The sequence below is a fragment of the Rosa rugosa genome, chromosome 6 (assembly GCF_958449725.1).
Source record: "Rosa rugosa chromosome 6, drRosRugo1.1, whole genome shotgun sequence".
Lineage (NCBI taxonomy): Eukaryota > Viridiplantae > Streptophyta > Magnoliopsida > Rosales > Rosaceae > Rosa > Rosa rugosa.
The window spans coordinates 22365415-22505383 of NC_084825.1; the positions used below are offsets into that span (position 1 = coordinate 22365415).

Here is a 139969-nt window from a genome sequence, read left to right on the forward strand (position 1 = left end):
TCACAACTGTAAAAGACCTATTCTAAGCAACTATGAAACAATCTGTATAGATGAAGAATTCTGGACGCGTCTTCAAATACGGTCTTGCCTTGATGCCTCACAGATCTCAATCACATATGCAAGTGATGAATGCAGTGACCAAGCAATATAATCAAACAATCAAAACAACAATGAGAGTTTTTGGAAAACCGTTAGTGTAGACTATGCAACACTATTATAAAAATCAAAAACAATAACTCTGCTCATAACATAGTTTCAAAACCTTTTATAGAAGACAAGGACTCCCCCTCAATTCAATCACATTAAACATTGATTGAGATAGACATGGAAAGGTATTTAAAACTGTTTTGAACATATAATCTGATATGCATCCGAAAATAGATTTTTAAGATCAATTAAAATCAATGCATATCAATTTAGGATTATGCACAAAATGATATGTATCTCGAGATCTTTATCTTAAAGCCAGTGAGGTAACTTCCTTGAAACTCTCTTCATGTGATCTGCCTTTATTTCCTTTGATTCTTCGAGCAATTAGGAGAGATACTCTCCTAATTCTTTGCATGTCCTTTTCCCTTGAGATCTTAGGAAAATCATGTGTTGAAGGGAGTAGTCCAAATACTTACAATCTCCCCCTTTGGGCAATCCCATTCAACACATGACAATTTTTCTTCTTGATTTTCCTGCATGTTAGGATTTAAACAGACATACATATAATGAAAAAAAAAATGCTACTTGGAGAAACGGAATCAGTTTCCATCCTCTTCCTATCCAAGTTGCCAAAATAATAGTTACCTAATAATAAGAAGCATCCAACAAAAATATCTGTGCTTATGCACTTACAACCCCACAAGCAATAATAAATATTGTTTGATAGAAATTAAAATGCAGAGACCATAAAAAGCAGAAAAATTAAAAGAGTTACTTCTCCCCCTTTGAATGGGAAGGCACGTCAAATTCCTCACAAAGCCTGGTGACGTTGTCTAGAAACTCCTCTTCATCCATGGAATCCGAGCTCTCCTCCGGTGCAACAGGTTCCGGCCTGACGTTGGATGGACGGGGAGCGTCAAACCCGGGAGGGTGACGCTGCATGTTCCGGATATCCTGTGTGAGGGTGGTCAGAGCATGACGAGTACGAACTAGAAGCGAATGCATGTCATCCATGTCCGTAGTAAGGCAGGCAATTCGCCAGTCAGCCACCATGATCTGGTCACGGAGACTATCCAGAGAGACAGGAGGAGGAGGAATAGCAGAAGAGGCATCAGAAGAGAAAGGGCGAAGAGGGGGGCTTTGACTGCGTTCACGTTGCATGCCGGGATGGAGGATGCCGGCTCTGGCAGCGGCCTGACGGCCTTCCTCTGGAGGTGGCAGGCGGCGATGTCCTCCAAGGCGAGTTGTTATTTTGGTGCGAACCATGGTGAGAGAAACTGTGAGAGAAAGAGCCTGCACACTTGAAACCAGAGTGAAATCCGAGAGAGATAACCAATGATATATATAATGATCCAGTAGGTCTTGAGAAACTGAAGAGACAAGTCAGTTGGAGAAGGCGTGTGCAAAGAGGAGAGATATTATGATTCATTATGGTTTCAAGATACGCATGCAATGAATCTCTCCCCCTTAACCTATACTTAACCAATAAGGCAATTTATATCAACCAGATGTCACTTAAGGAGAGAGAGTTCAGGGAATAAAAAGATGCGAAATCTTCACAATCTGTAATTAAATCTCACAACGATTTGCCTGTTGAGAATCCAAGCAATGAATGCATTTGTCATGTCGAAGGAGAAAAAATAGCATAGTTAAAGCACAGAGAGCATGAATCGCTTAGGGAAGTAACTATACACCAGAGTATCAATCATGATGTATTCTATCAACAAATAAAGTGGGTACTCATGTGTAGACTTCAAAGAACAGACTGATGAGGAAGTGTTTATAAGCAAGATGTGGGGCTGAGAGACAAGTGCAGTGAGAGAGAGAGAAGTAGTAACGAGAAACACTGAACATAGGAACTGTGCTCACGAATTCTCCTAAGAGATATAGGAAACATTTTTCCCAAGAAGATTAGTTCTCTGAGTCACAGACTTCTTTAATTTGTAACGACACATACTCATGTAGCAAGACAGGTCTCAGTAGCTCCCAGATTAGTTGATCTTAGGGTACTAAGCATAACAAGGATGCTCCATGGAGAGAGTCTTGAGTATATGTGCGTATTTTGACAAAGTACATACAACCATCTCTTTTCTTGCAAACCCTAGAAAGTTCACCACAACTAGAGCCTGATTACTTTGAGAGGTGTGATAGAATTTATCCATACTCGTTTCTTGCAAATCCTAGAAAGTTCACCACAACTAGGACCTGATTACTTTGAGAAGAGGGAATGAGCTTATTTGAGCAATTTAGCCAGTTCTCCTACATTATTAAGACTCTCTCTGTCAAGAAACAAGAAACATGCCACCGCATAAAGTTTATAAGTGTTGTGCATAACAACGGTGCCTGATGTAAGAAGCTAATCATGAGTACACAATTATCTGTCCAGAATAAGACATGATGACGAAGGATACTTAACTGAAGATAGTATGATTCACTAAGGACAATGGTCAAAGTACACTAAGATCAACATTTTCTCAAACTACAGTGGACAGACATTCGTGTGCTTTAATGCTTGGAACAGATCCCAAGAGCATTTCTTAACATTTCAAACCTGGCAGTATCGAGTGGCTTAGTAAACAGTTCAGCCAGCTGACTTTCAGTGGGAACAAAGCTTAACTCAAGTAGATTCTGTTCAACTAAATCCCTAATGAAGTGATATCGGAGATCAATGTGCTTTGTTCTAGAGTGTTGAACAGGATTCTTGGTAATGTTTATAGCACTTGTATTGTCACAGAAAACAGACAACTTACCTTGAGAGAAGCCATAATCATGAAGCATTTGCTTTATCCAAAGCATTTGCGTGCAACAACTTCCAGCTGCAACATACTCAGCTTCTGCAGTAGACAAGGAGATGCAGTTTTGTTTCTTGCTATGCCAGGCAACCAGATTGTTGCCAATGAAGAAGCATCCCCCTGAAGTGCTTTTCCGATCCTTCAAATTTCCTCCCCAGTCAGCATCAGAATATCCTGCAATTTCTACGTTAGTATCGAAGGTATAGAAAATGCCACAATTAACTGTACCTGCCACATAGCGGATTATTCTTTTGACAGCGTCCAGGTGAGATTCTTTGGGGTTTGCTTGAAATCGAGCACACACACCCACACTGTAAGATATGTCAGGTCTGCTTGCAGTGAGATAGAGCAAACTCCCAATCATACTTCGATAGAGAGTAGGATCAACTGATTTTCCTTCATGATCTTCGCTCAACTTGGTAGTTGTACTCATGGGATTGGTCACTGTCTTCTTGGAAGCAAGACCGAATTTCTTGATCAGGTTCTCAGCGTATTTTGATTGAGAGAGAAATAAACCTGTGTCTATCTGCTTTACTTGTAATCTAAGAAAAAACGTTAGTTCACCACACATGCTCATTTCAAATTCACTTTCCATGACAGATTGAAATTCTTTGACAAGATATTTAGAAGTGGAACCAAACACAATGTCGTCAACATACACTTGGGCAATGATAATGTCATTTTTGGTTCGTTTCACAAACAATGTTTTATCTATGGATCCTCTAGTATACCCTTTTCCCACAAGATGAGTGGATAGCCTCTCATACCAGGCTCGAGGAGCCTGCTTTAGCCCATACAGGGCTTTCTTGAGCCGGTAGACATGATCTAAGTTGTGTGGATCTTGGAAATCGGGAGGCTGTTCTACATAAACTTCCTCCTGAAGAAAGCCATTCAGAAAGGCAGTTTTGACATCCATTTGAAACAATTTGAACCGGAGATGACAAGCAATGGATAGGAGTAATCTAACAGATTCCAACCTAGCTACAGGAGCAAATGTCTCGTCAAAGTCAAGTCCTTCAACCTGTGAATATCCCTGAGCAACTAGTCTGGCTTTATTCCTAATCACGTTTCCTTTTTCATCACTTTTATTTCTGAAAATCCACTTAGTTCCTATAACATTGCACTTACTAGGTCGTGGTACTAAGTACCATACATCATTCCTAGTGAATTGATTCAGTTCATCCTGCATGGCGCTAATCCAGTTATCATCCAACAAGGCTGCCTTAATATTTTTTGGTTCAACAATGGACACAAAACCAAAATGAGATATAATGTTCATGCTCACCAGATTTTCGGTAATAAAACACAATAATACATTCTCTTCACTTACCTTAGAGGGACTTACCTGAACTGCAGCCTTTCTCCTTGTCATCGGACCATCTGTTAGATTGCCGATGATATCTTGAGTGGAGTGGTCTTTTTGAACTTGCTTGAACCCTCTTCTTTGGGTGGGAGCTGATTCAAAAATGTTGTCATAGATTTCCTTTTCCTCTTCCTCAGATAATGTTTCAGTAATCTGTGTTGGTGTGACCGAGAAGGGTGAGGCATCTGCAAATGTTACTTCCTGTTTCACACATTGATCATCAATAGAAACATTAATGGATTCCATAACAACACGAGTTCTTTTATTGTAAACCCTATACGCTCTACTGTTCAGAGAATATCCCAAGAACACACCATCATCACTTCTAGCATCAAACTTACCAAGGTGCTCTCTATCTCGTAGAATGTAGCAAGGACTGCCAAAAACATGAAAGTGTCCAACATTTGGCTTCTTACCTTTCCACAGCTCGTAAGCAGTTTGATCAGTACCTGGTCTGAGGAATACTCTATTTATTGTATAGCAAGCAGTGCTGATTGCCTCAGCCCAAAAGTTTGTGCTTAAACCTGCAGCATGTAGCATTACTCGAGCCATGTCTAGCAAAACCCTATTTTTCCTTTCCACTATCCCATTTTGTTGAGGTGTGATTGGAGCTGAGAACTCATGTGACACACCAAGCTCATGATAGTAGTTAGAAAAAGAGGCATTTTTAAATTCAGTTCCATTATCTGATCTTATTCTCACTAAGCAGTTATTTGATGACTGTTTCTCAATGATTAATTTTTGACTCAAGTTCTTAAAGGACTCAAACGTTTCAGTTTTGTCTTTTAAGAAGCTTACCCAGATGTATCTTGAGAAGTCATCCACAACTACTAGTATGTAGCTCTTACCTCCAAAACTTTCAGATTGAGCTGGTCCCATGAGATCCATGTGTAATAGCTCCAATACTTGTGTGGTTGTTGCAGAATTTACCACTCTGTGAGGTGCTTTAGTTTGCTTTCCAACTTTGCAGTCTCCACACATCTTGTCAGTTTTACCTTTTAAATTTGGCAAGCCTCGGACACATTGTTTAGAAGATAATTTCAGCAAGTCCTGATAGTTGACATGTCCCATCTTTCTGTGCCAAAGTTCAAAGGTTTCATCTGTGGATTTAACAGACAAACAAGACTGCAAACTAGAAGATTCATTAGCTAGAATATGATAACAGTTATTGACAGATCTCTTACCTCCCATGATACCTTCTCCTTTCTGATTTAGGACCAAACATCTCTGTTTGTTAAACCACACATCTTCATAGTCATCAGCCAAATGGCTGACTCTAATCAGATTTGCAGTTAATCCTTCAACGAATAACACATTTTTAAGGTTAGGTATACCTGGAGTGTTTACTGTACCTCGAGCTAGTATGTTAGCTTTCCTCCCATCTCCAAATGTGACTGATCCAGTGGTATTTTCATCCTCAAACGACGTGAACCAGGTTTTGTCTCCAGTCATGTGTCTTGAACAACCACTGTCAACATACCAAAAATCTCGTCGCTTGTCAGCTAATGCAGTTAGAGCTACCAAACAAGTTGCCTCAATGTGAGAGCGTTGATGAATTTTGCTAGTACAAACAAACAGACATGTATCATCAGTTTCATTAACAAGGGACCTATGATTTTTGCTTTCAATTTTTCTGGTCCAGACATCTTTCTTCTTTCAGTTTGAGGATTCTTCTTAGAAACAATTTCAGTTAATTTGTTAATGAGTTCTTTTTGTTCTTTAAGCTCAACCTGTAGGGTTTCAACAGTACATTTTTCTTGAGAAAATTGTAAGTTTGAAAACCGTTCGTTACATCTAGGTCTGATATGGCCAATCTTACCACAGTGATGACAAGTAGGAATAAAGGTTCTAGGGTTTGCGTACCTGTGTTGACCAGTGGGGGATTCTTGGTCAAGTTTTACCTGATGGTGTTGGTTTGAATTACCTTCCTTTACACTTTTGACATGATCATCAATGGAGACATCTTTCTGTTCTACAGATGGTTTTGAGGCTCGTACGAATTTTGTGCTTTTGGAATTTTCTCCAGTGTATCCTAGCCCACATGTATCATGAGGAGCTTTTCCTGATCCGAGCAACTTGGACATGGAAGTGGAGCTGATATCGAACTTGATGAATCTTTCTTGAGTTAATTTTAACTCATGTTGTAGAGACTCATTTTTCGCCAACAATTCCAAGTTCAAGGCTCGTTGTCCTTTAACATCCAGCTCTAGTAGTTTGATCCTGTTGAGATACTCATTCTTTTCAGTCTTCCAAGTCAGTATCTCTTGGTCACCTTGTGGATCTGCTGATTCACTCATGAGTTTGCTTTTCTCCAGCTTCCATGCAGATTGTGAGGATTCGAATAGATGCTCCACCTTTTCTTTTTCAGTCCTCAGGAAATCTACTTCTTTTTACAAATTCAAGTTTCTAATCAGAGTAGCCTTTGAAGCTTTGTAGAGTTGTTTGCAGCGGACATTTGTTTCATCATCATCAGAGAAATACTCATCACTTTCAGAATCAGGCAACATTGATGATACAAGAGCCACATTTTCAATTTCTTGAGATTCATCATCACTCCAAGTTGAAAGGAGAGACTTGTTGTTGCTGTTTCCAAGCTTCCTATTTCCACAGTCAGTAGAGATGTGACCAAAACCACCACATTCATAGCATTTTGGTTTTCCTGAGTGATTTCCTTTGAAGCTTCCTCTCCCATTCTTACTATTATAGTCACTGTTGCTACCATTGCCAATATAGTTATTCCTTCTGGGAGCATTCGTGTTTTTAGAGGAGTTCTTGCTTTTGAGAAATTTTTTGAATTCCTTTGTCAGTAGAGCAAGGTCTAGCGATCCTTCTTCCTCTTCAATTTCTTTCACTGCTTTGAAGGCTATACCCTTGTTTTTCTTCTCAAGTTTTAACCTCATCTCATAGGTTTTCAAATTTCCGATGAGCTCATCAAGTGGATAATCATCTATATCAAAAGAGTCCTCTATACTAGTGACTTTTGAGTGAAATTTTTCTGGCAGAGCCCTGAGTATCTTTTTGACAATTTTATCTTCATCAAAAGGTGCTCCTAGACTGCGACACTGACCGGAAATCTTAAGAATTCTACCATGGAAGTCATCCACGGTTTCATCATCTGCCATAGTCATGGTTTCAAATTCAAAAATCAGTGCTTGCAGTTTCTGTGCACGTACCTTTTTATTTCCTTCATAAGTAACCTGTAGGAGATCCCATGCCTGCTTGGCAGTATCACAATGACTTATCCTCAGTTTTTCCCGCTCCGATAGGGCTGTGAAGATGCTGTTCTTAGCCTTGAAATCTGCTTGCAAGTTACGGACTTCTTCCTCAGTCCAGTCCTTCCTTGGTTTGGGAGTGGCAGTGGAAGAGCCTTCTTCTTTTGCTTTTGTCATAGGTATACTCCAGCCATTTTCTACGATGTTCCACACGTGTTCATCTTGAGCATAGAGGTATGACTTCATGTAAATCTTCCATTGAGTATATTTTTCACATCCACCCTCGAACCATGGAGGACTATTTATAGATCCCCCAGCAGCTCTATCACGTGAATGTTCCATCTTTCCTGGGATCTCTAGAAAGTTCTAGAACCCGCTCTGATGCCAATTGAAAACACTAGATGGAACACTAAATGAAATTCGGTGATTAATTAGTACAAGTGAAAGAGAACACAAGCAATTGCTGACGCAGTGTAAACCTCTCCACTGAGGAAACTTCACTGCGTGGCTTTTAACGTAGCCAACACGAGAATCAAATCCAATACGAATCAAATCGTTACAGATCACAAGTAGTGGTATTCAACACAACCACATTGACTAGCAACAATGCTAACTTGTTCACAACTGTAAAAGACCTATTCTAAGCAACTATGAAACAATCTGTATAGATGAAGAATTCTGGACGCGTCTTCAAATACGGTCTTGCCTTGATGCCTCACAGATCTCAATCACATATGCAAGTGATGAATGCAGTGACCAAGCAATATAATCAAACAATCAAAACAACAATGAGAGTTTTTGGAAAACCGTTAGTGTAGACTATGCAACACTATTATAAAAATCAAAAACAATAACTCTGCTCATAACATAGTTTCAAAACCTTTTATAGAAGACAAGGACTCCCCCTCAATTCAATCACATTAAACATTGATTGAGATAGACATGGAAAGGTATTTAAAACTGTTTTGAACATATAATCTGATATGCATCCGAAAATAGATTTTTAAGATCAATTAAAATCAATGCATATCAATTTAGGATTATGCACAAAATGATATGTATCTCGAGATCTTTATCTTAAAGCCAGTGAGGTAACTTCCTTGAAACTCTCTTCATGTGATCTGCCTTTATTTCCTTTGATTCTTCGAGCAATTAGGAGAGATACTCTCCTAATTCTTTGCATGTCCTTTTCCCTTGAGATCTTAGGAAAATCATGTGTTGAAGGGAGTAGTCCAAATACTTACATATGTTCTATTTATTTTTCCCAACACATAATAGTTCTAAACTAAAATTTTCAAAAAAAAAAAAAAAAAAAAAGTTTTAGAAGAAAATAATAATTTATAGCTCTTTAAAGGTTTAAGCGTGGTCTTATTCAAAAAAAAAAAAAGGTTTAAGCATGGTTGGAGCAATATTTTCCTAGAAATAACGACTAGTAGTAAAACTGAAACAGCGATTCATTGTTTATTTTGTTTGTCTGTAGTGAGCTGCAATAGTGACAGGACAATTTTGTCCCTAGACCTACGCTCTTTTTTCGATTCTGCCGTTTCTCTTTTGCTTCCTATTTTGCAAATCTCTCTCTGTTGGCTGTCGTCTCTGCCTATACCTGCCCAGTCAGCGTCTACTAAGAGTTGCTATCATCCATGCATGTTGCTTGATCGTGCCACAACGCAAAGAATACCATCAATTATGGTCAAATCAGCTCCAATTTCTTATTTTTCATCAAAATCAAAGTCTCTTCTCATGATTTCATATTTAGGTGCTTTTAGTTTTGCTTCTGATCGATAGCTTATGTGCATTGCATTTTTGGTTATTAATGATTTTGATGTGTTCATTTTAGGTATTTCAGCCTATCTACTTAAAGCTTTGAAATTGGGTTGTAACGTCGTCGAAGCCTTTAGGTCCAATAGAGGAATCTGATTTGCAATATTCTTCATGTTAGACCTTTTCTAATTTCCAAGAAAGTAAGCTCTCTGAAATTTTTAGCTGGTTCTAAAATTAGCATTCAACAATTTGTGTTCTTAAATTTTTCTTTTGTTGCTGATATTGATTATGTGTTTTAGGGTTTATAGTTAGGAGGTTCTTCCCCCACCGTTGGATGTCACTTCCAACCCACCCGTCTCTTTGATGACACTATGGGATACTTTGTTTTAGGCAAGCTTTATAGTTATTTGGCATGGTTTTTTGTTGTATATTGCTAAGAATGTATGGTTTTCAATTGGTCATTGAAATAGGATAAATGTAAGTTATCTATTGTTCCCATTGGCTGAAAACTTTACTGTTACGTGGTTATGTTGTTTAAGGTTAATGCCACCCATGAACAATTAGTCAGTTTATGATTTATGTTTGCCTTGGTTATTTCCAGAGGATGGCAGAAGTATGTAATTGTAATATTATATTATTACAAGCTTTCAAAACATGAATGAGAAACAAAAAATCTAAAAGCTTTTCCTAGATGAAATTGTACTTTTGATATGCCCAACAGCACCATATAATCTTTTGAAGGTTTTCAGAAATCTACTTCTTCATAAAAATAGTTGCACTAGCTACTCTGTTTACATTATTGAGTCATGGCATGCTTATATGCATTAAACTTGCACAATCAGATTCATACATATTAATTTTCATGGTAAAGTTTACGTTTCTATTATCATTGAGCATGGTAACTCCTCTTTACCTTCCTGATCAACCTCTTTACTTTCCTGATCAGTGTATGCACCTTCTATTATTAACTCCAATCACTTCTATTACTCTATGTATACAGCTTTGAAGAAAAGTAGTGATACAAGATGAATCAAATGAGACAACCGCCATCATAATGGGAAAACATGTTGAGGGACTGTTCGGAACCACATGTGAAGTTTAATAATCCTGAAGAAAAATTAGAAGGATCCAAACATCCTCCTTATATTTATTTTTATAATATAAACTATACAAACCTGGAATAAACACCAGCTTTTGAAGTTTGTCAGTGTACAATTCTTTGTAACCAATGAATGTGAAAAACTTAGCATGTAAACAAACCGGTAGCATCTTGTGGGCTATTTTGCTAGTTTTAACTAAAAAGAATAAAGAGTACCATCGGAAGTACTCTAACATCCTTTCATTTTTTATTTTTTTTGGAAAGTGAACATTCTTTCATTTTGGTCAGCAAAAACAAATTTATAAAATTTTGTTAAATGCCCAACCACAAAGAGAAGGCATAGAAGCATTCAAGAAAAAGATAGAAGGCATAGAATTAAAAGGAAAAACATCAATGGTGTATTGGTGTTAGGTAGCAATAATAAATTGCCTCTGAAGTTTGAAATAATATATAGCAATAACAAATTAATTACCTAACAGATTTTCTTCCAATATTGACTGATTGACCCAAAGATTTTGACTCCGTTATGATATGGGCTAAACTAGGAAGTATTAATGATTTAGAAAATTGGTTTGGATTTGCCTAGGAGGGACACATGATACTTGCTACATGCTATTGCACGGTTATATAGTACATGTTACTACATGAGTATACAAACGTGCTATGCATCGATATTTAGCACCAAAAATCATGTCCTGGTAGTCAATTAATTTGTACTCCGTTATGCACAACCGACACTATATTTAAATCTAATGGCGGAGAATAATGAGTATTCCAACAACTTTATTAGTTTTCACCCTTGAATGTAAATTAACAACAATTAAGGGCAACTCCAACCATGGGATTCATTTGGGGGTGCTATTCTCATTTTAGCACCCCCTTGTTGCACTATTCATATAGGACTCAATTCTCATCTCCAACCATGGGGGGTGCTATTTTCACTATTCTTGACTAAAATATAATATGAGTATAATTTTGATGAATATTATATTAAAAATATGTTAATTTAATTAAATAAGGTAAAAATAATAATTTAACATTTTATCATAATATTTAAAACTTATGATAATTTATTTAATGAATTTAAAAAAAGTTTTAAATTTTTTTTTTGTGTCGGCATATACGACAAAAGTGTCGGCACATACGACAAAAAATCTAACTATTTAGAAGATATTTTGATGTTTTGTGTCGGCATATATGCCAAACAGCCGAATTTCGATGTGATATAAGCGCCACGTGTCAATCTCTAATTGGCTGTCCAAATTACGGTCGAGTCTTTGTCCGCCACGTGTCATATCTTATCTAATGAAATGAACTCAATCCGTCCATAAATATGGGGTCATTATCATCCTCATCTCTCACAAATTCACAAACACTTCTCATATCCAAATCACACAAATCTTTCTTTCTTTTCCGTTTTGATTTTGTCAAACCATTTCTGCAATGAATCGTTTGACGAAATGGTTGCAGAAAGATCAAGAAGAGGCCGTCACGAGAAGCCGTCGACGAAACTTGATGATGTCTGCCGCTGCCTTGCAAATCCAAAATCTGGAAGATGAGGATTCACAATGGGGTGGTTCTTCAGAAGGTCGTACCTATAAGGCCAGGGATCGAGAGCTGATGGATCTTCGACTCAAAGCTCAATACTTCAAGGATCCGTGCAGGTATGAACCAAACATTTTTCGCAGGCGATATAGAATGCAACCTTGGGTCTTTGACAAGATGATGCGCGACGTGGCCAACTACGACCCATATTTTGTTCAAACAAGAGATGCTTGTGGGAGACTCAGCTTATCCACTGAACAAAAGCTGACATGCGCCATGAGAATGCTCGCGTATGGCATCACAGCTGATTTCTGCAATGATTACCTAGATATTGCGAAGTCCACTGCCATTGAGATTTTTGAGCACTTCACAAAAGCAATCTGGAATGTGTACCATGAGACTTACCTCCGCCGACCAACACCGGCAGATTTGCGACGGCTGCTTGACAAAGCTGCAGAACGGGGATTCCCGGGGATGATCGGTAGCCTTGATTGTATGCATTGGCAATGGAAAAATTGTCCCACCGGATGGGCAGGGCAGTATACTGGCTACAAGGGGAAGCCCACAATCATCTTAGAGGCGGTGGCCTCCTACGATACTTGGATTTGGCATGCCTTCTTCGAACTTCCAGGTTCCCTGAATGATATTAACGTCCTTGGATGTTCACCGTTGTTCAATGACGTATGCACCGGTGAAACCCCTGAAGTGAACTACCAGGTACATAATAGGCATTATCATCAATGTTATTACCTAGTTGATGACATATACCCTAAGTGGGGGTCCTTTGTACAAGCAATCCGAAACCCGAGGTCGCCGCAGACACAACATTTCACAAGGATGCAGGAAGCATACAGAAAAGATGTGGAGAGAGCATTTGGTATTCTCCAAGCTCGTTGGGCAATCATAAGAGGACCAGCTCGTGGGTGGACTAATGAGAACCTTCAATACATCATGATGACGTGCATTATCTTGCACAATATGATTGTTGAAGATGAGCATGATGAAGATGCAGCGCAGCCATTTGATCCGGATGATATCCCAACCAGACCAAGGAAAGCAGAGATATATAAGAGACCAGTAATGGACACCGATGTTGATCGCAATCCGCAACAACTAAATCAATTCTTGCGTCGTTATAGGGAGGTTAGATGTCCAGTGATGAATAAAAACCTCCAAGAAGATCTAGTCGATCACCTATGGACCATGAAGTTACAAGCTGATCAGAACCACCAGTGAGCATTTTTTTTTGTTTTGTGCTTTCAATAAGTGGCCATGTTGTCATGATAAGTGGTCATGGCCTACTTTGGTTGTATTATTGTGTGGTATGCTTTTACTTTGTGTTGTGTGCTTTTTATTTGTGTGGTTTGCTTTTACTTTCCGTTGTGTGCTTTTTATTTGTGTGGTTTGCTTTATCATGAAAATAAAAGTTCAATGCTTTTTTACAAAGATGATATACTCAACATAAAAAATTTTATTATCATAAATTAAAACACAAACCATTCAAAGCAACTAACAATATTAATTACATCCAAGATGTCTCGCCAAGTGGATCATAAGTGGTCAATCCAGTGTTGTCTCCTTCAGGGGGTGTAGGATATTGAGATTGTTCCGGGATGCTTGAAGTTTCAGCCTCCTTATCAATTATTTGTTGTTGCTTCCTCTCCCAATAACTCCTCTTTCTTGGGGTGAAAATTGATGGATCCACCTGCATCGTGCGAGCATCCTCAGCGCGTTGCTCAATTAGTTGACCTTCCTCAAACTGTCTTTGCCTTTGTTGGTACTCGCGTTCGGTTTGTTCATAACATTTCTGCATTTGAACTCGTAGGCCATCCGCATCCTGCTTATTGCTTTTTTTCTTAGCTAGCTTCTGAGCTTTCTGTCCTTGAGGACGTGCCTTTCTTGATGAGGGAAGCTCATCCTCAGTAGTGGGTGTTTCATCGCTATCCAAGTTGACATGATTAGGACTAAAGTGGATGTTTTCCATTGATGGCGTTTTCCCAAACTTTTCCGTATTTTTCAAGTATTGCCAACAATGCTCAAACACAAAATCGCAACCTTCCGAGTCGTAGTACGTTGATTTAACATTCATGAGCTACATTTAATATTAAGTAAATAAAATATTAAAAAAAGAACCCTTCATATAAATCAATCAATAAACTATATAACAACATTTTACTTTTAACAAATACATGAGAAATAAAAAAATTATCATTATTGAACATATTTCAATATAATTACCTCGTCCTCCATATTTTCCCCGCTTCTTCGTTGAAAGTGTTCGACCTTGTTAAGAGCTTGGCGCCACTTCATACATGCCGGACTTATTCTCTTCCAACGAGAGTGGCAACTAGAATGTGTTCTCTCCATGCAACCGGCCGGTCTGTGAGCATTGTACTCCTCCGCCACACGACTCCACAAGAAATCCGACTTTTGATCTTTTCCGACGCAACCATCACCCCCAACGGTGATCCAAGCTTGGCAAAGAATAACTTCTTCATTGTGCCTCCAAGAATCCCCTCTTGGAGCCATTTTTTCCAAGACAAAATAAAAAAGGAAGATATATTTAAGAACAAGAAGATGGGTTAATGAATGGAAAATTGTGAAGGAGATGGAGGATATTTGGTGTGAGGAAATAGAAAATAATGGGTAGGTATTTATAGAATTTCCTACAATTCACTGTTCCAACGGGTAGATTTTTTTCCCTTAATTTTCTGGTAATTCTTTTATTTTTTTTTTGAAACAGAAAGGAAATAATTACCCTTCAATTAATAAGAGCCGTTCATCACTTTTTTCCAAAAAAATCTGAGCCATTGGATCTTGAATAGATCCGTTACAGTCAAAAAAAAAAAAAAAAAAAAAAGGGTAACATCGGACCGTCCAAATTGATCAGGGCAACATCTGGACCGTACATTTCATGACCGTTGGGGGTTCCAACGGTCACCAGGGGACAGCAACTGGCGTGGGGCCCACGGCTGCAGACGGAAAAGCCTGCGATCTTCTCTCTCCAGCGTTGGTTCCGCGCGTGCTCTCTCTTCCCAGCAACTTTGGCGCGCGTTTCCTTCAATTTTTGCCTCTGGCGCGTTGGTTCGGCATGTGGGCTGAGACAGCAAGTGGGCTGGCCCCCCATGTACAGTGATCAGTTCTGGTCTTGGAAATGTCTCAAATATGAGACTACAAATGAGTCCAAGTCCTATATTTATAGGACCGGACCCCCCAAAAACACAAGGTTGGAGATCCAAAGTCTCAAAATGGCCCAAAAATAGGTTTGGCACCCCAAGGTTGGAGTTGCCCTAAGAGCACCTGTGTACGAAATCAATTGGCCATTTTTGGATCTGAATCCAATAGTTAAGAATAATAAGCATTCCAACTGCTTTAATATTTTTCACCAATAACAATTGAATACGACTGATTCCATTGACCACCTGAAGCTGGCAGTGCTGGCAGAACACACTCAAGCTTAAACGGTGATAGCTTAAAAGATGATAAAAAAAGTAAATGAACACGTGCCATATGTTAGCTTATGAATAACTTGTCATTATGAGCAAAACTTTCCCCGTTGGCCTCAGACGTCGGTTCCGGTGGTTTCTGCTCTCTTGAGTCTTGAGCATTACGTCGAACACGTTTCGGGCATGAGCACGGCTACTCGCGCGACCACACCTGATGATTTCCGATCAACTCCTGTCGACCAAATTGAATGCTTCACGAAGTCTCATCTTCTTTTTGCCACCGTTAAATATCTGGATATGACTCAACAGTAAGTTCCATACGCAAAAACAAATGTTTACACGCTAGAGTACGTTGCATCTTGTTGTAGAATAGATTTTACTTTAGATTGTGGTGGAGGTAGTCTAAGAAGGCCTAATGCGATCTGGGTTTGTATAGAAAGACCTTTTTTTTGTTTCCTTAATCTTACAAATGGGAAGTAATCTTGAAGATTACAAATGGGTCAGTAGTGGAGGTGCTTTGAGAAAGAATCAGATTCTGCTTTACTCTCTGGAATTTGGTTTCTGTAGATTTGAGGATTTTCTTTTCTTGCTATATGTTTTTAAACCGGAAAGCTGCTATCTGCTTATGTTTACTTAGATGGGTGGTTCCTGGCTGCTATTTCCTAAGAGTGGAAAGTAGCTGTATCAATCTATACTAGTTTTTTTTTTTTTTTTTTTTCTATTAAATAAAATGGAGTTTGATTTTGTGTTTAGGTTTCTGTAGATCAGTAATGGAGTTTCAAATTGCAATGTAGAGTACATTTTTAATTAGTTCCTTGTGGAGTAGCTGCAATACTACCATTTATATTATTAGTGGAAGTCTTTATTTAAACGATGTGGACCTTGATATGTACAAGTTAAGCCACACCCTTACTGATGTTTTTTATAAGGACCATCCTTGCCTAATTGAACTTTTGAAGTGTTCGCAGTAGTGTGGCAAAAACTCAACAGAAAAATTGAATATGTTGGGAGCATGGAAGAGTTTCTGGTCTCTTACATCTCCAAGTATGAGCTTATATGGTTGTATCTTTGTGTCTTCATGCCTTTTCATGTGGCTTGGGTGGTGGTGAACAAAGGGAATATCATCTTAGTGTATATACATATAGAGGGTGATACACAAGTAGTTTAGGCTCTAAATTAAGAATTCAACACTAGTGTTGTAGGCTTCTAATTAAGAATTCAAGATTTCTAGCTTGAATTATCTTTTGCCAGTGTTTATTCATATACAGGGTGATACATATGCATATATACATGCCTGATCAGTGGCAGACCTGTGGAATTCAGCTGAAATGCAGGGGCCGTTTGTACAGTGTGTTTATACTGTTCAATTGGTGCGGCAATTTTTCATGTTTACATGGTGTGCTCCAGTTTCTATCTCTATATACATGTTATACATACTTCAGTAGACTTCTTTAAGCAATATACTAAATAAACTGATGTTTCATAGCTCTGAAGCCCTAGTATAGAATTTTATTTTTAGTTTTTATTCTTTTATTATTTTTATTTTACATTGCTTTACAATTAGTATTTGAATGCCATATAAAATATATGCATGTTCCGGCAATATAATCATGAATTTTTCAGTTGACAGTGATGGACCTGAAGATTCTTGATCGGCAAACAAGAGATCTGATCAAAATGCCTGGCAAAGTGGACGTACTGGACCCATTGCCTGAGACATAAGACAAACTGTAAAGTAAGTTACAGACTTCAATGCTTATCTATCTATGTTGAGGTGTGTAATTATTGAAAACTTAGAGTGCAGTATTTATATCTGTTATGACGCGGGCGGAAGTAACTTAGGTTTACCAGCAATAAACCTAAAATAAAGATTCTGGAGTCCACCAGAGATAAAAGAGAAAACTCTCAATTTTGATTGATAATATGATAAAAGATAGTTCTGCAGCCGTTTAAGGTTGCTTATATATGGGAAAAGAAACCCTAGGGCGACTAACAATGAAACCCTAAAGCCCACGGATTAAAACAAAACAAATCCAAAATAAACTAGAAAACCTAAAATAAAAAGAATGTAAAACTAGCCTAAAAATATTAAATCACGAATCGGATAATTAAAACGATACATTTTGGCCTAAATCTGATAGGGCTCACTAAAGTGAGTCTTGAAGATCTCGTCGTTCCCATTCTGGAAAGGTATCATGCGTTTCAAACGGACATTCTGGCCAGAAGTTAGTCAAATCTGATTCAAAATCAAAACCTGACTTTTCGCACGAGAAACCCGAAAAGTCCAAAACCAAATCTTCTTGAATATTCCAGCGGCTAGTAACCTGATTACGCGTGAGTTACCTATTTTCCAATCACTCTTCTTGATTCTACACCGCTTCTTTCCTTTTATGGTTTTTCGGCTAAACTGGGTCCATTCTCGTCCTACATCATTCTCCTCCACTATGAAAGAACTCGCCCTCGAGTTCATCTTGAATAAAGGACAAGAATAGGTAGACAAAAGACCTGAGAAAAAATTAGACAATTGAACCTGTGGATTATTGGCCTGATCCTCTGCAAATTTTGATGGCACAATCATGAACCCAACGCCAAAGATGAGTCTGTCATATGCACTTTGGCTGTCATAGGCAACCTTAGTAGATTCTTCGCAGCTCTCAAGGTTGTATTCTTGAATAACATCTGGCTCTGAATGATTTATTTTAGGCTCCAAGACTTCATCAGTACAAATAACCATGTCTTCATGAGCAATTTCATCTTTAACCTCTTCTTGGTCTTCATCCATGAATTCTTGTGGAGGTTCTGCCATTAGAAATTCTTCTGGCTTTTCTTCAATTAAACTATTAATCTCAACCGGTAAAGAAAACTTGGACTCTAACTTCTTCTCGAAAACCTTAGGAGGATAATTCTTGATGTTCTTCCTTCCAGGCTTGATTTTAATTTTGTGTGACTCCCACCTAAATAAATATGTGTCATCTTTGCAATAACCACCTTTGACGCTTTCATGCCATGGCCTTCCAAAAAGCACATTAGTGTCATCCATGTCAATCACATGACAAGTAATCTCTTCTTTATAAAATTTTCCCATAGAGACAGGAACTTTACAAACCTCTGTTACTTGTGCATATTCATCCTCTCCAAATGGAATCCAGTATGGATCACTCAGCTTCACTGTCGGCAATTGAAAATAATCCACAATTTTGTTTGCTACAAAATTCTCTCGTAGATCACTGTCAATTATTACAGAGCATACCTTATCTTTGATGACACATGTAGTTCGGAAGTCGTCATAATCCGGCGTTGTGAATATCCAATGTTCCATGTTTCTTCTTCTTTTTTTTTTTTTCCTTTTTTTTTTTTTGAATGATGAGGTTGTCCTAGGGCAAATCCCTTTGTATGTTCCTCTTCAACGAAACTTTCTTTGATAGATACTCTACGACCAGCGTCGTTGAGGTTGGTGGTAGTGAACTTCTCCCTTGGATCGTCGTCTGCTAAGAAGCGGGCGAAACCTGGCTTTGATACCAACTGACGCGGGCGGAAGTAACCTAGGTTTACCAGCAATAAACCTAAAATAAAGATTCTGGAGTCCACCAGAGATAAAAGAGAAAACTCTCAATTTTGATTGATAATATGATAAAAGATAGTTCTGCAGCCGTTTAAGGTTGCTTATATATGGGAAAAGAAACCCTAGGGCGACTAACAATGAAACCCTAAAGCCCACGGATTAAAACAAAACAAATCCAAAATAAACTAGAAAACCTAAAATAAAAAGAATGTAAAACTAGCCTAAAAATATTAAATCACGAATCGGATAATTAAGACGATACATTTTGGCCTAAATCTGATAGGGCTCACTAAAGTGAGTCTTGAAGATCTCGTCATTCCCATTCTGGAAAGGTATCATGAGTTTCAAACGGACATTCTGGCCAGAAGTTAGTCAAATCTGATTCAAAATCAAAACCTGACTTTTCACACGAGAAACCCGAAAAGTCCAAAACCAAATCTTCTTGAATATTCCAGCGGCTAGTAACCTGATTACGCGTGAGTTACCTATTTTCCAATCACTCTTCTTGATTCTACACCGTTTCTTTCCTTTTATGGTTTTTCGGCTAAACTGGGTCCATTCTCGTCCTACATCATGTTAGGTGATATTTTGATACATTTACTGACATGGGCAATCTTGGATGTTGATCTTGACACATAACCAATGAGAAAATATTAGAGGATTTTGTACTCGGTGTCAAAGAAAAGTAGAAGTAATTCACAAAAATATTTGCAAAGTAGGTAAGTTCAAGCACTACGACAAATATGGCCTATAGATACCATTTTTTCCCCACTTTTGCAGGAATGGTGGCAGCACCCAACAAAACAAGTGTTTGTTGATATTAAATAGGTCCTGACCCCATATATAATTATTTATTGGTGTGTTTCGGAAGTCACTAATACTCTCATACGTGGGGTTTAATTGTTTATAATTCTTTTAGTCATTAAATCAAGTTAAGCAACCATAGTGTGTAAGTAAATACCATTAAAAAATTATTTGTGGTGCACGCCATAATTAAAATGGTAAGACCTTTTAGGAGACTATCAGTATTGTGTTTGAATGGTGGCCGGAAATCTCCCCTCTCACCCTTCTTAAAAAAAACCATAAATGTACACCCTCAGCCTCATCTGTCTCTCTCTCCAGATCTACTCTTCTTCTTTACAGATCTCGCAAGTTCGTGGCCGAGGCATCCAAGAGATCCAGAGTATCACCAAGCCGGCGACGACCCGATTTGAAAGAGTCGGTGAGAAGATCAAAAATAAATGTGAGTGAAGAAGAAGCTCATCAAGGAAGGTGAAGGAAGAAGAAACTCAATCCATTGCTCTCTCTGCGACCGCCAGACTTCCGACCAACCCCAAAAAAATGTCGCCGGGCGTCGTCAAGGAGGAGCTTGTCGGAGAGGTCCTGTCCACCGAAAATCCCTCAAGAATGGCCTTCAGGTCCGTCGGTTGTTCCCGGAATTGTGTGTTTGATTGTACTGAGTTTTGTGTTTGTGTAATTATACTTGGATGTGTTGCAGAACAAGGAAGAAGATGAAGTCGTGGTGGAGGATGTGACGAAGAAGCTCAATGAGGATGATGATGATGATTGGATTTGAAAGACTTGATTTCATTGGTGGTTTTATGGGTCAATATATTGTTCTTGCCGGGCTTGTTCTGTTTAATCTCCGGAGTTGAATTGTAAAGGGTAGGGGGTAAGTGTTTGAAGCCTTCACAGCTTTTTGACAAACCCAAAGATGACTCTTATTGGTTTTTTGTTTTGTTTGGTGGCCTTGGTTTTTGCTAACTGATTCTGGGTCCTCATTTGTGGTTTGATTGTGTATGGCCTTCATAATTTTTGATACCAGCTGCTTTCAAATGAGATTTTAGGTTGAGGTTTTCGGCCATTACAATTTGACCTTGTTTGTGGCGGAACCAATCTTCGAAATTTACCAATAAATGGGTTTTTGATCAATCCTTCTCTTATTGTAGTTGTTTCACCTAACATATATAGTTGCAAATTCAGTCATTCACTCTTTTAGTGCTGGAACATGAACATATTTTCTTATAATGTTCAATAATTGCCAAATCCAAAGGGATCAATCTTTCAATCTTTACCTCAGCAGTGTGTGTTTTCTCATTTTGTTGTTTTAGTTTCATTGATATATCTAGTATTTCTGGGCTTTAGGTACAAACAAATTAGCCAATAGCATAACTATGTCATACAATTCATTTGTATTCTCTTCCTGCCAATTATGCATTTAAGACCATATTGTTCTGAACTAAAAGATTTCAAATTTGGGGCCTTACATGTGGTTCATTTGTTTACTTCAAATTTGGTGTTCAATTACAAATTTATGCTAAATGGATTATGTATGTTGTCTTCTAAATTAAGGAGTGTGTTGTAGGTGGAAATGAGTCTTCAAAGCAAAGCAGGAGTGAGAAGAAGAGCCATAAGGCAATGCTGAAGCTGGGTATGAAGAAAGTCACTGGTGTTAGCAGGGTCACCATCAAGAGAACCAAAAACGTAAGTTGCTGTTTGTATTTCTGTACATTGATTGGTTCGCTTTAAATTTCAACATCGTTGAATTGTTGATTGTGTTTTCTCTTTTCAGATTCTGTTTTTCATCTCGAAACCTGATGTGGTCAAAAAAGAAATGCATATGTTTTGTGAAGGAATTGTGATCAAGTTGATGTTGTTTCTACTTGCAATCAACATAGCAGGTTTATTTATGTCGTCAAGTTTATTTTGGTAAGGATGCCTTGTAATGCAAATTCATATGATTTAACAATGATCCTTTGTAATTAATGTACATTATAAGCATATACTTGGGTTGCTACAACTTGATCTATTACTTTCTTGCAATATTGTTAGTTTTTTATTTAGCTGTGTGAATGTCCTATTAACAATATGGGATACTGGAGAATATCAATTCCTATTTGCATGATATTGAATGTCCTATTAAATTCAAACTCACCATTGTTAATTATAGTGATATGCTATAGTTGACTATTCAACCATGTGTATTGTAGCAAGTCACCAATGACGTAACAGTACTCACAATATCAGGCACCAAAAAAAATGATGGTGACCCCATGAGTATTTGTCACGCCAGCAACAGCAACCAACACAAGATGGTGTGTGGAACGGTGGCTATTGACCTTTACCCACCATTGATTGGTGCCCAATAGCCCAATTCACACCATTGCTAATGGTGTTCATAGCCCAGATTTGTAGTAGTGAAGTCATAATATTTCTGGCTTAGTTTCAAGAACAATAACATATAATATTGCCACTCTTTAGTTGCATGTTTCTTGTTAAATGTGTTACCATTCAGAGCTAATTTCCTATTAGTGGATTGGAGAAGTTTGATATTGATTTTTAGTTTTTGAGGGTTGTCATTTATTATCTATTTCAATTGCAGTAGAGAAATGTTTAAAATAGAAATAGTAGGGGAGACAGGAAGTAATAACCTGTTTTTAAGAAGCTGAACCTTAAAAGTAAAATCTTCAGTACACTCTAGCCTATAACATAGCACTAGGCAACAGTGATGCCAGATTAACCATAATCATAAGGATCACTATACCACCTTGGCCAACAGTCACCACCGCACTCCAGCCCTTTTCCATAGATGATTGAAATCAGTCTGTATTGCCCTTTGTCAGTCTTGTTGTGCATGCATGCATGTCATTCTACTTGGGTATGCTGAAATACTATATCTTTAATAGAACATCTTTTTTCATCCCATCTTAGAAGATCATATTTTAATATAAATTTGCCATTTTAGAATTTGACAGGTTTTGATTGCTAATATGTGACGCGGGCGGAAGTAACCCTAGGTTTACCAGCAATAAACCTAAAATAAAGATTCTGGAGTCCACCAGAGATAAAAGAGAAAACTCTCAATTTTAATTGATAATATGATAAAAGATGCGTTCTGCAGCCACATACGGCTGCTTAAATAAGAGAAATAAAACCCTAGGGCAACTAACATTGAACCCTAAAGCCCATGGGTAAAAACAAAACAAACTAGAAAACCTAAAATAAAAAGAATGCAAAACTAGCCTAAAATATTAAATCCCGAATCGGATAATTAAAACGACATATTTTGGCCTAAATCCGTTAGGGCTCACTAAAGTGAGTCTTGAAGATCTCGTCGTTCCCATTCTGGAAAGGTATCATGCGTCTCAAACGGACATTCTGGCCAAAAGTTAGTCAAATCTAATTCAAAATCAAAACCTGACTTTTCGCACGAGAAACCCGAAAAGTCCAAAACCAATTTTTCTTGAATATTCCAGCAGCTAATAACCTCCTTACATGTGAGTTACCTATTTTCCAATCACTTTTCTTGATTCTATGCCGCTTCTTTACTTTTATGGTTTTCTGATTAAATCGGGTCCATTCTCGTCCTACATCAATATGAAAGAATATGACCTATACTCCACCCCTACTGTAGATTTTGTTTCCTGAACTTAAAACAGTCTGGTTAAGAGGCCCAGGGAATGTACTTGAGGAAGATCAAGGAGAATAATATCTATAATCGCCATCTCATTAGGTCTTTAACAGTGCCATCATATATGGATTAGCCTTGTTTTGAGGCTTTCCAAGATTCAAGTTCTTTGATTGATGGATTGTCTGTTCACTTCACCTGCACAAGAAGAAAACTTGTTTTGTTGATGGTGTCCGTTTAAATCACCTGGTAAAGAATTCTTAGACACTTGATGTAGTCTCAGGTCGTGGTATTCTAGTGTGTTGATTTAGTCCCAAATATCAATTTTCTTAATTTTATATTGTCTCTCAATTGGAATGAATCACAGGATGTGTCATCACATATGGTATGGACTATCTTTGTTTTGAGGCTTTTGTAGAATGAGAGTTATTGAATTGAGAAATCACAATTATAGCCATAGTTATTAAATCGTGTCATCACAATAATGCCAGGTTTATAATTGCCATCATATATGGATTAGCCTTGTTTTGAGGTTTTCCTACATTGAGATTTAGTTGATAAAGTGTACTGTGTGTCTACTTCACTTGCACAAAAAGAATTCTTTCATTGCCAATGGTGTCCCTTTAGACCATCTGGTAAAAATTTCTTAGATAATGTAGTCTTGGGTCGTGGTATTCTAGTGTGTTAACTTAGTCCCAAATATCAGTCTCTCAGTTGGGATGAATCCCAGAATATGCCATTTTGCTACCACCTTTGTCTATGTTCCCTGCATTTTTATTGGTTGTGTAATAAGTTAACCACAGGTTTGTCGACTACTTATTTTGATGTTTGGTCGACTGTTTAGTTATTCTTTCTTTTTAGATCTAGTGTTACAAGCCAATAACAAGTTCACACTAAAGATCGGTAGAACTGTAGGACTATTTACAGTACTTAAGAAGTTGAGAGTGAAAGACTTGGATTTCAATTGGTGTAACTTAATAGATCTACCTTAACAAGTGAGTGGAGGTGAATAATTAAATAGAAAAACAGAGCTTGTTGGCCTTCGTTGTTGGATACGTAATGTTGGTCTTCATCATCTCCATCCTAATAATGGCTGTCATTGTTGGATACATATGTAAAGCGAACAAATTTTCAAAAGTTAGTGTTTGTTAAAGAAATGTAGTTTATTCATGTGCAGAATCAAAGAATTCATTTGCAGGTATATTGTTGTTAGTGATGGCGCCTTGGAGACCTTAGAGTCCAGAGAAATGGTATTGTGAATGGGAGCTGCATTTATATGATGCTGCCACCAGAAAGAAACCCCAAAGGGTAATTTCTTTATTATTTAATGTTTCTCTATTCAATTAGGTAGTTTGACATATTCATTTCAACATATGCATCCTATGAGTGCAGTACGATCTTATGTAATGTTTGTGAAACTTGCATGATGATGCAAACCAATTTTAAACTACAGTGATGTTTGTATGTTTCAGATTGTTTGAGGACAAGCATAAATTGACAGAAATATAGAGAGAGTAATAATTCAGAGAGAATGGAGATTCATGTGTGTTTATTCATCTCATACAAGAGGGTATTTATAGGAATACATAGCTAGTGTGAAAGCTCTAAGAGAAACTCAATTTGGTAACAATCTTCTCTTGTTGATTGAGGGCTGCAGCTCCACATACTTGCATTCAATGATGAAATTTGCCATGCTTGTTGCCCTTTGGCATAAAGCTTGTCACACAAGTCTCTATACCTATATTATACACTCAAGTACCTTATCTATACACTCAAGTGCCTATTTATACATGATATAGACATTTATACTATGACTCATATATACTACAATATGATTCATGTATACTACAACACTCCCCCTTGGATATTTCATGTTTTAATAGCATTGTCTAGGCCGTGCGCTTCGAAATTGCCTCGTTAAAAACCTTGCCAAGTAATAAAACCCTGTGGGAAAAAACAACCTTGGTCGAAGGACAAAAAGAGCACAACGCGCGTTGAGTGTGGAGTATGTTTCTGGATACTCCCCCTGATTTAGACTTCCCCTGAAGATCATGGGAGTTCGGATAACCTTCTTAATCCGATGCTCTTCACATGTTTCTCGAAAGGGGATTTTGGTAACGACTTAGTAAATAAGTCCGCTACATTATCCTCTGATCGGATTTGATTTACTTCAATTTTTAGAAGTGTTTGCTGTTGCTGATTGTAAAAGAATTTCGGTGATATATGCTTGGTATTGTCGCCCTTGATGAAACCTAATTTCATTTGCTCAATACAAGCTGCATTATCTTCATAAATGCATGTAGGCTCATTTGTGGTGAACTTCAAACCACAAGTTCCTCGAATGTGTCTATTTATAGACCTTAGCCATATGCATTCACGCACAGCTTCATGTAGAGCAATAATCTCTGCATGATTTGAGGAAGTAGCAACAAGGGTCTGTTTTGTAGATCTCCAAGATATCGCCGTGCTTCCCATGGTAAAGACATAACCTGTTTGGGAGCGACCTTTATGAGGGTCAGAGAGATACCCTGCATCAGCAAATCCCATCAAAACATCATTATCATTTTGATGGAGGGGAGGAGGAGAACGTCGGTCACCATGGACGGTGTCACCGGCGTCTACATTACGGAAGATGGCTTTTTGCCTCTTGGGGTCTGATCCCATGCTTCCGTCTTTTCTTTTCTCTCTGTAGGGATAAAACAAGCCCATATCAATCGTACCTTTTAAGTATCGAAAGATTGTCTTTATGCCAATCCAATGACGGCGTGTTGGCGCAGAACTATGTCGAGCTAACAAGTTCACTGCGAATGAGATATCCGGTCTTGTGCACTGAGCTAAATACAATAATGCGCCTATCGCACTTAGATAGGGTATTTCAGCCTCTAATAAATCTTCGTCCTCATCCCTTGGACGAAACGGATCTTTTGTGGGCTCAAGACTACGGCCGATCATGGGAGTACTAACAGGCTTTGCTTTATCTTCATTAAAGCGCCTTAGTAATTTTTGAGTATATGCTGACTGATGGATCATAATCCCATCACTACGGTGCTCGAGTTCTATTCCGAGGCAAAACCGTGTTTTCCCAAGATCTTTCATCTCAAACTCGGATTTCAAATATTTAGCAGTTTCCTTTAACTCATCTAGAGTTCCAATTAGGTTCATGTCATCGACATAAACTGCTACAATTGCAAATCCGGAACTTGTCTTTTTAATGAACACGCAAGGGCATATTTCATTGTTAACATATCCCTTCCCAATCAAGTAGTCACTTAGACGGTTATACCACATCCGTCCGGATTGTTTCAATCCATATAGTGAGCGTCTTAATCTTATTGAAAACGCGCTCCGTGGTTTAGAGCCACTTGATTTGGGTAATTGAAGTCCATCTGGAACCTTCATATATATCTCTGAATCTAGATCCCCATAGAGATATGCTGTAACCACATCCATAAGCTGCATGTCAAGTTTTTCGGAAACTACCAAACTGACAAGGTAGCGGAACGTTATAACGTCCATTACGGGAGAGTATGTCTCCTCGTAGTCGATTCCAGGGCGTTGTGAGAAACCTTGCGCCACAAGGCGGGCTTTGTATCTAACAACCTCATTTTTCTCATTACGCTTTCTAACAAAGACCCATTTGTGGCCAACAGGCTTTATATTTGGTGGTGTCAGCATTATAGACCCAAATACCTGTCTCTTTGTTAGTGAATCCAATTCAGTCTGGATCGCATCTTTCCATTTAGGCCAATCTGCTCTACGTTGACATTCTTCAACGGAGCGCGGTTCGATATCATCGTATTCTATAATTCCTTTTGCAATATGATATGCAAATGCATCATCAATAGTCATAGAATTTCTATCCATCATCACATGTATACTAGTGTAATTCATGGAGATCTCTCTATTCTCTGGATTTGGTTCTGTCATTGGAGCGTCCTCCAATGATGTCTCTTGGACATAACCATAATCCGGAATATTCTCATGAGATGGATTATTTGTATCGATGATTAATGGATTATTTTGTGCCAAACTCGCTTTCTTCCTTGGGCGAGAATCCATCGAACCTATGGGCCTCCCGCGCTTCCTGGCAGGAGCCGTGGGCCTAGCCAATGTGTCACCCATAGAGGGGACGTTGGCGCCATTCTCATGTACTCTTGAGATGGCATTATGTCTTTTAGGGACATCAATCCTTGCAGGTACATTTGCAGCAGGTATGTGTGATCTCGTCACTTTAGCGATATCAGAAAACGCATCAGGCATCGATTCTGCTACGTTCTGAAGATCGAGAATTCTCCGCACTTCTATTTCAGACTGTGCGGTTCGGGGATCAAGATGAGACAAAGTGGGGACAAACCACGACAATTCCTGTCCTTTTTGTTGAACATTAGTGTTCATGTCTCCCCCTAATGACGGGAAGACTGTCTCATCAAAGTGACAATCCGCAAATCTAGCGGTAAATAGATCACCTGTCAAGGGTTCTATGTAGCGGATAATGGTTGGAGAGTCATAGCCAACATAAAGGCCTAATCGTCTTTGAGGACCCATTTTAGTGCGCTGTGGCGGCGCAATTGGCACATAGACTGCACACCCAAATATGCGTAAGTGTGAGACATTTGGCTCATACCCAGTTACCATCTGGGACGCAGAAAAGGGTTGTGTGGCAGTGGGCCTTAGACGAATAAGCACAGCTGCGTGCAATATGGCATAGCCCCAAGCAGAAATAGGGAGATTGGTGCGCATAACCAATGCCCTAGCAACCATTTGAAGTCTTTTAATGGCAGCTTCTGCGAGACCATTTTGGGTATGTACATGAGGGACAGGGTGTTCAACCTCGATCCCAATGGACATGCAATAATCATCAAAAGTCTTTGATGTAAACTCCCCAGCATTGTCAAGACGAATTGACTTAATAGGGTGATCAGGGTGGTGAGCCCTTAACTTAATGATTTGTGCTAGGAGTTTAGCAAATGCAGCATTTCTTGTGGATAAGAGCATGACATGTGACCAACGCGTCGATGCATCAACCAACACCATAAAATATCTAAATGGTCCGCAAGTTGGATGGATAGGTCCACAAATATCACCTTGTATTCTTTGCAAGAATGGTATATTTTCTTTAGTGTCCTTTGCATAGGATGGTCTCAATCCTACTTTTGCTAAAGAGCAAGCTTTGCAAAACGAATGATATGCTTGGGAAGTAATTCTTTGAACCTCTCTTTGGTTCGTACTTCTTTTCGTTTTGAAGAATGGATGTCCGTGTGAAGTTTTTAATATACGGATCATCATATCACGACCTGGATGTCCCAAACGGTCGTGCCAAAGCCTATATGTGTCGGAATCCCATAAATTTTCATTCATGACATGGTTGGATTCAATGACTCTAATAGTGGTTGCGTACAATCCACTAGAGCGACACATAAGTTTCTCTAATACTCGTGTTTTTCCGTAGTTATTAGAGGTAATGCAAAGGAACTCTTGTCCATTCTCACTATGTGTTTCCACATGAAAATCATTGGCTCTTATATCTTTAAAACTCAATAGGGTTCTTCTAGCCCTTGGAGCATATAGAGCTTCGGTGATATTAATATTTGTGCCATTTGGCAACAAAAATTGAGCTGGTCCTCGACCATGAATCAATTGTGATAGTCCTGCCATCGTAGTTACTGAAGTTTGACTAGGCGTCATCCATAAGAATAATTGCCTATGTCGTAATATAGTATGTGTGGTGCCACTATCAAGAAGGCATTCCAATTCTCCCAAAAACATACTGAAAAAATAAAGTTCGGAATATTAACACATGTCCATGACATTGAATGATAATGCGATACTTTATTAATAAGGAAAAAACCAATGATTACATCAAAGTTTCCAAAGTCTATTCCAAAATAAAATCAAACTTATACAAATTGTAATTGCTCAATCCGTTTGGTAATTCCAATGAAATATGACCAGGGAAGTAGAGAGATGTTGGTGGAGCGAGGCTCGCTTAAATACCCCGATCTCAATTACTTTCCTAGACATCATACTTCATTAGGTACGCCACATGAGAAAGAGTCAATACAATTGTCATTTATTGACTAAGGCACATTTGCCGTTTTATTGGAAAATAGAAAAGACTATTCTAATCAAAGTCTGCGGCATCGTCGTGCTCTTCATTTACAGCTTTGAAGTCTTCTATGGTGAGATTGACATCTTCACCATTTTCTTCTTCAGCAAGGTTGGTTTCTTGCTCCCTTATTTTTCCCTGTACTCCTTGTAGCGTGCAGCTAGTTGAGTACTTGCCTGACATTGTTTAAACCAATGCTCGATTGAACCACACCGATGACACACGTCATTGTGGTTGCCTCCCTTGATTTGAGGTGCAGGTGGTGCACGTTGTGGATATTCCCTAGCGGGTTGTTACTGCTACTACCACGGCGTATGGTGCGACCTCCACGGCCCACAGTGTTACGGCCCATGGTGTTGTTATATCCACCTCTCCCACGTGTGTAGTTACCACCACGTGTGCCCGCACTATAGTTGCGGCTGCCTTCTTTGTTGGAGCGGTTATATGGACCCGTCCGTCCTTCATGTCCCCTGTTATTAGGGTATACATGTCCCCTATTAGTAGGGTACCGCTCCTTGCGCCCTTTCTTGGGTGCAATATAATTCGCCTCACGAACGCTTTTGGTTCCAACGGGCCTTGAATTATAATTCTTTACAAGGATGTTGTCGTGCTTCTCAGCTACCGACAAAAGATTGATGAGCTCATTGAACTTTGTAAGTCGTCCAGCATTATATTCAGTGCGATGCTGCTTTGACAGTATAATTGCTGAGACGGGGAAGGTAGAGAGAGTTTTCTCAATTAGCTCTTCTTCTGTGACAGGTTTTCCACAAAACTTTAGCATGGCCTTTAGGCGAAGAGCTTCTGAATTGTATTCAGAAACAGACTTGAAGTCTGAGAAGCGTATATTGCTCCACTGAACCTTCAAGTCAGGGAGGAGGGAATCTTGGATATTACCAAAGCGCTCTTCTAGCGCTGCCCATAGGTCCTTTGCATCTTTGATGGACATATACTCTAATCTGAGTGCTTTGTCCATATGGCGTCGCATCAAGATAATTGCTTGTGCATGCTTTATGGATGTTCGTTGGAACACAAGGCCCGCACTTGGTGCCTGTATGATGGGCAATATCCCTTTCGATGTGAGATGGTTCTCAACGTCGGTTCTCCAACTATGGTATTCCAAACCTGTTGAGTCAAGGATTTGAAAATCGAGTCTAGGTTCATTCGACATCCTGAAGATAAGAAGAAAAGATATATTAGTTTCGGAGTTTAAACTTCCACGAAAACTAAAATAATCAGATTTCCGAGCTATGCTACCAAGAAATCAATTTCCAAGAATATTTGGATTAGACCTAAACAATGATGTTTAATAGGGTCATAATTCGATGCTTGCGGACGCTCTTAGTCCGAATATTATGAACACTCTTAGTTCATTGATTACGAACGCTCTTAGTTCGTTTAGCGCGAATTTCTATAATTCCGCCTCTTTTTTTTTGATTGCAAGTTCCCGAGAAAAAGAAAGAGAAGAAAAAGGAGTAAAAACTCAAAAACGGGAACTTTTAGTAAATAATACCTTGAAATAGTGTTGTCGGAAATGACCACAAAGTTGCAGGAAAAATGTCCCGAAAGTCGCCGGAAAATGGCTTGGAAAGTCGCCGGAAAAGTGCCCGGAAAGTTGTCGGAAAAGTGCCCGGAAAGTTGTCGGAAAAGTGTCCCGAAAGTCGCCGGAAAAGTGTTCCGAAAGTCGCCGGAAAAGTGTTCCGAAAGTCGTCTGAAAAGTGCCCGGAAAGTAGTCGGAAACTGGCCCTGCAGATCTGTCGGCAGATCTGTCGGCAGCAGCTCGGCAGCTTCTCGGCAGATGCTGCGCAGGGGTCTCGGCAGCTGTCGGCAGGTGTCGGCAGGTCTCGGCAGGTGCTGCGCAGGGGTCTCGGCAGCTGTCGGCAGGTGCTGTCGGCAGGTATCGGCAGGTCTCGGCAGGAGCTGTCGGCAGGTGCTGTCGGCAGGTCTCGGCAGGAGCTGTCGACAGGTGCTCGGCAGGTCTCGGCAGGAGCTGTCGACAGGTGCTCGGTAGGTCTCGGCAGGAGCTGTCGACAGATGCTGCGCAGCTGCTCGGCAGGTCTCGGCAGCTACTCGGCAGCTTCTCGGCAGATCTCGGCAGGACTCGGCAGGGCTTCGACAGCGGTTCGGCAGCGGTTCAATTTTTCCGGTGGCCGGTTCAGGCTGTTTCCGGCCGGTTCTGGCGGTTCTGAAACCGGTTCTGGGCTTCTTGGATCAAGGGCTTTGATATGTGCTAGGGTTTGGAGGTTTTTTGTAGGTTTGGAAAAATGGCTTTAATCGGATTATGAACTTCCTCTATTTTGACAATTTCGATTCTAATTCTAGAGCAATTTCGTGCTGATAACGTGTTTGAGGACAAGCATAAATTGACAGAAATATAGAGAGAGTAATAATTCAGAGAGAATGGAGATTCATGTGTGTTTATTCATCTCATACAAGAGGGTATTTATAGGAATACATAGCTAGTGTGAAAGCTCTAAGAGAAACTCAATTTGGTAACAATCTTCTCTTGTTGATTGAGGGCTGCAGCTCCACATACTTGCATTCAATGATGAAATTTGCCATGCTTGTTGCCCTTTGGCATAAAGCTTGTCACACAAGTCTCTATACCTATATTATACACTCAAGTACCTTATCTATACACTCAAGTGCCTATTTATACATGATATAGACATTTATACTATGACTCATATATACTACAATATGATTCATGTATACTACAACACAGATAACTTTTTCTTGGTAAACCTTATTCTGACAAAAGTTGGATCTGTTAATCTTGGGATCCCCCTTATTTAGTGTGCTGAAATTGCACTTGGTATCCGGCATTCTTAGCATGCTAAGATTGCAAAAATTAGAAAATTGGATTCATCCACTATATTATTGAAGTTCTCAACAGTAAATGGAACACAGGAACAAGATTGAGGTGCACTTTGGGACACACATGATATTTTCATCCATTCTGCCACATTTGCCAGTGTTTAGTCTCAGAGGCAGCTTCATTAAGCAGCCAGTTTCCTATCTAACTCAAAACTTTTAAAGGTGTTTTGGTATTTGATTTAATGGAAATTATCATCTCCTACCTCTTACTCTTGAAGAAAAATTGTTTTCCGTCCCAATCAACTATAATACCTTTGAGAGTTCATAAAAAATAGAGGGGTGATAACAGGATGTAGCTACAGGATAAACTTGTGAAAATTGCCCTCTACATACTCTGCCTCTCTTTGGGGCTGTTTTATGATTAATGATTGTCCACCAAGCTGGGATTATGGATTTTACTATTGAATATGATTCTAGTCCAGTTGGTCTCGAAACTTATAAGCGAGTCTCACCCTCTATATACCTTAATCAATGGCTGCAGGTCCCTGTTGTCTGCTGATTGGAATTGTCAATTGGTTCATGTTTATCAAGAGCCCCATATTCTTCAAGATTCCCATTGTCTATCCCAGGGTTACTTGCTGCTGCTTCTGCTGGTGCCTCCCAAGTGTGGTGATTTATTTTTATTTTTAATTTGTTGTGTTTGGGTCTTTTACCCTCTTTGTATCAAGAAAGAAAAAGTGAGGTAAAGCCTATTGACCAAGTTTTGTTTAATTTTTGATTGAAACATTCCAATTATTGTTAACTGAAACGTCCTGAATCTTTTGTAGTTTACTGGTTTAATAGAATTGTGATACATATCAATTCCCCTTTGGTTCTGGTATGAGTTATATTCAGGGTTCGGGTTGGGCAATTAATATGAAAAAGGATTGGCAATGTGCCATGCAGGTCTGGGTTATACCACTTCATTTTTTATTATAATTTTTAGTTTCGACTGCATGGGAATTGATGCAGTAATAGTCGAATGGGAATTTCACAGTTGAGACTTTGAAACATTTTCCTGGGTGCTTGTGGCTAAAAACTTGCTTCAAATATTTAAAGTAAAACAAATTACTTGACATCTTCGCAGCATAACTAATGAGGTGTGATAGCATTGAACTAAGCAATCTATTCTTTACACCATGTTTATCATCCCTGCTATATATGTTCTCTGTTTCATAGACATGATAACTTGAATGGCTTGTGCCTGTGATCTGTCATATCTAGTGCAAGCCAAAGAGAAATGTTTATGGTGCACCAAATTTACTGCAGTAGTAGTTTTACTGTAGTATATTGAAAAGAAAACAAAATCACGGGGTTCTTAATGACAGAACTTTACTTAAATTCTTCAATAAGGTTCAATTTAAGTTGAGAAAAGTTACTTTTTTATTCTAAAGATTTGGTTAGAGTTTACATTTTGAATTTTGCGGGAGAAAATTAGGCAGAAAATATGGTGCTGTTGAAATCAGAGCAGGGCTATTCATCAAGGTTTTGGTGGGTGATGCAGAAACCCGTTTGATAAAATCCGTCTTAACACGTGTCTTGAAAGAAGAGGCAGTCCATTGGATTTTCCGAATCAGAGCTCTGCAAACAATGGTATATGTTTTCACTTTGGTTATTTCCACTTTCCTAGTGAATAAATACACATAAACTGCATGAAGTGTTAAATTAACATCTGAATAGTGAAAGCAAATTTAACATAATTAAAGATATGCTGGACTAACCAAATAATGAAAGCGGGTTTATCTGTGACTCTATGTGGACTCTCCCACAACAAATCATTGGCGGCGGCTAAGGCCTTAGGCAGTGATCATATGCTCTATAGGCATCCCGGTTCCAGTCAGTACATCCCTTATTACACGTAATTCAGCTAAAACTTCCCCAATCTCCATTCGCGCTTTGGGCAAATGCACGGAACAAGCAACTCCTATCCTAGCAATGGAAATAAGGCACTCTTCAACTCTTTGTGTTTCATCATTTTGGACATCACTCCTATTGCTTGCGGGATTTGTACTAGTGCTGCTTTCCTTTTCTTGAAGAAGCACCGGATCACATATTTCTTTCACACGTTCAGGCAAAGCCATCAGAACAAAGTTGTGCAAGTTCTTGTCATCTCTAAACATGTTGTCTGTTGGCCTCTTACCAGTAAGCATCTCCAGTAACAGGATTCCATAGCTATATACGTCCCCATATGTTGACACCGCACTTCCCATGCCATACTCTATAAATTATTTGCAAGAAAGCATTCATATAGTCATCAACTAAAGAAACAGTTACATTTTCTTGTAAATCAGGAAGAATTTGAAGCATTGGTCAATTCAGTATTACCTGGGGCAATATAGCCAATGGTACCCCTTATCGAATTGGAAGGGTTCTGCACTGAAGGGACTGGACAAGAAGTATCTGGGAGGTAGGTTGCTAACCCAAAATCACAAACACAGGCAGTCATGTCATTTTCTAGGAGAATGTTACTCGGCTTCAAATCACAGTGAACTATTGGGACGTGAAAGCGATTGTGCAAGTAATCCAGAGCACTAGCTACGTCAATGGCAATCGTTACCCTTTGAAGAAGATTCAAATGAAGCAGCACAATTGGGGCCCCAACCACTCTTTCAGCTGAATAGTGTAACCATTCATCTAGATTTCCATCCAACATGAACTCAAAGACCAAAGCTTTGAATTCGTTCCCTTGAAAATCAATACTTGAGCAAGCAGTCACTAGTCTGACAAGATTCCGGTGCCTTATGCTTTTCAGCACTTCACATTCAGATATGAAACTTCTAGAAGCTCTTGAACTCTGAAGATTGAGTACTTTCACAGCAACAATTCTTTCTTCAGGCTGATCAAGAACTCCCCAGTACACAGAACCAGAGCTACCGGAACCAATTAAATTCTGAGAAGAAAAGCCATCAGTTGCTTTCAGGAGATCTCTGTATGACAATTTTAAGAATGAAACATCCAATGATGGTTCTGAAGATGACTCAACTCTTGATTCTCTTGATCTATAAAGGAGCACAAAGTACAATAACCAAATAACTCCAACGGCCCCAGAAGAAATTATGAGAACAGCCAGCTTATAATGTATTAATGCTTTAGCTGGCTTAGGCGGCTTCCTAGGTTGATCGGGGGTGATACTGGTACATATAGGCAATCTTAACTGAGGTATACCTCCACAAAGTCCTCTGTTTCCCATGAGAGAAACCGCACTTGTATTCCTGAAAATTCCTTCAATGGGTACTTCACCTTCAAAATCATTAAATGAGAGGTCTAAATTCTGCAAGAAGGGGAACCTCTGCAAATAATTGGGAATTTTTCCAGAGAAGCTGTTACAAGAGAGGTTGAGATCTCCAATCCCTCTCAACGAACTTAAAAATTGAGGAATTCCCCCCTGCAACAAGTTTCCATTGAGGTTCAAACTTTCTAAGCTTAAGCATGCCCCTAAACCTAGTGGAATTTCCCCAAATAATCTATTTTGAGCAAGATTCAAGGAACCAAGATTATGCAAAGAACCTACTTCATTGGGAATATAACCACTAAGGTGGTTACTGGATAAATCCAAAACTAGTGACAGGGATGATAAACGGAAGACTTCTTGCGGAATAGGTCCGATGAGATGATTTTGAGAAAGAACCAATTCTAACAAATTCTTGCACTGACCAAGACTTTGTGGTATGCCACCTTGCAAGTTGTTTGACTGGAGAACTAAGCTACTTAACAAAGTTAGGTTTCCCAGACAAGATGGGATAGTACCTGATAGATGATTATAACTTAAAAACAGATCGTACAATCTACTTATCTCACATACTGAATTTGGTATGTTGCCTGTCAATAGGTTTTCCTTTAAGCTTAGTACTCCCACGTTGAGGAGATTTCCAATCCCAATAGGAATGCTTCCGCTTAGCTGATTCCTTCCTAAGCTCATTACCTCGAGGTTTCTTGAGAGATTGCTGATAGATTCAGGTAGCACTCCTTGAAATTTATTCCCACTAATATCCATAAGTTCTAAACTGGTACAATTAACCAGAGAAGAGAGAAATTCCAAGTCATCATCCTCATTTCCAAGAATATTATCATCAATTTCCAACCGAACCAGATTGGACAGTCTTGCCAGACTAGGGACTTTTCCGGTAAAAATATTATCAGAGATCCCAAATAGTGAAAGGTTGGATGCGTTTGAGATCGTAGATGGAATTGGTCCGCTGAAGCTGTTCATTTGGAACTGAAAGATTTGAAGGTTTGGAAATATTGTGTAGCCCAACCCTGAAGGAAGAGTTCCATGAAATTGGTTTCCAATCACAGAAATGTTTTGAATTGAAGAAAGGTTGTATATGGAGGGAGGGATGGTACCAGAAAATCTATTTGTACCCAATGCAAGAACTCTTATGCTTTTCAATTTCCCAAGGCTATTCATGAGGCCACCTTGCAGATTATTTCCTTCCACAGAAAGAATCTCAAGAGAAGAAAGATTTCCAAGGGAAGGGGGAATTTCCCCTGATAAATTGTTCCTGCGCACATTAAGTTCTTCAAGCTTCAACAATGAGCCAATTTCTATTGGAATTTTGCCAGTAAGATGGTTAGTAGCCAAAACAAGAGATTGGAGATTAGAACAATGTGATATATTGATGGGGATATAACCTCTGAACAAGTTGTACCCGAGGTGTAGTCCCTGCAGCCGGGACAATCGACCAACTTCTTGAGGGATGGTGCCGTGGAAGCTATTGTTTTGGAGATTTAATGTCCTGAGAAAGCTCAAGTTTCCGATGTGTGAAGATAGGGTACCCGTCAGCTGGCTTGACTGGAGGTCCAGAACCGTGACTCTCGGGTGTCTTCGGCCGCAAGTAATCCCTCGCCACTCATCACATAAGTTGGAGGAATCACTCCAGGAGCTAAGGATGCCCAGAGGATCACTGACAATTTCAGATTTGAAGGCAAGCAAGGACAGTCTTTCCACCTCATTTCCTCTCAGATTTGAAGAGGCCAAAGTGATGATCATCAGGGGAAACAGTTGCATGAATACTGACCAAATCCTCACACCCATGGATGAGATCTCCATTAATTTAAGCCACAAAGTATAGCTCAAATTTTTTAATTGGGAGCCAGAGTTTAAAATGAAAAAGTCTGGCAAGGTTTCTCAAGTTGCTGTGAAGACTGGAGAGAAAGAAAAAAAAATGGTGAATAGCTTGATTCTATAGGCCAGAGATTTGCCAATCTTATCATAAACAAAGTCATCCGTGGAAAAGGGGGCACTAATTCCACACCAGGTTTCTTTCCTCCATTGAATTTTCAAACATATACAGTACGTTGACTCAAGTCTTCAGCAGGACTAATGTGTTATAGAAACATAGCCACATATGTGGTCGGAAATTGACCAAAGACTGAAATCAAGGGTAAAAAAACGTGTAGAACACGAAGAGGGGTGATGAAGTATGTTACTTTACGCGTCCCTGATAATGGGCAGAGTTGCTGAAAACAGAGGAAGTTGCCGGAAACCCCGAAGAGCTTTAAATCCTTGATTCTCTTTCATAATTTTTTTTCAAAGAATTATGAGGACAATACCAACTTCTAAAAATTATTAAAAATAGTTTAAAGAATTATAAGGACAATACCAACTTCTAAAAATTATTAAAAATAGTTTTGTTGTAAGAAAAATGAAAAATCCATCGTGACGACGTCCAGTTTAGAATATTATTTGATAAACATTATTCAAATTTGACAAATCATTGACCAGGACCTCTTTATTTGGGCTTATGTGCCTATTTTGCTGGGGTCTTAGGTATCTCTTGTATTTGGCTTGATTCTTTAGATCTTCTAATACAATTATTGACTGAAAAAAGGAAAAGAAAAAAAAAAAGTAGTCCCAACTCCCAAATATGTCTATTAATTTTATATTGTCTCTCAATTGGAATGAATTCCACAATATGCCATTTCGCTACTACCTTTGTCTATGTTCCCTGCATTTTACTTGGTTGTGTAACACGATATCTGCAGGTTTGTTGACTACTTATTTTGATGTTTGTGGACTGTTTATTTTCTTGATTGTCTTTCTTGTTAAGATCTAGTGTTACAAGCCAATACAAGTTAACACTAAAGAGTGGTAGAACTTTAGGACTGTTTACAGTACATCAGAGTTGGATTTCATGGTCAATTGGTGTAACTTTACTTAATAAATTATCCTTATCGATCAAGTGAGTTGGAGGTGAATAATTTATAGAAAACCGAGTGTTGGCCTTCATTGTTGGATACATATTGTTGGCCTTCAGCATCTCATCCTGATATTGGCCTTCTTCCTCTAATCCTAATATGCCACCCCTTCATTGTTGGACTGAAGAGAGTTAAAAAATAAAAAATAAAAATTTCGATGAGTAAAAAACAAAAAAACATTGGATGGAATGAGCACTACAAAACTTTGTCAGTCCTATCATAAAGATAGTCATCCGTTTTTTATTCATTGACTCATTCCACGAGCTTCACTTTCAATCCATACGTTTTCTTTCCTCCATTGAATTGTCAAACATATACAGTGGACTCGAGTCTCCAACAGAACTGATGAGTTATAGAAAAATCAGATGAGGAATGTCAATCAGCTAACTGCACCTGTCCTTGATCTTTTTTTTTTTTTTTTGGTGACTTGTCTAAACATGCAAAGATTCAGAAATTTCGCTGTCCCATCAATCATTAATGTAAGAACAATCAGCAGGTTGCCATAACCTTATCGGGCCCATGCAAACTCTTCAATGAACCACTCACTCACGTGGTATATAGTATGGAGTTGAATTAAAAGGCTTTCAAAGTACGTAGTCCGTGTGATCCTCTTTTTCCGTTTTAGTCTAATTGGTCAACAAAAAGGGAAATTTTTAAGAACAGTACACGACATATAGGTGACTCCGAACTTCAGTACATTAAGTTTAAAAACAATCATTTCGGTACATGAACTTGAAATCTCGACCCAAAATATATACATGCCGTTATATTCTCCGTTAGTCTTATGTAATTATCCATTTTTTAAAGGGTAATTCTGTAATTGCCCTCTTTTTCACAGGGTAATTCTGTAATTGCCCTCTCTCTCTCTCTCTCTCTCGCAGAAACAAACTAGCTAGCAGCCTAGCACTTTTCATCCTCCCAACCTAGCATCGACCCATTGGCCGGCGGCACCAAGCAGCACCGCCGCTGCTCCGCCCTGCCTGGGTCCCGATCCATAGTGCACTTCATCCCAAACGCCTCCCTTTTCCCACACCACCGGTCTCAACACTCCACCCACAGCTACCCACAAATCCACCATGGTCAACACCAGACCTCAAGCCACACGCCAAATTGTCGCCAACCACCACCCAATCGATCCATTAATCTCGTCCCCTCTCCCCTAACAGCGACATGTTCCTACCCAGACCCGAGGATGATCTAGTCCCTCTCCGATCTAAAACCCATTCTCTTAAAAAAAAAAAAAAAAAATCCTACAGCAGCTCCAAGAAAGTGTCGAACTCCTCATCAAGTTCATCCGGGTCGATTGTATCCGCCTGGGAGAGCCAGAGGTCCATTCCAGCCGGTATCTTGGGCCTGAATCGGTAGTACCAAACCCCAATCAGAAACACATACAGAAACCCAGTCGGGATTATCAAATCCGGGTACCAAACCAGAACCAAATACAACATGTGCACCAAAACCGTCGTCACCGAGTTCCTCCACCTCTGTATATCATCCAACCACTTCGCTAACCCGACCAACCACGCCAGCATCGCCACGATCCGAAACCAATTCGCTTTGCTCTTCCTCATGATCCACATGTGTGAGTTAGCATCCAACATGTACCGCACCACCTCCGGCCCTAGAGGCGGCTCAGAGCGTGCTAGCCATGCGGCCAACATGGTCGGGTTTGCTGTGCTTGAATGGGGAGGGGGGAGGGGGGAAGAGAGAGAGAGAGAGAGTTTGCTGGGTTTGAACGGGACGAAAGAGAGAGAACAATACTCTTTTTTTATTTATTTTTATTTAAATTTCTCTCTCTTCATTAATTATTAATATTAATATTTAATAATATTCAATTAATACTAAATTAAGAAGTGACTGATTTATCCCTTAAAGTTTGACGGAAATCACATTGACTAACGGAGAATGTAACGGCGTGTATATATTTTGGGTCGAGATTTCAAGTTCATGTACCAAAATGATTGTTTTGAAACTTAATGTACCAAAGTTCGGAGTCACCTATATGTCGTGTACTGTTCTTAAAAATTTCCCCAACAAAAACAACACATTCTTGATTCTTATTAAATTGGAAAGGGGGTTAGTATAAAATTTTTGAGATATTGTTTTTCTATAGTATCTGTATGCTTCCAAAGTGTCATTTATATAGTGATGGGGCTGGGACAATCAGCCGGAGAGGGCAGGGCAAGTTGTGTAACACACCATTGTCATAGTATTTGCAAAACTCCAGTAATCTTGTCTACTTCTTTCTTTTTAACAATAGAGAAGAGACGAAATAAGATCTTCATGCAGGAATTGATATCCACCTAACTTAGGACTCCATTTTTTTTTTTGGTGAGCTTCACCAATATGTGGCAATCAATCTTTCTATAAATTTTCCATTTTGAATTTGACATGTTTTGATTGCTAATATGAAGTGAGCATATAGTGCACACTGTACCATAGACAGACTGTTTCCCAACATTGCAGCGGTCTGCATGGTTTAGTCGCCCCAGAAAATAATTCAGTGAGGAAGATAGTGGAATATTGATGTCTATGTTGAGATTGGTGTTCATTCTCATGCAAAAAGAAGTAATGACCCACAAGTATTAATGTGGTAACTATATTTGACAATTGACATGTTGGTGTAGAAAACGTTGTTGCATATATATTTCACACAGCTAGTGCATATATGGGTAGATTGGCATGGTGAGGTATGTGAATGTATTAATTGTTGTAGGCTATTAATGGTGGTAGCATGGTGAATGAAGACTAGCTTGGACTTTGTTGCCACCCACTTCTCCGAAACTTCTGCTATCCACTTCGGGTGGTTATCCACATGGGCCTCTTTGTCATTGATCTGTTACCTGCACAAATTTAGTGCTCAATTTAAAACACTATCAATGGAGTAAGAATAAGTAGAGATCGTTTTCAACCGGAGATTATGGACTTATTATTCCTGCAAAATAAAACGTTAGATAAAAGAAAACAAAGTTATATAATTACTTATTTACGAATTCAAAAAGTACAAAGAAAGGGGATTTAGGATTTAATTTCTAAACTACAAATAATTAACTATATACAGGTGACTCACCAAAACAAAGAATCAAATAAATTTATATGAATGGAACAAAAATAGATAGAGTTGACTATTACTAACAAGTTGGCAAGGTTTCAAAGCACAAATCACGAATCAAAACATGTTATAGCAAGGAATTGATCAAGAACATAGATGAACGCATACAAAGTCCTTATTACTTTCCTTAATTAAACTAACTAGATGAACGCACCATAGTTAATCCTATTGAGCATGCAATTACTAGTGGTAGCTAATCACTGACAAGAACACTTTCAACGCATTAAGCACACATGGAAGTTTGATCAATTCAAATAAAACACACAAGTTGGAACGTCATAAATGTATGCAAGACTCATTGTTGATTTACCTAAGGAACTATAGGTTTTCCACTTCAATTATTAAGACCTAGAATGCTAGCATATCTTAATATGGATTCAATTACATACTCATCGATCAAAGTCTACATCCAAAGATCAATAAACAAGCAAACGATGCTCTATTAGTACAAAACCAACAATCATGCATAACAAGTTGAAATCACAATTTATAACTTTGAAAACCTAAAGCCTAAAACATGCTTCAGAGTATTCGAAAACTACATATCTAAAATCAATTCTTCATCCTCACATGAAATCGCAAATCATATTCGATTAAAACCAAAATCAAATCCGAAATTAGTTTTACAAAGAAACGAAACCGAAAACATAAAAAGATGTTCATGGTTATACTTTTAAAATCTTCAAAAACGCAAGAAGCTTCAAAGGTGGTGGAATCAATGAGAATCACGGAAAGGATGCTTGAATGGAGATGGGGATACTCACGGTCTTGAACTTTGAAGAATGGAAGATTACTGAAATATTGAGAGAAGAAGGGGGCGAGTTTGTGTTTATGATTCTGAATTTTGTGGTGGTGTTTGACGTCTCACAATGCCTCCTATATATAGTGCACGACATGCTTGGGTATCGAGGTTGATTTCTACTTCAATGACATCATTCAACCAATCAAAATATTTCTTAAGAGGTAGAGAATAATCTTGAATCTTCTTAAATATCTTCTTTGCCAAAATTACTATGTATCTTCTCTAAAATTGGTCTTCATTCAACTCGTATGCAATCAGGAAACCTTCATTGATAAATATTCTATTTATTTTCTTTTCTATAATTCACACGAATTAGATATTCTTCCAAACTCTCCCAAATTGAACCTTTGCCAAAATCTTCTTGTTATTTCCTTTATTTCTCACGGAAAAAATTAATAGTTATGGGACAAGGATTCCTCTTTGACATCCAGACCACTGAAACTCATATGCACGTCACATGCTTTAATCTTTTAGCCAGGCTTCTTCAACTTGGATAATTTCGAAACCCATCTTCAATTGTGACGCAAACCTTGTCATCTAGAACATTCTTGTACATTCTTGAGTCATCTTGAAGTCACAACATCTCCTAGCCTTTCTAGGTATCCTAGTATCATCAGGACTCCTAATGCAATAAGGTTTCCTAGTCTAATTAGGACTCTTTTTTTCCGGGATGTTCTGGAAACTTCTTGAACTCTCTTTGTGTTATAGGGATTCCCAGTCATATTAGGTTTCCTTTTCCTGGTAGGAATAGATTTCCTTATCCAACTGGGATTCTGTCATTTGTCATTTCTGATCATCATTTCCACGAGCTCACTCCTAGTGACTCAGGATTCCTACTTCAACTGGGATTCCTTCTCCTAATTGGATTGGGAAAACTTCATTTCTCCATTTTTTTTCTTTATGCGCAAAATAACTCTTTATCTACCTTTACAGACTCAAAAGTACCTAAAAACACTAAACTAAGTCAGAAATGATAATGTTAAGAGAATAACCAAGTAAAATGTGAACATCAAAATCATAGTCAATATTGCTCCTATCAATTTGTGGCTGAGCAGAACTGGAGCAAATCTGGAAGAATGGAAGACGTTTCCTTTGTCGTCTACCAAGGAGAGAATGGACCCATTCTAACACAAAGGATAGAGTGAAGCGTTTTTTACTGAGCCTGACATTCATTTTTGGTCTTCATCTGCTAAACGGCGTGTGTAAATCACGCACTGTTATCCCCCAGTTGGATAATGGATACCCACCTTGGGTGGTCAGCAGACGCTCTCCTGGTGGGTTGTGCATGAGAGTGAGAGGGGAAAAAATTCTCTTAGGTGAGATATTGTGTTCTTGGGTATTATTCTATGAGTGACGGTGTACAAGGGATTTGAGATTTGGGTTATGAGATTTAACTTATGTCTCTTGTACTAGTTTTATTCTCATAGTGAAAGAGCAAATATCTTAGGTGGACATTTGCAAGAAATTTGCCTAACCACGTTAAATCTCGTGGCAACTATTTTTCATCCTTGTTTGTTTATTCTACTTTATTGTGATGTAGTTGCGGAGTGTGTCTAATCCTAAATCTCGGTCCGTTTGTGGGATTAAAATGTCAACAGTCTATGGTTTAGAATTGCCAGCTGATCAGGTCTGTAATACTCTTTAACTGTGCCATGAATTGTTGGATGTCTTATATGGTTTACCATCACTTGTGGATTAGCCATTTTTTTTTTTTTTTTTTAAAGGGGTTTGGAACCCAGCCTAGCTGGGAGGCTCAGCCCCACGCCCGATTCCATTTATTGAATTAATACTTTGCAACCGGGGGGGGGGGGGGGGGGGGACAGAATACCTGAACCTCATGCTACATTAGAAAGATTACAAACATCCTCATAGAGAACATCCCGAATAATAACAGGAGTCTCATCTAACCATACATCAGAAATATAATTAAAACTAGCAAGGTGCGCTAACCTGTTGGCTACACCATTTGCTTCACGGAAGATGTGACTAACCTGACTTGAGTGAAAAGATGTCAAATATGACTTACAATCATCGATAATACGCCCACTGTCAGATCTATCTTCCACCTAACGCTGTAGAGCAGTGACAACAAGGGAACAATCGCTCTCAATGTCAATAACGGTCATGTCCTGATGGATTGCCAATAAGAGCCTAGCCCTACATGCTTCAGCCTCCTTATGTAAAGCAGATGAAGCATGTGGGAAATACCGAGCCAGAGCTGACAAACACATACCATTTTCATCACGTATCACAACTCCCACTCCACCATCACTATAATCAGCCCGGTAGCTCCCATCCACATTCACTTTCAGACGCCCACTAGGAGGGTTCTGCCATTTGGTCTTTTCCCTTTTACCTTTCGCATTTCCATGCACATGAAGTTGCTGATATTCCTCAAGAAATTTACTAGCCCATTGAGCAGCATTAGATGCACAGAAGAAATTCCCATTCCACAAAACATTATTTCTTTCAGACCATATGACCCAAAGTGCCATGAAAAAAGCACAACATTTGTTACCATCCAATTTATCAATGACGTTCAACACCCAACCCTCCACGCATGAAGCAGCCACCTTCTTGGCCAAAAGGCCCAATTTGGTACACACCCAAAAGCATGTGGTAACACCACAATCTCTGAACAGGTGTAATCCATCTTCTAATGCATGATTACAAAAAAGACAATTACTATCAAGAAGACTAACCTTGTTTTCAGTCTTTCGTAAGTTGAGAGTTATTTAATTCCATGAAATCTGTGATCACTCAGCTTGCATTTTCCCTTTACCAGTTGAACAATCTTCTCTGTTTCCTAAACAAAAGAATTCTTGCATTGCTAATGGTTGCCCCATTGAATCAGCTGGTAAAGAATTCTTACACCCTGTAGTCTCAATTACCCTCACTTAGTGGAATTTGATTGTGTTAACTTCGTCTCAAATACCAGTTTTCTCAATTCATATTGTCTAACAGTTGTAATGAATTCCACAATATATAGGAGCTGATCCTGATTCGATAGTATGTACTGCAAGAAGACAATATATGCACTAGGGGAACTCCCTCCTATCATGTCTTTCATTATTAGCTGAAACATTCTTATATCTTTTTATAGTGCTTAATAGAATTGTGGTTTATATTACTACCGTTTGGTTCTGGCGTCACTGTGTCAGTGATTCATTTTCATCTTAATTGCTGGAATATTGATATGAAAGAGGAATTGAGTTTGGAATTAAATTCTCTTTGGTGCATTTAGGAAAATCGAAGAGAAGGAAAAAGAAAAAGGGAAAAGCATGCAAATGGACAGAGTGAGCAAATCAAAGAGTGTGACAGTATATTCAAGCTTGTGTCCTGGGTACTGCTAAGGGAAAAACTTAATTAAGCAATTCCACAGTGCTTCTGTTTAAAGATTTCCTTGAAAAAAAGTGCTTCAACATTTTCAAGAAATTATGCAAGGCATGGTGAAATACCAAAACTTTAAGAACTTTAGCTAGCTTGAAGCAGGCATTATAGAGAGGCAAACAAGGAGACTGGGTTTGTAAAGAGTGAGGTGGTGTATGATGATCATAAATATATACTTGTTATTGAATCTACTGTATATAGTATATAAGGGATTGAGACACAATTGGTCCTGAAATCTAAGTTCCCAGACAAGTAACATTCTTAACAAATGGCCAGTGACTCATTCTTAATGACATAACTTTACTCGATCGACTTCTTCAACAAGATTCAATTTGAGTTGAGAAATGTTTCTATTTCATTGGTTAGAGGCTACATTTGAATTCTGCAGGAAAATATTAGGCAGAAAATAAGGTTTGCTGTTGATATCAGAGAGGTGCTATTGAGGAGGTTTTAGTGGGGGATGCAGAAGCCCATTTGCTAAAATTTGTCTTAAAATGTGTCTTAGAAGAAGAGATTCGATTCTCAATTAGAACACCGCAAACAAAGGTATTCTCAGTTTGGTTATTTCTACTTTCCCTGTGAATAAATACAAATGACTGAATGAACTGTTTTAGTAACATCGATCTGAATACATTCTTGGGAGTTTTACATAATTAAATGTAATATTGTACTCACCAATTAGTGAAAGCTGCTTTATCCGTCACACTGTGTTGGACTGTCCCGCAACCAACTGTATCATTGGCAGCTAAGGCCTTAGGCAGTGATCATGTTCTCTCTAGGCATCCTGGTTCCAGTCAGCACATCCATGATTACACGTAGTTCTGCTAAAACTTTCCCAATCTCCATTCGCTCTTTGGACAATTGCGCCGAACAAGCAACTCCTATCCTAGCAATGGAAATAAGGCACTCTTCAACTCTGTATGTTTCATTTTGGACATTATTCCTAGTGCTTGTGGGATTTGAACTAGTGCTGCTTTCTTGTCCTTGAAGAAGCACCGGATCACATATTTCTTTCACACGTTCAGGCAAAGCCATCAGCACAAAATTGTGCAAGTTCATGTCATCTGCAAACATATCATCTGTTGGCCTCTTACCAGTAAGCATCTCCAGTAATAGGATTCCATAGCTATACACGTCTCCGTAGGTTGACACCTCATCTCCCATGCCGTACTCTATACATTATTTGCACAAAAGCATATTGGTTATGGTCATAAACTAAAATAAAGAAGTTGCGTTTTCTTGTTAATCTCAGGAAAAAATTTGAAGCATCAATTAATTCAACTTTACCTGGGGCAATATAGCCAATGGAACCCATTATCGAATTGGAAGAGCGTTCTACTGAAGAAACCGGACAAGAAGTGTTTGGGAGGTAACTTGCCAAACCAAAGTCACAAACACAGGCAGTCATGTCTTTTTCTAAGAGAACGTTACTGGGCTTTAAATCACAATGAACTATTGGGATGTGAAAATAATTGTGCAAATAATCCAAAGCACTAGCTATGTCAATGGCAATATTGACCCTTTGGATAAGATTCAAATGCACCTCCACAATGGGTAGCTCAACTACTCTGTCAGCTGAATCATGCAGCCACTCATCTAGATTTCCATGCATCATGTACTCAAAAACCAAAGCTTTGAACTCATTTCCTTGAAAATCAGTACTTGAGCAAGCAGTCACTAGTTTGACAAGATTTCGGTGCCTAATGTTTTTCAAGAATTGACATTCAGCTATGAAACTATTAGAAGTAGTTGCCTTTTGAAGATTGAGTACTTTGACAGCAACAATTCTTTCTTTTGGCTGATTGAGAACTCCCCAGTACACAGAACCAGAACTACCAGCACCAATCAAATTCCAAGAAGAGAACCCATCAGTTGCTTGAAGTAGATCTCCATATGACAACTTTAAGAATGAAATATCCAATGATAGTTCTGAAGTTGACTGAACTCTTGCTTTTCTTGGCTCAAGTACTCTTGCTTTTGTTAGCTCAACTCTTGCTTTTATTGGCTCAACTCTTGCTTTTCTTGGCTCAACTCTTGCTTTTGTTAGCTCAACTCTTGCTTTTCTTGACTCAACTCTTGCTTTTCTTGGCTCAACTCTTGCTTTTCTTGATCTATAGAGGAGCACAAAGCACACGGCCGCCACTAAGAAAACTCCAATTACCCCACAAAAGAATGAGATAATTGGTTTCAACTTGGAAAATGATTTTGGCTTATTTGAATTGGATCGATTGGAATTTGAGTTAGATCGATTGGAGATACATTTAGGCAAGTTCAACTGAGGTACACCTCCACAAAGTCGTCTGTTTCCCACGAGAGAAACCACACTTGTATTCCTGAATACTCCTTCATTTGGTACTTCACCTTCAAAATCATTAAATGAGAGGTTCAAATGCTGCAAGAAGGGGAAACTCTGCAAATAAACAGGAATTGTTCCTGAAAAGTTGTTACGAGAGAGGTCCAAACTTTCCAATTGTCCCCATCCCCTTAAGCTTTCTGCTGGAATCTCACCAGATAACCTATTTCCAGAAAGATTCAAAGAAGCAATATTAGACAAAGAACCTACTTCAATGGGAATGTTACCAGTAAATTGGTTATTGGATAAATCCAAATCCAAAACTTGTGATAAAGCTGATGAACCGATGACTTCTTGCGGAATAGAACCGTTAAGTTTATTTTGAGAAAGAACCAAAGATTGCAAATACTTGCATCGACCAAGACTTTTTGGTATGCCTCCTTTTAAGTTGTTTGACATGAGATCTAATCTGCTTAACAAAGTTAGATTTCCCAAACAAGATGGGATAGTACCTGATAACTGATTATGGTTTATAAACAGATTGTACAGTTTACTTGGCTTACATATTGAACTCGGTATAGGTCCCCTCAATAGGTTTTCCTCGAAGCTCAATTCAAACAAGTTGATGAAATTTCCTATCCCTGTAGGAATGCTTCCACGTAGCTGATTCCTTCCTAAGCTCATTACCTTGAGCTTTGTTGAGAAATTGCTGATAGATTCAGGTAGCACTCCTTGAAAATTATTCCCACTAATATTTACACGTTCTAAACTGGTACAATTACCCAGAGAAGAGAGAAAATCCAAGTCACCATCCTCATTTCCAAGATTATTATCATCCATTTCCAACCGTACCAGATTGGACAAAGTTGCCAGACTAGGGACCTTTCCGGTAAAACTATTATTAGAGATCAAAAACTGTGAAAGGTGGGATGCGTTTGAGATTGTAAATGGAATTGGTCCGCTGAATCTGTTCATTTGGAAATGAAAGGCTTGAAGGTTTGGAAATATTGTGCAGCCCAACCCAGAAGGAAGAGTTCCATGAAATTGGTTTCCAATCACAGAAATGTGTTCAATGGAAGAAAGGTTGTATATGGAGAGAGGGATGGTACCAGTCAATCTATTTGTACCCAATGCAAGAACTCTTATGCTTTTCAATTTCCCAAGGCTATTCATGAGGCCACCTTGCAGATTATTTCCTTCCACAGAAAGAATCTCAAGAGAAGAAAGATTTCCAAGGGAAGGGGGAATTTCCCCTGATAAATTGTTCCTGCGCACATTAAGTTCTTCAAGCTTCAACAATGAGCCAATTTCTATTGGAATTTTGCCAGTAAGATGGTTAGTAGCCAAAACAAGAGATTGGAGATTAGAACAATGTGATATATTGATGGGGATATAACCTCTGAACAAGTTGTACCCGAGGTGTAGTCCCTGCAGCCGGGACAATCGACCAACTTCTTGAGGGATGGTGCCGTGGAAGCTATTGTTTTGGAGATTTAATGTCCTGAGAAAGCTCAAGTTTCCGATGTGTGAAGATAGGGTACCCGTCAGCTGGCTTGACTGGAGGTCCAGAACCGTGACTCTCGGGTGTCTTCGGCCGCAAGTAATCCCTCGCCACTCATCACATAAGTTGGAGGAATCACTCCAGGAGCTAAGGATGCCCAGAGGATCACTGACAATTTCAGATTTGAAGGCAAGCAAGGACAGTCTTTCCACCTCATTTCCTCTCAGATTTGAAGAGGCCAAAGTGATGATCATCAGGGGAAACAGTTGCATGAATACTGACCAAATCCTCACACCCATGGATGAGATCTCCATTAATTTAAGCCACAAAGTATAGCTCAAATTTTTTAATTGGGAGCCAGAGTTTAAAATGAAAAAGTCTGGCAAGGTTTCTCAAGTTGCTGTGAAGACTGGAGAGAAAGAAAAAAAAATGGTGAATAGCTTGATTCTATAGGCCAGAGATTTGCCAATCTTATCATAAACAAAGTCATCCGTGGAAAAGGGGGCACTAATTCCACACCAGGTTTCTTTCCTCCATTGAATTTTCAAACATATACAGTACGTTGACTCAAGTCTTCAGCAGGACTAATGTGTTATAGAAACATAGCCACATATGTGGTCGGAAATTGACCAAAGACTGAAATCAAGGGTAAAAAAACGTGTAGAACACGAAGAGGGGTGATGAAGTATGTTACTTTACGCGTCCCTGATAATGGGCAGAGTTGCTGAAAACAGAGGAAGTTGCCGGAAACCCCGAAGAGCTTTAAATCCTTGATTCTCTTTCATAATTTTTTTTCAAAGAATTATGAGGACAATACCAACTTCTAAAAATTATTAAAAATAGTTTAAAGAATTATAAGGACAATACCAACTTCTAAAAATTATTAAAAATAGTTTTGTTGTAAGAAAAATGAAAAATCCATCGTGACGACGTCCAGTTTAGAATATTATTTGATAAACATTATTCAAATTTGACAAATCATTGACCAGGACCTCTTTATTTGGGCATGGGGTCTTACGTATCTCTTGTATTTGGCTTGATTCTTTAGATCTTTTAATACAATTATTGACCGAAAAAGGAAAAGAAAAAAAAAACGTAGTCCCAAATATGTCTCTTAATTTTATATTGTCTCTCAATTGGAATGAATTCCAGAATATATATGCCATTTTGCTACTACCTTTGTCTATGTTCCCTGCATTTTACTTGGTTGTGTAACACGATATCTGCAGGTTTGTTGACTACTTATTTTGATGTTTGTGGACTGTTTATTTTCTTGATTGTCTTTCTTGTTAAGATCTAGTGTTACAAGCCAATACAAGTTAACACTAAAGAGTGGTAGAACTTTAGGACTGTTACAGTACATCAGAGTTGGATTTCATGGTCAATTGGTGTAACTCTACTTAATAAATTATCCTTATCAAGTGAGTTGGAGGCGAATAATTTATAGAAAACCGAGTGTTGGCCTTCATTGTTGGATACATATTGTTGGCCTTCAGCATCTCATCCTGATATTGGCCTTCTTCCTCTAATCCTAATATGCCACCCCTTCATTGTTGGACTGAAGAGAGTTAAAAAAATAAAAAATAAAAATTTCGATGAGTAAAAAACAAAAAAACATTGGATGGAATGAGCACTACAAAACTTTGTCAGTCCCTATCATAAAGATAGTCATCCGTTTTTTATTCATTGACTCATAAATTTCCACGGGCTTCACTTTCAATCCATGCGTTTTCTTTCCTCCATTGAATTGTCAAACATATACAGTGGACTCCAGTCTCCAACAGAACTGATGAGTTATAGAAAAATCAGATGAGGAATGTCAATCAGCTAACTGCACCTGTCCTTGATCATTTTTTTTTTTTTTTGGTGACTTGTCTAAACATGCAAAGATTCAGAAATTTCGCCGTCCCATCAATCATTAATGTAAGAACAATCAGCAGGTTGCCATAACCTTATCGGGCCCATGCAAACTCTTCAATGAACCACTCACTCACGTGGTATATAGTATGGAGTTGAATTAAAAGGCTTTCAAAGTACGTAGTCCGTGTGATCCTCTTTTTCCGTTTTAGTCTAATTGGTCAACAAAAACAACACATTCTTGATTCTTATTAAATTGGAAAGGGGGTTAGTATAAAATTTTTAAGATATTGTTTTTCTATAGTATCTGTATGCTTCCAAAGGGTCATTTATATAGTGATGGGGCTGGGACAATCAGCTGGAGAGGGCAGGGAAAGTTGTGTAACACACCATTGTCATAGTATTTGCAAAACTCCAGTAATCTTGTCTACTTCTTTCTTTTTAACAATAGAGAAGAGGCGACATAAGGTCCATGCAGGAATTGAAATCCAGCTGACTTAGGACTCCCTTTTTTTTTTGGTGAGCTTCACCAATATGTGGCAATCAATCTTCCTATAAATTTTCCATTTTGAATTTGACATGTTTTGATTGCTAATATGGAAGTAAGCATATAGTGCACACTCTACCATAGACAGACTGCTTCCCAACATTGCAGTGGTCTGGTTTAGTCGCCCCAGGGAATAATTCAGTGAGAGCAAGTTCACCCGTAGTCAAGAAATGTCAAGGTCGAGAAGTCAAGAATTCGACCAGTCAAGATACTGTTCACTGCCACTGGACATGGGTTTACACCCGTTGTTTTTCTTGACCGGTCAAGACTGTTCATCAATTTTAACTATTCATTCAGTGTTTTAACCGCTCATTTTTACTGTTCGCTTATTTTTCACTGTTCATTAAAAAATTAAAAAAAATTAAAATTTAAAATTAGAATATATTTGATGTAAATAGATGATAATAATGGAGATTTATGCAATTTACTATTTTGAATATAGGGTGTGTGCTTTAATAAGAGGAATTTTCAAACACAACTTTTATTTCATAAAATTTATGCTTACATAAATGAAAAACTAGGAATAAGTACAATACAATTAACAACATGCATAATCACCTAATTATTCAAATCATAATCATAATCCTCATCCTCTCCAGGAATCCAATTTGCGTTTGAAGGGTCATCATTAGGGTTAGGGTTGGTGGAATCACCCGTAGAGAAAGGTGAAAATTGTGGTTGTGTAGGATATCCCCGGGGGTAAGGTGGTTGCGGATAGTATCCACCGGGGTAAGGGGGTTGTGGGAATCCACCGGTGAAGGGAGGTGGTGGGAATCCACCGGTTAAGGGAGGTTATGGGAATCCATCGGGGTAAGGTGGTTGTGGGTATGCACCGGGATAAGGTGGTTGTGGGTATGCACCTGGGTAAGGAGGTTGTGGGTATGCATCACCAAAATTTGGTTGTGGGAATGCACCACCAAAATTGGGTTGCGGATAGTATCCACCCATAGAAGGTGGCGGCTGCTCGTCAAGATCTTCTTTCTCCGCTATCTTCTTTTGTTTTCTTGACCAATAACGCTTTTTATTTGGCGTCATTTTACTTGTATCAATCTCCATAATACGCTATTCCCTCTCTTTATTTCGCTCTTCCCTCTCTTTAATTCGATCTTGCCTTTCTTGAAATAGGAGTTGCTCTTTTCGCATTTCGATTTGCAAGAGGATACATGCTCTTTTTTCTTCCTCTTGGAGACTTCGAGCGAATTCGTCATCGAGTACGTTTTTTCTTGCCCGTGGTTTCCTCTATTTGGTTGTTCGCTATACTCTCGAGAGTGCTTGACAAAGGACTTTGATCTTTCGCTGCCTTCTTTCCTTTCCGTATTGCTTATTTTGCAGCCTTCCTTCCTTGAGGCCTCACATTAGGATTTGCAGTTTCACCTGCAATTACCTCATCTACATCCATGTCCAAGTTGATGGGAGAATTTCCAGGAATTGGTTGTGTGCGCATATGTTGATTTCCTTCATTTGATGTTCCTCCGGATGTATGGCTAGGGATGTCTTTAAATTGTGCAAAGCCCTCCACAACAGCGTAACTATCAAAGCTCTGAAAATTGTGTCTTTTGGCCTTCCCAGTTTTTCTCTTCAACCCGGCATACCACAATTTCTGTGCTTCATCTTGCTACGTAATTAAAAAAAAACAATAAAAAATGCAATTAGTAAAAATATAAACGCTATTATGAAGGGTCATCTATTATAAAGGTCATAATTTTAATAAGAAATTATCTCACCGTTTTGCGTTAAAAATCAATAAGTACAAATATAAACATCGTTGTAATTACATCATTATTTATCAACTAATTATTTTAATTGTAACGAAAAGAAATTACTACAATTAAAACGATATTATAATTACTACATTATTTATCATGTAATATTTTACTATAATGTATCAACAAATTAAATGATTTATCAACAAATACATACCTCATCAACTGCATTCAAACCGCTCTTGTACCAATTTTTTGCTTGCCTTAATGCACAATGCCACTCAAAGAGTTCAACCTTCAAAATTTTCCACCTTCCCTGCAAAGATTGGGCTGATCGGCTCTGCGGCCAATTTGCGTCAAAATGTCGCTTCACGCGCCTCCATAAGTCGTTTTTTTTTCTGATTTGTGCCCACAGCCGGACATTGGCTTACAACTTTCCAAGACTTGCACAATTGAACATCTTCCTCATCCGTCCATCTCCTTTTATCTTGGGTATCTTCACTTTGATCTCCCTCTTGTCCGGCCACTGGACGTGTGTTTCTTGGTTGTTCGGCCATATTGGATATAAACAAATTTGGAAAATCAGAGCAATATGAAGAGGAGGAAGGTGTGACTATGAAATATATATTTTTGGGTGTGAGATGTTACAAAAATTTGTAGGTATTTATAGAGAAATTTTTACATTTTTTACATTTTTTTTCTTCCCGTTTCTTTCCGTTGAATAACCCTTTTTTTTTTCTTCCCGTTTCTTTCCGTTGAATCACCCTTTTTTTTCACTATTCCTTCATTACCGTTAGATCATTGTTTCAATTGAAACCAAAGGCCCAGATTAAAGGACCGTTGGAATCAAAATCACTTAAGAAGCCAACGGTTCGATGCCAAGTGTCCTGCCCCCCACTCAATGTCGCTACGCGACAAAATCCTGCTGCAGGTCGGCCACATGGCGCTTCTGGATTGGTCCGTGTCTTCCACCCTTGGATTAAGCCGCGTCTGTCTCTTTGCGTTTCTTCCTGATGTCACCCACGTTCTCCAGCGGGCAACGCTGGCAGCTCCATGACTTTGGGCAAGAAAAAAGTCACGGCCTTGCCCTTTTTTTTGGCCTTGGTCATGCAAAGCCAACTCTTGGCTGGTAAAGCTTGGGTCGGTGGAAGGTGAGATTTTCTTCAGCTGGGCAACACCTCATCAAATCTCAGCTGGTGCCCGGTCAAAGAGCAACCGCTGCACTTGGTCTGAGGAAGATAGTGGAATATTGATGTCTATGTTGAGATTGGTGTTCATTCTCATGCATAAAGAAGTAATGACCCACAAGTATTAATGTGGTAACTATATTTGAGAATTGACATGTTGGTGTAGAAAACGTTGTTGCATATTTCACGTAGTGCATATGTGGGTAGATTGGCATGGTGAGGTATGTGAATGTATTAATTGTTGTAGGCTATTAATGGGGGTAGCATGTTGAATGAAGACTAGCTTGGACTTTGTTGCCACCCACTTCTCCGAAACTTCTACTATCCACTTCGGGTGGTTATCCACATGGGCTTCTTTGCCATTGATCTGTGACCTGCACAAATTCAGTGCTTAATTTAAAACCCTATCAATGGAGTAAGAATAAGTAGGGATCGTTTTTAACCGGTGTAGATACCTCTACTAGGAAGCTACTTTCCTATGTCACCAAGCATAAGTAACACCCTCTTTGGGACACCCATAAGCCATGGTGACGCTCAACCGCTACTTGCATCTTGTAGCCCTATGTTCAAGCTACGCTTCGGTATCCGGAAGTCGCAAATCCGTCGCCGGGAAGCCACATTTCCGGCCTTGCAAAGTTTCCTTCACAAACATGTTTTCTAGACTAGAATAGTGATTTCTACATCCCACATCTAAGAAAATGTAAAGGAGATGGCTTCCTTCACCTATAAAAGGAATACCTCCTCCCACACTCAATCCATCCCATTACATACTTTGTAATCCCCCTTTGGGCCGCAAGGCTCAACACACTAGTTAAACATTCAAGTGGACATAGTTTCCCGCTAAGGCGGGAGACGAACCACTATACATCTCGTGTCACTCTCTCTCTCTCTCTCTCTCTCTCAAGCTAACTAGAGATCCCACGGATCACTAACGTTAACATTGGCGCTAGAAGCACTCGACCTTCCTTGCCTTGTATTCTCAATCAAGCCTTACATCCTCCGCTACCCATCTTAGCGGTAAAACAAAAAGCAAAATTTTGCATCAAGTGCAACTCGGGCTCATTGCTTAATTCCAGGTCAAGATGAGGTCCCCCGCCAATTTAAAGGGCTAGTCAACTCCGGTCAACGCCCAACTCAAAGGTCAACGCTAACCATGGCCGGTCAACGCTGAAAAAAAAAAATTTCGCTAACTTCCTCTCCACACCCAGAAGACTTCTCTGGGCACCCATGGATAAGCACCAGCGGCACAACTCCGCTGGCATCGAGCCTCCGCTTAGCTCAGTCCCTCCGCCGAGCTCCAAATGACCAGCAGGCTTCACTGCCACCACCAACCAGCGGCTCCGCTCCGCCCAGCTCCGCCAGCACCAGCGGTAATCAGCTCCGCTGAACTCCATCAGCTGCAACGCACAGCCGGGCATGGTTAGCCAAGCAGGGCACCGGAGACACAGCTCCGCCAAGCAAGGCTCCGCTAGCCACCACTCCGCCGGGCAACATCCGCCGAGATTCTCCGCTGGGAAACCTCCGCCGGGTTTCTCCGCCATCACTGCCGAGTTGCACCGCCGAACTTCACCGTCGAGCTGCACCGCTGACAAAAATTACCGCTGGTCTGCAGCGCCGGACTGTACACCGCTAGCAGACCATCCTCCGCCACACCTTTATCCAGCGCCTACTGCTATTAAGGCTTCCGCCAGACTCCGTCCGCCGAAGACCTCCGCCAGCAACAAACCGCTAGCCAAAGCTCCTATAGGAGCCACCGTTGACTATAACTTCACTGACCAAGTCTCCGCTGAGCTCACGCCCTCCGCCAAGAACCCATGTTCTTAAAAACACCGCCGGCCAAATGCTCCGCTCCGCCGGCCCAATGCTCCGCTAGCGCCATCTTAGCAGCTCCCCCACCACCGGCGGTCACCAGCTCCGCTGACTCCATCACCGATAACCAGCTCCGCTAGCACCTCCAGCAGGCACCGCTAGCGTCAACAGCAACCCAAACATGCCCCGAGCTTTGATGGCTGTCAAAATCTGCAAAATAAGCTAAGCCTCTCTCCTCTCAATTTGCCTTTGCTACCGAGATATATGAGATTGTCAACATCACACAATTAAATTATTATTTGTGAACAGTTTAGACTCAAGCCACATACCCTTTGACAATTAATAAAGGGTACACGTGCTAAGCTATGTTCTAAATTTATGACATACACTTAATAGTGTCTGATGGTGCACAACTACAGCACACTTGTCGCTAATTTAGGTGTTCCATGTACATAACCTATAGCCACCTGCGGCACTCTTAATTAATAGATGGGATTCAAACTTGCACGTGACCATGTATGCAGTTCAGACCTTTACACCCACACATGCTTACAAAGTCTACACATATACATGTCAATTAATTTCATTACCTATTTGAAATTCAAAATTGGAGGCACGTGGTGAACATGCTTCTCTCTTAGCTACATATACACATGTTATACGGCTAGTGACTAATAGGCCATGTCAATCAAAACATGTTACATGATATGTTGCATGCATTATAAATTATATGGCACCATGCCACTTAAACGTCCACAATATTAATGCATTGCCATGGCCCCCGGTCAATGCACATATCAAACATTTAATAGTTTTACAAACTTACATGCTAATTGTTTGCTTTGTTTTGAGGTTCGATTATCTCTCTCGGCAACTTCCTCAAAACGGAACCAATACCTCAATAGTTAGTTGATGCATTCCAAATAAAGTCTCACGATCGGATACCTCAATTCTTTACAATCTATTAAAACCTCGGCTCCAGATAAGTCTATCTTTTACGTTCTTTCAATTAGAGCTATTACCATGCATTTGCATGCTTTTACTACTTTTAGGCATGCTTACAAATATATCACAATTGATATGCATGCATTTACATGCTCACTACAACAGAAATGCTAATTTGCGAGGAACAAATTTGTCACTGAAAACTGAGATTTCCTCGCTGTAGTGTTTTCGCGAGGAAAATATTTTTGTCACCAGTTCCTCGCGGTAGGGTGGTCAAGAAAAGTTTCCGCGAGAAAAATAGTATTTCCTCGCCAATCCATTTTCGCGATGAATATATTTTTTTCTCGCCTTTATTCTTTAGCTACAATTTTTTTCCTCGCCTAAACTCATATTTTTTTCTCACTAAAAATTTTTGAAGGCCAGAAAATAGTCGTTAAATATATTTCCCGATAAAATAAATTTCATCGCTAAAGTATTATTTCCTCGCTAATGATATGTAAATAATTTAGAAATTATAAATAATAAAAAAATTGAAAAAATATTCCTCGCCAAAAGTACTCAATGACGAGGAAATTTACATTTGTCGTTATAGGTTATATGGTGTATTCCTCGCCAAATGTACTCAATGACGAGGAAATTTACATTTGTCGATATAGGTTATATGGTGTATTCCTCGCCAAAGGTACTCAATGACGAGGAACTTTACATTTGTCGATATAGGTTATAAGGTTTATAGTGAGGAAATTTACTTTTGTCGTTGTAGGTTGTATTTGCTATAGCGAGGAAATTTACTTTTGTCGTTGTAAGTTGTATAGTCTATAGCGAGGAAATTTATCTTTTGTCGTTGTAGGTTGTATAGTCTATAGCGAGGAATTTTACTTTTGTCGTTGTAGGTTGTATAGTCTATAGCGAGCAAATTTACTTTTGTCGTTGTAGGTTGTATAGTCTATAGCGAGGAAATTTACTTTCATCGCGGTAGATACTATATTCTATAGCGAGGAAATTTACTTTTTGTCGTTGTAAGTTGTATAACCTATAGCGATGAAATTTACTTTCATCGTTGTACATATTATAATCTTTAACGAGGAAATTTATTTTTGTCGTCATAAGTTGTGTATTGTATAGCGATGAAATTTATTTTCGTCGTTATACATTCTATAGCCTATAGCGAGGAAATTCTTTTTCGTTACAATTGATTGCTTATTACGAGGAAAATGTTGACAATACATATGGTTTTGCCACCGATTGTTCTCTACCATATTACATGAAAATATTTAAAAAAAATTGAAATAATAAAACCAATAATAAATCTCATAATAATAAAACCAAAGTAACAATCAAAGTGTTTCCTAACATAAGGAGTAACAAAAATAGTCTAAAACCAATAACAAAATCAAGATGATCTAAAAAATTATTTCTCCATGTTTAAGTTCTCTAATAAAGATACTAACTTGATGGATGTTGCCTGGAAAAGTTAGCCATGAACTCCTCAAACTTTTTGGCTTGCTCCTCCAATCTTTGGATCACCTCATTTTGTGCATCAATCTTTTGTTGTTGAGTCCCTACAAGGTGTTGGGTCTCTTGAAGCTGTTCTTGCAACTCTTTGTTCTTTTCAGACATTTCATTTATCGACGAATGAGAGACCCTTGATGGTGGAGGTCTAGGGCCAAAACCACAACCCTTGATGTAGCCTGATTTGACTCCGAGGACTTTTGCACAAATTTCATCATCTGTCATTGTCCGAGTTCCATCAGGTTGAGTTGTCTCAGTTCGCATCTTAATCATTTCATCCTACAATAAAAAATATATACAGTTAGATATGATATGCAATTTCTCAATTACAACCTGATCAATTTCTCGTTAACAAGTTACTTACCCACTTTGCTTTTGCTCCCAAGTCCCAACCTTTTTTAGTGCTTTTGTACTCTGTTTCAAAGCGATCAATTGCACCTTGCATCTCTCCAGTCTGTGCTGCCTATTGCATTCAAACATATTCTTTTAACATCTACAAATATATATTGAAGCTATAAATTTATTAACAAAATTTATAAATATCTTACAATTTGCTCTTGGTGAGACATAAATGACTTTGACCCAGCTTTGTGGTGATGTGTCAACTTTGACCTATTTATAGCATTCTTCTCTGAACGAATCTGAAAATTATTATGAAATATCCAATAGTTAGTTGGAATCTGAATAAAAACGAAAACTAAGATAACAAAAAAGTGAACTGTGTTGAAAAATAGTTAAAAAAATAAACAATATTGTACCTGAAACTTTTCACTAGAAAAACGAGCACAGAGAAACTCCCATTCTTCCTGAGTCTTGACATCATCGTGTTTGTTTTCAATTGCTTCCTCGATTGTTGAAAATTTCTCAAAATGTTTCTTCAACTTATAACGAAAATTACAAAATACAGTCTGACATGTTTTGTCGCCATTGAATTTGGCGGGTTTTACATAATTTTCCGCCAAACTAATAACGACGAAATAGTTATTTCCTCGCTAATTGCTTCTTTTCACGAGGAAATAGTTCATCGTAAAACACGGGCTTTTAGCGAGGAATCCATAATTTTGTCGCCATTGAATTTGGCGGGTTTTACATAATTTTCCTTCAAACTAATAACGACGAAATCGTTATTTCCTCACTAATTGCTTCTTTTCACGAGGAAATAGTTCATCGTAAAACACGGGCTTTTAGGGAGGAATTCATAATTTTGTCGCCATTGAATTTGGTGGGTTTTGCATAATTTTCCTCCAAACTAATAACGACAAAATAGTTATTTCCTCGCTAATTGCTTCTTTTCACGAGGAAATAGTTCATCGTAAAACACAGGATTTTAGCGAGGAATCCATAATTTTGTTGCCATTGAATTTGGCGGGTTTCACATAATTTTCCGCCAAACTAATAACGACGAAATCATTATTTCCTCGCTAATTGCTTCTTTTCACGAGGAAATAGTTCATCGTAAAACACGGGATTTTAGCGAGGAATCCATAATTTTGTCACCATTGAATTTGGCGGGTTTTACATAATTTTCCGCCAAACTAATAACGACGAAATCGTTATTTCCTCGTTGAATGTCGTTTTCGCGATGAAAAAATTCCTCACCCTAGTCTCATATTTCCTCGCTAATAACTTGATGATTTAGGAGACCAAACTATGGTCACCTTTAGTGATGAACAAAAATATTCGTCGTAGAAAGTGGTGTATAGTGAGGAAATTATGTTTCTCGCAGAAAACTTAATGACATTTAGTGAGGAATCGAAATCTTCCTCGTAAAAAGTGACATTTACTGACGAAAATAAATTCCTCGCAAAAAACTTGGTCGCTAAAAAGACTTTTTGTTGTAGTGGCTACTATGAGTTTAAGCATGCTTACACCTTGTACTAATTTTACTAGTACACCTACTATGCTCAAGGCCATGCTTAAATATCTCAATCATCCTTAAGCATGTCTACACAAAATGTTATTAGCATCCACACTACAAGTACATGCTATACACGTATGCCATGCTCCTATTTTAATTGCAAAATTAAATAAACATAGGACACTCAAACAAAATATTATTACTTGCTCTATTTGTTTGTCATTGTTCGTACAAATACAAACTTTACAAGTCTATGGTCTACGACCAACCGCCAAGCGGTAAGGCAACGCCTCATAATGACAGTGACCGCTACGCGGCATCGCAGTCAAGCTTTTCTCCTCCGGGAAAGAGTAAAGGGATTGGTTAACGTAGCCCACAGCAGCCATTGATCCGGCATTTAACTCCCGACACTTGGGTATCAAAGATTAGGTTCGCTACCTAACACCCACTGCTTAAACGCAGCTCCCCTCATCAAATAATTTTCCGACCATACAGAGGTCTATCGCCAGGAGTAGGGGACTCCTCGGAGGGCCTAGCAGGGGCCCACCCGAAAGGGCAAAAGCGTTCACTCCGACCAATTCTAGATGGACAACGCACTCGCACTAATTATGCTTGATATACGGCACAAAGCTACGCTTTGGTATCAACCCCGCAAGAAAACCTCATTGATCGGGGACTTGTACATACAGCCCAGCATAATTAGCAACGGTCCCGCTCATGCCACATGGCATCACCCTTGAGTTACCTGTTCATGCCTCAGCGGCAACTTCGAGCTTTCACGCTCTCGCCTCAGAGGCAAGTTCGAGTTTTCACACTCACGCCTTCGCGGCACCTTCGAGCTTCCGCTCACACCTTCACGGCACCCCGAGTTTTCCACTCACGCCTTCACGGCACCCCGAGCTTTCCGCTCACGCCTTCGCGACACCTTCGAGCTTCCGCTCACGCCTTCACGGCATCCCGAGTTTTCCGCTCATGCCTTCCCGGCAACCCTTGAGCTTCCGCTCACCCCCGAGCTCCCCGCTCACGAGCTTCCCGCTCATGCCTTCCCGGCAACCCCGAGCTTTCCGCTCATGCCTTCTCGACAACTCACGAGCTTCCCGCTCATGCCTTCCTGACAACCCCGAGCTTTACGCTCATGCCTTCCCGGCAACCCTCGAGCTTCCCGCTCATGCCTTTCCGGCAACCACGAACTTTCCGCTCATGCCTTCCCGGCAACCCCGAGTTTTCCGCTCACGCCTTCCCGGCACCCCCGAGCTTTCACGCTCTTGCCTTTCGGCATTCCCAAGCTTTACACTCATGTCTCCTCGACACACTACACGTTAATGGAACATTGAATTTTTCTACCATTTGTCGTTTACCGATTGCAACAAATTGAATTCTTTTCGCGTTCCATTAGTACGAGCAAAAAAACCAAACAAACACAACAGTACACACGTTCATTATTCATGACTTACAAATGCATACCTTCGCGGCACTTATGCAACTTACATCTCACGAGCGTAACCCCGTCAAACTCGACCTCGTTCGCTCCCTCACGCCCGTCACACATTTTTCATATGCAATCCATTTGCTCACACAACCATATGCGTTCTCAAGTTTCTACGTCATAACCGATCATACTCGGCGCCATTTGCATGTATACATCCACATGTATCACGCACCTCATACATTCGTATATACCAACGCATATCAATGCAACTCACATTTGTTGCCCAATGCAACGAGCATTCTACATATGCGTGTTTTTGTCTTTGTTGTGCAGGTTAACGAGTCCCTTCTTGCTTACGGAGTTCGGGGACTTGTAGGGGCTCCGTGCCGCCCGCTCACTTATGCTTGGTGACTTCATGTTTATAACTCCCCAACCAAGAAGCTCCTCTTACTTGGGGACTTCGGGGACTTGTAGATACCTCTACTAGGAAGCTACTTTGCTATGTCACCAAGCATAAGTAACACCTTCTTTGGGACACCCACAAGCCATGGTGAGGCCCAACCGCTACTTGCATCTTGTAGCCCTATGTTCAAGCTACGCTACGGTATCCGGAAGTCACAAATCCGTCGCCGCGAAGCCACCTTTCCGGCCTTGCAAAGTTGCCTTCACAAACATGTTTTCTAGACTAGAATAGTGATTTCTACATCCCACATCTAAGAAAATGTAAAGGAGATGGCTTCCTTCACCTATAAAAGGAATGCCTCCTCCCACACTCAATCCATCCCATTACATACTTTGTAATCCCCCTTTGGGCCGCAAGGCTCAACACACTAGTTAAACATTCAAGTGGACGTAGTTTCCCACTAAGGCGGGAGACGAACCACCATACATCTCGTGTCACTCTCTCTCTCAAGCTAACTAGAGATCCCACGGATCACTAACGTTAACAACCGGGGATTAGAGACTTATTATTCCTGCAAAATAAAACGTTAGATAAAAGAAAACAAAGTTATATAATTACTTATTTACGAAAAGTACAAAGAAAGGGGATTTAGGATTTAATTTCTAAACTACAACTAATTAAGTATATACAAGTGACTCACCAAAACAAAGAATCAAATAGATTTATATGAATGGAACAAAAATAGATAGAGTTGACTACTACTAACAAGTTGGCAAGGTTTCAAAGCACAAATCACGAATCAAAACATGTTATAGCAAGGAATTGATCAAGAACATAGATGAACGCATACAAAGTCCTTATTACTTCCCTTAATTAAACTAACTAGATGAACGCACCATAGTTAATCCTATTGAGCATGCAATTACTAGTGGTAGCTAATCACTGACAAGAACACTTTCAACGCATTAAGCACACATGGAAGTTTGATCAATTCAAACAAAACACACAAGTTGGAACGTCATAAATGTATGCAAGACTCATTGTTGATTTACCTAAGGAACTATAGGTTTTCCACTTCAATTATTAAGACCTAGAATGCTAGCATATCTTAATATGGATTCAATTACATGCTCATCGATCAAAGTCTACATCCAAAGATCAATAAACAAGCAAACAATGCTCTTTTAGTACAAAACCAACAATCATGCATAACAAGTTGAAATCACAATTTATAACTTTGAAAACCTAAAACCTAAAACATGCTTCATAGTATTCGAAAACTACATATCTAAAATCAATTCTTCATCCTCACATGAAATCGCAAACATATTCGATTAAAACCAAAATCAAATCCGAAATTAGTTTTACAAAGAAACGAAACCGAAAACATAAAAAGATGTTCATGGTTACACTTTTAAAATCTTCAAGAATGCAAGAAGCTTCAAAGGTGGTGGAATGAATGAGAATCACGGCAAGGATGCTTGAATGGAGATGGGGATGCTCACGGTCTTGAACTTTGAAGAATGGAAGATTGCCGAAATATTGAGAGAAGAAGGGGACAAGTTTGTGTTTATGATTCTGAATTTTGTGGTGGTGTTTGACGTATCACAATGCCTCCTATATATAGTGCACGACATGCTTGGGTATCGAGGTTGATTTCTACTTCAATGACATCATTCAACCAATCAAAATATTCCTTAAGAGGTAGAGAATAATCTTGAATCTTCTTAAATATCTTCTTTGCCAAAATTACTATGTATCTTCTCTAAAATTGGTCTTCATTCAACTCATATGCAATCAGGAAACCTTCATTGATAAATATTCTATTTATTTTCTTTTCTATAATTCACACGAATTAGATATTCTTCCAAATCTCCCAAATTGAACCTTTGCCGAAATCTTCTTGTTATTTCCTTTATTTCTCACGGAAAAAATTAATAATTATGGGACAAGGATTCCTCTTTGACATCCAGACCACTCTAGAAACTCATATGCAAGTCACATGCTTTAATTTTTGGGTCAGGCTTCTTCAACTTGGATAATTTCGAAACCCATCTTCAATTGTGACGCAAACCTTGTCATCTAGAACATTCTTGAGTCATCTTGAAGTCACAACATCTCCTAGCCTTCCTAGGTATCCTAGTATCATCAGGACTCCTAATGCAATCAGGTTTCCTAGTCTAATTGGGACTCTTTTTTTCCGGGATGTTCTGGAAACTTCTTGAACTCTCTTTGTGTGATAGGGATTCCCAGTCATATTAGGTTTCCTTTTCCTGATAGGAATAGATTTCCTTATCCAACTGGGATTCTGTCATTTGTCATTTTTGATCATCATTTCCACGAGCTCACTCCTAGTGACTCAGGATTCCTACTTCAACTGGAATTCCTTCTCCTAATTGGATTGGGAAAACTTCATTTCTCCATTTTTTTTCCATTTCTGCGCAAAATAACTCTTTATCTACCTTTACAGACTCAAAAGTACCTAAAAACACTAAACTAAGTCAGAAATGATAATGTTAAGAGAATAACCAAGTAAAATGTAAACATCAAAATCATAGTCAATATTGCTCCTATCAATTTGTGGCTGAGCAGAACTGGAGCAAATCTGGAAGAATGGAAGACGTTTCCTTTGTCGTCTACCAAGGAGAGAATGAACCCATTCTAACATAAAGGACAGAGTGAAGCGTTTTTTACTGAGCCTGACATTCATTTTTGGTCTTCATCTGCTAAACGGCGTGTGTAAATCACGCACTGTTATCCCCCGGTTGGATAATGGATACCCACCTTGGGTGGTCAGCAGACGCTCTCCTGGTGGGTTGTGCATGAGAGTGAGAGGGGAAAAAAATCTCTTAGGTGAGATATTGTGTTCTTGGGTATTATTCTATGAGTGACGGTATACAAGGGATTTGAGATTTGGGTTATGAGATTTAGCTGATGTCTCTTGTACTAGTTTTATTCTCATAGTGAAAGAGCAAATATCTTAGGTGGACATTTGCAAGAAATTTGCCTAACCACGTTAAATCTCGTGTCAACTATTTTTCATCCTTGTTTGTTTATTCTGCTTTATTGTGATGTAGTTGCGGAGTGTGTCTAATCCTAAATCTCGGTCCGTTCGTGGGATTAAAATGTCAACAGTCTATGGTTTAGAATTGCCAGCTGATCAGGTCTGTAATACTCTTTAACTGTGCCATGAATTGTTGGACGTCTTATATGGTTTACCATCACTTGTGGATTAGCCATGTTTTCTGTTTTTTTTAAAGGGGTTTGGAACCCAGCCTAGCTGGGAGGCTTAGCCCCACGCTCGATTCCATTTATTGAATTAATACTTTGCAACAGGGGGGACATAATACCTGAACCCCATGCTACATTAGAAAGATTACAAACATCCTTATAGAGAACATCCCGAATAATAACAGGAGTCTCATCTAACCATACATCAGAAATATAATTAAAACTAGCAAGGTGCGCTAACCTGTTGGCTACACCGTTTGCTTCACTGAAGATGTGACTAACCTGACTTGAGTGAAAAGATGTCAAATATGACTTACAATCATCGATAATATGCCCACTGTCAGATCTATCTTCCACCTCACGCTGTAGAGCAGTGACAACAAGGGAACAATCACTCTCAATGTCAATAACGGTCATGTCCTGATGGATTGCCAATAAGAGCCTAGCCCTACATGCTTCAGCCTCCATATGTAAAGCAGATGAAGCATGTGGGAAATACCGAGCCAGAGCTGACAAACACATACCATTTTCATCACGTATCACAACTCCCACTCCACCATCACTATAATCAGCCCGGTAACTCTCATCCACATTCACTTTTAGACGCCCACTAGGAGGGTTCTGCCATTTGGTCTTTTCCCTTTTACCTTTCACATTTCCATGCACATGAAGTTGCTGATATTCCTCAAGAAATTTACTAGCCCATTGAGCAGCATTAGATGCACAGAAGAAATTCCCATTCCACAAAACATTATTTCTTTCAGACCATATGACCCAGAGTGCCATGAAAAAAGCAGAACATTTGTTACCATCCAATTTATCAATGACGTTCAACACCCAACCCTCCACGCATGAAGCAGCCACCTTCTTGGCCCAAAGGCCCAATTTGGTACACACCCAAAAGCATGTGGTAACATCACAATCTCTGAACAGGTGTAATCCATCTTCTAATGCATGATTACAAAAAAGACAATTACTATCAAGAAGACTAACCTTGTTTTCAGTCTTTCGTAAGTTGAGAGTTATTTAATTCCATGAAATCTGTGATCACTCAGCTTGCATTTTCCCTTTACCAGTTGAACAATCTTCTCTGTTTCCTAAACAAAAGAATTCTTGCATTGCTAATGGTTGCCCCATTGAATCAGCTGGCACTATGCCAAAAATGTCATCAGACGACAGACATCAGACAACAGAAAGCTGATTTTCTGTTGTCTGAGTTTTTCAGACGACAGATAAATTAAATGTGTTGTCTGAATACACTGAAAAACAATACTTGTTTCATTTTCAATATGTGATCATATTCAGACAACATATATATGTTGTTGTAAAAGATTGAAATTTTTCATATCAAACCCAAAGTAATTCCCTCCAAGAAATTGAAGTACTTTCCCTCTCAAAATCTCAAAACCCAGGCTGACTAGTCAATGAGGGTGATATTCAGACAACATAATTAAGAAATTGTGTTGTCTGAGTAAGCTGTGTTTGACTTCTTCTTTTTTAAACTCTTTTTTGGCACACAAAACCCTCGACAATACCCACTCTCTCTCAGTCTCAGCAACCATTGGCCCTGTCTAAGTTTCTATCCCCTCTTTCACCAGCAACCAAAAACTCGGAAGCTCACGCACATCCAAGCTATCGAGGAAGGAAAGCGTAGCAATAATACCTAAATCTCGGCCTTCTTTCAGATCTGAGAATCCTTACCCAAACCTAAGCCACCGTTCTTAGTCTCTCGTTCAACCCCAATCCTTGTTCATATTTTATGCTCCTCGATTTTCTGATCAAATTCGATAACGCTTAATGGAGCCAATGCCATCCTCCTCCTTCCTCGCCATCTTCGAGAAGAAGACCACCAAAATCGATCTCTACCACCCATTTTGCAACTACATCGCTTTCAATGGCTCAGATCGCAGGGCCCAGAACATTGAAGACAACCTCCAAATGAGGAAGAGGGGGGCTTGATCTGCTAAGATTAGGATTCCATTTGTGCATTCGGGGATTTTGGGGCAATCCGATTTGGGGGTTTCTCGGCTACGATTTGGTGAGTTAAATCTTGTTTAGCATGTCTCGATTTGGTTTGGTGATTATTCATTGGCTTTGGTTTGGTGATTATTCATTGTCTTGCATGTTTCGATTTCTCCTTCGAAATTGGAGAAGTTAGAGTGCTGCTATTGTGGGTATATTGATCTCTGATTCCAAGCTCTTTGGTTAAAGGCGTTCTTCTTCAGCAAACCCTTCAGGCCATTGTTGCTATCATTTTGTTCACGGTATGAATGTTACTTCTCCTCTATTTTCCTTTTCTGTAGAGACAGATTCTAGTTGATGTTGATTTTGCATAAGAATGGAATCAGATTAGGAAATTTTAGTATATATGATGAATGGTGCTTTTCGCTATTCAGGTGCTTTTCTCCTTGTTATTTGTTTCTGTTGGGATTTGATTATTATGGTTTTCACCGATTGATTGCACATCTCTATGTTAATCTATGAACCTTGGTGGCCATTCCTTTTTTTTTTTTTTTTGATACTGGGTTTTCTTTGTTTTGCTTTTTCTCATTCGAGAATTAATTTATATGATTGATCATCATTTGCTGGCTGTATTTATATCATTCACTGGTACTTAAGAACAAAGATGGGTGTGCTTTTGCTATGAAATCATGGATGTGCTTTTGCTCTTGATGGCAGATCTGAATTTTGGGTTTATTATCGGTCTTGTAGAAAATCGGACATGGTCTTCGATTTCAGGTTTCGATTGTAAATTATGGCGAGAATTGCATACCCATAAAATTTCGCAGACAGGGCTGCTAGGTGCTTTCGTTATCAAAAAGCTTTATTTTGCAAGGTATATCGTTAGGATTTACATGTTATGCCAAAAGAAATTTCTTTTAATATCAGAGCGTCTTTATATTTCTATGTTGAAAGGACCCTTGGTTTTTACAATATATATTTTTTCCTTGACAACTTGCTTTCTGGCATATTTAGGCACTGGACAAATCATGAGGTTGCTCTTATGATGCTCATGGCATACCTTTCATATATGCTGGCTGAAGTAAGGTTTCCTTCTACTCTGGGACTTTTACAAAAGGCGTCCTTCTTCACTCTCTTTGTCAGCTTCAATATATTGTCTATATAGATCTTATTGCTTTAGGCATGTAGCTAAATCATAATGATAGATTTTGATATGTCACTACTACAGAAATTGAAACAGACGACGGGCAAAAACTGTCGTCTGATATGGAGGCTGACCGTCGTATATCGAGGCGTCGTCTGATGAAGGTCGATTGTAGGGAACCGTCATGTGAAGGGCTCGGCAGCATGCCGACAGCCTATCGACAGCATGCCGGCAGCCTGTCGACAGCATTGGCTGTTGTGTACTATTCTTCAGACAACGGGCGATTTTAAAAACTGTTGTGTGATTGCGATTCAGATGTCGTTTTATTTTATGGTCATTGTGTGACTTATATTCAGACGACAGTTTTTATTTTGTAGCCGTCATAACTATTGTATACATTCGACAGTTCTTTTGGCAAAAAGTGTGGTGTGAAGACTAACAATTAAATGTATCTGTGCTTTAAGATGACACATTGAGCTTTTACAATTGTGCTATAAAATGTTGGTCAAGATATATAACAATCAAATTAATTCAAATCCCACCATATGTAAAATGAATTCAGTAAATTGATATCAAATAGGGAGTATTTCCCAAATATTCATACACAAATTTAAGAGGGTCATTTGTACATTTGTCTTATTTCTCTGTTTCTGTCGACTTTTGCTATTTTGTACATCATACAATGGCCGAGTACCCTTGCAGCTCCATGTCTACAAGTCGAGCTACTGTCTGTGATCCTTGGGACTAGTAAGAATGGGCAGCCCTTCTTTGAGTTCCAACTGATATCCCAATAACCATTCCAACAACAATTGAATAGATGCAGAAGTTTTCAATTGATGTTAAAAGCTGCAACCATCAAACAAACATTACTTTTTGTTTACATTTAGCATCGGTGAAATTGGTCATTAATACAATGTATAGAAATTGTTCCCATCTATTAACCCATAAGATTAGCTCATCTATGATTAATACATGCAAGGTGGAGAATGTGAAATAAACCTGCTGGAAATAACTAACGTGTATTGTTTTCTCCACAAGATCAGCTGACTTTCCAGAGAAAGTATGGATACATATTTTCTAATAATCATGTATAGCCTTGGCACATGCAAACATATGAAAATATAGGTCTACTTTTAGCATCTGCCTTCTCGATAAGGTATTAGCCAGTTTGGTTAGATCTTTTCCTTACTTTAATGAGGTCAAGAATGCAATTACCTGACTTGAGTTGCAAAGCATGGTTTCAGTATGTGCATAGAGTTCCTCTGACAATGAAGCATGATAGAGCCTTATATACTTTTTTTCCAACTACCTGAAGATAAGCAATCAATTCGAGTCACATAGATGTTTGATCATAGAAACTAGTAACTTGCCAAAATATGCATCAATGCACACACAAACACATACATCCACGTGGAAGTACATGCATACAACATATGCCTTTGTATATGGAATTATGATTCATGACATATATGCATGGTAAAATGGTTCTGCACTTAAAAGTTAAAACAAATATGTTTCATGGGCACTAAAAATCTTAGTCTTCACAACAAATGGAGGTGTGCACATCTAGTATAAGTGAGGGTATAGTATGACTGCACGTTGATAGAGCTGTAAGAGGACGTATGAAGTCTTTAGGTACCTTACTTTGTATAAAATATGAAGCTAGGTAGCAGCTTGACATATATAAAGAGACACTGATGCAAGAACAATAACAGAGAGATATTTAGTTAAAAGAAACAAAGAGAAAACTGCATCTTGATCCTACTTTCTTTCTTTTGTTTTTTTGTTCCCAACCAAATAATCCTGAGAAGATTGAAACCAAAACAATCCTATTTTTCTTTTCAGTAGATTAAAAACATCTAAGGCAATTACTTCCGACTGCAATCATAAAACAGATTTGCGAGTTCTGTAAGACAGTAAAAGTAATTAACTGCACTATGCCACTACGGGAACAATATAACAACACTTTTTACATGACCTTTACTTCTCCTCTTACCTTTCGTGATTTTGGAATGAATCAACCTCTTACTTTGATATTCTAGGACCATGCTTTTCAAAAGTACAGAAAACATCACAGACATAAACTAATGATATGGTTGGTACCAAGATGATTATATGCACCAAAGTAAAGCTCCCTCATAAGTGACAAAGACCTCAATATGCTAGATACAATTGATTACAGCGCCTTTATATTCACCACCATAATCTTAAAAATAAATAAGAAAGACCAATTTTTTCCCTATCAGAAGTTCCTATACTTGCAGGACATAAAGTAATATATATATATATATATATATATATATATATATATATATATATATATAAGCAGCTGTAAGCGTTCTGTATAAAAAAAAACCATGATCAAATAATTCCTTAACAGTGCTGATATCAATGGTATATGAACAGATCTACAACCGATTCATATTTATATGTTCAATTGAGCAATATTCCCTACAACCTACAAAACAAAATGTTTGATACACCAAGGCAAGAATATATACTTCAAGAAATCAAATATTGCAAAACTTAAAACTGAAAATAGTACCTGTATTGGAATGTACAAAAATGAGATAACATCAAGTTTCAGTATCTCCAAAACGGAAGTGCTAGCTTCTCTAAGCAGCTGAAACTTAATTCCAAAAATCATTGTCATGTAGAGGCCAAAATAATGATGAAAATAAATAAAATCACCAAAACCAATATAGAATTCAGCAGTGGCACAGTACATGCATAGCGTAATTCAATTTACCACAAGTCCACAACTGATGCAATTCAATTTACCAGCTTGACCATGCTGGAGCCTGGAGAGGGAGAGAGCCAGAGAGGACAGAGGAGAGCCAGAAAGGACAATGGCGATGGCGACTTCGTCATTTTGAAATTTGAACCCAGACTGAAGAGAGGCGATGGCGATGGCAAGCGGCGGAAGGAGAACCCTAATCTTCGAGACAGCGACTCACCGATTTGGGCATTTAGCTTTTTAAATGCCCAGAAATTACCCAAATCTCTTTCTCTTTCACTTTGTACAAAGCAAAAAACACACAGCCGATCTCGGAAATTGCAAGAGAGAGGGGGGTTGTTACCAGAGATAGTTGGATTTGATGTTGGCCTGAGCGCGGTCAGAATAGAGCTCGGAGTTGTTGAGGTCAACATCGATGAAGGGCTTCACTATTTCCCAGATCGAATAACCCATTAGGTTTTGGTCTGGGTTTGTCGAGAAGAGAGAGAGAGAGAGAGCTTTGGTTGGGATTTGTAGAAGAAGAAATAGGGTTTGACGAGAAAAGGTTTGTCGAGGGGGAGAGAGGTCGGGTTTTGCCAAGCAGAGGGAGTGTTGGGGTTGCCAGTGAGTGCAGAGTGTGAGGCAAGTCGAGAGAATTGGGTCTGTCGAGAGTGAGGCGAGGCGAGAGTGAGGCGCTGTCGAGAGAGGGTTTTGATTTTGGCCTTTTGGGTATGTTTGTTCTTTTTGTTATTTTGTTTTACTCGAGTGTTAGGGTTTCAAACTCGACCCTATCAATTTGGACAAGGAATGACACAACAGATTTGTGTAAAAATGTGGTCTGAATACAACCATTTAAATTTGAGGGTTTTCTCATCGAATGTTTAATACCTATTAGGGGGGAATGTGGAGTTTGATATGAGATTTGGCACCACATACATGGCAGAAAATTTGCCACTCAATTTTTTTTGGGTCATACAACGGTTCTATCCTTAAACGTCTTCTAAACTCATTCGTAATTTCTTATCAGACGACGGATTTTATAAAAACGACATCTAAAAAAATAAAAATCAATCAGACGACGGAAAATTGTGATGCGTCGTCTGAGAGGCGTCGTCTGATTCAATTTTTGTAGTAGTGTGTATTGCAGCTATTCTATTATAGTGGCATTCTCACTGTATTCTTTTGTGGGATTGTGATGTCAATATGGATGCCTTGGACATTGAAAAGTGGAAAATTTTAAGTGATAGGTAAGCCCTTTGACATTTACGGAGAACACTTTGCACCTTTTGTCTTTGCATTTGTATTATTATATGAATATCATTGACACAGGTTGAACTTAACTGATTTAGAATAATTGTATACTGGTTTCACAGATGGTGCTTCTTTTAGTTTTATCTTTGATTGAACTCATGTTTAGCATATGGTGCTCGATCTTGTATGTGAAGTCCTGGAACATAGGTTGCAGTAAATTCAATACTACTAAGTCTTGTTACGCTTGGAAGAGCAGCTTTTGTTTTTCCCTTATCCTTCTTGTCAAACTTATCCAAGAAAAATCAAAGCGAGAAAATTAGCCTCCAGCAGCAAGTACGCATTTTATTTTTTCAATCACTTTTTCTTTTTCTTTTTCTTTTCTTCTGCTATAGAGAACTGACAAATTTTGCACTTTCTTTTTCCTATAGGTGGTAATATGGTGGCTGGTCTTATGAGAGATGTTGTGTCTATTGCGCTTGCTTATAATCAGGCAAGTTGTGGAAAATGTTCCTTTTTAGGTTGTTGTAGGTTTAAATCTACCCAAGTAGGGAAAAGGGAAAAAATTGGCATTCCATGAAAAGGCTACTAAATCAGAACAAATATAATCTTGCAAAATACTGTATGAGGTCTATGGTTTTGCTAGCTCATATTTCTTGCTTACCGATTTGAGTTTTCATATCTTAAGGTAGATTTATGTTTAATTTGGTGTGTTTTGGTAGACCTATATGATAGACAGGACAAACAGAGATTATGTGTGCTATTTTGGGCTCATGGTTCACAATATTTGGGTCTTTGGGATCTGGCACTTTATATTTCCACTAAAGTTCAGAAGTCCTGGAATTAGTTGGTCTTGAATGTAAATACATTAAGTTGATGGTTTATGTAGATCTTAATTATGAGCTCGATTTTAATATGTTGGCGCATAACATTAGGCAATTCAATGCTTACTTGATCTACAATCATTTTTTAGTATTTTCTGTTGTCAAATACCAAGCGTGCAATATGCTTGTTCAGATTTCTATTATTAGATTTTTCAAATTAGTTGGATTGGCTAACATATGTTATAGCTAGATTAGCTACTTTAAGAACATTTATTGCTGGATTTTCAGGTTACTTTGATTGGTTCCTTAAACAAAACTGGTTTGAGAGCAATTGATTATAGAATCACTTAATCACTCACAAACACTCACATCTGATTCAAAGCAGAAGTATGTCTACTACTCGTTATCTTTTCTGTGTTTTATGCTTTAGTGTTAAATTTTGAGTCACTAGTTGTAATGGTTACTAGACTGCCAGGATGATTCCCAAAAGACAATTCATTTTTTTTTTTAAATTTAGTTAAATGCAGTCACCAATGACATTAGTGTATTATATAATTATAATAGATTAGTCACCAAAGAGGTGTGCTAGGACCCACAATTGAACTCACTTTTCTGTTTATTGGTGAGTTTTTATGTTTGTCACGGCAGCAAAAGAAACCAACGTCCCATATATTAGTGTCTAAACCGTGGCTATTGAGGATAGACACCAATCATTGGTCTCCATTGACCCAAATCACACCATTGTCAATGGTGTTTTTAGCCCACTTTTGTGGTAGTGGTGGTTCAGCATACAGAGTGTTGAGAATAATATGGTTTCAGGTAACCAGTGGAATCAACCGGGGATCAAACTATGGCCATCACATGTAAGTTGTAATTTATAAGCCTCTGTAATGTTCGTAATGTCATCAATTTTGCTTATACTCAGTATGTAAAGTTTCTATTAATAGACACTTATAATGATATCCAGTAAACCTGAGTAATGGCTCTGTTTTTTTTTTTTGGTTACCTTGCTAGCAATGAATAGCATGTATTTGGAGGCTAATGTTTGCTTTGTATGTTAATTTTTACCAGGTTGTACTCGGGTGTTGTTGCTGAAGATAGGGAGGCACTAATAAGTGGAGTGCCCTCTTTATCAATATCACTAAATTGGTGAGTTTTCAATCCCTGGCAATTTGATGCTCAGTTGCTCTTTTCATATAAATATTGATAAGTTAATCTTTGGTGTTATAACCTAATTTAGGAGGAAGGATGAAAGTCAAGAAAATGATTTCAAAGATGCAGTTGTTGTTTGTTTACCTCTAATAAATGCAGCTATCAGGGATATTGAGAAGGGGGAATTCCCCAAGAGTTGCTTTCTGAATATAGAGATTCCTTCATCTCCTTTATCAAACAAGATTTGTGTTTCTGAACAATTGTTGAATTGTCTGGCCTGGAAAAACGTTATTGATACATATTGCTGATTGTGTGTTTTTGAAATGTCGGCATCTTTGATTGTGTGTTTTCAACCATTTATTGATACATGGATCTGTTTCTTTCAGGCCATGGCTCCCCGGTCTAACAACACAGCCAAAGCTAAAGCAATAGCACTAAGGATGAAGGCACTGCAAATGAAAAGAGATAAAAAAAAACAGTGTCGAAACCAGCTGTTGAAGAGACTAATGCACCACCTAAATCTGCCTTCACCAAACATGATCAATAGTATGAGATATCATTGTTCTTTGGGTTCCATTTGTTGATCATGCCAACTGCTATGGGTTATTGAACTGATGTTTACTAAATTTAGCTCCATTATGGATGTATGTATAGATGCAGTAACAGATTAATCAAATATTGGTATTTTTGTGAATGGATTCCATATTTGATGAATGCATTGGGTAGTTTCCAGATTTACATAATTGTGGCGTAACGAGAATACAAATATGTCATCTGAATTAGAAAGCAACAACAAAATGAAATCTAAATATGTTGTTGGACATATCTAATAATAGCAATAAGAAAAAATATGTTGTTACTTGTGCACTCAAACAACAGAAAATTGTCATCTGAAATAAAAAGCAACGACAAAATGAAATCCAAATATGTTGTTGGACATATCTAAGAACAACAGAAACAAGAAAAAATATGTTGTTACTTGTGCACTAAAACAACAGATAAATGTTATTGTAGGCTACTAAAGACGATAGATAAATGTAATCTGAACTGAATGCTAATGACAGTTAACTGTTGTTGGAATTTGAATAAAACAACACTAATCTGTTATTATAAGTCCATTCAGACAACAGATAGGATTTCATATCTTCTACTTTCGTGCATTCAAACCACATTTTTCTGTCTTTGGAATAAGCATTAGATCACAGAAACTATAAGGAATTGTTATTTGTTTTCAGATCACATCACATTTATCTGTCGTTTAAATTCACCATCAAACAAACTTTCTGTCGTCTGATTTTTCAGACGACAGAGGAAATCTGTCGTCTGATACCCCCAAGAGACGGCACCGTACTAGACAACAGAAATTTTTTTGATCAGACGACATATCTCCTCTGTCGTCTGATGACATTTTTGGCATAGTGTGGTAAAGAATTCTTACACCCTGTAGTCTCAATTACCCTCACTTAGTGGAATTTGATTGTGTTAACTTCGTCTCAAATACCAGTTTTCTTAATTCATATTGTCTAACAGTTGTAATGAATTCCACAATAAGCCATTTTGCTCCTTCTTTTGCTTGGCTCCCTGCATTTTTTATTTTTTTTGTTGTTGGTTCTCTATTAAGGTACCTACAGGTTTATTCCACTTATTTTGAGGTTTGGTTGGCTGTTTTGTTTTGTTATTTTCTTCTGTGAAGAATGATTTCCCTTAATCACTTTGTTTACAGTTATACAATTATATATAGCTAAGACATGCTCTACTGTTACAATGCTATAAATACAAATATTCAAGACTAAGCTACAGTTACACAATCAGTTTGGATTGTGGACAGGAAATCAATGTAGGAGAGTGATTTTCTCTAACATCCCCCCTCAAACTTGGCGGCAATGGACTGTAGCCCAAAAAGACACACTCAAGGCTACAACTAGATAGTTTGTTGGAGACATATGGACCAAGATGAGGATAGCACGCAGAACCGAAGACACGAAGAAGAGAATAGGAAGGTGGACTACCATAGAGGCGAGTATGGGGTGTATCCCAATCAAGGACGGGTGTGGGAAGGATATTAATTAGGTAAACAGATGTCAAGACAGCCTCAACCCAAAGAGTATGTGGCACACCGGAGGTAAGGAGAAGGGTGCGTGCCATGGTAGCAATATGGCAGTGTTTTCGTTTGGCAAGGTCATTCTATTGTGGTGTATGAGGACAAGAAAACCTCTGTTGGATGCCCAAAGATTTACAGTATTGGGAGAATACATGATTGACATACTCAGTGCCATTGTCACTTTGAAGGAATTGGATGGAGTGGTGAAATAGATTTTGGATCATTGCGACCAGAGTTTGAAAATGAGAGAGAACCTCATTTTTACGACGCATAGGATAGATCCAAGTGTATCGTGAAAACTCATCAGTAAATAGAACATAGTATTTAAAACCACTGACAGAAAGAGTAGGGGACATCCACACATCACTATGAACAACATGAAACAGAGAAGTAGCTGAAGCATTATTGGATTGAAATGGAAATTAATGAGATTTGCTAAGTGCACAATCTCTACAAAAAGAACTAGACGACAACTTAGTACCAATAGAAGAACTTAAACGAGCGAAAACATTAGATGAAGGGTGACCGAAACGATTGTGTCAAATGGACGAATGAATAGAAGTAAGAGCACTTGGAGTGGTGGAGACATTGGATAGGCGGAGTGGATAGAGGCCATCTTTACAAGGGCCCTGAAATAAGAGACGACCAGAGTGTAAGCAATAGATCTGATAAAAATCAGGAGCAAAGAGGAAATAAACATGATTATCTTTCGTAAACCGAGCAACAGACAAGAGATTTTTACGGATAGATGGAATACGAAAGACATCATATAATGAAAAATGAGAAGATCCGAAAGACATAGGAAGGGTACCGGTATGAGAAATGGGCATTGAGTCCCCATTCCCCATTTAGACATTGTGTGGGCCACCATAGGGCTGAGAATTATGGAGAGGCATGGCAGTCATATGATGGGTAGCTCCCGTGTCAGGATACCAATTTGGATCAACTGCAAAATGGGCTCTCGCAAAAGGTGCAATTGTAGTTGGGCCTGAAAATCGGTGAGAGCATTGATGAAGACCATGCTGATTGGTCTGACAATTAGGACACCAAGTTGGAGCCGGCCCAAGAAGCCCATGGGTGGGAGAAGAGCGGGCTGCCCAAGCAGGGGAGGAAAAAGGGCCAAAAGGCAATGAGTGAGGTTGCTGGGCGTTGAAAGGTTGCACGGCCTGTGGTGTTGACGCAAAAGGAGATGATGACTGGAAAGGGCAAACGTCACTGCGTCTTGTGCGACCACCATGGCCGGGACGGCGGCCGGGCTGGAAATTGCGGCTATTATCACGGCGTGGCGGTGCACTTTGATTAAAAAGGGCAGTGACTGAGCTGGAATCAGAGGGCCGACTTTGCTGCGCATCAAAGGAAAGGATGCGAGCACGAAGTTCAGTAAAATCAGGAAGTGGTGGTTTTTGTGTGAGAGCGGTGCGGAGCATGATGTAATCAGGGCCAAGGCCATGGAGGGTGCCAATAACCAAATCCTCATCGAGCACCGGTTTGTTGATGGAGACCAAGGCGTCAGCGATGGATTTGGCATGGCGGAGGTAATCATCGACAGATTGGGTGCCTTTGTGGAGATCCAAGAGCTGCATTTTGAGATTGGTTGCACTCGCCACAGACTTCTGGGAAAAGTGACGTTGAAGACAGTCCCAAATCTCCTTGGAAGTGTCATAGCCAATGGTAAGCTGTGCAATGTTTTCTGTGAGAGTGATGGTGAGGATACTGACGATTAACTGATCTTCTGTATCCCATTTTTCATAGGCAGGATTTGGTTCTTGGGTGGTGGATTGGCCAGTAGTGGAGGTGAGAAAAGAAGGAGGAGCTGGTTTGGACCCATCGATGTAGCCCCAGAGTTTATTCCCTTTAAGATAAGGCTTAATTTGGCGAAGCCAAACGAGATAGTTTGTCTCGTTGAGTTTGATGAAGCTGGCAGTATTGGAAGAAGGATTGGAGGAGGTGGTGGTAGCCATGAGAGAGGGAAGGAAGGATGGGAAGACGAGGAAGACAGAGAGGATCGAGGTGAGTATCCTAGACTACTGATACCATGTGAAGAATGATTTCCCTTAATCACTTTGTTTACAGTTATACAATTATATATAGCTAAGACATGCTCTACTGTTACAATGCTATCACTACTAGAATAATGTCATTAGACATCGCCACTATTAAATCGGTCAGGATTGCACCTGATGTTAAAAACCGTGTTAACATCAGTTTGTGAAAAAACCGATTTCTATTGTTATTATGGACATCAGTCACCAACTTAAACGATGCGAAAAATTTCGTTCCGAAAATTTACAAAAACGCGGAGGGACTAAGTTGAAAAATTTGAGAAACGCGGGGACTAAAAATTTCATTCCCCCCACACACTTAGTTTTTTCCCACACCACTTGCATTGACTTTGAGTCATTCCCTAACCCTAACTCATTTTCACCCGACCTCCTCGTCTTCCTCCTCCGCCTATGAGTAGCACCTTACCCTTATCCAGGGTTCTAAAACGCTCCGTCGATCTCTCTTCTGGGTTCCGTCGCTCTCCGGCCAGCTCTCTAGCTCTCCAGCTCGCAGGTAAACTCTATTCTCAGTCTTTCTGGGTTTTACTCAATCGAATTTCTGGGTTCACACTTTCAGGGTTTTCTGGGTTTGATTTTGGGTTGGATTTCTGGGTTCAAGGCTTCAAGCTCGGTGATTCTTCAACCTCGAAGCTTGGTGATTCTTCATTCTTCACGCTCGATTTCTGGGTTCAAGTGGTGATTCTTCAAGCTCGATTTCTGGGTTTTGGATTCGGTGTTTCTGCAAGCTCGGTGAGTCTTGTTAAGTTGCTGGGCATTGAGTGATTTCACTGATTTGAGTCATAATTGAAGTGATTCTGGCATTCTGCAAGCTCGGTGAATGTTATAAACTTAATTGAATTGTAGTTGTGTATCTCATACTGAAGATTTGGATTTTGGACCGTGGTGTTTCTGATTCATGATTGTTGGAGCTGTTTTGGACTTTGCTTACTGTATTGTTTTGAGATGATGATATTTGGCCTCTGTATCTATTTTGGATGGGAATTGAATTAGTTGATTAATTGAATTGCATCTGTTTTGGCCTCTGTGAATGGGAATTGAATTAGTTGATTAATTTACTCATGGGTAATTCATGGTTGAGGGACTGATTTGTACTCTTTGTAACCGCTAATGCAGGGACTAGCTATGATAATGCCACTTCTGAAGTTGCTGTGAGTAATCTAATTAACTTATTTGATAATTCCTGCACTTGATTTCTTTGTTGATAAAATTTCCAGCTACGGACGTGTTTACACTGATATACTAATCCACTGTTTACACTGCAATTTGGGAAAGTTCTTCTCACACAGGGATGTCAACGTCAGTATCTGTAAATTTGCTACTACTTTCATCCATTCTATTTGTCACGCCCCGAATTTTGAATAATAAATTCAAATCCGAAACATGAATAATTACAATTACAAAATCCAAATCTCGAAACTTCGAGTTCATTATTACAATTCACTCTCACAAGCAATATTGTAAAGCTCAAATGAGCATAACACACCTCACAACGTACAATTGCTGTAAAACTCTAACAATTGCTCTAACCGCACGATCACCGTCCTGGTTCTCCTGTCCTGTAGGATTACCCGCTACACAATTTGAATAGTGTACCGGGAGTTGCAACAACACAAAACCCGGTAAGCTTTTTACAGCCAGTATGAGTAAACAAGAAGAACTGTTGATTTAATAAAATACATTTCCTTTAACTCAAGTATAGAAATGTAGAAACATCACAATTACAATGATCACCACAAAACCACTTCACTTTCTCACTCTCATATATATATAAATATATATATATATAAATATTATACACTTATGAGTCACTCCCCGTTACCCTCATAAGGTCACTCAACATTTGGCAGACAGACTAGAGCTCTAACTGATCGTTTCCACCTACCCGGCGCGAGGGCGTGGTTCACGATTTAATGCTATTAGTTTCCACCTACCCGGTACAAGGGCGTGGTTCACTAATAGATGCCATGGTCACCCCCGTGACCTATTGATCTCCACAGATCAATATATCTCAACAAATCAACAATTTATTGTTTCTCAACAATAAATTTAATACCTCTCACAATATTGTTGCTTTTCAACAATAAACTCAACACAACCATAACAGTACATAATATCTCACAATTTCAACAATACATATTATTTCACATAAATAATATATATATAGATAGACATTCACACAGGAATGCCCATTAATACCAACTATAGTTCATATGATTGCAAAATAAAGCAATTAAATATATTGGGTTCGTAATATGAACCACGTGAGGTTTACTCACCTCTAATCCAGCTGCGTCTTCTTAACAGCTCCATTAACAATCTCACGAATCGTCCGCCAAATAAATCCATCGATCACCTAATCCAATAATGATCTTAACTTAGCCAACAACTCAAAAGCACACATATACGGAAACCCACGGTCGGATTCTAATTTTAATGATGATCCAACGGTCAGATCGAAATTATACGATGATCCAACGGTCGGATCTGAATTTAATGATGATCCAACGGTCGGATCTGAATTTAATGATGATCCAACGGTCGGATCCTCACGGATCGCCTTTAGGATCATCCTCCAAAATTATCACGAAGACTCAGATCTTCTTGAATCACTCTAACAAACATCTCCATAAAATTATATGAAAATCCGACGGTCAGATTCTCACGAATCGCCTTCCGAATCACTATTTCTCAATTATACGAAGATCCAACGGTCGGATCTTCGCCCGTGACCTCACAAAGTCACCGGGACAGTCATACGATCAACATATCCAAAATTGAAGCAAAACCGATGGTCAGATCTTCACAGATCGTAAACCGAAGATAAACGTAAAAACGTTAAATAGTAACGTCAAAACGTAAATCCACTATTTATCAACTTTTTCTAACATGACCATGTTATATATCAAAACGCTCGTATGGATGCATAGATCATCGCCTAGATAATGAAAACTCGAAATATGGTCTGATGCGCCGCCACAAGCGGTGGTCAGTGGGCGGTCAACGCGGCGGTCAACGCCGGTCAACCACCTCAGATGGCAAAGTGACCAACTACAAACTGGTTCAAAATGAAAGGGTGGTCGACTTTCATACCTGGAGCTAAGTCTGGTTTGGCCTAGATCGTCCTAGATCAAGCGTTGAAGTTGGATTAATCTCGTGCGTCTGATCAGATTTCAGATTAAATCAGGGACGTCGAAAAAGTCAAACCATGATCTAGCGTTCTATACACAAAATCGTGATGAAAGGCTTACATGGGGATGATCAGCATGAAGAGGAGATCACGAAAATGGGAACGATCGGCCCATGCAACGCCGGAAAAGTGGTTTTCCGGTCGGGTCGGGTTCTAGCTTCGGGGGGGGCTTCGATCCACTTCTGGGGGCAGCGGCGGAGCAAGATGACACCACCAGGCGACTGGGCGTGCGGCGGCGAGTTCGGGAGGCGCCGGGTCCTGAGCTGGAGGTGGCCGGAGGGTGGTGAAAAAGCCGGGTCGGGTCGAGCTCGACCCGCCGGGTCTGAGGGTTTTCGATCGAGAGAGAGAGAGAGTCCGGGGGACTATTCCGCAAAAAAGAAAAGTTTCGTCCTTAATGAATAAATCAGAAATTTTTCCTATTTATAGAAAATTCCCAATTTTCAAATATTCATAACTTAATGATACGAACTCCGAATAATGCGTTCCACATGTCCACGAACTCGTATCGACGAGCTCTACAACTTTCATGAAGAAAGTTTTCCCAAATTTTGAACGTATAAAAAGTCAACTTTGTTGACCCCCTAAAAACGTTCGTTTTCGAAAATAAAATCGTTCGAACTAATTCCACAACTTCTCCAAGCTTCGTACTCGCTCCTACTATCGTGAAATCATTTCTAAAAATCCACGGAATTTAATTTGGATTTTTTTTCCGGGGTATTACACTATTCTTGGCAGTTGGCATTTTGTAACACGTTGGTTTATATCCCGTCATTTTAATGTTGTATAGGGAAACTAGACTTTGGAACATGCAAAGCTCAAAGCTAAGGTGGAGATTTTACAGAGAAATCAAGGGTACACACCAATTTTGTTAAATAAGAAAGTATTTACTTTTTCGTTAGGTTGTGATAAATAGCATTACATTTTACCATGTTTTTATTTGCATATTTCCATTGCTGTGATTGAGCTTTCAGTTTTTGGTTTGGTTGAATACATTGAGCAGCCAATTAATTTAGATGTCAGAATTTAAAAATAAAAAAATTAAAAATAAAAAGCTTTTGAAGATTTGGTTTTTTGTGATTACATTCGTGTGTGTGTGTGTTTGTACTGCATAAATTTGTGAATTTGTTGTGTTGATATTGTTAGAAGAATGTTCATTTTCTCAGGAAATAGAGAAATCAAGTAACCATACCAAAAATTCTTTGAATAGATTCAGTGGATTGCATTATGAAGTCCAAAATCTAATCATAAGGAAACACTCGAACTGATTTCATGGTCAGTGGATCTAAAACCTTAACTTTTGAAGGGATTCATACAATCTGTTCAATTCATTAGGGGAGCCTCTGCCATTGTGGATCAATTTGTGATATATTGCTTTGACTTTGAGGTCTCTGAATTAGGGGAGCCTCTGCCATTGTGCTCAACATGATTGCCTAGATGGGTGCATATATTAGGTTTGTAGCTCTAATCGTTATAGCATGTTAAATTGATCCCTAGACTTTGTGTGTGAAGTCTATTTTGCTGCTCTGCTATTCTCAGAATTTAGGAAGTATTGTTAAGAACAGGTTGAGTTCTTCACTTCTGCTTGCATTGTTATATAAATATACAAATTAACGTTATGGCAAAATATTAGCTAAAGTGCACTTCTATGTCATGGTAGGAAACAAATTTACAGAAATGAATTGCTTACAGTACCTTTTTTTTTTTTTTTTTTTTTCATGCATATGTATGGAGAAAACTGCACATTGGTGCAGTTTAATACTTGCAATCTTGATCGTAATAACTTTCTCTTTTCAATAAGAAAAACAACTTAAATTTTCTATTGTTCATATACTGATTTATATTGTTTGCTCTTTCCAACCCATTTTCTACTGTTCATTTGCTGGTTTCTTAATCTGCATCTACTAATTAACTAAAGCAAAAATTGATTCTTGATTTTATCTATACCAGTTCCGTAGCCTTGCCTTTCTATCATAAGCTGAAATCAATTAAGGTGTGCCCGTTGTTAGACTGCTGTTCCTCTGTGCATTGTTTACCGTTATTCCAGTCTCCTGCTCTTATTCAGGTGTGTGCTATTTGATATAGAATTGACGTGTTTGCATTGGTATTCATTATTGGTCATGATGCAGATTGATTAATTCAGTTATTATGTGTTTGGAGGTGCTCTTTTGTTTAGATTTTTTGCACTGTAATCATGATGATGTTGCATGTAGTAATGTGTGTAGAATGATACAGATACAGAAGAAAATAATACAAAACACACACACACACACTCTCTCTCTCTCTCTCTCCATTCGTTTCCTTAGCATTCCCTGTTCCCCACATACAATACTTGATGTTGCATGTCATAGAATGCTTGGATAGAATGTTATTGTAAACTGCAATAATGTTTTAAATATTAGTGTTTCATTATGACTTACATTGTTATATATATTTGTAGTGGCGGTAAAGGATCAGAAAAGGTATACCCAACAACTTGTATGGATAAATGAGTTGTACACCTTTGTAAAATTAACCTATATATACATTGAAACATGGACACAGTTCATGCACTGCAGGTAGAGATTGGGGAACTTAAAGGAAGGTTGACGGAGGTTATTAGCAACTGTGATGCAGTGTGCAAGAGAATATCCGCAGAAGGACTAGAGTCTCTTCGGTCATCTGTCAAGCCATTAGTTATCTGCACCGCACACCAAGAACACCAATCTTGATTGAGTATTGTGCTGTGATGTGCAGGATTGTCAGGTGTAATGGGGGTTGCTTATATTCAAGAAATTGGGAAAGCCAGCCTCTTTTTTGAGTTAGGCTAGCTTTTAATTAACATTTTTGTAGCAATTATGAACAAACATGAATACTAATTGCTAGGCTAGCCCTGTAGTAGGTGAATTGAGGTTTTATTTTGCCCATTTTGTAAACTGTTAAGGATGATGATTTCAGATATAATAGCCCAATATTCAAATCACTCTTGTCAACTATCGAAATTGCAATTTATAACAGCAGCTATATATTTTGTGGACATCATCCTCTTTATAGAATGTGATGTCTAGATATAAAGTTGAAATTAGTTTTAACCATAAAAACTGATGTCTAGTAATACAGATACATCAGTTCCAAAATGAAAATCGATGTTACTGAAATATACAGACATCGATTTTTTGTCGAAAACGATATGTTACTGAGTACCAGACATCAATTCCAAAATGGAAATCGATGTTACTAAAATATACAGACATCGATTTTTTGTCGAAAACGATATGTTACTGAGTACCAGACATCAGTTCCAAAATGGGAACCGATATCTATAACAGTATTAGTCATCGGTTCTTAAATCAATAACGATGTTAAAACGCAAACTTGTGTTGTGTAATCTATATTTCTTTAGGCATTAAATACAATAAAATGTGGGTTTAACAATAGTAAAACATGTAAGTTTGTTATCATTTAAACTTATTTACATCGGTTTATAATTAGGAACCGATGTCTACACGAATACTAGACATCGGCTAAAAACCGATGTCTGCATTTTCCGGATCTTTCTCATCACCCACAAAGACATCGGTCGGGTTTTTGTTTCTCATCGGTTTTTGGCCGATGTCTGAGGCCATAATTCTAGTAGTGTATAAATACAAATATTCAAGACTAAGCTACAGTTACACAATCAGTTTTGATTGTGGAGAGGAAATCAATGTAGGAGAGTGATTTTCTCTAACATCTTCTGTTGTCTTTCTTTTTAGTATCTAGTGTTACAAGCAAATCCAAGTCAACTGTAAAATATGGTAGAACTTTAGGACTTAATTCAGAGTGAAAAACTTGGATACTCGTGTTTGATTGTTTTACTTAATCAACTATCATTTGTTAGTAGGTTCCTGGTGAAAATAATATACGAAACACCCACTCATCCTAATAATTTCCTTCATTGTTGGAAATGTAAAGGAGTAATATTATTTTTTTAATTTTAGTGTTTCGTACTGAAGTGCAGCATGAAGAAATTTTGCATTAATGCATGAATTTTGGTCTTAGACATCACGACAATTACATCGGTGATGATTACCACTTGTACTCTCATTGTGATAATTTTCTAGTCCCCTTCTCCCTACTCTTTGTACTCTTTATCATAGTATTAATGAGAATTTTCTTTTGATTACCACTTGTACTCTCATTGTGATAATTTTCTAGTGAAGAAACTGATTTATGCACATAAGAAGCAAATCACTTTTAAACTAGAAATTGAAGCAAAAAGAATGAAAACTCAACTATTTGAAATAACAAACTGATGTTATAAATGACTCAGGACATCAGTTCTATCTATAGAACATATGTCTAATACTGACATATAAATCAGTTTCTTATGTAAAACGATGTTATAGTAGGATACGAAATCAGTTTTTTATAAATCAAACGATGTCTATAGTCATTTTATACATCAGAACCTTACAACAAACTGATGTGCAGATCCATTTTTAACATCGGCTAAAAACCGATGTATGGGATTTCCTGATCTTTAACATCACCCACTAAGACATTGGTAGTTTTTTTTTTAACATCGGTTTCTGGCAGATGTTAAAGGCCAAAATTCTAGTAGTGATTTGAGGGACATTCCCAGAACTTTGTTGTTCATCCACTTGGAGAAGTATCTTGTATGCTGGTAATTATTAATTTCCCAGCGTGCTGGTATTATTTATGTTACTATCGAATATGATTCTAGTGCCATGGTGGAGTTGCTCTAAAAAACTGTAGATTAACTCACTCTCTCAAAACTGTGATTGGATTGTCAAAGTTCATGTTTATTGGGAGCAGGATAGTGTTGCAGATGGTCTTGCCAATATGGCTCATTCTCTGGGATTAGGCCTTCATATTCTTCAGGATCCCCCTCAGTCTATCCAAGCTTTACTGCTGACTATTGGTGTCTCAAGTGTAGAGCTGGAGTTTTTGTTGTGTTTGGGCCTCTGACCACCTTGTTAGCAAAGTATCATGTCATTTTTGACATTCATAGGGGCTGATCCTGATTCAGTAGTATTTAGTACTGCAAGAAGACATTCCATGCACTAGGGGAACTCCCTCCTATCATGTCTTTCATTATTAGCTGAAACTTTCTTATATCTTTGTAGTTTATAGGCCTCAGTAGAATTCTGGTGCATGTTACTACCCTTTGGTGTCAGTGATTTTTTCAACTTAATTTCTGGAGTATTGATATGAAAGACATATTGAATTTGGAATGAAATTCTACATTTAGGAAGGTCAAAGAGAAGGAAAAAGAAAATGGGAAACTCAAATGGACAGAGTGGGCAAATTAACATGACTGTATATTCAAGCTGGTGTCCTGGGTTCTGTTTCTGCATGCCAAAGGAAAAATCTAAATAAGCAATTCCACAGTGCTTCTCTTTCGAGATTTCATTGGTGCTTGTGTCTGAAAAAGGTGCCTCAATCATTTTCAAGAGTAAACGATCCCAAAATTATGCAAGGCATGCATAGTGAAACACCAAAATTTTAAGAACTTTAGAGAGCTTGAAAGTAGGCATTATATACAGGCAAATAAGGAGACTGGGATAGTAGGAAGTGAGGCGGTATATGATGACCATAAATGCTTGTTATTCATTCTACTGTATAGTGTAAAAGGGACTGAGACACAATTAGTCTGAAATCTAAGTTGCCAGACGAGTGGAATTCTTAACAATTGACCAGTGACTCAAATTCTTAATGACATAACTTTACTTGACTTCTTCAACAAGATTCAATATGCTTCTATTTCATTCTGAAGATTTGGTTCAATTCTGCAAGAGAATATTAAGCAGAAAATTAGGTTTGCTGTTCAAATCAGAGAGGGGCTATTTGAGGAGGTTTTGGTGGGTGATGCAGAAGCCTGTTTGCTAAAATTCGTCTTAAAATGTGTCTAAGAAGAAGAGATTGGGTTGTCAATCAGAACACAGCAAACAAAGGTATTCTCAGTTTGGTTATTTCCACTTTCCTTGTGAATAAATACAACTGACTCAATGAACTGTTTTAATAACATCTGAATAAATTCTTGGGAGTTTTACATAATTAAATGATATATTGGACTCACCAAGTAGTGAAAGCTGGTTTATCTGACGCACTATGTTGGACTCTCCCACAACCAACTGTATCATTGGCGGATAAGGCCTTAGGTAGTGATCATGTGCTCTCTACTCTCTAAGCATCCTGGTTCCAGTCAGTACATCCCTGATTACACGTAATTCAGCTACAACTTTTCCAATCTGCATTCGTGCTTTGGGCAAATGCACAGAACAAGCAACTCCTATCCTAGCAATGGAAATAAGACACTCTTCAACTCTTCGCGTTTCATCATTTTGGACATCATTCCTATTGCTTGCAGGCTTTGTACTAGTGCTGCTTTCCTTTTCTCGAAGAAGCAACGGATCACATATTTCTTTCACACGTTCAGGCAAAGCCATCAGAACAAAATTGTGCAAGTTCACGTCATCTGTAAACATATCATCTGTTGGCCTCTTACCAGTAAGCATCTCCAGTAACAAGATTCCGTAGCTATACACATCCCCATACGTTGAGACCGCACCTCCCATGCCATACTCTAAATTATTTCCAAAAAAGCATATGGATTATATAGTCATAATCATAAACAAAAATAAAGAAAAACCAACACTTGTTAAATAGGAAGAAATTGAAGAATTGATAGATCAATTGAAAATTACCTGGGGGAAAATAGCCGATGGACCCCCTTATTATATTGGAAGAACTCTCTAGTGAAGAAGTATGTGGGAGGTAGGTTGCTAACCCAAAATCACAGACACGGGCAGTCATGTCCTTTTCTAGGAGAACATTACTTGGCTTTAAATCACAATGAACTATAGGGGTGTGAAAGTGACTGTGCAAATAATCCAAAGCATTAGCTACATCAATGGCAATGTTCACCCTTTGGATAAGATTCAAATGCACCTGCACAGTGGGCACCCCAACCACTGTATGAGCTGAATAATGCAACATTTCATCTAGATTTCCATCCAACATGAACTCAAAAACCAAAGCTTTGAATTCATTTCCTTGAAAATTAACACTTGAGCAAGCAGTCACTAGTTTAACAAGATTTCGGTGCCTAATGCTTTTCAGGACTTTACATTCAGCTACAAAACTTCTAGAAGCTCTTGAACTTTGAAGGTTGAGTACTTTCACAGCAAGAATTGTTTCCTCCTGTTGATCAAGAACTCCCCAATACACAGAACCAGAACTACCAGAGCCAATCAAATTCCGAGAAGAGAAGCCATCAGTTGCTTTTAGGAGATCACCATATGACAATTTTAAGAGTGAAATATCCAATAATGGTACCACAGTTACCTTAGCTTTGGCTTTCCTTCTAAGGAGCACACAGCACAACAGCAAAATACTTCCAATGGGTAAAGAGGAAACTAGGAACGACACTAATATCCTCATAGAAAACGATTTTCTCTTAGGTAACTCAGACCTACATATAGGCAAGTTCAACTGAGGTACACCTCCACAAAGTTCAAATTTTTTAATTGGGAGGCAGAGTTTAAAATGAACAAGTCTGGCAAGGTTTCTCAAGTTGCTGTGAAGACTGAAGAGAAAAAAAAAAAAACTGTGAATAGCTGGAGTCTATAGGCCACAGATTTGCCAATCTTATCATAAACAAAGTCATCCGTGTGAAAGGGGGACTAATTCTATGACTCATTCAACGCACTTCACTCTCAATCCACACCAGGTTTCTTTCCTCCATTGAATTTTCAAATTCCACACCAGGTTGACTCCAGTCTTCAGCAGGACTAATGTGTTATAGAAACATAGCCACATATGTGGTCGGAAATTGACCAAAGACTGAAATCAAGGGTTAAACAAACCTGTAGAACACGAAGAGATGATGAAGTATGTTACTTTACGCGTCCCTGATAATGGGCGGAGTTGCTGGAAACAGAGGAAGTTGCCGGAAACCCCGAAGAGCTTTAAATCCTTGACTCTCTTTCATAATTTTTTTTTTTCATTTGAACAATGTTATATCATGTATAGCTTCACTAGAAGAAGCGAACCGTACCGGTCTGAGATCTAGACGGGGCATGAAATGCCAGAAAATACCCGAAACCCGCCGGAAAAACCAGGAAGCTTGAGAGCTTTGAACCTCCTTCCTAGGTTATTGGTTGGACAAACCAACTTCAATTTGACATAGACGACTCCGGGACGAAGTTAACTGCACCGGTGCAACGGCGGGAACGAGCCGGGTGGACTTTCGGGTATTCGGTTCCGCATTTCAGCCGGTTTCTCTCTCCTTCGAGCTGAACCGTTGCATATATGCAGTGAAATCAACGGTGCAGATTTGATGTCATTCAAAATGGACGGTCCACAATGCGCGGCTTCACAATTCTATATTCTAAGGACAATACCAACTTCTAAAAAATTTTAAAAATAGTTTTTTAAAATCTTACGAAATCGCGACAACGTTCAGTTTAAAATATTATTTGATAAACATTATTCAAATTTGACAAATCAAGTTTAAATAATTTTCAAAAGTTATAAATACTATATATGTATTTAAATAATATCTTCTCGAAATCATTTTTCCTACAAACTGTAATTTTGAAATCTCAATTTAACCTCCTTAAAAGAAGGGAGGTGCTATTCACACACTTTTTTTCTCTATTCACACAACCTCTCTATTTTTCTATTACTTTAATTCAATTTTTTTTTTTACAAATTACCCAAACTACCATCCTTTGTAATTTTTTTTCTTTTTCTTTTTCTTTTTTATATTTGGCAAGTCAATCATGAATCAAACACCATTATACAATAAATCAATTTTTTTTAGGGTCCATGACCATCAGCCCCAATATTGGGAAATTTTGGCCCAGTTACCCCAGAAAGAAAAAACTGTTCCCACTAACCCAAACCTGGGAGAAAAAGACAATTCTACCCACTAACCCACCAAAACCCCTTCAACTGATCAACTCCTTTAAGGCGGTTCGTTTTCCACCATTTTTCAGTTTCAAAAAAAAACTCGCTCTCTCTCTCGCTCTCGATTCACAGTTTCTCCACCAACTCTGCTATCTAGACCAACTCCGGCGGCGATTCAACGTTCTCCGGCGTCGATTCAACGTTCTCCGGCGTCGGTATCATAGAAAGTGAGTGAAAATCTCTTTTCCGTTTCAGATTCTTTACCTTTCTGTGAGATTGAACTTGTTCATAGCCTAGGTTTGGTTAATCGAGTGGGTAAATGAGAAGAATAGTATTTGCATGTTTCAAAATCAGAAAAATCTAGGATTTCGGTTTCAAAGCTATTACAAATTCATGTTTATTGAATGTTTTATGTTAACTGGGGACACAAAAATTGAAAAATATGAAAATGAACATGCATTGTGAGCTTATTGCAGGTTAATACACGCTTACTGCCCCAATAGGTGTCTATTGGGGGTCATTAAGGACAGATGTGTATAGCATGGCAATAGACATCTATTGTACCAAAAATAGAAGGTTATGTCGGGGCAATAGACATGTATTGGCCCCCAATAGAGGCTTCTGTTGTTGGCCAATACATGTCTATTGCCCGGACAGAACCTTCTGTTTTGGGACAATAGATGTCTATTATGCCAAAATAGAAGCCTCTATTGGGGGCCAATACACGTCTATTGGCCCAATAGAAGCTTCTGTTTGAGATTATATATCTCTATTGGGGACCAATACATGTCTATTGGTCCCGAATAGAGGCTATTTTTTTGGGATAATAGATGTTTAATGGGGTTCAGTAGTTGAATGTGGATGTGTAATAATGAATTGTTCTTCTTTCCTTTATTAGCAGAATGGCAAGAACCAAATGACCACAATTCAGCTGCATCTCAGAAGAAAATATGGATGAAACACAAAGGTCAAAAGAAAAAACACTTCGGCAAAGGATGGAAGAGATAAAGTCTATGAAGTCGTCACGAAGAAAAGAAGAAACTTCTAGTAATGACGAAGAAGTAGAAGAAGAAGGAGAAGAAACAGAGGAAGAAGAAGTAGTAGAAGAAAAAGGAGAAGAAACAGAGGAAGAAGAACAAGAACAAGAAGAAGAAGAAGAAGAAGAAGAAGAAGAGGAGGAGGAGGATGATGACCGAGAGACAACACAAAGGTTTTATGTGCAGACAAGAAGTCTAAGGAGCAAAAAGAAACAAGAGTCTGATGACGACAAGGACGAACAGCCAACGAAAAAGAAGATCAAACGGGAAAAGTCAAACACAAAAGTGGAAAAGACAAAGAAAGGGGGAAGGAAGAACACAAAGACAACAGAAAAGGCAAAGATCCAGTGGAAGCAACAGAAATGCACTCTAAGTGCTTTCTGGAGATTGATTGACACATACAGAGACAAAATACCTAAAGGGGCTTGGGATATTTTGAGTACTACTGTATTTTGGGGGATGATCCGACCATTCTTTGAGAAGAAGCTTACAGAAACTCAGCTCCACAGGCATGAGGCAGACTTGGAGATTATCTTGCAGTACTTTGATGTTAAAAAGAACAAGTTTGTTTTTGGAGAGACAGAAATGGAAATAACATTGCAGGACATAAATGAATTGTTTGACCTGCCAACCAGTGGGATTGAATGGGATCTGAGAAAGAAGGTGCTTAAGGAGGAAAGGAAGGCATCTTTGATATTTGATGTCAATATGAGGAAAGAAACAGTAATAAAACCTGATCTGGAACTGAAACTCAGCAAGGAGCTCGGCAAGAAGAAGAACGCTGATCCCAAGATAATCGCGGCACTGCTTATCATGTACCTCTTCAATGCATTCTTCTTCAGCAGGACATCGACAACCTTGACATGGGACCTCATCAACGCTTGTGAAGACATAGATAACATAAACAGTTTCAATTGGGCCAAGATGGTACTAGATTTTCTGCTGGATGGCCTTCAGAGGTACCGAAAAGATCATCCAACGACTCTTTCTGGCTGCCTCATTCTCATATATGTAAGTACAATACTAATTTTCTTGTATATTGCCCCCCAATACATGTCTACTGCCCCCCAATACAGGGTTTAATATGTGTCTATTGGGGGGCAATAGACACGTATTGGTTGTCTGTTATTCATTTACTGACAAATATAATTTTGGTAACAGTACTGGTTCTTGGAGAAGACCAAGATCAGAAACTGGATTCCAGGAATGGAGGATGAGAAACCGAGATTTGTGAGGTGGTCGATAAAGGAGCTGTTCAACCTGCAGAAGCTCCATCAGAATCCAGACTGGCCAGAGGACTTGATAAAAGAAGGGCCGTGGTTAGAACATTGCTACATCAACTTGTCGGATACGGATGAGGAGCAGGAAACACCAAGTTTCAACAACTGGGTAAGTTAGCAGTTAAAGTGGAATTGAACAAATGGTATATTGGGGGCAATAGACATCTATTGGCCCCCAATACTGGGTTCATAAGGTGTCTATTGCCCCCCAATAGACGTCTATTGCCCCCCAATAAACGTCTATTGCCCCCAATAGACATTAATGGTTTTTTTTCTTTTTGATTCAATTGTTGTTTTATTGGTTACAGGTTCCCCAAGCGAGCCAAGACCAGGAAGAGGAGACCATAAGGGTTACTGGTAACATGAAAGTTCTGCTGAAAGAAATGGATAGGGTGATTGAAGACAATGGTGAAAAACAGGAAATGGAGGAGCAAATGAAGAAACTCTTGGAAGCAAATGAAGGACTTGCAAACCATATTAGGGTGCTTTGGAAAAAGGTTACTGTTGCTGATGGGAAAATTGAGAGTATGGAGAACAAAATGACTGAGGTGATGCAGGAAAACAGATCGCACCAGAACCACATAAAAGCACTGAAGAAATTGTTGGCGAAAGCAACCAGCAGGAACCTTGAACAGAAAAGCAGTGAGCAGCAAAATAATCAACTACAGATGGTGCTGGTGTCGACCGAGAAAGATCATAGGAGGGAATCTGAGGGGAACTTTGCAGAATATGACACTCGAACACCAGTCAACGAAGAACCAAGGGCAGCAGATCCAATAAATGCATCTCCAATATCTTACAAGAGTCCAGAACGGGAAGTGTTTGAGGATACACATGTGGACACACTAAATGAGATGGAATCAGAAAAAATAGATCAACTTGTGTCAAAAATACTGGAAGCAGCTGAGACGGTTGAAATGCCTGAGGCAGGAACAGAAATGGCAGTACCATCGGTCCCCAAGGAGAAGAAAACGGTTGACATGCATTCAATCGAGAGGAATGTGAAAGAAAAAAAGAGAAAGGCAGCTGTGAAGGACAAGGACGACGACTTTGAGTATGACACACCGGAGATCCTGAAGACTTATGGAAAGAGAAGAAAGACTGCTGCACAGGAACAGCCAAAGGAGAAAAAGAAAGCACAACCGAAGCCGCCAACAAAAATTCAGAAAGGAAAACAAGTGCAGCACCCAATGCAAATAAAAGAGGTGAATTGTGAGAAGTACACATGGAAAACATTAAAGCCTGAACTAGCAAGACACTACCAGCAATTCTTTGAGATAGTGGATGACAATACGTGAGTGCATAGCATAACTTTCAAACCATGAATACTTTACAAACCCGTATTAACTAAATATTTTTCTGTTTACGCAGATATGTCTACTGGAGAAGTGATAATGGAATACTAGGGGTAACCAGGGGAGACATGAAGATTATCGTAGAAGAGAAAGATCTGGATGTTAATGTAAGAAGCTTAAGCTGTTTGTTTTTATTTGACCCCAATACACGTCTATTGCCCCCCAATAGACCCCTATTGGGGGCAATAATCGCTGTTTGTTTGTTTTTATTAGACATTAATAGACGTCTATTGGCCCCCAATAGGGGTATATTGGGGGGCAATAGGTAATGTTCTTCACATATATAATACTAACTGAAAATCAAATTGAACAATTGCAGGTGGTCAAGGCTTACACTGAAATGTTGCAGAAGGAACTGAAAGAAAGGAACACTCAGATTGGATTACTAAACATCGAAGCAGCGGTAAGCACCGAAACAAAAATAGCAGCTGGCGTTGCACCACATCCGAAAAACATATTTAAGTAAACAATTCAATGCTTTCATATGTGTTTACTCTTTGTACAGTTTTACACAGTTCAACACGAAAAGAAACTAGCGGATTTCAAAAAAGAAGGCAAGAACATTCTCAAAGACGACTTCAAAGGCCACGAGATTGAAATAGAGTTATTCCTGATCGAAGAACTGTGGAGTAAGTTCAGCTACCCCAAGGTGATTATCCCAATACACCATTACTACAGCCAGCACTACACACTGCTTGTCATCGACAATGAGAAAAAGCAGTTTGTTCACATGAACTCTATGCTGCCACCAAAGAAGGAATGGACAAAAGATAACCAATATTACAACAACGCAAACTGGGTGGTAAGTAACCATATCAAAACAAATTGTTTATTTTTCAAATGGTGAAATTTGGAAAGTTTGTTGATGCTTTATAAATCTGCATTTAAACAGGTTAAGCACATAAGGAGGTTCATACACGACGTGAAGGTGACAGGGACAATATTTCTAGGTGACAGCCAGGATCAAGAGAACACAAGAGAGAAGTGCAAAGGTGAGGACAGTAGAGGAGAATTGGTCACCGAGGTTGAAGAAATGACACCAAGAGAGAAAGATTGCAGAAGGTGGATCTTGGATAATCAAATCGGGGAAAATGACTATGAGCTTGTAGAAGACTTCAACTGCCCTCAGCAGAAAACCTGTTCGTAAGTGCCTCAAAATCCTTTACTCTTTATTTTTGATATAAAAGAAGACAGTTTAATTGATAAATTTGTGCAAATTGTCAGTCTATTGCCCCCCAATAGGTGTCTATTGGGGGGCAATAGGAACTCTCTTTATGGATCAGTAACTAAAATTCTTGCTTTACAGGGATGACTGTGGGCCTTTTATGATCCATTTCATGGAAAGCATAATTCACGGAGTGGGACCCAGCAAGAAGAAAGGCAATGACATGAGGAAAACAATTCTTGAGAGGTTTGCAAAGGAGGAATGTGTTTGGAGCGTTGAAAAATACCTTGCTGAAACTACAGATGCTGTAGGAGAGCAAAAAAAAATAGAAAATGAATATTTTAAGTAGTTACTTTCTGTTGAACTTACTTTGGTTTGGAATAATTTCGGATGATTTGACATCTTTTCAATTTAATTTCTGTCAACTTGAAAGAATTTATCTTCATTTACTATGGTTGTGCATAGGACACAAGTCGATATTCAAATTACAGACCCCTATTACAAACCTGATGCCTTAACTCCTTAGAAACCAGGTTCTATTGGGGGGCAATAGAGGTCTATTGGCCCCCAATAGAGCTTGGTTAGAGTGTTAGAAGTAACACAATAGGATATCCAACTACATTTGAATGTGCAAGTGTTAAAAAATTTCACAACAAAACTGAAGTACCAATCAATGTCAATAATCTTTGACACCAACAAATGTTAAACTGACCCTGGATAAAATCATCTATTGCCCCCCAATAGCCTATTACTGCCCCCCAATACAACCAATCAAAATGCTAAAACAATTGACAACTTTACATTCAAATAGGTTCAGTGCAGGTCTTCTTGTTATGCTGTCCCATTTTGCCACATCGGCCACAACGAATGAGCTTCTTTTCACACTCTCCTCTAGACTTGAACCTCTTGAGCCTAGGCCTCCCGGGAGGCCTCTTTGCATTTGGAGGAAGTATGAAGTCATTACTTGCAGATTCCGAAGAAGCCATATCAACATTAGATATTGGATAAATTGGAAAATCATAACACTTCTTGTAATAATCAACATAAAAATGCTTATCCATAAAAGCATAAACATCCAATGAGGCAGCTTGAATTGCAGCAAGACCGTGGCAGCAAGGGAAGCAGTTAATCTCCCATTTTTTACATGAGCACGAAGGAGTTCCAAGGTCCACAACATAAGAATACTTTGATCTAACCTCATAAACATTTGTATGGGAGTAATGCACATTGAAACGGCAAGCTTTCTCCATACCTTCTTTCAAACGACCCTCCATAACAGGAGTAAGTTGTGAGGTCCAAAGCTGTGCCTCATCTCTCCTCTCACCCATCATCTGCATCACCCTAATCCGAGTCTGATCAAGCATAGTGTACACTGGCATCTCCCGCTCAACAGCAAACCAAGCATTAAAAGATTCAGCTATACTATTAGCCATAATTCCATAACGGCATCCAGGGAAAAATGCACGGCACCAGTTTTGAACAGGCAGATCAGCAAGAAACGGATCTATAATATCAGCACCACCAGCTTCTCTCAACTCTCTTAAATGAAAACGATATTCCTTTTTAGTGCATGAATATGCCAACTCAAAAAACTTCTTTTTAACATCATCTTTCAAAACAGAAGAGCCTTTACCGTTGTATTTAGTCATGAGGTTATGCACCAAGTGCTTGTAACAGAAAAGATGAGGATTACCAGGAAATATCTTGTCGAAAGCACTCAACAGTCCAACACCGCGATCACTAATAAAAGTGATCTTTCTACCTTGAGGTTCCAGCAAGTTCTTCAAGTGTTGGAAGAAAAAGGACCAATTAGCATCAGTCTCAGAATCACAGACACACATTGCAAGAGGAAAGAAACCTACAGAAAACAGGAAAAAAAAGTGAGTCTACTGGGGGTCAATAGACGTCTATTGGGGGGCAATACATGATTGCAGCGTGCCACTGCACCGCCAACTGGAGCGTGCCGCTCCACATTTTCAACAAAAAAGAATTAAAAAAAACAACAATAAACATAATAGAAACAAAAAGGGGAGAGAAATCAGAAAAAAATAAACGTGTATTGGGGGGCAATATATCTCTATTGGGGGTCAAAACATAATTGCAGCGTGCCGCTACACCGCCAAAGGGAGCGTGCCGCAACACATTTTCAACAAAAATATCAATAAAAAATCATAGACATGAGAAAAATACCATGATTTCCATTCTTTCCGGTTGCACAAAGTATCTGCCCCTTGTAGACACTCTTCCCAAAAGTCCCATCGACATACAAGATGGGAAGACAGAATTCAAAGCCACGAACACAGCCTGCATAAGCTAGGAAAAGCCTCTGGAACCGATTACTCGATGAATCAACTTCCAAAACAAAAGAAGAACCGGGGTTCGTCTCAAATACAGCTTCCCTATACCATGTTAACATGTTAAACGAATCAGCCTCAGAGCCATAAATCATTTCCTTAGCCTTCTGCTTTGTTTTCCAAGCAACCTTGTATGATATATCAAACCCATAAGCTGACTTGAACTTGCTGATAATTTCCCTTGGCTTCAATGACAAGTTATAGCTAATGTCCTCTTCAATACATGACTTGACAATTTTTGATCCCAAAAGCTCATGTTTTTGCTTTCGAAGAACACCTTTGCAAGAATGGACATTGTCCAACTCACCAATAATAAAGCAACCATTTGCAGGCAATACATAACCACGGACATTCCACTCACATCCTTCGGTTCCCCAATTGGAACAAACTGCATGAATTCTGTCCCAGTCATTTCTAATAAATACAAAGCTGAACCCAACTTCAATAGCATACTTTCTGAGCCTGTCTCGAAACTCAGGGGAACCGCCACGAAATTTCTGCCCTACACATTGAATGTAACTAGCCCACTCATTTGACAAGTAAGACTTTTGAACTTCAGTCCTAAATGCCTCAGTGAGGTAATCATCTTCATCAACAATACCAGAGCAGCTATCTTCAAATGAAACAGAAGTTTTTTTGCTGCAACTTACACTATTCTTCAACACCATAATATCAACACAATCCGACTTGTAAATCTTGGCACCGCTAAACAGCATCTTGAAATCATCATCATTGCGAAGAAAAAAAATAGCGCATCCAGGAAGCGAATAATGAAGCTCAATATCATCAGTTGCAGAAAACTTGAACTGTTCACAAATGTATTCAAACAAATGAGCATAGCTCATATATTGATTAATACAAAACATGAAACTTTGTCCAGAATGAGTGCACTTAACAGCCAAGGAAGCATCCATATTCCTGTATATAAAAAATAAATAAATAAATAAAACCACTATTGCCCCCCAATAGACACATACTGACCCCCAATAGATGGGCCTCAGATAAAATCTGTTTACAAAACCGAAACAAGTTACTATAAACACGTACTACTGAACTTCAGTAACAACTAAGAGTATCAAAAACAGAAGAAAAGCGGCTTTTTCAATCCTCTATTGACCCCCAGTATGGGTCTACTGGGGGGCAATATATGGTTCACAAAGACCAAAATCATGTCAGAAGCTACCAAATCACATCATTATCAACACCGTGAACAACAATTCATCCAAAAAAGAAGAAAAGCAGCTATGTAAACCCATATTGACTGGCAATAAACGATTAACAAATACCAGAATAAATTGAACCGTTTCAAAACAGAATCACAACAAACTTAGCACAACGAAACATATCAAACTTAGCACAACAAACTTATAAGCATGAAAAATATCAAATCGAACCAAATCAAAGATGAAATTCACGAAACACAGACCAAAATTAACGCAATAAGTCGGAAATAACAAAACGTACAGGAAAACAAAACTCAGATTCAAAAAATCAGCCTCAGACTCAATCGAGATGAATAGCAAACAAGGATAAAAAAATAAAAAAAATTGAAGAAACGGAATTGAAATCGTTTCAAACCGAGCTGCAGCATGGTTGAAATCCAAAGCGACATTGCTTCTTTCTCTCTCCATTGCGAGCTTCTCTCTCTATCGCACCAGAACCAGAGCTTCTCTCTCTAAGCAGAAGCTTCTCTCTATTCATTACCTCGGGAGACTAGGTCGACTAGGTCGCGTTAACAAAAGGGTAAAAAGGTAAACAAAAATATATTAAAATAGAAATGTTGTGTAAAAAGAAATAGATCCTTAGAGTGTTTAGGGTAGAGGGGAATTAAAAAAAGTTGCTGGGGTAAGTGGGAACATTGACTATAAAATTAGGGTAAATGGACAAAAACCCTTTTTTTTACCTATATTGAAGGAAAAATAATACGTTCATTAAGTAGAATGAACTGTATTATTAGACAAGGAATATGCTTCCTAGGTAATTACGTTCATCCAAATGAATCCAAATTGCAAAGATCTTCCAAGTAACACTAATTTACTGTAGTAAATATGGTTTTCCTCTTCACACTTTGATTGTTAGGTAGAAAGGTACCAAACCTAATTCAACATTGTGAAGAGATTGCCAATCGAATAGCTAGTTGGTTATTTAGAGTATTAGTTACAGTTACTGAACTGAAATGTATAGATGGTTGGTTGATGGGGTAGCAGTTACAAAAATATAATATATCAAATTGATTGGAATCTTGTGTACTATTTTACCCTTATCTTGTGAATGTCATTGCTAATTAAGAAGAAGAAAAACAGGGGGGGGGGGGGGGGAACCTGATTGGCAAGACAAAATACTGTATGTCAAAAGTCCAGCACTTAGTGTGGTAAAGTTTAGGGCTCAGATGAAAAATCACTATGTGACTGAATTTGGGAATTTAGGTATGTCATGACTGCTATACAGAATTGAAGAAAGGTATAAGCATATCACCTATAAACTAAAGGAGATCCAAACTCACATCTGCTTCAGCAACATTAATTCAAGATACCATTCCCAGTGTTTTAGCCATTGTTCCACTGGTGGAATTAAGCATTCTATAGAGTGGTGATATGACTAATTTGTTCAACCCCTAATTTAATCTATGTCTGGTGTAGTGAAAATAGAAAACAATTATAAGAATGTATTATGCAAGGCCAAAATAATCAAAATACGATCGAACATACAATTGTCAACAATAAGGGATTAGGATTTGGGAATGATTGACTTGCCAAATAGAAAAAAGAAAAAAGGAAAGAAAAAAAAAAAAGAATTGCAAGAGAGGGTAGTAAGGGTAATTTGTAAAAAAAAAAATTAATTTAAAGTAATAGATAAATAGAATGGGTGTGTGAATAGCACCACCCTAAAAGAATTTTGTCCCTAAAATTTTCTTAGGCTTAGTTTGGTATTGGCCATATTACTGTTCGGATAAGCAGCACTGAAATAAATCAGAGATAAAAAATAATCGAAGATAAAAATAATTAGTTTGGTGTTTGGTGACATTACTTTTAAAAATACTATGCAAATAAAAAGCATCATGTGGATATTTGGCAAATTATTATATCAAGTTTGACGGCTGTTTATAATGACAAAAGTAGACTTTAACAAATGCATAAATGCATTTTCCATTTAGCTTTAATAATCTTTTTAACTTCTTCCTAGCACCTTAGAAAAGCCAAATTGAATAATCTTTCTAATGATCTGAAACTAATGCCTCGGAAATTATATTGTGAAATTCAAAGCAACATTCTCTGTTTGTTTGTTTTTTTTGTTTTTTTCCCAATTCTGGACTAAAGTTGAACAATCTCACAGCTGTTTCATAAGTAATCACTCTATGAACAGTTGGTGAGTCTCCCAGAAATCTAAAATCCAATGAATTTGCAAATGCATGACAACTTTGAGACCAAATGACTTATGTTGTTGGTATCTTTTTGTCTTCATATCCATGGCCATGGAAATAAATGATAAGAAGAAAACCCCACCGAGCAAATTCAAATCACTGAGTAAATAAAAAACTATCAAATCAATAAAATTACGAGCATAGAAGATGAGACTAACAAGGCCAAAAATCAATTAAACCAATTCCAAAAACCCTAAAGAAGAAAAACAGGAAGATTAAGAAATTATGTTTTGTTTGGCTCCAAAACCAGTCTGGGTAGCAAACTGTCTCTTTTGAGTGCGCGAGCGTGCCAACACCTTTCGGTGTAGTCGTCGGGGCGTCCCTTGACTTGACTTCTTCTCAAACGCTGTGGACGACGAGAGCACCAACCTCATCACTAGGTTCTTTTCTCTGCCTTTCGGAAAAGGACTTTCGCCTTAGTGTTAATGTTAGAAACCGAAGGCTCTGATTAATGATAGAAAAAAAAAAAAAAAAAAAAAGAAGACACGATGTATAGTGGTTCGTCTCCCGCCTTAGCGCGGGAGACTACGTCCACTTGAATATTGCACTATATGCGTTTGGACCTTATAGCTCAACATGGATTACAAGAGTTATAATGGGATGGCTATCTAAGTGGGAGGAGGTCCCTTTTATAAGTAAGGGAGCCTCCCCTCTTACACTTGTTTTTCAATGTGGGACTCAAAGTCCCATTTTATAGTCTATAAAGGCTAATTGTGAGGCATCTTGGCAAGGCCGGGAAGGTGACTTCCCAGCAAGATCTTGGCCGCCTCCTACCACCACAGGGTAGCTTGGATGTCGCGCTATGGGATTGCGCTATGGGATTCATGTCGCGGTCGGGTCCCACCATGGCTTGTGGGCCTACTACAAGGGTGTTACTTATGCTTGGTGATATAGCAAATCCTCCATAATAGTGGAGGTATGTACAAGTCCCCGAAGTCCCCAAGTAAGAGGAGCTTCTTGGTTGGGGAGTTATACACATGATGTCACCAAGCATAAGTGACGTCCGGGTTGCGGCCAGCCCTACAAGTCCCCGAACTCCATAAGCAAGAAGGGACTCTTTAACCTGCAAAACAAAGATAGAAGCGTGCACATGTAGAATGCTTGTTGTACCGGACAACATATGTGAGTTGCATCGATATGCATTAGCATGTATGAACGTATGAGGTGCATGATACATGATGATGTATATATATGAATGGTGCCGAATGTGATCGGTTTATGACATATGAGCTCGAGAATGCACATAGTTGTGTAAGCATAGTAATGATGAGCATATGAAATGAATATGATGCATAAAATGCATGATGTGTGCAAGAAAATGAACCAGGTTGAGTTGACGAGGTCACACCCGTGAGGGTAAGTTGCACGAATGCCGTGAATGCAAAAGTTTGTAACTCATGAATAATGAATATGCGAACGATTGTGTTAGTTTGGTTTTCGCTCATATTAATGGAACGTGAAAAGAATTCGATTGTTAGAAACAAAAAATGGTAAAAGAATTCAATGTTCCATTAATGTGCGTTATGCCGAGGAGACATGATTATAAAGCTTGAGAATGCCAAGAAGGCGTGAGCATAAAGCTTGGGGTTGCCGGGAAGGCAAGAGCGTAAAAGCTCGGGGGTGCCGGGAAGGCAAGAGCATGTAAGCTCGGATAAGCTTGGGATTTCCAGGAAGGCAAGAGCATGAAAGCTCGGGGATGCCTGGACGGCAAGAGCGTTAAAGCTCGGGATGCCATAAGGCATTAATGAGTAGCTCGAAGGTGATGCCCTGAGGCATGAGCGCAACCGTTGCTAATTATGCTGGGCTGTATGTACAAGTCCTCGAAGTCCCCAGTCAAGGAGGGTTTTCTCGTGGGGTTGATACCAAAGCGTGGCTTTGTGACGTATTGCGAGCATAATTAGTGCAAGTGCGTCGTCCATCTAGAATTTTGTCGGAGCGAACGCTTATACCCTTTCAGGTGGGCCCCTGCTAGGCCCTCCAAGGAGTCCCCCACTCCTGGTTATAGACCTTCGTATGGTCGGAAAATTGTTTGATGAGGGGAACTGTGTTTAACAATGGGCGTTAGGTAGCAAACCTAATCTTTTGATACCCAAGCGTTAGGGGTTAACTGCCGGATCAATGGCTGCCATGGACTGCGTTAATTGGTCTCTTTACTCTTTCCCGGACGAGAAAAGCTTGACTGCATTGCCGCGTAACGGACATCGTATTATGAGGCGTTGCTTTACCACTTGGCGGTTGGTCGTGGACCATAGACTCGTGGAGTCTAGACCTGTTTTAGGTCTTTTTCTCGTGGGGAGATTTTGACAAAGTATGGTGGCCAAGAGGCTAGCCAATATATTTACATATAGAGTACATGTAGAGTGTGCTGATTATATGAATAACAAATAAGCATGGCATAGTTTTCTTAAGTGAGTGTCACATTAAATGGATTGAAGCATGGCATGTGTATAGCATGTACTTGTAGTAAAGTTGCTAATAACATTTTTGCATTTTTGTAGACATGCTTAAGGGTCATGGAGACATGTTAAGGCATGGCAGTAGTATGTAAGCATAGTAGGTGTGCTACAAAAATTGGTACAAGTTGTGAGCATGCTTAAAGTCATTTGGAACGTATAAAATAAAGCTTGGCTTTAGCATAGCATGAGCTCTAAATGCAAGAGCATAAAGAAGGAGATATGTTTACTTATTTTATGCCGATTTGGAGTAGATTGGAGTTGGAATTGATATGAGTACCCAATTCATGTTGGAGTTGTCCAAGCATGACGCTCCATGTTGAAGTTGTCAACGTATCGATACGAGTATTGTCATCAAGGTACTCCTTGCAAGTAGGTAAATGCTCGATAGGAAAGTTGGATTTCCTTGAAAGAAAATAGATGATTAATACATGAATTTGTGAAATCAACATTAGCAACTTGCACAAGTGCTTTGATAAAATAGACAAATTATTTGAATATCTGTATCAATTGAGCAAAGTGTACAAACAATGCAATAGAGTAGTAGTTGATAACAAATGACATGTTGTATTTGTGTGCTTCTAATGTGTTTTTTTAAATATTTTTTTAAATATTGGCAATGAAAATAGGTCATCATTTGTGCACCGGTCATCATATGTGCGCTAGGCGCTGGAGCCTATATAAACATATACCAAAATAGCATTGAACTGCAATGACTAAATTAGGTTTGGACCAAGAGTGGTTGCTATTTTGAATGTGCAATTATAATGTCGAAAAAAACATATACGACATATGGCCTTAATCATATGTATACATATATGCAGTAGCTAGCTATGTGAGTTTACTAGCTAATATGTGCACATGTCATGCATTTTCTAAAGGCAGTGAGGTCAATTGAGTCAGCGAATTTGCGCTGACATGCCGTAGGCAATCACATAAGACTATAATCACTGATGGTGCATCTTGATAATAATGAAAACAACAATGGATATGTGTTATGGGTACATCAAGTTATTGAGCACCGTTCAGTTGTTTGTGGTAGAAGTGTAGAACAAGATTATAAATACTCACATGCTTGCTTGTTTTTGGTAGACAACGTGGGATATGCACGAATAATTAAAAAAGTAGTGAAAGCTATGTGGTCTCTTGATGACAAACGCATACTCAAATTTGTTTTGACTGAAATTGGCAGGAAAGCCTACAAGATTCATTATGTGTAATAGTTAAACATAGTATCTAGGCTGTGTGCTTAGATAGATGCACCCGTTAAATCATATAGTAAAAGTGAGATAACCCCTTAATGTACATGCATATGCAGCCACTTATGCATCTTGTTTATACATATACACCCATGCCCCATAAAACATAAGGTTAGAAGGTAGTTTCTGTTGGCATCTTATGAACTAAAGAACCCAGAAATGTATAGTAACTTCGAAGGCAAAAGTTCAAACATCTGTAGGCATGTGCATGTGTTAATAGACATAGTTATGCATGCTTGTACGAAGTAGAGATTGCATATATAAGAGCATACATGAAACGGTGGGATGAATGTGTGTGTGCAGACAAATTTACTCATGCCATTGATACGTGGAATCGATTTAGTATAGTAGCTAGCATAATGGATCATGCATATAGTTAAAACATGGCAAGTGTCTGAAGTAACACAGTCGTTTGTAGCCCCATATATATAACTCATGCGTTGGTTTGTGCTCAGGAAATAAGAATGAAAACCGCAGAGCATGTCTGAAATGTAAACAGAGTATATGAAGGAAGGTGCTTATCTCATTTGTGATAATTGAAGATGACTGAAGAAGAAGGGTGTTGGGCAGCTGAGGATAATTGAAGCTGCAATTGATGCCTAGATGGTGTACTTATCAGCTTCTGGGTGTGAAGAGTAATGAGATGGGTGTTCCAATCCGATAGCTGCAAATGGCCATGGCGGGATCAAATGTGCAGGTGATCGTGAGACAGAAGTTCGGCTGCGGTTGTTCTTCAAAGAAGTGCTCGGAGTGGTCTGCAAGACCTGAATGAGAGAGATGAGCTCACGAACTGATGATGATGAGAGGATGGCGGTGACGACCCCGTCAAGTTCAGTTGACGGTGACGACCGCAAGGAATGGGTATGTCGGGAGGTTCTTATTGGCGGTGCAACAAGAAGCAAAGTTGAGGTTCATGTTGGAGATGCGACAAGACAAGAAGCAAAGCTGCGTCACATTTTTGTATTGCGGTGGTTTTGCTTGGCATTTGGCGGATGACTCTTGGCTCCTTGTTTGGCCGGGCTCCTTATTTCGTGGAGGCCCTTGGCTGATGACGCTTGGCGGAGGCCCTTGGTAGATGATGTTTGGCGAAGACCCTTGGTGGATGATGCTTGGCGGTGGATTGATCTTAGCGGTGCTTTGATCGAAGAACCTGGCAGAGGCTCTTGGTAGAGCTTTGCTTGGCGGTTGTCGCTTGCCGGTGTAGTAAGCAGAAGGATGTAGCGGTGCGTCAATGTGTTTGTTGTCGACGAAGCAAGCTTCTCGTGTTCTTTCTGGGTGTCCAGAGTGAATTGCAGCAAACCTTTTTTTTTTTTTTTTTTGTTAACGCCAAGGATGGGATGATGTTGCCGTAAGGCTGGTGTGCTGCTGGAGGTTGCCACAAGGCTAGGCTTGGAGGTGCGCACCTTGGAGTTTGGCGGTTTGGTGCTGAATATTGAAGGATCAAAGTTGGCCGTGGGAGATAAGAAGCAAAGCTGCAATTCTTGTTGGCGGTGCGACAAGCTGCTTTGCCGCTGACAGGCCCTTCTTTGGCGCTGAAGAGCAGTTCGTCATGTTTGCTGCTGCCCACCTTTTTTTTTTAATTTTTATGTTGGCGTTTGGCCAGCCCTCATGGATTGGCGTTGACCATCCTAAGTTGGCGTTGACTTTATTTTGACTTGAAACTTGCAAACACCGGGAAGAAGTTTATGTTGAATTTTTTTTTGTTTACCGCCAAGTATGGGATACTTTTGTGTGTTTATCGCCAAAGATGGCATAGTTTTTTGTGTGTTACCGCCAAGTGTGATACTTGACGTAATGAAGGAAGCCACTGAGACTCTGAGAGCTTTGATAATTTGAAAATATTGAGTGATGATCAAAGAAAATTGGTGCCCTGCAAGCGATCAAATTATAACTCAAAGAAGAAATAAGAAAGTTTCCGTTAAGCTGACTTAACGCGTGGTAAGTGACGAAGCCATTGTATTGGCTTCCCACAGACGACGCCAATGTTAATGTTAGAAACCGAAGGCTCTAATTAACGATAGAAAAGAAAGAGAGAAAGAGAAGACACGATGTATAGTGGTTCGTCTTCCGCCTTAGCAGGAGATTATGTCCACTTGAATATTACACTATATGTGTTTGGGCCTTACGGCCCAACATGGATTAGAAGAGTTGTAATGGGATGGCTATCTAAGCGGGAGGAGGTCCCTTTTATAAGTAAGGGAGCCTCCCCTCTTACACTTGTTTTTCAATGTGGGACTCAAAGTCCCTTTTTCTAGTCTACAAAGGCTAATTGTGAGGCATCTTGGAAGGTGAGTTCCCGGCGAGATCTTGGCCGTCTCCTACCACCACGGGGTGGCTTGGATGTCGGGCTATGGGATTCATGTAGCGATCGGGTCCCACCATGGCTTGTGGTCCCACAACAAGGGTGTTACTTATGCTTGGTGATATAGCAAATCCTCTATAATAATGGAGGGATGTACATGGTGTGATCTCTTGCGTCACCGAGTCAATACTTAGTATTGTAGACTAAGCAGAGCAATCACCAGGAAGTAGGAGAAAACACAGGTTTTGCTAAAGCATGACTTTAGCTTCGCTGGGTTGCGAGGGCGTTACCCTTACTTCGCTGGTTTCAACTAGGTTGAAGATAGGTTGCTCCGGACAGACTTTGATAATCTGTATGATTAGTTGATTGAAGAGTTGTGTGTTCTATATCGTCTTTAGCCTCAATGTATAGGCTACTCGCTGCATATTCTCCTTCTTAATAAGAATGAAATACTATATTTTGGGTCACAGTTATTGACCTTGAATCAAATCAAAACACTTATTAGTTTTGATAAATATTGTAGGCAATAATTAATGTTATTTACCTCTGTGACGTAGCTAGAATATAGGCAAGATTAATTGCCTCTTGGATGCGAACTGTTGGATATGCATGTCTTAATTGCATATATATCTTCGCGAGGACTCTATAGCTCAGTGGCATATGCAATCAGGAAGGATAAGATTACACACACACACACCTTTTAAAGGTGATTGTATGTTCCTTGAATTGTTCCACGTCCACTTTAATTCCTTGATTGCAATATATGTGAATCCTTGATTCCTTGCATGGCTCTTGTCCATGATCCCTTCCTTAATTGGTCTACCGTAGGACTTAATTGCATGGGAAACTTAATTGACCATTTGCATGTATATTGGTATAGAAGGACAATGAGGCTAGGGATAATTGTATCCTTCCTTAATTGCTCAACTCCAATATATGATGATATTGCTGATAACGTGGCTGCACGTCAAAATCTCCCTCCCTTGCACAATCTTTGCAAGCAAACCAACTCTTTGATTATCAAATATTTGATAATTAATAGTAAATCAGGAGTATCCAGATTTGCTTCAAGATTACTTGATCTCTAAGTAGGCTTTATCTAACCACTAAATAATATATTTCGAGCTTATCGAAAATATATAGCTTCGGTCACGTATATTGACCCGGTTTTCTTCCGAGACCCCTTATCCGGAAAAAATATTAATTTTTGGTTCAAACATGCATGTTCATCGAAGGAAAAAAAGTTTAAGAAATTATGACCCTTTGGAGAAATTCAAAAAATCAAACCTTCAAGAATGGCTAGTATATAAGGGAACTGCTACACAGGAACAATTGAAGAAGGAAGAATAAGAATTGGATTATGAGAGTACCAGATTCACTCCACTATACTTGACAAGAGATCCCAGGGATGAAATAAGTTGAAAATGATGAAAGGACAAGATATATTGAATGGATAGAAGAGTGTCATTTTGAAGAAATTGTGAGGGCATTGTTAGTCTTGAGAAAGTGTCATTAACTCTCTTACGGCTCCGCATGTTATATAATTACTCAGTATTTCAAAAGCAGCCCAGAGGTTGCTTTTAAAAAACCACGTTTAAAAAGTCATTGTGTCCTTAATAAGCACTTTTATTTCCTTACCAAACACCTTAACAGATCAAAACAGTAATAATAAGTGATTTTATTGGAGGAAACGCACAGCCAAATTAAACTAGGCCTTAATAATACTTGATTCTAGAATCTTTCAATAAATGTCTCACAATGTCTTTTCAATGCTATTTCCGTAACCACATATCATAAAAGTAGTATTCTCGCAATTTACATTCACTAATTAATGAGCATTCAACTTCAGAGAACATGTAGAGGGATTAGTTGATCAGTCGGGTCCTAATTTAAGTCGAGCATCATAACTATATAAACACATATAGTGAAATCAATTTATACTTCTGCATAATACTATATATGGGATCACAAATACTTTACTTACCTTATTCATGTTACTTTGACTATTTGCTACTTCCAACAATAATTCAATGCACGTACTCTAGTTTATTGACTGCTAACAAGTCATTAAAGAACGCATAAAGAGAACATCTGTCAAGGTCAATGTCGGTTTGAGTCGGACAGTTCTTTACTTAGTGAAAGTAACAAGAGTATATGTGTTCGACTTGACTTTAAGGAGATGTTTTTTTTTTTTTTTGTTATCCTTACAGTCTCTGGAATGAGTTGTAAAATAATAGTTGACCCGCAAGTATTGATGATGATATATATATATATATATATATATATATATATAGATCCAATCCAGAGCGGAGCTCCGCTTTGAAATTAACGTGTGAAGTTCGAGTTTTCGGTCACTTTTCGGTCGCATATCCACATCTCGACCGTTCAGTTTTTAGGTACTACTGTATAGATCATCTCTGCAAATTTTCATCCAAATTGATGATCGTTAAGGTATCTAACTCGCTTAAACCAATGGACGGACTGAATCTGTCAACCTGAACCGTACTAGCTTTAAGGCACTTATCAATGCCTTAACGATCATCATTTTGGCTGAAAATTTGCAGAGCCGATCTATACACTAGTACCTAAAAACTGAACGGTCGAGATGTGGATATACGACCGAAAAGTGACCGAAAACTCGAACTTCACACGTTAATTTTCAAAGCGGAGCTCCGCTCTGGATAGGATCTGTATATATATAAATGAAAACGTTGGACTTAAACAAAGAAGTATGCGTCAAAAAATTGGTTGGATATGAAGTTTTTTGCCTTAAGAGACTCATAAATAATGTGTCTTAACCTTATCTTACAGATTCTAGAGTTGGCTCTTCTATAAAGTTTCTTACACTCTTTCTATTTGCAACGACTAATGAGAAAAATGGTACTTTAGTCATTTTTAGACGCTTTATAAAAAACTAGTAAGGATTCTCTCGGCCATTGCTTGAAAGGGCAAAGAATAGAAGTTCTTCAAAAATGGTAAAGGAGTTGGAGCTACGTACTTGCACTATCTGTGGAAAGGTCTTGGTGTCCAGAGTAAATTATAGTCGAACCCTAGAACTAGCCCAAAAAATATAAAATGAGACTTCCCACTCAAGATTTTTCTCGTTCTATTGTATGTTATTTGATTTTTTTTTTTTTTTAAAGTTCAAAATTTTATCAAACAAAGTAATATTTGATCAACAGCATCAAAGATGATTCTCAAAAAAAGCATAGGTGGATATCGGTTTGAAAAGTTGAACACAAAGGATTTAAATAAGAAATATGAACTTATGGAAAATGACTATGTTAAGGACAATTTGATATAGAAAAGGATGCCGGAACAAATGATGTATCGTGCCGAAATTGAGATTCTCCTCTTACAACTTCAAATATTTGTCAAAGATTTATCTTCCAAAAAAAAATTGCAGAATAAGGATTGGATTGGATAGAATATGTCCTAACAATGTTGTTAAATCCCTAATTTATGGTTACGAGTGTTTTTTTTTTTTTTTCTTTTTGCACAAAAGACAAAAGAAGATGCAGTTATTTGGAAAAGATTTCGAAACACAATAAAATATATCAATATTGAAAACAAAGTAAAAGGCAAGGAATACTATGAGAGTGTTTACAATGATTATAAACATGAATACACAATAGAGGCAAAGTCATTACTATAAGAATGTACTTCAGCATCTGAACAATTGCATCGATAAAAAGGTAGCTACATTTACACAGTTAGGTTTAACTCAGTCTTATTTCTTTTGAGGAAAGTTTACCTTACTCATTGTTGTGATAACCAGAATAGAGAAAGGGAAAAGGCTGCAAATGAGGCAAGGAAAAAGGCTACCGCAGCGGCTGAAGCTAACGCTAAAGAAAACAAAGCTGATATTCAAGCTGCAATTGAAGCAATTCCTATACATGGGCTGCTACATGGCTTCTGTCTTCTTTTTTGTCTATGGTTACGACTTACGCGTGTTAGAGGAAATAAAATAGAGTACATTGAAATTTATCAATGTTAGTTTTTTTTTAATTCTTTTGAGCCAACGTATAAATCTACGTGTTATATAGACTTATGCTTAGTAATTCAACATATTATTGTTTTATCCAACGTTCTAATATATTTACTTTGGATGAACGTGATAACCAATATTCGTTCCACAACTCCTATATTGTTCAGGAGTGTTGATGAATGATGTCACTTGCTTGAAAATGCATGCATAAATAAAAACACACTTCCATTATCCGATCGAATTTGTTGCACCTTTTGATGATGTGTTTCAGTGAAGGCAAAACAAGATTTCAAAAGATTTTGAGTTTTAGATTTGACATGCATATGATAAAATGAGGTACATCTACTAAAGTCATCCACCATATTCAAAAAATACCTTGCACCGGAATGAGATGCAATTTTGTGAGGACCCCAAATATCACAATAAAGAAGAGCAAATGATTTTGTTGTGGAAATAGTACTCAAATTGAATGATAAACGTGCTTTGTTTGGCTAATAGACAGACATCACATACTTTATCTAGACTAATATAAACATCATGAATTGTTTTAGATAACAATTGCAAACAATTTAGAGAAGAATGGCCAAGACGTTGATACCACAAGGTGGAAGAAATGACTACACGATTGGCAAAAGGAATATGTGAAAGTTTAGTGACAAAATTTAGATTGAGGTAATAGAGATTGTTATGCTTCATAGCCAAGCCAATATCTTCGGCGTAACCAAGTTCTGCATCAGATAAATGCCAGGAAAAAAGTGATGAAACATTTGAGAGATTTAGTAAGCCTGCTTACTGAGATAAGATTAACCTCAAAACTTGAAGCACAAAGAACATCATTTAAACGTAGATTAGAATTGAAAATTCTCAATTGAATGAAAGGGAGTAAGTTCACCATTACGTAATTTCACAGGAGGAAGCAAAGATGTTGCCGTGTAGGAATATAATTTGATAAAGAATTAGAAATGGATGTAATGATCTGTTGCCCTGCTGTTTATGATCCAACGATTAAGAAAAGAAGAGGAATGTGGTAGACATATACTTTTTGCTTGAGACGGAAAAACATCCTTACTTTTGACCAATGCCATAATTTGTAAGTATTGTTGAAAAGGAATCGTTTGAAATTTATGAAGTGGAATGAAAGCCACTTGATAAATAAAATGAGAAGTTTAAATTAAGCTTCTCAAAGAGATTCTAACACTAGTTGAAAAATTTTGAGCTAAAATCATTTTACCACCCTGAACTTTATACCTAAAATCATTTGTGCCCCTAACCTTCTAATATGATCGCTTATGCCATTGTACTCTTCAACATGATTGATTATAATCAATCCTTAACTGACCATCAATTTCTTCATATAGTGTTGCTCACTCAAACTAGATTTTGGCCTTCAATCATGCAAGAAATACATCATTTACATGTCCAAAGCTAAAAATTGATCATAAGTGGAATCATCACCAATTTATGAAGAAATTGATGAATTAGTTCACTAGTAGCTTTGATTGATCATATTGGAGAGTATAAGGGCATATATGATCAAATTAGTACTTTGGGGACACAAATGATTTTAGGTGTAAAATTCAGGGTGGTAAAATGATTTTAGGGACAAATTTTAGTTTACCACCCTGTGGTTTGCACTCAACATCATGTTAGTCCCTCCCCTATCAATTTCATCATCAACACCCCCATGCTCTCAATTGCGATCAACCATGTCCAAAATATACTGAGCCATCCAAATGAAACATTAAGTGATGATGTGGCAGTGACAAACTGATCGCGTGGGCCCACTTGAAGGTCTAAAATGGACATTTCACTCCACGAGCTGAACCAACGAACCGAGCTGAGATTTCACAGCATTCACACTATGACTCCTCCACAAGCAGAACCAAACAAGCCAGATGAGCTTTGACCACATTCTTAGTTTGTCACGCCCCCAAATCCAAGGCCAATATTGTACTGAAATATGGCTCGTGAATTTGTGACGTGAGTCAAAACGAATAAAATTTTCTTCTTGAATAAGTCAATAGAAAGTAAAAGAAATTATATACATGTCTGAATAGTACTTTTATTAGGAATTGAAATTATTATTTTTACAATACTGAAGTTGAACAAAATATTTCTCTTGAGATAGTAATAGAAAAACATTCTTTTATCTAGTAGGTTCATCCCGTTTCCCCAAGCATCTACTCAATACCTGAAAACAAGAAGGTGTAGCATCATGAGCAACACAAGCCCAGTAAGTACACAACTTACATTCTTATATTAATGTGTCTAATAAGAAATCAAATATGGACAACCAATTCAAAATGTACCAAGAACCATTTATATGTTCATACGAATTCTTAAATATGTATATGTATACACACAATACACACACACATATATACAAATATATTCATCCGTGTGAATGGTTTATGAGACTGGTAATAAATCACATAATCACATCTCCTTATTGAACCAACAATTATTGCAGCATTAATATGAAATAACCTCAAAGCAATGCATGCTCGATTCTCTTTTCACTTAGCACCATAACATATTGATAATATATCGCAAATAGATATTTGATCAAAATAATATAAGTACACTTCTCTTCATAGTGAATTTTCGGATTAACTGGTAACAATTCATAAATACAAGTGCTAGGGTCCAACGTACTATACCCAAAGCACAAGTAAGCCAGGTTGACTGGTAACAAATCACAAATCCACGTACTAGGGTCCAACGTACTATACCCAAAGTACGGGAAAGCCGCAGCATACTAGGGTCCAACGTACTATACCCAAGTATGTATACTCAAAGTAAGCACCCTTCCTAAGAGTATAATAGTGCACTATCTGTAGGGACTAGGGCCCAAGGCTAACTTCCACATAACACCAAAACACGTTTACCAGTAATTCACTTAAGCACGGGGTAGTACTAATCACCCGGCTTCACAACTGTACTTCTCAAACATAATCAAATTCACAACATACAATCTTTATGAATTATAGATCATAATATATGTATATGTACTCACACATATAGATACATATACTTAGGAATAATCTCATATGAAAACATGTGTAACATAATTGTATATCACAGATAAGTAAATTCACTAGCAAACAACATAATTAAAAAGAAGCTTATACATAATTGAAATCAAGTAAAATAGGTAATAATAAAGCACAAGTATTAAATAAGTAACTATAAACAATTTAACAAAATTATATTATAGTTAGTATTTCAGTCCTTATGTCCAAATCCATTGAAGTTCATCAACCGTATTCATGTTTCTCCGATTAGAGTCATCAAATTTCAAAATATGTTATATTGTCCATCACAAGTCCGAATTAGTCAAATGAGTACACCATTTCAAAGGGTTTTTCACAAGGAATTCAATGGAATAAGTCATGTAGTCCAGATCAGAGGGATATAGTCCAGAAATGGTGAAGAACCATAACAGTGCAGAAACCGATATTTTTGTTACTGACCTTTGATTTCTTAGTCTTTACGTACAGTGTAAAATTACCAATACCTCTCAAACTCTCCAGATCACAAGTAGAGGTCCTAATCTTCAAATTGATATAAAGTTTGTAGAAAACGGATAAGAAATGAGGGAGATATGAATTTTTGAAGTTGTGATGGCTGTATGAGATTTCCAGCGAGTTTAAAAGTTGAAAACTTTGATTAGCCATAACTTCTTCATTTCTTAACCTTTTTGAGTGATTCAAAAGCCTAAATTAAAGAACTTTTGATGAGGAATTTAATACTGTAATTAGTTTTGACAAAACAGAATTTGTTATATACGAAAATACGGGTTTGCAGCAAAGCAGATCCTTTTCCATTTTATCATTGATTATGCAATTTGATAAATCTTAAAGACAAAAGAATATAGAAATGTAATCATGTACTTACTTAAGAAACTCAGAAGGTGAGGTGAAGATTTTGGACTTGAAATCAAGCTTGGACTTCTTTGACAAAAAGGGAATTTCTTAAGAGAAAAAGAGTGAAGGATTTGTGTGAGAATCTTGAGTTTTCTCTTCAACTAAGGAGGCTTCAAATCAGTTTTGCACTTGATTGTTAAGCTTGTAGGAAAATATGATAGAGATCATGTGTTTATACAGGCTAGAAATAAGCATAAAATAAGTAAGTGACTTAATATTGTAAGGTGAGTGATTAATCACTATTTAGGTTAAATGATTAAAGGAAAAGATAAAATAAAAAAAATAATAATAAAAGAAAGAAAGCATAAATCAGCTTGCTAATTATATATATATATATATATATATATATAGATATATATATATATATATATATATGTATGTATGTATGTACACACACATCCATATGCACATTTACCCAATTAATAAGTAAAGAACTTTAGTGCTTTCTTAAGGTAAAAATAGCAATAATTAGTACTAAAATGACATGCATCACAAAAATAATATAGATAATAGTATTGAGCTCAATGATAAATATCGAGTGTACACAAGAAATACGAACTAAGGTATTTTGATAAGTTTACTAGAAGTCTAGTATTAAAAAAATTACATATCTTCTCAGTGCGGTATGTGATGATATTGATTTCTAAAAAGAAAATACTCAAAACAAAGTAAGACTTTTCGAATATAACTAATAATATAGTGTTCTATAGTTGACACTAATTTTCGGGTTATTACAGTCTACCAACCTTAAAAGAAAATTCGTCCTCGAATTTTACATAGGTTTCTCAAACAAAAGAAATCACCAAAAGTATTTGTATATTTTCATTCCCCTTGAATGAAAAGTGAAGTCCACCTGGTGAGCAAAACTTCCCCTTAAACCAATATTGTTTGGTGTGCAAACTCTTTCTCTAAATAGAAGTCAAGTGTCATTACCAAGGTATCTATCTTTCAAGGATACATGGTTTGTGAGTTCTCACCTTAAGCTCAAATTATTGGTTAGGCTATATACTTAAATCTTGAATGATCTACCCATAGTAGTCGAGAAGCTAAACTTCCATCTTTTTAATATTCTAAGAGGTTGAAAATTTCGTTAGCCTAAAGCATTAGGTCAAGATGTTGCAATGTAGCTAGCTAGGTTTTGGATTCTGCATATCAACCAAACAAGTTCTCTCCTCCTTGCTGACACTGTGGCAACACCATAAATGGGTTTATCTCTCTTCATCAATGTTGTTCAAATCTATCTCAAATAAAAGTTTCATCAAGTAGTTCCAACTGAAAACACTCAACTGAACAAATCTTATATCTAAGAACTTTTCACCAAGCGTATTGTATCTATTGGTTCGATTCCTTAGGTTGTAGAGAATACTAATCGACCTATAAGTAATGGGTAAATACTAAGCTTATCTTCATGGTGGTAGTATACAAGTGCGAGGGTACTAGAAATACTGAACTTTCGGGACCACAATATTGGAATGATTGAGACCTAAAATATATTCATCAATAATCTGGACAAGGTAATTAACCGTATGCAAGGCATTGCAAAAATTCTAGTGACAAGCATGTCGATACTTAACTTATTTATGGTTCTAACTCTCTTACTCTCAACTGTGTAGGAAACTTTCGAAAATAAGGATTCTTCCAAAATTGTACGTTAAACATCTTAATTCAAGAAACTTAGGGTAGCCTAGAACAACATGATCATGAATTTCCAAATCATTCCTAGCTTAGATTATGTCGTATTATGTCACACTAAACTTATACGGGCTATGGAAAGTTACACCTCGAACAAGTTTATGGAGAATAGCTCACATACTACTAGGGCTAGAATTTTTTTTTTTTTTTTTTTTTTTTGAACTTCAAAAGGGAATTAATTATTGTTAAAACCTATTCTTAATAATCCAAATAAAATCATGATTCTAAACTTTCAACAAGAGCTAGAGTTTCAAGTCACCTTTCACCTTTCATATCAGTATCCTTCAACACTTGAGAATAAATTTGAGTGGAAGGAAATCTTGCGCGTCCAATTGTTTGAGTAATAGTCATTTACCATAATCGACCAATGTTTAAAGATCTTCCCAAATGCACTAGGACCAATATTGCTATAAACTAATCTTATTCACCAATATTTTCACTAAATACTCCTCAAAATTTCTTCTATCTGTAGCCTACTCAGCAATTATTTCAACCAATAATTCTAGAGCATTCTAGGAACCACTTAATCTACTATAATAATGAACCCCATTTTCTTTCTCTCACCAGACTACTCTAAAGATCCGAATTTTCCTAAAATAAGTTTAACTTCCAAATAAAAGGATCTCTTCAATATCAATTTACCATAAGGATATCAAGCTAGCCCTGTTTCTAGATCCTGGTTAAGCAATTCAACAACTACCTTATATGCTAAGCTCTTTTAGAGAAATTTGGGTGTCTTGCGAACGCTTAACAATTCTTCTAAGACTTTAGTACTCATACTTCCATAATAATCACGAGTACATCTAAACGAATCATTTTACTCTACTCATACTAAAGTATATAACTTCCACTCACTGTATACCTAATGTTATCCAAAACAACTTAGTCTCAAAAACTTGTGTCACAAAATCATATGCCAATTACCATATTGACTAAAGCGTATACATGTCATTATCACTGCTTGATCAATACAAAAATTTGAGGGAATGGTTTGGGAGAAGAAGAAATTCAAACAAAGGATCGATCAAAGCAACTAGCCATATTGACTATAATAGTTTGATTAATAGAAGAACATTAGACAAATAATTCTTGATAATTACTCTCTTCTTTTCAATGAAACAAAACCCAAACAAATCACCATGTCATCTTCTAACTTGATAAAGTCAGTATATAAAATATAACTGCAATCAAAGAATAGGGATGCATAATACTCATCGAAGCTTTCGATAGCCTAAAATGCATGTATATGCTTACATATATAGTACCCACCCCGTTTATATATTTTCATTTATAGAAACCAAAACTTAAAAGGAGCTTTAGCTCTGATACCAATCTGTCACGCCCCCAAATCCAAGGCCAATATTGTACTGAAATATGGCTCGTGAATTTGTGACGTGAGTCAAAACGAATAAAATTTTCTTCTTGAATAAGTCAATAGAAAGTAAAAGAAATTATATACATGTCTGAATAGTACTTTTATTAGGAATTGAAATTATTATTTTTACAATACTGAAGTTGAACAAAATATTTCTCTTGAGATAGTAATAGAAAAACATTCTTTTATCTAGTAGGTTCATCCCGTTTCCCCAAGCATCTACTCAATACCTGAAAACAAGAAGGTGTAGCATCATGAGCAACACAAGCCCAGTAAGTACACAACTTACATTCTTATATTAATGTGTCTAATAAGAAATCAAATATGGACAACCAATTCAAAATGTACCAAGAACCATTTATATGTTCATACGAATTCTTAAATATGTATATGTATACACACAATACACACACATATATACAAATATATTCATCCGTGTGAATGGTTTATGAGACTGGTAATAAATCACATAATCACATCTCCTTATTGAACCAACAATTATTGCAGCATTAATATGAAATAACCTCAAAGCAATGCATGCTCGATTCTCTTTTCACTTAGCACCATAACATATTGATAATATATCGCAAATAGATATTTGATCAAAATAATATAAGTACACTTCTCTTCATAGTGAATTTTCGGATTAACTGGTAACAATTCATAAATACAAGTGCTAGGGTCCAACGTACTATACCCAAAGCACAAGTAAGCCAGGTTGACTGGTAACAAATCACAAATCCACGTACTAGGGTCCAACGTACTATACCCAAAGTACGGGAAAGCCGCAGCATACTAGGGTCCAACGTACTATACCCAAGTATGTATACTCAAAGTAAGCACCCTTCCTAAGAGTATAATAGTGCACTATCTGTAGGGACTAGGACCCAAGGCTAACTTCCACATAACACCAAAACACGTTTACCAGTAATTCACTTAAGCACGGGATAGTACTAATCACCCGGCTTCACAACTGTACTTCTCAAACATAATCAAATTCACAACATACAATCTTTATGAATTATAGATCATAATATATGTATATGTACTCACACATATAGATACATATACTTAGGAATAATCTCATATGAAAACATGTGTAACATAATTGTATATCACAGATAAGTAAATTCGCTAGCAAACAACATAATTAAAAAGAAGCTTATACATAATTGAAATCAAGTAAAATAGGTAATAATAAAGCACAAGTATTAAATAAGTAACTATAAACAATTTAACAAAATTATATTATAGTTAGTATTTCAGTCCTTATGTCCAAATCCATTGAAGTTCATCAACCGTATTCATGTTTCTCCGATTAGAGTCATCAAACTTCAAAATATGTTATATTGTCCATCACAAGTCCGAATTAGTCAAATGAGTACACCATTTCAAAGGGTTTTTCACAAGGAATTCAATGGAATAAGTCATGTAGTCCAGATCAGAGGGATATAGTCCAGAAATGGTGAAGAACCATAACAGTGCAGAAACCGATATTTTTGTTACTGACCTTTGATTTCTTAGTCTTTACGTACAGTGTAAAATTACCAATACCTCTCAAACTCTCCAGATCACAAGTAGAGGTCCTAATCTTCAAATTGATATAAAGTTTGTAGAAAACGGATAAGAAATGAGGGAGATATGAATTTTTGAAGTTGTGATGGCTGTATGAGATTTCCAGCGAGTTTAAAAGTTGAAAACTTTGATTAGCCATAACTTCTTCATTTCTTAACCTTTTTGAGTGATTCAAAAGCCTAAATTAAAGAACTTTTGATGAGGAATTTAATACTGTAATTAGTTTTGACAAAACAGAATTTGTTATATACGAAAATACGGGTTTGCAGCAAAGCAGATCCTTTTCCATTTTATCATTGATTATGCAATTTGATAAATCTTAAAGACAAAAGAATATAGAAATGTAATCATGTACTTACTTAAGAAACTCAGAAGGTGAGGTGAAGATTTTGGACTTGAAATCAAGCTTGGACTTCTTTGACAAAAAGGGAATTTCTTAAGAGAAAAAGAGTGAAGGATTTGTGTGAGAATCTTGAGTTTTCTCTTCAACTAAGGAGGCTTCAAATCAGTTTTGCACTTGATTGTTAAGCTTGTAGGAAAATATGATAGAGATCATGTGTTTATACAGGCTAGAAATAAGCATAAAATAAGTAAGTGACTTAATATTGTAAGGTGAGTGATTAATCACTATTTAGGTTAAATGATTAAAGGAAAAGATAAAATAAAAAAAATAATAATAAAAGAAAGAAAGCATAAATCAGCTTGCTAATTATATATATATATATATATATATATATATATATATAGATATATATATATATATATATATATGTATGTATGTATGTACACACACATCCATATGCACATTTACCCAATTAATAAGTAAAGAACTTTAGTGCTTTCTTAAGGTAAAAATAGCAATAATTAGTACTAAAATGACATGCATCACAAAAATAATATAGATAATAGTATTGAGCTCAATGATAAATATCGAGTGTACACAAGAAATACGAACTAAGGTATTTTGATAAGTTTACTAGAAGTCTAGTATTAAAAAAATTACATATCTTCTCAGTGCGGTATGTGATGATATTGATTTCTAAAAAGAAAATACTCAAAACAAAGTAAGACTTTTCGAATATAACTAATAATATAGTGTTCTATAGTTGACACTAATTTTCGGGTTATTACATAGTTAATCTCTGTAAACTCCTCACAGATCATTCTTTCCCAATTTCACTTCCACACTCCAAAACCCTAATCAACTGCTCAATAACTCTGGCTCTGATCAAAACCCCTTTATATGATCCGAACCCAGAAATCAAAGACATAATCTTTGCAAACTCATCTTGGATAACCACCTCATTCGAATCAAGAAAACCAATCAATAAACCCATAAGATTAGTGCGCTCCACAATGACCTTTACATACCTGTCATCCTCCACAACCGACTCATACAAGTTCTGTAAAGTTTGGCACTTCATCTCTGTGTCCCCAATCTTCATTCTTTTCATCAAGTCCCTTAGATAAAACCTCATGTCGTCTCTATGAGCTTTGTTTTCGGGTTTCAGAACCATGATGGCGAAGCAGTGAGTCAGCACGGCGACGTTGTAGATTTTCCAGAAGCTTCCAACATGGAGATCGAGCTTGTCCAGGTCGCTCTGCATCAGAAGCTTGCCTTGTATGACAAATCAACGCACTAGCAACCGACGCTGAAGAGCACAGCCACGATGTTCGAGTTCGAATTTGACTTCATAGGATTTTGAGGCGTCGGGCTCTGGATCTCGGGTGAGGATTTGAGCTCCAATTTCAAGGCTTTTCAAGGAATTTGAGGGGTTGGATTTTCAACTTTGTTGCTGGGATTAGGCAAGATGGCTTCAAATCCTCCTCCATTTCAAGTGGAGGATACAAATGAGGATTTCTTTGATAAGTTGGCGGAAGATGAATTGGAACCGCTGGTGGTGGAACCTAATTTGAATGATTGAAGTGATTCCGACAACACCAAGGCGTTTCCCAATCTGAGTGTTGGTGATTCTGCAGATTCAGGTGCTGAAAAGAATGAGGAGTAGGGCGGTGAGGATTTGGATGTCGGAGGCGAAGGTTTACCCTCTAAAATGGAGTGAAATGTCTATTTTAGCCCTTCAAGTGGGCCATGTGATCAATTTGTCGCTGCCACATCATCACTTCACGTCTCATTTGGATGGCTCAGCAAATTTTGGACACGGTTGATCGAAATTGAGAGTACGGGGGTGTTGCTGATGAAATTAAAAGGGGAGGGACTAACATGATGTTGAATGTAAAGCACAGGGTAGTAAACTGAAATTTGTCTTTAAAAGATATATAGAAAATTAGTCTACCTTTTATGTATGGACTATGGAGTAATCTAGATCATTAGTATTAACATAAAATTATTTAGAACGGGTGACAAAATGTGGAAGGAAACAATTATCATTTACACCTAAATCTTTCCATAACATGGCAAAGTCTTAACATATATGAATTTGCAAGATGTTTTAGTTATGTAAATGAATTTCTGTAGTTCTACGATTAGTGACCATGGCTCTGTTAGCAACCCTAATACCGCCACAAGCAAGGGCGTAGACACACTAGGGCCAGAAGGGTCAAATACTTCTCCATAATATTGTATTTTAATGTGTTGTTTGACCCTTCTGACAAAAAAGACAAAAAAATGGTTGAACAGTTTTAACTCTCTTACCAATTATCCACAGCTTGGACAATTGCACAGCTCCGCCATTCTTTTAATTTCTTACTATATTTTATTCATTTTTCTTTTTTTGGCAAAATACTATATTTTATTCATTGATCAGTTAATCAATGATTATCCTGTATATGTTTAGATTTTTTTTACTTGTTTTTTCTTTCTCCTAGTCATCTTTCTACGCTTGTATCTATATATGACCAAAGAGTTCATCTTGTCTTTTACTAGAGATTAAGCTTTTGTTTGTAACTTATTAATAACTTCAATTCAAAAAAAAAAGAAATCCTTTTTTTTTTTTGATTGAATGGTAATTCCATTGATAATAGCGCATGCCAAGAAGGCCATTACATACTCACCCGCTGACACATAACAGTGGCCAGATCAAGGTTTCGTGGAGGAGCCACAGTAGTACATAGGATAGACCAACTATATTCGAACTAATCGCTCACTTTAAAAGCGAGCCTAAAAGCTATGGAAACATAGCGAATAGACAAGCCAAACTACACTCGTTAGGTTTCTAATACAAGAAACTTATTGTAATTAGACAAAAGCTAAAAATATAGGTTTGGGCCAAGAGCCTAAACCCCAGCCCAAAATAGCAATGGACTAGGGCAAAACCCTAGCCCAACAGTTAGCGGCCCAATAGGAAGTCCACCAAGAAAAACTTGCTCCAGGCCCATCACTCAGGTTCGGGCCAGTCCACCTTGCCTCCCACCATCCCTTCGGACCTCCACCGACCGGACCTCGCTCCGGCTGACCCACAGCGCCCGACCCGCGTCGCCCGACCCGCCTTGCCTCCAAGCCAACGCCGCCACGAGATGCATCCAGCACAGAAACCCAACGCTGTTCCAGGCCCGTGATCGTACCCCGCCGTCGAATCAAAATCCAGCGCACCGGCGATCCGAGAACCCAGCAGCGAGGAACGACGACCGGATCCGTAAAGCCCCGAACACCCCATCGAACAAACCCAGCCGAACTGTTGACAAAACCCGAGCAAATTCCCTCCGACAATCCCATGAGCATTTAGATCTCCCGTCCGGCAGCAAACCCATGGTGGCGGTGTGGCTGGAGACCACCCCGGCGACCGGGCGCCGCCGGACGAGAATATTTTCAAGGTTCTGAAGCCTCCTTAGGGTTTACTGAGAGAGAATAAGCGAGGGTGATTTTTCTCACCTTGTTTCATGTAAATCCTTTAATTCTCTGTATAGTTCAGAAATTTTTACAAATTAATAAATTTAATTTATTCTACCATAAAAATTATAAAAGGTGATTTGCCAAACCGAACGTGAGATGTGTGGATGAATGACAGCTGATTATATATATTGAGAAAGATATGTTTGATTGTATTGATAATAAAACCCCATTAATATATACCAAAATAAGAGCAATCGTTGTGAACAATTATAATTGGTTTGAAGGAATCTATTATATTTGAGTATTGTAATGATTTATGATTTTTCTTTTATTAGAAGAATGTTATATATAAACTAATATATGCAATTTTATGTTATTTGATGAAATTTTATTTTTGTTTAATCATTGTTATCTGAATTTTGACCCTCCTAGTTCATGTTTCTGGCTACGCCACTGCACAAGTCCCCAATATTGGAAGCACATTCATCTTTCTCCTGCAGGCAGAGCAGTCCTTATCAAATCAGTGCTATTTCTGACTATCCAATGGCAACCTTTCTCTTTACTGATGGTTTTTGTGAGGAACTTAACTCAGAAATCTCAAAAATTTTGGTGGGCCTCCAATGGTAATGCTAGGGCTTCATGCTGTGAGAAAGAAACCATATATTCAATCTTTCCGTACTTCATCCATGCCTAGTTAATTTTTTCTTAAAAAGGAAGGAAAAAAAAAAAGACTGATTTTCTACCATTTCAATGTTAGGGAAGCCCCTCTGACAAGCTTCAGCTTTGCATAACCCATGCATAGTTGATTCTCTGCTGTGGAAGTACATTCGGAAGATACCTGCCTCTTCACAAGTCAATTTCTCTAAACTATACCTACTTTGTCTAACTTGTTATTCAAGAAAATAAATAACAAAGTTTTAGGGCCGGGTATACTTAGATATTTGCTATACTTAGATATTTGCTGGGTTTAAATAGTTCGACCATTTTGATGCTCTAAGCTTGCTTGCGTTGCAAGGCAATGATCAAATTGTTTGTATTCCAACTGGTTGTCATGATATGGGTGCTGATAAAGTAATTTGGTGCGCACATCTAGTAAGTTTACTGTCAATAATGCTTATTAGAGTTTTTTCAACTATAACACTAGTTCTGATTCGAAGTGGAAGCATCTTTGGAAGCTGCTCATTCACCAAAGCATAAATGCTTCACATAATTGCTTTGTCGTGGAAGATTTCTTACTAATGAGCATAGATGGAAAAGGAAATTAACTTCTGATCTTGGTTGACATTTCTGTGACTGCATTCCTGAAGCAAGGATTTGGACGAAGCGTATACATTTGTAAAGCGATTTTGGCTAATATTACAGAGACGTTTTCTTTTATAGAAAAGAACCTCAATGAGGGCAATGAGGGATGCAAATAGTACATCAATTAAGAAACAGCAGAAGCAAGGATTCACCAAATGGTGCAAAGATGTAAAAATAAAAAAAACACAATAAATCTAAAACATATGAAGGTATTCCGGGAAATAACTCAATAATATACTTCAAAATCATATTTGAGTTGTACAATATTCTTCTCCGAAAATTCCCATGACTACTTCTCTTCAACCATATATCTATATGCTAAAGGCTAACGATTGCAACACCAAGACAAATACAAAAAGCAGAGGAAATTTGTTCTATGACCATAACAAAAAAGGAAAATGTCTTCTCGACTCCCAAACAGCACGATTCCATGCAATAAGAGATGCACCCGTTCTTTATCCTGTTCTTCAAACCAAAAAAAAAAAACAATTAAAACAGTAAAAGTATCAAATCAGTCCTCATGAATAGAAATCGAGTCATCAACCATACACAATCCCTTAATTTGAAATGCAAGAACCAGGACCCAGAAAATATTAGCAGCAGAAGAATCCTCATGTGATTTGAAGAACTAAGACTCATTCACTAGGTAGTTAACATGAGCTTTTCCTCTTGAAGAACATATTACGCAATAAAAGTAATTTGGTTAAAGCTATGAAAGGAATACCAAAACAACTGTGAAGGTTTTATAGGTAGCTTTTGGGGTTTAGTTGAGACACTTAGACCCCCATATGGTTATCCACTTACCCTCTAGTATGAATATTAAATGTACCCTTAATTTTATCTCCTCCCAACCATCTTCTTAATATCAAATCTTATCCTCCTAACTCAAGTTGACATCAATCTCTTCCCTAGAACCCAGTTTTATCCATCACCATCACCACCGAAAGATCTCAGTTTCTTTTTTAACCATATTTCTCCACCCGAACTACTGTAAAGTGCACCACCAACATAAAAGAACCTTCCTCAACCTGACCCTTATACTCACACAAATATGACACACACCTAGGTTTACACACAAGGCTTGTACTTGATTGTTGTTTAGTTCAGACTAATATCGCTGTGGTGGGCACTTGTCCACCATGCTTGTACCTGATTGTGTATTGGCAAGATATAAAGACTACTTTACATATATCATTACAGGGACAGGTCAATGGAACATTTTCTGCAATACTATTCCTTTATAAGCAGGAAGCAGCAAAAAAAAAAAAAAAAAATGGAAGGCCCCCATAAGCATACTGCATCTGCATGCAATCTGTTGTTCATTCTCCAATACATGTATGATAAATGTGAATATCAACACACAGGTTTTTTACCTTAGAAAGCTGCCAACGCATCAATGTAGACCAAGCCGTATCAAGAAGAATTCAACTTTTCAAGGCTTGCTTTAGTCAAATCTAGTTGTTCTGACCAATATCCACAATAAAGAAGGAAAATTGCATCAGTAGAGCTGTTTCAAAGCAAGAGAAAGTCACCTCAAGAGTTGATGGAAAAATTTCTACTCTGTTCAGATGCCGATGCTTTCTGGATTGTTGTACGGAAAAATAAGTTCCCATTCTTCTGATACACTGTCTGTAGTTAAGGAAAAACAAAATTCACATTTCAGTAAAGGAAGAAAGCATTCCATCCACAAGAAAGGATGAGAAAGAAAATTGGGTCTTGAATTTATATAGTAAAGAATGAAAAGTGAGAAACCTAAAAGAAATCTAAAAGGCAGAACAGATTAAAAAAAAATATATATATCAAAAGAGCGAGAGCCTACTCACTTTTGAAAAACTTAGACTAACAATTCAGCAGAAAATGAAATTGTCACACGCAGACCCCGAGACTTAACTGACAAGCTTGATTACATATAACAACATCAAAAGTTTAACTTAACTGAAATAACACATTTAGGAATCCACAGAGATTTAAAAGAAACTGCAATCACCACAACCCATGAAATAGACATTCCACTAAAAAATAATAAATTAGATGCAGAGTCCATAAAGCAAACCCACAAAGAAACTGTTCTTTGAAATATTTTTACATGTAATTCATAAAAATTCCCTTAAATCTTCGTCCTCTTATTATTATTACAAAGTTACTTTTCTTTTTTCTCCAAGCTCTTTCCTACTCTGAAACTTGACTAGGATAATAGCTACCAAGTAAAGCCCATACAAACCAGATTCTGCTTGGGTCTTTCACCCTAGGGACTAGGGACTAAGGAGATAAATCCCTTCTAAATTTATTGCTGGTTCCTAACCAACATATTCAAGTATTCTTCCTTGTCCATTCTTATATTCTTTTCAATAAAAATTCAAAACCTGCAGAATAACAGAAGTGATGCAAAGATAAAACAGTTCATACATAGGAGGCACCTGTAGTGATGACATTATCAGACCAAATAGCTCTCAAAGCCTAGCAGCTAGCGCCTTAGCAATGATATTATAAAGGCTGGTTATCAGACTTATGGGTCTCTAATTCCAAATTTTCAAAGATCTGATCTGCCTTACGCATTAACTATTCTATTTCTGAAAATAAATAATTTCCACAACACCCTTGTCACAGCATTGCTGAAATAATAGCACTGTAAAACTGCCAGGTCCTGGAGACATATCCTTGCAGCAGCAATTTGAAACTGCAAAATTGACCTTATAATCACCTCATTTTTGCCTATACTTGTGCTCCACTCCAATCCTTCAAGACCCCAGCAAGTTCTCTCAGAGCTTGATTACAATCTTGCATAATTAAAGCGATCCAACTTACTCAATTAAGTTTCTCAAATCTCAAAGCGACCCAAATCTCAACTACCTCTTTTAAAATTGAAAAAATTAGAAGTCCTCAACTACTCTAAGTTATTCATTTATCTCTTCCTTCTCCAATTAGTCACTGTATGAAATTTAGAGTTGTTGTCGTACATCACTTCGCCTACCGTAGCTTTTCTCTTTGCCTCCATTAATCTCCTCTATAAACACCAATTAACCAAATCTATTCCTCAAGGAAGCCAGTCTGTCTTCTTCATTCAGGCCCTCCCTCTCTTCCAACACATCCAGCTAATCAGCTGTACATCCGGCTCTTCTTTCTTTCCCCTAGTCTCCCAACCTTTACTCCATTCTGTTAGTTTTCTTTTTAAAATATAAGCTTAACCATCCCACCTTGAAGCTCCCATCATCCCACCACTTATCTTTCACAAAGGAAGCATGCTCCAACCATATATCTCGAATCTAAAGGCCTTAGACCCCATATTACATTAGGCATGTCCAAAGAATTGGATAATGATCAAATGTTACCTTGGAAGAGCAAGCTACCTCACGTTTAAGAATTTGTCTCCCCATTCCTCGACCATAAAATCTATTGAATCTGCAGCAAACTGCTTCTTACCTCATATTAGACAAAATGAACTTGGCATCACAAATATTGGCGCCCTAAATGAAGTTAATAGATTTTCTCAAATTTCGCTTTTGCATTTCACCCATTTATCTTTCGGAAGTAAATCTGACCACATTAAAATTTCCTCCTACACACCAACATGGCTCACAGTCCGCAAACTCCTCCCAAAAGCTACCCTCTAACAGTCTAACTTTATAAGGCCAATAAACACCAGATAACCACCAGTTTTGCACCTATCCGTTCTATTTTAACTGAAAGAGAAAGCACCCACTATGGATTCCACAACAGACATCTACTTTGTAATCCGTAACATCACAATACCACATCGCCTACCACATTCTGATAGAGAAATCGGACCCCGGAATTTGGACCTTCACTACTTGCCCTTTCCTAATGCTCACCAGACCACTTATATTCCAGGCATTCCAGCTAATGATCTTCTTCTCATGTTTTTACTTCAAACCTGTTATCTCTTTTATTCCATCTTCATATGCAAGCCCCTGCTTTAGTGACTCTGAATCAATTGCTCATACTTATACCAACCTCATCAGCAGCACAGAACTCAAATAAACTAAACTAAACTAAACTACGTCTTAACAACTATTCATCAGTGCATATAATAGAGTCCAGATGGTGAAGCAGATTCTGAAACTCTCAAATGCACAAATCAAATCCAAACCTGAAGGAATAGCTACAGTGTCTGCGTAACCAAACTCCCACCACCAACTTCAATTTTTTTTTTTTCTTTTTCCAAAACCAAATAGCCAAAAATTTCTACTCAAACACGATTCATATACTATTCCAACACATTCATAAGATTGGGTTGATGAAACAAATAACAAAAATCATAAATTTTGGATTTTATTTTGAAGAAAAAGAGAGAGAGATACCCGGGACGATGAAAGAGCATTGAGCTCTGCAATTGCAACCTCGTGGCTGCGAATCTGCTTCACGAGATCGAATTTGGGGTCTCCTGCTGCCGTGTTTGCCTTCAACGACGACGGAGGAGGAGGAAGAGGACCGCTTGCCATTTCTTCTCTGTTTTGGGTTTTTGAGAACTTCACCACCCAAAAAAGTAGTACAAAGTACGAATGCAGTATTGTCCCCAATATTTTACCGCTTAAAAAGAAAAAGAAAAAAATGTTTGTAAATATTAATCGCCCAAAGCTAACACAAATAACATGAATAACTAAATTTAAAAGCATAGAAAATATAGTTGACATTGATCATTATATTAAAAAAAGATTAAGTTTGTTTTATAACAAAAACATGAAGTAGATCATGTCCTAGTAACATCACCACCGGTATAGATGTTGTGGAGGATGTCCAAAAAGTTGCTTCCTCCAGTTTTGTTTTTACAAAAAGTGATCTGGCAGTTTAGTCGTTTTTCTCCTTGCTGATGATCTCCATTGATGATGTTGGTGGTTCAGTGTTAGTTTCCCTATCATTGTGAAATAAGGGAAGCATAGTTAAATGTTTAAAACAGTGAATCTTTTCAAACATAAGGAATAAATCTGCTTTTCACAGATGTTGGTCGATGTTCATGCCAGAGTTGGAACTGTGTAAAAGTTGAAGTCGGATTTCACAGATGCTTCCCGAAGAAGGTGGAGACTTCGTGGTTTTGATTATATTCAATCGAAGCTCCCCGAACAAATTACAACTTGAGCATTTTCCCTAACTTTCGATTCTGTTAGTTTTCTTCGTTAGTTGCAAGTTATAGGTTGGTTTTTTGTTTCAGGTGGGCTATGATTTAGGCCCCTCCTACTTTACTATTCTTCTTTCCCTTTTTTAATAAATTATCCTCGCTCCGTCGGGGTTTAACAAAAAAAAAATAATAATAAAATAAAATAAAACTTGAGCATTTTCTGTATATATTAAACTGAAGGGCAAAAACGTTAGTTCATTAAACTGAAGGGCAAAAGAATCATTTCTACCCTGAGTGAACAGTAAAATGAATAGTGCAGGAGCTTTAGTATATAGTAAATTGGTTAGTCAATGAAAGATAAACTCTAACCGCTCAAAGTCGAAGTCTAGCAGCTCTCTGGAGTGCAAAGTAGAGCTCGTCCGGCCGCAGCCCTGCGTCGGCGTCAGCCTATGGCCAGGCTAATTATTTCGCGGCTACCGGACCGGTGGTGATGTTTCCAGGCACTATTTGTGGTTCGATGGGATTGCTGGTCGGGCGTTCGACAGCGGTTGGTCTGTGCGATTCATTCTCACTGGCGGCATGGGCGATGGAGGCACAGGTTCCTAGAGCAATGACGGCGGTTCCCAAGGAAATGGCGGCATTCTGAGGAGCAGCTTGTTGCACTGTGCAATTTTTTTTTGGTCAGGATTAGGTCGGAAGGGTACGCAAGTGCGTTGGCTTGGTGGTGGCGTCGGCAGGAGCAAGCTGGCCGCACTGGAATGGTGGCGACGATGGTCGTGGCAGGTGTTGAGATCGTGTTGCTGATGGTGGGATGAGTTGGGTCGAGTCAGCCTTATTGGGCTTGGCCTTAGGCCGATAATCATCTTCGAGCCATGTTGGGATGTTTCTTTTGTCTATATTACTTTTTGTATTTCCAATAAATCTCTATTAGATTTCTGGTGGATTTTGTCCATATTTAGTGTCTTCGTCTAGTTAGGTGACAAATATGATCAGATCGGTATGTCTTGAGTCTATGCTAATCGGAACTTCTCTAGAAGTTTTTGTATAAGTATTTGACTTTAGCATAGCACAATGGTGTGCTCGGCATCTAGGGTCAGATAGAATAGATTGTCTGGGAGGCGAGATGTTTTTGTTAGCATAGACTACGTACTCTACGCTCATTGCCTAAATAGAGTAGTCTTTCTTGTACTATTCATTGCCCGTGATTCAGGGTCATATTAATGATAAGAATTCTTTAACTCGAAAAAAAAATCACCAAAACTTCTCCATTTTAAAATAGTCCACAATATTTTAAAAATAATGTTAAATCAGGTAATTTTAATATATTTGTCAAAATTTTCATTTTGTTTAAGGAAATCTCTTTTATGTGTTTAGCCCAAACTCTAGGTTACTTGACCTAGTGGTAATAGAGTTAAATTAGAAGGATCTAGATTCCTATTCAATGTACGATTACTTTCCTTGTACAATTGAGATTCTATACATTGTAATCCTCTATATAAAGAGGCCCCTATTATCAATGAGAATACACAGCAATTTCCTCTCAATTTCAGTTTCTCTACAACACGTTATCAGCACGAAGCCCTAACCCTGAAACAAATAGCCAAACCCTGATTCAAGAAGCTAAAAGCCTTGAATCCGAATACAAAACCTTGAAGCCTTTTCTGCCTCCACCTCACACATTGAAGAAATCGATCCCAGGAGTCCAGAACCGGCGGCCCCACCTCAAGAACCGGCCGGAACCCCACCGAACCGGCCACCGGAAGCTCCATACAACTCGCAGCAAATATTCCACCAGTTCACCATCTTCCGGACCTTCAATTTCCACCAAATTTTGGTAGCAGAAGCCAATTGATCTGAAGTTTTAGGAACCGGAAGAAAAGATCCAAAAACCGGCCTTAAAATACGTGAACCGGCCACATGAGCAGCTGCACCTTGAACCGGCAGAAAAGAAAGAAGAAGAAAAGAAAAGAAAAAAAAGGGAAAGGAAAAGAAGCCCAGAACCCCAAGAAGCCCAAGGCAGAGGCCCACTGCCACGTCATCACAGGGACCCACTGACACGTCATCACACCACGTCAGCATCAGGGACCCACTGCCACATCATCATAGGGACCCACTGCCACGTCATCAAACCACGTCAGCATCAGGGACCCACTGCCAAGTCAGCAGCAGGACCCACTGCCACGTCAGCGTCAGTGCCACGTCAGCCCTCCGGTCAACTCCTGGTCAACTACTTTTCCGGCCACTTCCGGCGACTTTTCAGGTCATTAACCGGCGACTTTTTCCGATGACCTGTTTCGAGGTATTTTTTACTAAACGTTCCCGTTTTTTTAGATTTTTTAATTCAATTTCTCTCCTTTTTCGGGGACTTGCAACCTCCCTTCTTCTACCCCCCTTTCTTCATCATAGGGGAGACCAAATTAAGCCGAACTGTGGGGGTTCGTGCACTCTCCAAGCTTAGAGCTTGTTGAGATCTCCAAACTTAGAGTTTGTAGAGAATTTATGATCGACCACTTACGTCATTATTTCGATCTAATCCAATATCTCTTGGAATCGAATTTCTTGGAAGCGACTACGCTCAGAAATTCCTAATTTCTTGGAAGCGATTACGCTCAGAAATTTTATTTGTTTTCGTGGTAGCCTTTTTCGCTCCGAAACTAACCCTAATTTCTTGTTCTCTTTCAGGATGAGTAACCTGAACATATTGGACTTTGCTCCATTGGGAACAACTGGCTCTGAATATCACAAGTGAGTTCGTGATATCCGCCAGCATCTCAAGGCCGATGGAATCTTGGATACGATGCTTGAGCCTAGCCAGGACGTGCTAACTGTTGAGCAAGCTCAAGCTTTAGAAGCAAATAGAGCAGCCTTAGAGGCAAATAAGGCGAAAGCTATCATCCTAATGACTCGTCATATGGATGATTCGCTCCAGTACGAGTGTATGAATGAAGAAGACCCCAGAAGGCTGTGGGTCTCACTCGAAGATAGATTTGGCAACGTCTGTGACTCCCTGCTTCCTGACCTAGAAGTGATATGGCATAGCCTCCGCTTCTGTGATTTCAAGTCAGTTCTTGACTACAACTCGGAAGCACTTCGCATTAAATCCTTAATAGAATTCTGTGGTAAAGAGATCACAAATGCGATGTTGATTGAGAAGACTCTCTCTACTTTCCCCGACTCTGCATTGATGGTTGCTAAGAACTATCGAATCGATGTTACTGCAAGACGTCACAAGGTTTCATGAGCTCATTGGAGCTATGAATGTCGCTGAAAAGTATGACAACATCCTTGTGAAGAACTATAATTAGAGATCCGTGGAAATAGAGCATATTCCGGAATCCAATTATAGTCGCGCCCCTAAGAGAAGGCGCCAAGAGCGAAACCCTAATCTTAGGGATACTTCTGGATGTTCTGGTCCATATAATTGCTCTACTTGGGAAGGAAACCGCCAAAATAGGCGAACACGGAACCGAAGAGGTAAACGTGGAAAGAGAGAGGGAGGCAAGGCCTCTGGCCATGTTGGTGGCGCCACCAACACTAAGAGCCATCTAAATGACGCTTTGAAAGCGCCTCAATCAATGGAGTTTGAGCAAAGAGATGTATGTTCTCGATGTGGAGTGTCTGATCATTGGGCACACATTTGTAGAGCTCGTGAAGAAATTGTCACCGCCTACAAAGCATATTGTGAAGCAAGAGAAGCTCACTATGTGGAACAAGAAGATCAAGAAGATGATCTAGAATGAAGGGTTGAAGACTACAAATCTGGCTGAGATCGATAGATCGCCAATTCTGTTTAAGTCTTTATTTTTCCAAGAGTAATAGGCAATTGCCATATACTTTGTTGTAAATGCCATTGGTTTAGTTTTTTCTTCACATAGGCTCATCCAAAATGAGTGTGATGTCTAGGAAGGTTTTGAGATAAGTGGTACTTAAGCGAGCTTTGAACCACCGACATCTCTCTACTCACCTGGTCATATTTATTTTGGAGTTACCGAAAGAAGTCAAACGACTACCTTTGTTTTGCATTAGCTAGCATTTAGATTAGATTCTCCTAATGGTTAAGAGACAATGATGTACTCCGTTGGCTTATGAATAAAATTCCGAGTTCTTTTCATTATGACTCAATTTTGATTCTGAGCATATTACTTTGTGACTACGATGGCTGGGCCATCAATATTAATTCAAGGACATGGAATAGCCCAAGTTCCACTTGCCAAATGGCACCTTAATTACTGTCACAGAAACTCTCTACGCTCTTAGGGCAAATTGCCCTATGAATAGCCAACGGATCCCATGCGAAAACGCATGTAGAGAACGAAAATGAGTTCCTTTACAATACCTCTAACGATTGCGAACAAAGGCGCATCTTAGAGAAGTTTATGTGTCTCTCTAGTGGACTCTATGTCACTATTCGAGCTATTAAATCCAATAAAGCTATGAGAGAAGATCTCTTGGATTTAGACACATATTGGCTTTGTCACGACAGGATAGATCATCCTAGTCATGACATGATGATCCGTCTACTGAAGACAACACACGGACATCCATCCTTTTGAGAAAAACGAAACAAGAATCTAATGACGCCATAAATGGCGCCAACCATGAGCATAACGCCATGGTTGTTCCTCCTATTGGCCATGACGCCATACATGCTAATTTTCATGGCTCCAACGCCATGATGGGAGATGTAGTCACACATTTTGCTTCTAATAGCGCTACAGACGCTCAGGCCCAACCAAAATCCTCATTGGTTACTTCTAAGGCCCCTCGCTCATTTTGCAAAGCCTGTTCCTTCGGGAAATTAGGACTGAGACCGTCCTATGCAAATGATATGAAAATACTCATTCTATTCTTACATAGAATCCGTAGGGATTCTGTGGACTGTTTCAACCAACCTGCGGACGTTTAAATATTTCATGATGTTGGTTGACACGCAAACACGCTGGTCACGTGTTGTGCCATTGTCCACCTATAAATGCTGCTTATTCTCCTCTCCTAGCACATATCATATGACAACGGGCTCACTCCCCAGATCATCCTATTCATTCAATTGGATTTGACTATGCTAGAGAGTTTACATCAAAGACCCTCGATGGTTATTGCATTGGGACCGATGTTGGACATCATATTCCCATGTACACACCCAAATGGTCTTGCGGAAACGACTACGATGGTAGTCCGGACATTGGTAATGCGCATCAATCTCCTTATATCCGCTTGGGGTAATGCAATATCGCATGCAGCTATGCTAATTCGTCTACGACCCACCGCCACTCAATGTACCTCCGCGTTACAGTTAGTGACTGGGTACAAGTATCGTACTTACACATATTTGAGTAAGCCATTTATGTGCCAATTGCGCCGCCACAGCACTCTAAGATGGGTCCTTACAGATGAATGAGCAACTACGTTGGATTTGAGACTCCAACAATCGTCCGCCACTTAATGCCCTTGCGAGGCGATCTCATTACCGCTAGATTTGCGGGTTGTCACTTTGATGAGACAGTCTTCCCGTCGTTAGGGGGAGATAAGAACACGAATGTTCAGCAGGAATGACAGGAATTGTCATGGTTTGTCCCCACTATATCTCATCTCGATATCCCTATTAAAGTGACGAGATCACACAAATATGCTGCAAACATGCCTGCAAGGAAGGACGTCCCTACGAGAGGACGTAGCGCCACCCTACACGGAGGTAGGCATGGCGCCAACGCCAAAGAGAGTGGCACTCTGGCGTTACAGGCCATGGCCCCAGCTAGGATGTGTGGGAGGCCCGATGGTTCGAAGGATACATTGGCACAAACCAATCCTTGGATCATCGACACTCAAAATCAGTCTCATGAGTATCTTCCGGGTTATGGTTATCGTTGGGGGACGCCTCAACGTCAGAACCTATTCCTGAGAATATAGAGCTCTATGAAAATTACACTAGTGTACATGAGATGTGGGATAGAAACTCCATCATAATTGATGATGTAGTTGCGCATTTCGTTGCGCATGAGTTTGTTGAGTTAGATGATATCGAACCACACTCCGTTGATGAATGAATGCCAACGTAGAGAAATCTGGCCTAAATGGAAAGATGCGATCCAGGTTAAGTTGGATTCTCTAACAAAGAGGAAGGTTTTTGAGCCAGTGATGCCAACACCTCCTGACATAAAACCTATTAACTAATGGGTCTTCGTTAGAAAGCGTGATGAGAAAAAGAGATGGCAATCTCGCCTTATGGCGCAAGGCTTCTCACAAAACGCCCTGGAATCGACTACGATGAGACATATTCTCTCGTAATGGATGTCATTTGCACTCCACTACCTTGTCAGTTTGGTAGTTTCCGAATAACTGAACATGCAGCTTACAAATGTGGTCACTACGTATCTCTATGGGGATCTAGATACAGAATATACATGAAGGTTCATGGTGAACTTCATCGACCCAAGTCAAGTGGCTCTAGACCACGGAGCGCGTTTACAATAAGATTGAAACACTCATTAAAGTGACTACTTGATTGGGAAGGGATATGCCCACGCGTTTCTATAACAAGTTTCAGATTCTATCGCGGTTCATGTTGGACATGATCTTCATTAGAAGCCCTTAAAGAGTTAAGGGAAACCGCTGAACACTTGAAATCCGAGTTTGAGATGAAGGATTTTGGGAGAACACGATTATGTCTCGGTTTGGAACTTGAGCATCGTGTTGATAGATGCTTAGGCATTTTGACAAGGTCAAACCTTCAAGCACCCCCATGATCGTTCGTAGTCTTGATCCTGAAAAGGATCCTCTTCGTTCGAAGGATGATGACGAAGATGAGCTAGGGGCAGAAATGCCCTAGTTAAGTACAATAGGCGCATTATTGTACCTAGCTCATTGCACAAGACCGTACATCTCATTTACCATGAACTTGTTAGCTAAGAGATAGCTCTGCGCCAACACGACGCCATTAGATTGGTGTAAAAGATATCCTTCAGTACTTGAGATGTACGATTGATATGGGCTTGTTCTATCCCTACAAAAAGATGATGGATTCGGACCCATCACACACCAGGAACGCCGCCAACACTGGCCTGCGTCCATTATCCCCATCCCAAAACAACATGTGTTTTGGAAGGTTTTGCTGATATTGGGTATCTCTCTGACCCACACAAAGGTCATTCCCAATCTGGTTAAGTGTTCACCATGGGAAAAGACCGTGATATCTTGGAGGTCTACAGAATAGACCCTAGTCGCTATATCTTCGAACAATGCAGAGATCATTGCTCTTCACGAAGTGGTTCGTGAATGTATATGGATTGGATCCATAATTGCGCATGTTCGAACAATTGTGGTTTGAAGTCTACCACAGATGAGCCTACGAGCATTTAGGATAATGCTGTTTGTTTTGAACAAATGAGGCAAGGCTACATCAAAAGCGATAACACCAAGCATAATCAGCGACAATAGACTCTCCTCGAGATCAAAGTGAACTAGGTTCAATCTGAGGACAGTGTGGCAGACTTGCTCACTAAGTCATTGCCTAAATTCCACTTTCGAGAGACATGCTGGTAGCATCGTTTGCGGAAGTTACCAGAACTCCCATGACCGTAGTCATCAGGGGGGGATGCAGACATCAGGGGGAGATGTCTACATGTATGGTCTCGAAACGTGAATGGTGTGTTGTGCTCTTTTTCCCCTTCGACCGAGGTTATTTTTGTCCCACTGGGTTTTTGTTACTTGGCAATGTTTTTAACGAGGCAACGAGAGAAGCACCGCGTTTGGGCAACACAAGGGGGAGTGTTTAAGGAAATCTCTTTTATGTGTTTAGCCCAAACTCTAGGTTACTTGACCTAGTGGTAATAGGGTTAAATTCAAAGGATCTAGATTCCTATTCAATGTACGATTACTTTCCTTGTACGATTGAGATTCTATGCATTGTAATCCTCTATATAAAGAGGCCCCTATTATCAATGAGAATACACAGCAATTTCCTCTCAATTTCAGTTTCTCTACAACACATTTCAATTTTACCCTTTTTCATATCAATCCCTCTCTTCCTCTGCTCCATGGCTTCTTCTCCCGCAACCAAAGCCACCTCTACTCTTCTTCACCTCCGCCACAGCCCAACCATGTCCACCGTCATCACCCCCAAGTCCATTTCTTACCTCCAATCAGGAAAGCAAATTCATGCCCAAGTCTTTCTCTTCGGGTTCGATCATAGAATCCATGCCCAAGTACCCAAGGGATTGGGGGAAGCTCCAAGGGAAAGTGTAGAGTATCGTACCCAAGGGATTGGGGGAAACTCCACCCTAACTAGATTACCGCAGTAAATGGAACACAGGAACAAGATTGAGGTGCACTTTGGGACACAGATGACTAAAATATTTTCATCATTCTGCCACATTTGCCAGTGTTTAGTCTCAGACCCGGGTTCATTAACCAGCCAGTCTTTTATGTAACTCATAACAATTAGAGGTGTTTTGGTCTTTGATTTAATGGAAATTATCATCTCTTACCTCTTACTCTTAAAGAACAATTGTTTTCCCTCTCAATTAACTATAATACCTTTGAGAATTTGTAAAAAATAAAGGGGTGATAACAGGATGTGGCTACAGGATAAACTTGTGAAAATCACCCTCTACATACTCTGCCTCTCTTTGGGGTTGTTTCGTGATTTAATGATTGCCCACCAAGCTGGGATTATGGATTTTACTTGTCTCACCCTCTATATACCTTAATCAATGGCTGCAGGTCCCTGTTGTCTGCTGATTGGAATTGTCACTTGGTTCATGTTTATCAAGAGCCCCATATTCTTCAGGATTCCACTTGTCTATCCCAGGGTTACTTGCTGCTTCTGCTGGTGCCTCCCAAGTGTAGAGATTTATTTTTATTTTTAATTTGTTGTGTTTGGGTCTTTTACCCTCCTTGTACCAAGAAACAAAAAAGTGAGGTAAAGCCTTCTGACCAAGTCATGTTTAATTTTTGATTGAAACATTCCAATCATTGTTAACTGAAACGTCCTGAATCTGTTGTAGTTTACTGGCTTAATAGAATTGTGATGCATATCAGTTCCACTTTGGTTCTGGTATGAGTTATATTCAGGGTTCAGGGTTGGGCAATGAATATGAAAAAGAATTGGCAATGTGCCATTCAACCTGGCCTGGGTTATTTCACTTCATTTTTTATTATTATTTTTCATTTTGACTGAATGGGAATTGTTGCAGTAATAGTCGAATGAGAATTCCACAGCTGAGACAAATTACTTGACATCTTCGCAGCATCACTAAT

The 139969-nt window shown here is 38.5% G+C and overlaps 9 protein-coding genes and 5 long non-coding RNA genes across 18 annotated transcripts; 5 read left to right on the forward strand and 9 right to left on the reverse strand.

Annotated features, from left to right (window-relative positions):
* Nucleotides 1–11820: 11820 nt before the first annotated feature.
* On the forward strand, nt 11821–13158 carry LOC133716398 (protein ALP1-like). Its single transcript, XM_062143109.1, has one exon. It carries the CDS (start codon nt 11821–11823, stop codon nt 13156–13158), a length of 1338 nt encoding a protein of 445 aa, XP_061999093.1.
* Nucleotides 13159–13444: 286 nt separating this feature from the next.
* Nucleotides 13445–14451, reverse strand: LOC133716399 (glutathione S-transferase T3-like). The gene is made up of 2 exons (XM_062143110.1): nt 14161–14451; nt 13445–14014 (listed from the first exon to the last, which is right to left on the reverse strand). Exons 1-2 carry the CDS (start codon nt 14449–14451, stop codon nt 13445–13447), a joined length of 861 nt encoding a protein of 286 aa, XP_061999094.1.
* An 18964-nt stretch (nt 14452–33415) lies between these two features.
* Nucleotides 33416–37536, reverse strand: LOC133717985 (probable LRR receptor-like serine/threonine-protein kinase At3g47570). Of its 3 annotated transcripts, none has more exons than XM_062144754.1 (4): nt 36930–37061; nt 34623–36799; nt 34019–34515; nt 33416–33878 (listed from the first exon to the last, which is right to left on the reverse strand). In XM_062144754.1, exons 2-3 carry the CDS (start codon nt 36703–36705, stop codon nt 34094–34096), a joined length of 2505 nt encoding a protein of 834 aa, XP_062000738.1. In that variant the 5' UTR covers nt 36706–36799; nt 36930–37061; the 3' UTR covers nt 33416–33878; nt 34019–34093. The 3 variants fall into 3 exon arrangements, with proteins under 3 accessions (XP_062000738.1, XP_062000737.1, XP_062000735.1); XM_062144753.1 differs by having other exon boundaries at nt 33420–33878; nt 34623–36554; nt 36642–37536; XM_062144751.1 differs by having other exon boundaries at nt 33421–33878; nt 34623–37535.
* A 6939-nt stretch (nt 37537–44475) lies between these two features.
* Nucleotides 44476–45255, reverse strand: LOC133716400 (uncharacterized). Its single transcript, XM_062143112.1, has 2 exons — nt 45192–45255; nt 44476–45065 (listed from the first exon to the last, which is right to left on the reverse strand). The coding sequence occupies exons 1-2, from the start codon at nt 45253–45255 to the stop codon at nt 44476–44478; spliced, it is 654 nt and encodes a 217-aa protein (XP_061999096.1).
* Nucleotides 45256–46318: 1063 nt separating this feature from the next.
* Nucleotides 46319–50099, reverse strand: LOC133718634 (putative receptor-like protein kinase At3g47110). The gene is made up of 2 exons (XM_062145505.1): nt 47087–50099; nt 46319–46971 (listed from the first exon to the last, which is right to left on the reverse strand). The coding sequence occupies exons 1-2, from the start codon at nt 49905–49907 to the stop codon at nt 46553–46555; spliced, it is 3240 nt and encodes a 1079-aa protein (XP_062001489.1). The 5' UTR covers nt 49908–50099; the 3' UTR covers nt 46319–46552.
* An 8868-nt stretch (nt 50100–58967) lies between these two features.
* On the reverse strand, nt 58968–66860 carry LOC133716401 (uncharacterized). Its single transcript, XM_062143113.1, has 7 exons — nt 66392–66860; nt 66194–66268; nt 65306–65325; nt 59912–60061; nt 59702–59794; nt 59518–59616; nt 58968–59432 (listed from the first exon to the last, which is right to left on the reverse strand). The coding sequence occupies exons 1-7, from the start codon at nt 66858–66860 to the stop codon at nt 59088–59090; spliced, it is 1251 nt and encodes a 416-aa protein (XP_061999097.1). The 3' UTR covers nt 58968–59087.
* Nucleotides 66861–67964: 1104 nt separating this feature from the next.
* LOC133713579 (uncharacterized) lies at nt 67965–69120 on the forward strand. Its single transcript, XR_009848121.1, has 3 exons — nt 67965–68338; nt 68787–68910; nt 69051–69120. It is a non-coding gene; the product is annotated as an uncharacterized LOC133713579 (long non-coding RNA).
* Nucleotides 69121–69728: 608 nt separating this feature from the next.
* On the reverse strand, nt 69729–72617 carry LOC133718924 (uncharacterized). Its single transcript, XR_009850665.1, has 3 exons — nt 71726–72617; nt 70396–70489; nt 69729–70026 (listed from the first exon to the last, which is right to left on the reverse strand). It is a non-coding gene; the product is annotated as an uncharacterized LOC133718924 (long non-coding RNA).
* A 426-nt stretch (nt 72618–73043) lies between these two features.
* LOC133714357 (uncharacterized) lies at nt 73044–73883 on the forward strand. Its single transcript, XR_009848621.1, has 3 exons — nt 73044–73143; nt 73270–73480; nt 73576–73883. It is a non-coding gene; the product is annotated as an uncharacterized LOC133714357 (long non-coding RNA).
* A 652-nt stretch (nt 73884–74535) lies between these two features.
* On the forward strand, nt 74536–76262 carry LOC133713969 (uncharacterized). Its single transcript, XM_062139984.1, has 3 exons — nt 74536–74831; nt 75040–75117; nt 75209–76262. Exons 1-3 carry the CDS (start codon nt 74716–74718, stop codon nt 75426–75428), a joined length of 414 nt encoding a protein of 137 aa, XP_061995968.1. The 5' UTR covers nt 74536–74715; the 3' UTR covers nt 75429–76262.
* Nucleotides 76263–79735: 3473 nt separating this feature from the next.
* On the forward strand, nt 79736–84694 carry LOC133713396 (uncharacterized). 3 transcript variants are annotated; one of them, XR_009847990.1, is made up of 5 exons: nt 79736–79777; nt 79883–80013; nt 80398–80580; nt 83259–83323; nt 84419–84694. It is a non-coding gene; the product is annotated as an uncharacterized LOC133713396 (long non-coding RNA). The 3 variants fall into 3 exon arrangements; XR_009847991.1 differs by lacking the exon at nt 79736–79777 and having other exon boundaries at nt 79847–80013; nt 80398–80623; nt 83207–83323; XR_009847989.1 differs by lacking the exon at nt 79736–79777 and having other exon boundaries at nt 79847–80013.
* A 3700-nt stretch (nt 84695–88394) lies between these two features.
* Nucleotides 88395–90181, reverse strand: LOC133717293 (receptor kinase-like protein Xa21). Its single transcript, XM_062143981.1, has 2 exons — nt 89158–90181; nt 88395–89036 (listed from the first exon to the last, which is right to left on the reverse strand). The coding sequence occupies exons 1-2, from the start codon at nt 89891–89893 to the stop codon at nt 88630–88632; spliced, it is 1143 nt and encodes a 380-aa protein (XP_061999965.1). The 5' UTR covers nt 89894–90181; the 3' UTR covers nt 88395–88629.
* Nucleotides 90182–97003: 6822 nt separating this feature from the next.
* On the reverse strand, nt 97004–99468 carry LOC133716402 (uncharacterized). Its single transcript, XM_062143114.1, has 2 exons — nt 98391–99468; nt 97004–98058 (listed from the first exon to the last, which is right to left on the reverse strand). The coding sequence occupies exons 1-2, from the start codon at nt 99466–99468 to the stop codon at nt 97004–97006; spliced, it is 2133 nt and encodes a 710-aa protein (XP_061999098.1).
* Nucleotides 99469–125835: 26367 nt separating this feature from the next.
* Nucleotides 125836–130171, reverse strand: LOC133714219 (uncharacterized). The gene is made up of 4 exons (XR_009848500.1): nt 129960–130171; nt 127200–127269; nt 127014–127103; nt 125836–126100 (listed from the first exon to the last, which is right to left on the reverse strand). It is a non-coding gene; the product is annotated as an uncharacterized LOC133714219 (long non-coding RNA).
* Nucleotides 130172–139969: the final 9798 nt, after the last annotated feature.

What these genes read in the sequence shown, in the direction of transcription:
- LOC133716402 (XM_062143114.1), bottom strand. Translation starts at nt 99,468, where the DNA reads ATGGATGCTTCCTTGGCTGTTAAGTGCACTCATTCTGGACAAAGTTTC. An exon ending in CGGAAAGAATGGAAATCATG is followed by an intron (nt 98,059 to 98,390) that starts GTATTTTTCTCA and finishes TGTTTTCTGTAG; the next exon opens with GTTTCTTTCCTCTTGCAATG.
- LOC133717293 (XM_062143981.1), bottom strand. Translation starts at nt 89,893, where the DNA reads ATGAGGATATTAGTGTCGTTCCTAGTTTCCTCTTTACCCATTGGAAGT. An exon ending in CATCGGCTATTTTCCCCCAG is followed by an intron (nt 89,037 to 89,157) that starts GTAATTTTCAAT and finishes GAAATAATTTAG; the next exon opens with AGTATGGCATGGGAGGTGCG.
- LOC133716399 (XM_062143110.1), bottom strand. Translation starts at nt 14,451, where the DNA reads ATGGCTCCAAGAGGGGATTCTTGGAGGCACAATGAAGAAGTTATTCTT. An exon ending in GGGAAAATATGGAGGACGAG is followed by an intron (nt 14,015 to 14,160) that starts GTAATTATATTG and finishes TATTAAATGTAG; the next exon opens with CTCATGAATGTTAAATCAAC.
- LOC133716398 (XM_062143109.1), top strand. Translation starts at nt 11,821, where the DNA reads ATGAATCGTTTGACGAAATGGTTGCAGAAAGATCAAGAAGAGGCCGTC.
- LOC133716400 (XM_062143112.1), bottom strand. Translation starts at nt 45,255, where the DNA reads ATGGGGCAACCATTAGCAATGCAAGAATTCTTTTGTTTAGGAAACAGA. An exon ending in CAGAGAAGATTGTTCAACTG is followed by an intron (nt 45,066 to 45,191) that starts GTAAAGGGAAAA and finishes ATCATGCATTAG; the next exon opens with AAGATGGATTACACCTGTTC.
- LOC133717985 (XM_062144751.1), bottom strand. Translation starts at nt 37,347, where the DNA reads ATGGAGATCTCATCCATGGGTGTGAGGATTTGGTCAGTATTCATGCAA. An exon ending in CATTGGCTATATTGCCCCAG is followed by an intron (nt 34,516 to 34,622) that starts GTAATACTGAAT and finishes AATAATTTATAG; the next exon opens with AGTATGGCATGGGAAGTGCG.
- LOC133716401 (XM_062143113.1), bottom strand. Translation starts at nt 66,860, where the DNA reads ATGGCACTCTGGGTCATATGGTCTGAAAGAAATAATGTTTTGTGGAAT. An exon ending in TAATGTAGCATGGGGTTCAG is followed by an intron (nt 65,326 to 66,193) that starts GTATTATGTCCC and finishes TAGTGTTTTTAG; the next exon opens with GTACTTTTGAGTCTGTAAAG. An exon ending in TGGGAGCAAAAGCAAAGTGG is followed by an intron (nt 59,433 to 59,517) that starts GTAAGTAACTTG and finishes TTTTTATTGTAG; the next exon opens with GATGAAATGATTAAGATGCG.
- LOC133718634 (XM_062145505.1), bottom strand. Translation starts at nt 49,907, where the DNA reads ATGGAGATCTCATCCATGGGTGTGAGGATTTGGTCAGTATTCATGCAA. An exon ending in CATTGGCTATATTGCCCCAG is followed by an intron (nt 46,972 to 47,086) that starts GTAAAGTTGAAT and finishes AATAATGTATAG; the next exon opens with AGTACGGCATGGGAGATGAG.
- LOC133713969 (XM_062139984.1), top strand. Translation starts at nt 74,716, where the DNA reads ATGGTGTTTTTAGCCCACTTTTGTGGTAGTGGTGGTTCAGCATACAGA. An exon ending in TCAAACTATGGCCATCACAT is followed by an intron (nt 74,832 to 75,039) that starts GTAAGTTGTAAT and finishes AATTTTTACCAG; the next exon opens with GTTGTACTCGGGTGTTGTTG. An exon ending in TTATCAATATCACTAAATTG is followed by an intron (nt 75,118 to 75,208) that starts GTGAGTTTTCAA and finishes AACCTAATTTAG; the next exon opens with GAGGAAGGATGAAAGTCAAG.